This window comes from Procambarus clarkii, chromosome 3, assembly GCF_040958095.1.
Source record: "Procambarus clarkii isolate CNS0578487 chromosome 3, FALCON_Pclarkii_2.0, whole genome shotgun sequence".
Taxonomy (NCBI): domain Eukaryota; kingdom Metazoa; phylum Arthropoda; class Malacostraca; order Decapoda; family Cambaridae; genus Procambarus; species Procambarus clarkii.
Window position 1 is genome coordinate 37,910,493 of NC_091152.1, and position 144,179 is coordinate 38,054,671.

At 45.9% G+C, this 144,179-nt stretch overlaps 1 protein-coding gene across 1 annotated transcript; it reads left to right on the forward strand.

The window, feature by feature from the left end:
- The first annotated feature begins 20,065 nt into the window (after window positions 1–20,065).
- On the forward strand, window positions 20,066–78,874 carry LOC138368861 (uncharacterized). Its single transcript, XM_069331574.1, has 8 exons — window positions 20,066–20,183; window positions 22,155–22,274; window positions 45,039–45,395; window positions 45,753–45,907; window positions 50,160–50,292; window positions 51,238–51,363; window positions 71,464–71,611; window positions 78,742–78,874. Exons 1-8 carry the CDS (start codon window positions 20,066–20,068, stop codon window positions 78,872–78,874), a joined length of 1,290 nt encoding a protein of 429 aa, XP_069187675.1.
- The last annotated feature ends 65,305 nt before the right edge of the window (window positions 78,875–144,179 follow it).

The following is a 144,179-nucleotide window of genomic DNA, read 5'->3' on the forward strand; positions in this document are numbered from 1 at the left end:
CTGGCATGGCTAGTGTCAGCTCTGGGGAGTCACGCCGCTGACATGACACACGAGGGACTGGCATGGCTAGTGTCAGCTCTGGGGAGTCACGCCGCTGACATGACACACGAGGGACTGGCACGGCTAGTGTCAGCTCTGGGGAGTCACGCCGCTGACATGACACACGAGGGACTGGCACGGCTAGTGTCAGCTCTGGGGAGTCACGCCGCTGACATGACACACGAGGGACTGGCATGGCTAGTGTCAGCTCTGGGGAGTCACGCCGCTGACATGACACACGAGGGACTGGCACGGCTAGTGTCAGCTCTGGGGAGTCACGCCGCTGACATGACACACGAGGGACTGGCACGGCTAGTGTCAGCTCTGGGGAGTCACGCCGCTGACATGACACACGAGGGACTGGCACGGCTAGTGTCAGCTCTGGGGAGTCACGGCTGACATGACACACGAGGGACTGGCACGGCTAGTGTCAGCTCTGGGGAGTCACGCGCGCTGACATGACACACGAGGGACTGGCACGGCTAGTGTCAGCTCTGGGGAGTCACGCCGCTGACATGACACACGAGGGACTGGCACGGCTAGTGTCAGCTCTGGGGAGTCACGCCGCTGACATGACACACGAGGGACTGGCATGGCTAGTGTCAGCTCTGGGGAGTCACGCCGCTGACATGACACACGAGGGACTGGCACGGCTAGTGTCAGCTCTGGGGAGTCACGCCGCTGACATGACACACGAGGGACTGGCACGGCTAGTGTCAGCTCTGGGGAGTCACGCCGCTGACATGACACACGAGGGACTGGCATGGCTAGTGTCAGCTCTGGGGAGTCACGCCGCTGACATGACACACGAGGGACTGGCACGGCTAGTGTCAGCTCTGGGGAGTCACGCCGCTGACATGACACACGAGGGACTGGCACGGCTAGTGTCAGCTCTGGGGAGTCACGCCGCTGACATGACACACGAGGGACTGGCATGGCTAGTGTCAGCTCTGGGGAGTCACGCGCTGACATGACACACGAGGGACTGGCACGGCTAGTGTCAGCTCTGGGGAGTCACGCCGCTGACATGACACACGAGGGACTGGCACGGCTAGTGTCAGCTCTGGGGAGTCACGCCGCTGACATGACACACGAGGGACTGGCATGGCTAGTGTCAGCTCTGGGGAGTCACGCCGCTGACATGACACACGAGGGACTGGCACGGCTAGTGTCAGCTCTGGGGAGTCACGCCGCTGACATGACACACGAGGGACTGGCACGGCTAGTGTCAGCTCTGGGGAGTCACGCCGCTGACATGACACACGAGGGACTGGCATGGCTAGTGTCAGCTCTGGGGAGTCACGCCGCTGACATGACACACGAGGGACTGGCACGGCTAGTGTCAGCTCTGGGGAGTCACGCCGCTGACATGACACACGAGGGACTGGCACGGCTAGTGTCAGCTCTGGGGAGTCACGCCGCTGACATGACACACGAGGACTGGCATGGCTAGTGTCAGCTCTGGGGAGTCACGCCGCTGACATGACACACGAGGGACTGGCACGGCTAGTGTCAGCTCTGGGGAGTCACGCCGCTGACATGACACACGAGGGACTGGCATGGCTAGTGTCAGCTCTGGGGAGTCACGCCGCTGACATGACACACGAGGGACTGGCATGGCTAGTGTCAGCTCTGGGGAGTCACGCGCTGACATGACACACGAGGGACTGGCACGGCTAGTGTCAGCTCTGGGGAGTCACGCCGCTGACATGACACACGAGGGACTGGCACGGCTAGTGTCAGCTCTGGGGAGTCACGCCGCTGACATGACACACGAGGACTGGCACGGCTAGTGTCAGCTCTGGGGAGTCACGCCGCTGACATGACACACGAGGGACTGGCACGGCTAGTGTCAGCTCTGGGGAGTCACGCCGCTGACATGACACACGAGGGACTGGCACGGCTAGTGTCAGCTCTGGGGAGTCACGCCGCTGACATGACACACGAGGGACTGGCACGGCTAGTGTCAGCTCTGGGGAGTCACGCCGCTGACATGACACACGAGGGACTGGCACGGCTAGTGTCAGCTCTGGGGAGTCACGCCGCTGACATGACACACGAGGACTGGCACGGCTAGTGTCAGCTCTGGGGAGTCACGCCGCTGACATGACACACGAGGGACTGGCACGGCTAGTGTCAGCTCTGGGGAGTCACGCCGCTGACATGACACACGAGGGACTGGCACGGCTAGTGTCAGCTCTGGGGAGTCACGCCGCTGACATGACACACGAGGGACTGGCACGGCTAGTGTCAGCTCTGGGGAGTCACGCCGCTGACATGACACACGAGGGACTGGCACGGCTAGTGTCAGCTCTGGGGAGTCACGCCGCTGACATGACACACGAGGGACTGGCATGGCTAGTGTCAGCTCTGGGGAGTCACGCCGCTGACATGACACACGAGGGACTGGCACGGCTAGTGTCAGCTCTGGGGAGTCACGCCGCTGACATGACACACGAGGGACTGGCACGGCTAGTGTCAGCTCTGGGGAGTCACGCCGCTGACATGACACACGAGGGACTGGCACGGCTAGTGTCAGCTCTGGGGAGTCACGCCGCTGACATGACACACGAGGGACTGGCACGGCTAGTGTCAGCTCTGGGGAGTCACGCCGCTGACATGACACACGAGGGACTGGCATGGCTAGTGTCAGCTCTGGGGAGTCACGCCGCTGACATGACACACGAGGGACTGGCACGGCTAGTGTCAGCTCTGGGGAGTCACGCCGCTGACATGACACACGAGGGACTGGCACGGCTAGTGTCAGCTCTGGGGAGTCACGCCGCTGACATGACACACGAGGGACTGGCACGGCTAGTGTCAGCTCTGGGGAGTCACGCCGCTGACATGACACACGAGGGACTGGCATGGCTAGTGTCAGCTCTGGGGAGTCACGCCGCTGACATGACACACGAGGGACTGGCATGGCTAGTGTCAGCTCTGGGGAGTCACGCCGCTGACATGACACACGAGGGACTGGCACGGCTAGTGTCAGCTCTGGGGAGTCACGCCGCTGACATGACACACGAGGGACTGGCGGCTAGTGTCAGCTCTGGGGAGTCACGCCGCTGACATGACACACGAGGGACTGGCACGGCTAGTGTCAGCTCTGGGGAGTCACGCCGCTGACATGACACACGAGGGACTGGCACGGCTAGTGTCAGCTCTGGGGAGTCACGCCGCTGACATGACACACGAGGGACTGGCACGGCTAGTGTCAGCTCTGGGGAGTCACGCCGCTGACATGACACACGAGGGACTGGCACGGCTAGTGTCAGCTCTGGGGAGTCACGCCGCTGACATGACACACGAGGGACTGGCACGGCTAGTGTCAGCTCTGGGGAGTCACGCCGCTGACATGACACACGAGGACTGGCACGGCTAGTGTCAGCTCTGGGGAGTCACGCCGCTGACATGACACACGAGGGACTGGCACGGCTAGTGTCAGCTCTGGGGAGTCACGCCGCTGACATGACACACGAGGGACTGGCACGGCTAGTGTCAGCTCTGGGGAGTCACGCCGCTGACATGACACACGAGGGACTGGCACGGCTAGTGTCAGCTCTGGGGAGTCACGCCGCTGACATGACACACGAGGGACTGGCACGGCTAGTGTCAGCTCTGGGGAGTCACGCCGCTGACATGACACACGAGGGACTGGCACGGCTAGTGTCAGCTCTGGGGAGTCACGCCGCTGACATGACACACGAGGGACTGGCACGGCTAGTGTCAGCTCTGGGGAGTCACGCCGCTGACATGACACACGAGGGACTGGCACGGCTAGTGTCAGCTCTGGGGAGTCACGCCGCTGACATGACACACGAGGGACTGGCACGGCTAGTGTCAGCTCTGGGGGTCACGCCGCTGACATGACACACGAGGGACTGGCACGGCTAGTGTCAGCTCTGGGGAGTCACGCCGCTGACATGACACACGAGGGACTGGCACGGCTAGTGTCAGCTCTGGGGAGTCACGCCGCTGACATGACACACGAGGGACTGGCACGGCTAGTGTCAGCTCTGGGGAGTCACGCCGCTGACATGACACACGAGGGACTGGCACGGCTAGTGTCAGCTCTGGGGAGTCACGCCGCTGACATGACACACGAGGGACTGGCACGGCTAGTGTCAGCTCTGGGGAGTCACGCCGCTGACATGACACACGAGGGACTGGCACGGCTAGTGTCAGCTCTGGGGAGTCACGCCGCTGACATGACACACGAGGGACTGGCACGGCTAGTGTCAGCTCTGGGGAGTCACGCCGCTGACATGACACACGAGGGACTGGCACGGCTAGTGTCAGCTCTGGGGAGTCACGCCGCTGACATGACACACGAGGGACTGGCACGGCTAGTGTCAGCTCTGGGGAGTCACGCCGCTGACATGACACACGAGGGACTGGCACGGCTAGTGTCAGCTCTGGGGAGTCACGCCGCTGACATGACACACGAGGGACTGGCACGGCTAGTGTCAGCTCTGGGGAGTCACGCCGCTGACATGACACACGAGGACTGGCACGGCTAGTGTCAGCTCTGGGGAGTCACGCCGCTGACATGACACACGAGGGACTGGCACGGCTAGTGTCAGCTCTGGGGAGTCACGCCGCTGACATGACACACGAGGGACTGGCACGGCTAGTGTCAGCTCTGGGGAGTCACGCGCTGACATGACACACGAGGGACTGGCATGGCTAGTGTCAGCTCTGGGGAGTCACGCCGCTGACATGACACACGAGGGACTGGCACGGCTAGTGTCAGCTCTGGGGAGTCACGCCGCTGACATGACACACGAGGGACTGGCACGGCTAGTGTCAGCTCTGGGGAGTCACGCCGCTGACATGACACACGAGGGACTGGCACGGCTAGTGTCAGCTCTGGGGAGTCACGCCGCTGACATGACACACGAGGGACTGGCACGGCTAGTGTCAGCTCTGGGGAGTCACGCCGCTGACATGACACACGAGACTGGCACGGCTAGTGTCAGCTCTGGGGAGTCACGCGCTGACATGACACACGAGGACTGGCGGCTAGTGTCAGCTCTGGGGAGTCACGCCGCTGACATGACACACGAGGGACTGGCACGGCTAGTGTCAGCTCTGGGGAGTCACGCGCTGACATGACACACGAGGGACTGGCACGGCTAGTGTCAGCTCTGGGGAGTCACGCGCTGACATGACACACGAGGGACTGGCACGGCTAGTGTCAGCTCTGGGGAGTCACGCGCTGACATGACACACGAGGGACTGGCATGGCTAGTGTCAGCTCTGGGGAGTCACGCGCTGACATGACACACGAGGGACTGGCACGGCTAGTGTCAGCTCTGGGGAGTCACGCCGCTGACATGACACACGAGGGACTGGCACGGCTAGTGTCAGCTCTGGGGAGTCACGCCGCTGACATGACACACGAGGGACTGGCACGGCTAGTGTCAGCTCTGGGGAGTCACGCCGCTGACATGACACACGAGGGACTGGCATGGCTAGTGTCAGCTCTGGGGAGTCACGCGCTGACATGACACACGAGGGACTGGCACGGCTAGTGTCAGCTCTGGGGAGTCACGCGCTGACATGACACACGAGGGACTGGCACGGCTAGTGTCAGCTCTGGGGAGTCACGCCGCTGACATGACACACGAGGACTGGCACGGCTAGTGTCAGCTCTGGGGAGTCACGCCGCTGACATGACACACGAGGGACTGGCACGGCTAGTGTCAGCTCTGGGGAGTCACGCCGCTGACATGACACACGAGGGACTGGCACGGCTAGTGTCAGCTCTGGGGAGTCACGCGCTGACATGACACACGAGGACTGGCACGGCTAGTGTCAGCTCTGGGGAGTCACGCGCTGACATGACACACGGGACTGGCACGGCTAGTGTCAGCTCTGGGGAGTCACAGCGCTGACATGACACACGAGGGACTGGCACGGCTAGTGTCAGCTCTGGGGAGTCACGCCGCTGACATGACACACGAGGGACTGGCATGGCTAGTGTCAGCTCTGGGGAGTCACGCCGCTGACATGACACACGAGGGACTGGCATGGCTAGTGTCAGCTCTGGGGAGTCACGCCGCTGACATGACACACGAGGGACTGGCATGGCTAGTGTCAGCTCTGGGGAGTCACGCCGCTGACATGACACACGAGGGACTGGCATGGCTAGTGTCAGCTCTGGGGAGTCACGCCGCTGACATGACACACGAGGGACTGGCATGGCTAGTGTCAGCTCTGGGGAGTCACGCCGCTGACATGACACACGAGGGACTGGCATGGCTAGTGTCAGCTCTGGGGAGTCACGCCGCTGACATGACACACGAGGGACTGGCACGGCTAGTGTCAGCTCTGGGGAGTCACGCCGCTGACATGACACACGAGGGACTGGCACGGCTAGTGTCAGCTCTGGGGAGTCACGCCGCTGACATGACACACGAGGGACTGGCACGGCTAGTGTCAGCTCTGGGGAGTCACGCCGCTGACATGACACACGAGGGACTGGCACGGCTAGTGTCAGCTCTGGGGAGTCACGCCGCTGACATGACACACGAGGGACTGGCACGGCTAGTGTCAGCTCTGGGGAGTCACGCCGCTGACATGACACACGAGGGACTGGCACGGCTAGTGTCAGCTCTGGGGAGTCACGCCGCTGACATGACACACGAGGGACTGGCACGGCTAGTGTCAGCTCTGGGGAGTCACGCCGCTGACATGACACACGAGGGACTGGCACGGCTAGTGTCAGCTCTGGGGAGTCACGCCGCTGACATGACACACGAGGGACTGGCACGGCTAGTGTCAGCTCTGGGGAGTCACGCCGCTGACATGACACACGAGGGACTGGCATGCTAGTGTCAGCTCTGGGGAGTCACGCCGCTGACATGACACACGAGGGACTGGCACGGCTAGTGTCAGCTCTGGGGAGTCACGCCGCTGACATGACACACGAGGGACTGGCACGGCTAGTGTCAGCTCTGGGGAGTCACGCCGCTGACATGACACACGAGGGACTGGCACGCTAGTGTCAGCTCTGGGGAGTCACGCCGCTGACATGACACACGAGGGACTGGCACGGCTAGTGTCAGCTCTGGGGAGTCACGCCGCTGACATGACACACGAGGGACTGGCATGGCTAGTGTCAGCTCTGGGGAGTCACGCCGCTGACATGACACACGAGGGGACTGGCACTGGCTAGTGTCAGCTCTGGGGAGTCACGGCCGCTGACATGACACACGAGGGACTGGCATGGCTAGTGTCAGCTCTGGGGAGTCCACGGCGCTGACATGACACACGAGGGACTGGCATGGCTAGTGTCAGCTCTGGGGAGTCACGCCGCTGACATGACACACGGGGACTGGCACGGCTAGTGTCAGCTCTGGGGAGTCACGGCGCTGACATGACACACGAGGGACTGGCATGGCTAGTGTCAGCTCTGGGGAGTCACGCCGCTGACATGACACACGAGGGACTGGCATGGCTAGTGTCAGCTCTGGGGAGTCACGCCGCTGACATGACACACGAGGGACTGGCATGGCTAGTGTCAGCTCTGGGGAGTCACGCCGCTGACATGACACACGAGGGACTGGCATGGCTAGTGTCAGCTCTGGGGAGTCACGCGCTGACATGACACACGAGGGACTGGCGGCTAGTGTCAGCTCTGGGGAGTCACGCCGCTGACATGACACACGAGGGACTGGCATGGCTAGTGTCAGCTCTGGGGAGTCACGCCGCTGACATGACACACGAGGGACTGGCATGGCTAGTGTCAGCTCTGGGGAGTCACGCCGCTGACATGACACACGAGGGACTGGCATGGCTAGTGTCAGCTCTGGGGAGTCACGCCGCTGACATGACACACGAGGGACTGGCATGGCTAGTGTCAGCTCTGGGGAGTCACGCCGCTGACATGACACACGAGGGACTGGCACGGCTAGTGTCAGCTCTGGGGAGTCACGCCGCTGACAGGACACACGAGGGACTGGCATGGCTAGTGTCAGCTTCTGGGGAGTCACTTGCCGCTGACATGACACACGAGGGACTGGCATGGCTAGTGTCAGCTCTGGGGAGTCACGCCGCTGACATGACACACGAGGGACTGGCACTGGCTAGTGTCAGCTCTGGGGAGTCACGGCCGCTGACATTGACACACGAGGGACTGGCATGGCCTAGTGTCAGCTCTGGGGAGTCACGCGCTGACATGACACACGAGGGACTGGCACTGGCTAGTGTCAGCTCTGGGGAGTCACGGCCGCTGACATGACCACACGAGGGACTGGCACTGGCTAGTGTCAGCTCTGGGGAGTCACGCCGCTGACATGACACACGAGGGACTGGCACGGCTAGTGTCAGCTCTGGGGAGTCACGCCGCTGACATGACACACGAGGGACTGGCACGGCTAGTGTCAGCTCTGGGGAGTCACGCCGCTGACATGACACACGAGGGACTGGCACGGCTAGTGTCAGCTCTGGGGAGTCACGCCGCTGACATGACACACGAGGGACTGGCACGGCTAGTGTCAGCTCTGGGGAGTCACGCCGCTGACATGACACACGAGGGACTGGCACGGCTAGTGTCAGCTCTGGGGAGTCACGCCGCTGACATGACACACGAGGGACTGGCACGGCTAGTGTCAGCTCTGGGGAGTCACGCCGCTGACATGACACACGAGGGACTGGCACGGCTAGTGTCAGCTCTGGGGAGTCACGCCGCTGACATGACACACGAGGGACTGGCACGGCTAGTGTCAGCTCTGGGGAGTCACGCCGCTGACATGACACACGAGGGACTGGCATGGCTAGTGTCAGCTCTGGGGAGTCACGGCGCTGACATACACCACGGGGACTGGCATGACTAGTGTCAGCTCTGGGGAGTCACGGCGCTGACATGACACACGAGGGACTGGCATGGCTAGTGTCAGCTCTGGGGAGTCACGGCGCTGACATGACACACGAGGGACTGGCATGCTAGTGTCAGCTTCTGGGGAGTCACGGCGCTGACATGACACACGAGGGACTGGCATGCTAGTGTCAGCTCTGGGGAGTCACGCCGCTGACATGACCACACGAGGGGACTGGCATGGCTAGTGTCAGCTCTGGGGAGTCACGCCGCTGACATGACACACGAGGGACTGGCATGGCTAGTGTCAGCTCTGGGGAGTCACGCCGCTGACATGCACACACGAAGGGACTGGCATGGCTAGTGGTCAGCTCTGGGGAGTCACGCCGCTGACATGACACACGAGGGACTGGCATGGCTAGTGTCAGCTCTGGGGAGTCACGCGCTGACATGAAACACGAGGGACTGGCATGGGCTAGTGTCAGCTCTGGGGAGTCACGGCCGCTGACATGACACACGAGGGGACTGGCATGGCTAGTGTCAGCTCTGGGGAGTCACGGCGCTGACATGACACACGAGGGACTGGCATGGCTAGTGTCAGCTCTGGGGAGTCACGGCCGCTGACATGACACACGGGGGACTGGCACGGCTAGTGTCAGCTCTGGGGAGTCACGGCGCTGACATGACACACGAGGGACTGGCATGGCTAGTGTCAGCTCTGGGGAGTCACGCCGCTGACATGACACACGAGGGACTGGCATGGCTAGTGTCAGCTCTGGGGAGTCACGCCGCTGACATGACACACGAGGGACTGGCAGGGCTAGTGTCAGCTCTGGGGAGTCACGCCGCTGACATGACACACGAGGGACTGGCATGGCTAGTGTCAGCTCTGGGGAGTCACGCCGCTGACATGACACACGAGGGACTGGCATGGCTAGTGTCAGCTCTGGGGAGTCACGCCGCTGACATGACACACGAGGGACTGGCACGGCTAGTGTCAGCTCTGGGGAGTCACGCCGCTGACATGACACACGAGGGACTGGCGGCTAGTGTCAGCTCTGGGGAGTCACGCCGCTGACATGACACACGAGGGACTGGCACGGCTAGTGTCAGCTCTGGGGAGTCACGCCGCTGACATGACACACGAGGGACTGGCACGGCTAGTGTCAGCTCTGGGGAGTCACGCCGCTGACATGACACACGAGGGACTGGCACGGCTAGTGTCAGCTCTGGGGAGTCACGCCGCTGACATGACACACGAGGGACTGGCACGGCTAGTGTCAGCTCTGGGGAGTCACGCCGCTGACATGACACACGAGGGACTGGCACGGCTAGTGTCAGCTCTGGGAGTCACGCCGCTGACATGACACACGAGGGACTGGCACGGCTAGTGTCAGCTCTGGGGAGTCACGCCGCTGACATGACACACGAGGGACTGGCACGGCTAGTGTCAGCTCTGGGGAGTCACGCCGCTGACATGACACACGAGGGACTGGCACGGCTAGTGTCAGCTCTGGGGAGTCACGCCGCTGACATGACACACGAGGGACTGGCACGGCTAGTGTCAGCTCTGGGGAGTCACGCCGCTGACATGACACACGAGGGACTGGCACGGCTAGTGTCAGCTCTGGGGAGTCACGCCGCTGACATGACACACGAGGGACTGGCACGGCTAGTGTCAGCTCTGGGGAGTCACGCCGCTGACATGACACACGAGGGACTGGCACGGCTAGTGTCAGCTCTGGGGAGTCACGCCGCTGACATGACACACGAGGGACTGGCACGGCTAGTGTCAGCTCTGGGGAGTCACGCCGCTGACATGACACACGAGGGACTGGCACGGCTAGTGTCAGCTCTGGGGAGTCACGCCGCTGACATGACACACGAGGGACTGGCACGGCTAGTGTCAGCTCTGGGGAGTCACGCCGCTGACATGACACACGAGGGACTGGCACGGCTAGTGTCAGCTCTGGGAGTCACGCCGCTGACATGACACACGAGGGACTGGCATGGCTAGTGTCAGCTCTGGGGAGTCACGCCGCTGACATGACACACGAGGGACTGGCACGGCTAGTGTCAGCTCTGGGGGGTCACGCCGCTGACATGACACACGAGGGACTGGCACGGCTAGTGTCAGCTCTGGGGGGTCACGCCGCTGACATGACACACGAGGGACTGGCACGGCTAGTGTCAGCTCTGGGGAGTCACGCCGCTGACATGACACACGAGGGACTGGCACGGCTAGTGTCAGCTCTGGGGAGTCACGCCGCTGACATGACACACGAGGGACTGGCACGGCTAGTGTCAGCTCTGGGGAGTCACGCCGCTGACATGACACACGAGGGACTGGCACTGGCTAGTGTCAGCTCTGGGGAGTCACGCCGCTGACATGACACACGAGGGACTGGCACGGCTAGTGTCAGCTCTGGGGAGTCACGCCGCTGACATGACACACGAGGGACTGGCACGGCTAGTGTCAGCTCTGGGGAGTCACGCCGCTGACATGACACACGAGGACTGGCACGGCTAGTGTCAGCTCTGGGAGTCACGCCGCTGACATGACACACGAGGACTGGCACGGCTAGTGTCAGCTCTGGGGAGTCACGCCGCTGACATGACACACGAGGGACTGGCACGGCTAGTGTCAGCTCTGGGGAGTCACGCCGCTGACATGACACACGAGGACTGGCATGGCTAGTGTCAGCTCTGGGGAGTCACAGCGCTGACATGACACACGAGGACTGGCACGGCTAGTGTCAGCTCTGGGGAGTCACGCCGCTGACATGACACACGAGGACTGGCATGGCTAGTGTCAGCTCTGGGGAGTCACAGCGCTGACATGACACACGAGGACTGGCACGGCTAGTGTCAGCTCTGGGGAGTCACGCCGCTGACATGACACACGAGGACTGGCATGGCTAGTGTCAGCTCTGGGGAGTCACAGCGCTGACATGACACACGAGGACTGGCACGGCTAGTGTCAGCTCTGGGGAGTCACAGCGCTGACATGACACACGAGGACTGGCACGGCTAGTGTCAGCTCTGGGGAGTCACAGCGCTGACATGACACACGAGGACTGGCACGGCTAGTGTCAGCTCTGGGGAGTCACAGCGCTGACATGACACACGAGGACTGGCACGGCTAGTGTCAGCTCTGGGGAGTCACAGCGCTGACATGACACACGAGGGACTGGCACGGCTAGTGTCAACTCTGGGGAGTCACAGCGCTGACATGACACACGAGGGACTGGCACGGCTAGTGTCAGCTCTGGGGAGTCACAGCGCTGACATGACACACGAGGGACTGGCACGGCTAGTGTCAGCTCTGGGGAGTCACAGCGCTGACATGACACACGAGGGACTGGCACGGCTAGTGTCAGCTCTGGGGAGTCACAGCGCTGACATGACACACGAGGACTGGCACGGCTAGTGTCAGCTCTGGGGAGTCACAGCGCTGACATGACACACGAGGACTGGCACGGCTAGTGTCAGCTCTGGGGAGTCACAGCGCTGACATGACACACGAGGACTGGCACGGCTAGTGTCAGCTCTGGGGAGTCACAGCGCTGACATGACACACGAGGGACTGGCACGGCTAGTGTCAGCTCTGGGGAGTCACAGCGCTGACATGACACACGAGGGACTGGCACGGCTTGTGTCAGCTCTAGGGAGTCACAGCGCTGACATGACACACGAGGGACTGGCACGGCTAGTGTCAGCTCTGGGCAGTCACAGCGCTGACATGACACACGAGGGACTGGCACGGCTAGTGTCAGCTCTGGGCAGTCACGCCGCTGACATGACACACGAGGGACTGGCACGGCTAGTGTCAGCTCTGGGGAGTCACGCCGCTGACATGACACACGAGGGACTGGCACGGCTAATGTCAGCTCTGGGCAGTCACGCCGCTGACATGACACACGAGGGACTGGCACGGCTAGTGTCAGCTCTGGGGAGTCACGCCGCTGACATGACACACGAGGGACTGGCACGGCTAGTGTCAGCTCTGGGGAGTCACGCCGCTGACATGACACACGAGGGACTGGCACGGCTAGTGTCAGCTCTGGGGAGTCACGCCGCTGACATGACACACGAGGGACTGGCACGGCTAGTGTCAGCTCTGGGGAGTCATACTCATTCATTATATTAGCCTTATGCTTCCTTGTTTGGTTTTGTAAATCATAATTTTAGAAATATCTGTACTTTAAGTGAGAATATCTGTATGTCTGCTTGTCTGTATGTCTGCCTGTCTGTATGTCTGCCTGTCTGTATGTCTGCCTGTCTGTATGTCTGCCTGTCTGTATGTCTGCCTGTCTGTATGTCTGCCTGTCTGTATGTCTGCTTGTCTGTATGTCTGCCTGTCTGTATGTCTGCCTGTCTGTATGTCTGCCTGTCTGTGTCTGCCTGTCTGTATGTCTGCCTGTCTGTATGTCTGCCTGTCTGCCTGTCTGTATGTCTGCCTGTCTGTATGTCTGCCTGTCTGTATGTCTGCCTGTCTGTGTCTGCCTGTCTGTATGTCTGCCTGTCTGTATGTCTGCCTGTCTGTATGTCTGCCTGTCTGTATGTCTGCCTGTCTGTATGTCTGCCTGTCTGTATGTCTGCCTGTCTGTATGTCTGCCTGTCTGTATGTCTGCCTGTCTGTATGTCTGCCTGTCTGTATGTCTGCCTGTCTGTATGTCTGCCTGTCTGTATGTCTGCCTGTCTGTATGTCTGCCTGTCTGTATGTCTGCCTGTCTGTATGTCTGCCTGTCTGTATGTTTGCCTGTCTGTATGTCTGCCTGTCTGTATGTCTGCCTGTCTGTATGTCTGCCTGTCTGTATGTCTGCCTGTCTGTATGTCTGCCTGTCTGTATGTCTGCCTGTCTGTATGTTTGCCTGTCTGTATGTCTGCCTGTCTGTATGTCTGCCTGTCTGTATGTCTGCCTGTCTGTATGTCTGCCTGTCTGTATGTCTGCCTGTCTGTATGTCTGCCTGTCTGTATGTCTGCCTGTCTGTATGTTTGCCTGTCTGTATGTCTGCCTGTCTGTATGTCTGCCTGTCTGTATGTCTGCCTGTCTGTATGTTTGCCTGTCTGTATGTCTGCCTGTCTGTATGTCTGCTTGTCTGTTGAAAGTTGGAGGCCAAATGTTCTGGGTTAGCCTCATCCAAATTGGCAGAGGGAATGGTTTAAGGCTCGGAATAAAACAGGCTAGTCCGGGTGGCCATAATTCAAAAGAGAACAGCGTGCCAGCGCCACATTCAGACCCCCACGATCATTTTAACACTGTCCGTCAGCTACACAGCTAAATATTTTCGAAAACAAACTTAAGCAAAAATATCAATTGTATCTTCTTTAAAAAAAATTTAAATAAAATTAAAAAAGTAAAAATATTGAAGTGTAACTATCTTTTTTCCTTCAATATTCACACTATAGAGATGGATAGATTAACGGATTGGTGGATGAATAGAGGGATGGATAGATGAATAGATTGTTTGAAATATGGATAGATAGATGGATGGATAGATGTATGGAAAGAAAGATGAGCAGGTGGATAGATTGATGGATGGATAGATGAATAAATAGATGGACATAAAGTTGGATAGAAAGATAGATATATAGTTATACAAATGGACACACAGATTTACAGACAAATGAACATGCACATGGATAAACAGACAGATAGACATGCACATGGATAAACAGACAGATAGACATGCACATGGATAAACAGACAGATAGACATGCACATAGATAAACAGACAGATAGACATGCACATAGATAAACAGACAGATAGACATGCACATAGATAAACAGACAGATAGACATGCACATAGATAAACAGACAGATGGATATGCACATGGATAGACAGATGGATTGGTGAATGGATGGAGAAATAGTTCGATAGATAAATAGACAAATGGATGGATAGATGGAAGAACAGATAAGAGACAGACAGACCCCCGGGCAACGCCGGATACCCCCTCTCTACCCTATTTATGAATGAAGCCAGAATGGTTCCCCAAGCACAGATATCACTATGACTTAATGCCCCCTCACAGGATTCGAACCCAGGTTGCCTGAGTTCTCCCCACCAGCAGCACTGGTACTAACACCATTGCACCAGCGATCGTCTGTAAATATTGGTCATGGAAGCTATGTTTACCGTCACCAACCAACACCCGGCGACACTCGTGGCGCTTTCATGACCCATAAATTTCATTAAATCTCTGAACATGCTAGTGTCGCTCTTAGTACATTTGTGAGCAATGCTTAAATGGTCCTTAAGTTCAGATATCACTGTAAAGCTAGGACCCCTAAGAGGATTCGAACCCATGGAAATAATTGAAATTTTTCTGGTTTGAAATAACGATGAGGCAAAAGATGTAAAGTAAGATTCACATTTGGAATAGATGAATGTCTCTTTTGACTAGACCTTAACATGTTAATAATGTTTAATGTTACTTAAATAACGCCTGGAGCGAAATCTGGAACGGAAAATACGACCAGAAAAGCAGATAAGACCCAATGACCAGTGAAAATGCGGTAGACACAGAGATAGTATATCTCTGATTATGTCTATCTCTGATAGACACAATATATCAGATATACTATATCTCTGATATATGAGTATGAAAGGTCCACGGATCTTCAATATTCTCTCACCAAATATATAAACTGTTGCCCGAGTTAATGCGGCTTTGTTTACAAAACCTTCAGATAAGTTCCTGTAGGAAGTTTAGAGGAGGTCAACCAGGCTGTAGTGGATGTGCACTTCCAGTACAACATTTGGTATAACAAATGGGTGGTTGTGCAGGCCACTCCAAACAACAACAGCCTTCTAGATCAAATTACCATAAGAAACGCCTATATCCACCCAAGGCCTTGCTTGGGGAGTAGAAGAACTCCCAGAACACGCTACAGGTATACTCCAGGTATAATCCGGGAATAATTTGGGTATACTACGGGTATACAGTAACTGCGATCACTGGGTAAAGGATCTTTTGGTTTTTAATAAGTTCCAATTCTGTGATTGTATTGTTAAACACAAACCACATTTCATGTTGGGGAAAATGTTCATCAAATTGTATTGAATTTCATTACGAATATTTAGTGTTATGAAATTTTAAGAAATGTATTGACCAGAAAATTTGACTATGTGAAAATTTGTCATATAAAATTTTATCCAGAATAGTACATATATAAAAATTTATTTGAAAAGGATTAAGTAAATATATATATATATATATATATATATATATATATATATATATATATATATATATATATATATATATATATATATATATATATATATATATATATATATATATATATATATATATATATATATTAATATATGTGTGTGTTGCAACGCAGGGTGTTGCCCTGCGCCTTGCCGCCCCTATCTCCATCGAACACCGGTGTATTTGCGGCCATGCACGGGCAGACCAATACGGCAGCCATGGTCTCATCTGTCGTAAGACACAGGGAAAGATTGCCAGATATGAAGCAGTCAATGACATCAAGAGAAGTTTGGCTACAGCTGGGTTCCCAGCACAAAGGGAACCCCAGTTGTGCAGGCCTGACAACAGCCAAAAACGCCCAGATGGAGTCACCCTGCAGCCGTGGAGGGAAGGAAAACAGGTCGTGTGGGATTACACGTGAGCGTCTACATTGGCTGATACCTATCTACCTTACAGCGCAGCTGAGGGAGGCGGGGCGGCCACCTTCAGGGAGACTGTTACTGTAACAAACTAGGCTGTTGTAAGAATTATCCAGAAGATTCCAGAAGTCGTGTAAGGACCTGACCAACGCGCATTCCTCTGGGGATTAGCAAGTCTGAGTCACAAAATGGCGGACATCTTTGTTCATAGTTTTGTATAATGAACCATTCTATAGTATTCACTTATTTAGAGAAATTAGCCTTTATTCATTTTGTATTAAAATGGTATTGTATAATATTCCTGGTTATAGTACCAAGAGTATTCAAATTATTAGGAGACTTGAGTTAAGTCACCATCAGTGACGTCACGAAGCCAGAACTAGGCAGTAGCGCGGAAGTGACCTCAGCGACCTGGCGGTCATAGGTCAACAGTTTCCACATTCAGTAATTTCTCAAAAGTTATATAGCCATTTTTTTGATCGGGATTAGGCCTTCTTTAGGAGGCCTGTGTAATTTAACTTCAATAAAATATTTCAACCAATCTGGATCAATTCAGTACAAACAGAGGTTAATTGTTAAACTTAAACCTTGCTAAGTAACTTGGTAAGCGATGCGGAACAATACTCTGCTCTGGGCTCCTGGAGCATCAGAGAGAGGAGAGATTAGTGTGGTTTGAGAAACAACTCGGGCAGGTGGCCTTACCATCATCGGCCGCCCGACAGCACGAACATCTAGCTGGTCGCCCAAGGTAGAGTTGCTTAATGAGCTCTTATAGGGATAGTCAATTCATTGCCGTTCAGGTCAAGTAGGGAGTGTTAAAGTGACAGGGAGTGAACATCTTTAGATTTTGTTTTAGTTTTTTCTTTTAATAAGTTAATTAGCTAGTAAATTGCATTTTCATTATTTCCATGTGTTTGTTATATGTATATGAATTTGTCCTGGTCACGTGGTCCCTACAAGGCAGAGTTGAATTGGGCGCCGATTCTAACACCAAATCGGAAGTCATCTTTACCGTTAATTGTGAATTAATTCCACACTAAAGATCTTCAAGGGTATCGGTTATAGTGGGGATCAAGCCCCAAGGTTGATCAATTAGCATGATCGATCCAGACCTCGATCATTGCTCAGTGTTACTAGTCTGGTGGTGGTGGCGGAGGCGACTCTAGGGTTTTGCTCAAAGCCTATGTCACATCATACGGGTTGTAGAATCCTAAGTCGGTCAATCGTCTTAGGACCACGTGGCGTGGAGTCGGCTTTAGTAAAAGTTTTGGAGTCAATTAGTATAGAGAACAAAGTAAGAATACGGGTAGAGGGGGAAAAAGAAGGAAAGATCATTCGAGAACCCCCTCCCCGTGTTACAATGGTGCACAGCAGTGGTTTCAACAATTTTGTTGAAATTGTTGAAAGGCTCACGCATCTAGCCATTCGAACACGTGCGTGGATGCTAAGGAGATAGCCACGGGTCAGGATTAGCAGTGCGCCTCACAACAGTGCGTTTGAGTGGGGATTGGCGAATCTTGGGTTCATGCGGGCTGATATGATTAAGGTTTAGGTAGTAAGATTAGGCTGTTAAGATTTATTGAATAGGAGACCGCTCCGAGTTGAATGGACTGGGTACCATACTCGACCCATTGCAATTAATTCAGAGGTGTTGGGAGCCGCCATACTCTCAACAGCAGTTCCTTGTGGGCTGTCTGGGCGGATATATCTGTGGGACGCCAGGAGATAGGTCCGAGGGCGTTATTAGACGACCCAAAACGCTAGGAAAAACGTAAATCCGTGAAGGGCGTTGCGGCCTCCGAGGGACGGACTAGTAACCTACCTAGCAGCGACTCAACAACTAAGTGATCGCACACTTAGTGGAGGTTGAGTCGTCTCTAGTCTTAATTGTTGCTGAAAGCTGCATGTCGCTCTGTTGGAATCTAGATGGTCGAGACCCCTAGGCTAGATGCGGTACGGCGGGCCGGTAGGAGCAATTATAGGATTAAGTCGAGTGTATCTTTGAATTAAGTATACTTAAATTTATAAAGTAATTCCGTTTATTTGCGTTGTTCTAGAGATTAATTTTTTTTCCCTAAATTCAATCCCCGGTTAAATGTTTTTCCCAAGTGTTAGTATTTTCTTGTATATTAGGCTAAGTGCATACATTAGGCTTTGCTATTCCCTGTTGTATTAGTCTAAGTCAGAGGTGTGGTTTTCTAGAGCGTAGTTAATCCTCTGAAATTAGGGCTATATGTCGGTCGCTATAGTAAGTGAAGGAGTTTGTTAAGGGATAGTAATTTTCGTTGTAAATGTTTAATAGAGTTCGGGAAATATTTCTCAGTATTTCGGGATAAGTTTTCGGCTAAGTCAACGTCAGAAAGTCGTTAACTGTAATTTATTTGTATTCGTGGGTCACGTATATGATCTGGGCGTCATTAGGATTCCCCAGTCGATGCGAGTGATATTTTCTAGTTTTTACCAATAAGACGGTAGAATAGCGTTTTTAGACTAGGAATTCTGTTTTCAGTAGAAACGTAGGTGGAAAATTTTCTAAGTCCAGCTTGGGCTAGAATCGTACATTTTTGGCGAAAATTCGAATTTTCATGTTTCGTGTATATTCTAGGGTCAGTATTACTCTCTAGTGCGCACAAGGGACGTAATTCTGTTCTTAAGCATTAAACAGTGATAATTACGTTTTTGCTGAATTTTTATTATTAAATGTTATTTTTCGAGAAAATCGGGTTGTAATTTTGTCAGAGTCCACTTGAGGTGGAAATCGCGGACTTTGACGCAAATTCGAATTAATGAGTGTTGAAACCGCCCGAGGTGTCAGTATTGTTCGGCCTACAGCGTCAGTATTAAATAATAACTTATTTATATCTGGGAACGAGAAACCCAAATTTTTGCGAATTAAAGGAGTTTTGTGATATTTAGGGTGATAGAATTTTTTCCCTCGGAGTCAGAAAAATTGGCAGAGTCCAGCATATGAGTAAAAACGCAGTTTTCGGTCAAAATTCAAATTTTGGCAAGCATTTATAGGTCCTGGGTGTCTATATTAATTACTAGAGCGGTTTATTAACGTAAAACTAGTTATTTTCCTTCAGAACAAAATTTTGATTTTTCAGCGTTTAAGCGAAAAAGCGCGGGACTTAGTTTTTTTCAGCGCAGCTGGTCCCACTCCATCAGTCATCAGTGGCCACGCTGCTCACTTCAAGCGCGTTTAGTATTCAAGTACAGTAAATATTCCTTATTAATCCATCACGAGTGCTGCGCGTTAGTTGCGTTATCATTTAAATTGTTTTATATAAATCAGATTCTTTAATTTTTTTAACGTAAAGGACTTTGGTTTCAGTATTAGAACTGCAGGATATTTCACGGTCAGACGCAAGTGCGGGGCAGACACTCATTCATCGAATTCACTTCAGCGATTCTCTCGATAAATCGGTGTATTTCCTATTTTGGGAATTTAGTAGTTTTCTCTTGGAAAAGAGTTGTGATTTTTTTTTATATATTGTATAAGATCACGGTTGTAGTGAGTCCGGATCGAGGGTGTACTAAAGGGTAGTTACAAGAGACATGGCACACCAGGAATCACAGGAAATGTTTAACCAAGATAGTGACCAGTCAGTAGAGACCAGTGGGAGTGGAAGTGTAGAGGACAGCACCTCTTCCGACACCACTGGGGTCTGCTCAGGTAGCTCAGCTGACGTCACAGGTGGGGTCAGTGGGACTGAAGCGACGAGTTCACGGGTTCTGCATGGGACTCGGCAGTCGAGGGTATCTTTCCATCCCAGTACAGATACTATTATTGACATGAGTGGGGAGTCTAGCGAGGAGTCGTCCCAAGAGTGGGGAGAGCCGTCTTGGGTTCCCCCACAAATAACATCGACGCCATGCCAACAGGGCAGACAGGGGGCCTCAGTTAGTATGGCAGGACGTCCCACTTCGCTCGGTAGAGAACAGCAACCTGTTCAACGGGAACATGAACAACCACACCAACAGCAGGAACTACCCAATATAACACCAATACCACAGCACCCACAACACCTAGGTACACCTCATCCGTCACTACAACCACCCCAACCCCATCCTCAATTCCCATACCATCCCCATCCTCAATTCCCATACCAACGCCATCCTCAATTCCCATACCAACCCTTCCCCCAACCCCAGGCCACTCCATACCCATTCCAACCCCAGGCCACCCCATACCCATTCCAACCCCAGGCCACCCCATACCCATTCCAACCCCAGGCCACCCCATACCCATTCCAACCCCAGGCCACCCCATACCCATTCCAACCCCAGGCCACCCCATACCCATTCCAACCCCAGGCCACCCCATGCCCATTCCAACTCCAGGCCACCCCATACCCATTCCAACCCCAGGCCACCCCATACCCATTCCAACCTCAGGCCACCCCATACCCATCCCAGTTCCAGGCCACCCCATACCCATTGCAACCTCAGGCCACCCACACCACACCTCAGCCTCAACCCCAACCCGAGGCCACCCACACCATACCTCAGCCTCAACCCCAACCCGAGGCCACCCACACCATACCTCAACCCCAACCTCCATCCACACCCCAACCCCAGGCCACCCACACCATACCTCAGCCCCAACCTCAATCCACACCCCAACCCGAGGCCACCCACACCATACCTCAACCCCAACCTCCATCCACACCCCAACCCCAGGCCACCCACACCATACCTCAACCCAAGGCCACCCACACCGTACCTCAGCCCGAATCCCAACCTCAACCCAGTTCCCACCCACTGCCAGTAGCCCAGCGTCACACAAACCGGGAATTGTGAGTCTGATTCCCAAGTTGACTCTGCCGACACTCAGAGGTACGGAGTTCCCGCTTATTAAGGTGGAACGTAACCGCCGAGTGGAAGACTGGCTTTGTGAGATTAGTTCGATGCTGGAGGCTGTCCCAGAGGATAGTTTGAAAATTACTCTTGCTAGGGGGGTTTGAGTGGACGTATCCGGTCCACTGGCGAGACTGACAGAGTTTCAGCACCTGACGACTTGGCCACAGTTTGTCCAAGCGATTAGGGGACAGATTCAAGGAAAAGGTGTCAGAAGATGAGGCTCATTTTTATCTCCAGTCACTTAAGAGGGATGACCGCAACACTGTCAAGGATTTCGGGACAATATTAAAGAGCAGGGTTGACGACCTCACTAAGGAACTGGGGTTAGATTCGAGTCAGGCAGAGCGATTCGCTAAACAATTGTTCTGCAAAACGTTACCTTCTGATATGGGGCCAACGCTACTTGCGGGGGGAGCGGTTGTGAGTTATAAAGACCTAGTCCAACAGGCCGCCACAGCCTTAGACAGGCAGACGCGCGCAGGGACATCGGGCACTCAATTGTCGCCATACGTAGAGGCGTTAAGTAAAGGCGAGGGAGCCAAGCCGAGTCACTGTGGCGCGGGTTCATCAGGGGAGAAGCAGCCCTCAGCTGCAAGTTCGAGCCACCCTGCGCGGGGTAACAACAGGGATCCGTGGAGGTGTTACTCCTGCGGGATGCGTGGGCATATACAGAGGGACTGTAAAGTCACTACTACGAAAGCATGAAAGCAGGCTCCTAGTGATGGTAGGCCTACTTTTGAGGTGAAAGTGGAAGGTGTAAGATTGACAGCTTTTGTTGATACAGGAAGCCAGGCAACGGTAATTAAAAAGTCAGCCTTCAGCACTTTTAAGCATGCACGTCTTAAACGTTGCGCAAAGACATTAACAGCGGTCAATGGGGAAAAGATTGAGATCGTAGGTCAAGGTACAGTTAATTTTGAGATTGATGGGGAATTGCAGCCTCACACATGTACAATCGTAGAGAACCTTGATTTCCCGGGTCACATCTTAATGGGAACTGATTTTCTGTCGCGATTTGATTATTCCTTGTCTGCTCAAAAAGGGGCTAGTAACTGCAGGTTGCAGTTGGGACAGACTTCCTACCCAGTGGAGATGATCGACCATCCCCCAGTTGTAGCTTCAATTAAGAGGAAGCAGAAATATAATGCGCACTATCCAAAATTGATTTTTAAGTCTCTTCCAGACACAGTTAAGAGGTCATGCGCATTGCATGCATTGACCAAACAGAGTTGCCCACCACATTCTGTTAAATTTATTAAAGTAGCCGTGGGACGTCACATACAACCAGGTACCACCCTTCAGGTGGCTGGGAGATGTGACAGCTTATTAATTCCTCATCACTTAATTGTAGTGCTCGATAAAGGTGCACTCATTCCAGTTGTCAATCTTTCACATAAGACTTTTCGCTTCAGGGCAGGTGATAGGGTATCTCAGGGAACCATGGTGGAGGACACAGAAATCTTTCACCATGAGTCAGCTGAGACGCCAACCGTCACTGCACAATGTAGTGCATTGCACATGGTAGATACGAAGACTCCATCCAAAGTACAATACGAGACGAGAAATGTTGCACAGAATGTAGAAGAGGTAGAAAAATTAATTTCAGCACTTGATTTGCAACATGTTACACAGGCGGATAGGAAGGCACTGAGAGGAGTTTTACGAAAATTCCCGAAATTGTTTGCGACAGAGGATGACCAGATTGGTCTCCTTGATAAGATCGAGCACACCATTCCAACTGGTGATCATTTGCCTGTGTACACGAGACAGTGGAGGTTGCCGGAACAGGCAAAGAATGTTATCAGGGAGGAGTGCCAGAAAATGTTGAGACAGGGCGTAATAGAGCCTAGTACGTCACCGTGGCTCTCTCCTGTTGTGCTAGTTCGGAAACCGGACGGTAGTTATCGTTTCTGTGTTGACTACCGGAAGGTGAACGAATTAACTAAGGGTGATGTGTATCCGTTGCCCCGAATACAGGAGATAATAGATCAATTTGGTGCTGCTAAGTATTTCTCAACTCTTGACGCAAAATCGGCGTATTGGGCGATTCCAGTGGCAGTACAGGATAGGGAAAAAACAGCATTCTCGGATGGTAGGCACACTTATCAATTCCGTAGGATGCCGTTTGGTTTAAAGACAGCGCCTTCGTCGTTTCAGAGGGCCATCAACTTTATCCTTAGTCCGGTATTGGGTAGGCATTCTTTAGCGTACCTGGAGGATGTTGTGATATATTCCAGGACGTTTGAGGAACACCTACGGGACTTGACTGAGACTTTGAAGTTGTTAAATCAGGCAGGTTTCAGGCTGAATGTTCAGAAGTGCACCTTGGCGGCTCAGAAATTAAAATTTCTGGGGTTCCAGGTGTGCCCAGACGGTATCCGACCTGACCCAGATTCTTGCCGCGCCATTGCTGACATGCCTACTCCAAAGACAGCAAAGGACGTGCGTAGGTTTTTTGGGGCGGCCGGATATTTTCGTCGTCATATTGAAGGTTTCGCTGGCATTTCAGCACCCCTGACTGATCTGACAAAGAAAAATGCGAAGTTTGTATGGAAATCTGAGCATGACGAGGCCTATCGCAAACTGAAAGACCAACTAATCACGACACCGGTATTGGCTATTCCTGATGTTGAGAAAGAGTGGGAAGTGCACACTGACGCCAGCGGTATAGCTATAGGCGGGTGCTTAATTCAGCGAGATGCGGATAATTTACCCCATCCAGTAGCCTATTTCAGTAGGAAGGTCAAAGGACCTGAAGTTCGTTATTCAGCTACGGATCGGGAGGCACTGGCAGTAGAATCAGTTAGGTATTTCGAACCTTACCTATTTCAGCGGCACTTTGTAATTTACACAGACCATCGAGCGTTAACGCACATATTTAAAAAGCGAACAAAATGCCCACGAATGTCACGCTGGTCTCACGAACTTTCGGCCCACTCATTCCAGATTTTGTACAAGCCTGGTCCAGCACATGTTGTGCCAGATACGCTAAGTAGAAACATAGCGGCAGTTCAAGTTAACGAAAATATTGAAACCATTCCATCAGATAAAATGAGAGAATACCAGATGAACGAGCCGAGATGGAAAGAGATTATTGAGTATTTAGAGGGAGGAAAATACCCGAAAAAGAAAAAGAATTTACCTATTCATGATTTTGAAATGAAACAGGGCGTCCTGTATTATGTAAATAGCCAGAATGATAGGGCAGTATTTCAACTAGTTATTCCGGACGCGTTGCGGTCATCAGCGTTAAAGCTTGCGCATGCTTCTAAAATTGCAGGGCATCCAGGGGTCTTTAAAACCCACTTGAAAGCAAAGTCTCTATTTTATTTTCCAGGATTACTGTCTGAAGGAATCAATTTCGTGAAGTCGTGCCCTCGTTGCCAGAGGAGGAAAGGTACCCTTAAGGTACAAGCCCCACTTCAGGAATTTCCTGAAATTCGTGAGCCGTTAGATCGTGTGGGGGCCGATTTGATTGATTTACACCACAGTCATTCAGGTAACAGATACGTGTTGGTACTAGTTGACCATTTGTCTAGGTACACTACACTAGTTGCATTGCCTCAGAAGGATTCTCGTACGGTTGCAGATGCGTTCTTGCGTAGATTCGTTACTGTATTCGGACCTCCTAAAGTTTTAGTCTCTGACCGGGGTCAAGAATTCAATGGGAATATATTTAGAGAAGTTTGTAAGATTTTAGAGACAACTTCGGCTTTTACAACAGCCTACCACCCACAAGCAAACGGAATGACGGAACGGACTAATCGTTCAGTCAAGGATATGCTTGCAATCCTTGCTGAACATGATGCAAACACCTGGGATGAACACCTACCCTATGTTCAGTTCGCCTTGAATACTGCCATCCACCAATCAATTAACACCCAACCACTTCATTTGTTTACTGGTAATTCATGCAATTTCCCCTCAGGTCTGCTTAACAGACAATGTTGCATACGGGGAGGACTATCCTTCAGAGGTCCTTGGAAAAATGAAAAATGCATGGAAGATTGCAGCTGAAGCGTCCAAGAAGGCACGGAATCGGTATGCTCATTTTTATGACAAGAAAGTGCGCCCTCTTGAGTTGAAGGAAGGAAGCCTCGTATTGAGAGTGAATGAGGCTGCGCCCGCCAATCAGAGTAGGAAACTAGCTCCGAGGTGGCGAGGGCCATATAGAGTAATTAAAAGGGCAGTGCCGGTTAATCTTGTTATAAAGGGAGTATTCGAGGACCAGGTGGAAAGGACAATTCATGTAAATAAATTGAAACATTATCATGCTAGAGAGGAATTAGAACTGCCTTCAGCGGGTCTAGTTTCTGACTCGGCAGTGCTGACTCATGGCTTCACCGACGATTCAGAGGACGAGGATGACCCTCTGTCATCGCTCGTCAGTAGTCAGGTGCAGTCTCGCCACCCTATGGTGACGAGATCTCGCGCTATACAGTAAAGTAGCTTCCTTGGTTAGTATAATTTAGTATTCATTAGATTTTCCTGTAAAGGCAATGAGGTGAACTATCTCTATACGTGACTCAGATAGCAACTTTTACCGTGCTCTGGGGTTCCACCTCCACCAAACCCAGAGTATATCTATGCTTCCACTGTGTTGTGTCTGTCTGTTCCCAGGTCTGATTGGTACACCGACCCAGTTGTTCCAGCCACACGTGAACCCTTGTCTGTAAAGACCGAGGGGGGAGGCACGTTACACAAAGCCCTTCCCCCACCAGACCCAGTAACCCATACATCAGTTACTTTGGGGACGAGTGACTGTCCAAGAGTCACCCAGCCGATGCCTCACTTCACTAACGAGGTTGTCAGGGCCAGCGAGCTGTCAACATTATAGCAGTCACCAGAGGTGCCATACAACGCCGGGGTAGCTGTCTCGAGATCACCACTACCCACCTGCTGCGTCATCAAGATTGCGGCCATTCCAGCAGTGTTGGAGGAGAGGTCAAGAAATGGAAAGCACGTAGCAGTACTCAAGAATTTCGCCGGAAGATTAATGATTACGTCATCTGAAGCAACAAGAAAGCGGAACTAAGGCGGTCACAGGTGGAAGGTACGGTTTCCCTACAGAGTACCGGGACTCGCCAATAGAAGGTGTCGGGGTTCACCGTAAGAGGGGCGAGTAACAGTATACCCAAGGTCACTCACCGTAGCCCTGCGGGTCTTCACTCTATCCTCGCGGCGCCACTGTACGCCAGGAGAGTATCCCAGTCACTCCCAACCGGCCTCTGATCGAGAATGAGTGAGAACACAGCTTTTTCTCTTAACTGCTGTGTGCCCGCCCCGACAGAAGGCTCTACTACTAACCATAAGGTCGCCAACTGGTGTTTCCTGTGTCCAGTAACACATCAGTGGTTTTGTTGAATTGTGGTAACAGTGGCAAGAGCACACTCAATAGGTCTGATATCAGGCAGGTATTTATTTCTATCACTCTATCTCCTTTCACGTATTATATAGCCACAAGAAATATGGAGGGGATGATACAAACGCCAAGGTATTTTGTGTTTTACTTAAAACTCAAGACATCACATAATTATATCAATAAGCAAACAACTATTTCATGCGAAAGTGCTCGTTCTCACAAATAATCATGAACTCGCCAAGCTGGCAATACTCCCCCTCACATCAATGTCAAAATCAGCTGGGCGATTCTCACCGCGCGAATGTTCGTTTATCTGTTTGTCTGGCGTGAGGCGCCTGTTTCCTTAAATTCTCAACTATCACTGTATTAACACACAACACGATTACTGCTATAATGGCAATAGAACGCAGATGATTCACTGCACTGGTCTTGGGCTCAATCACACATTTCTATATTAATGAACACAATAATTCATTATCATGGAATAACACTCTGCACTTCATTTAATGATAACGCATGCAAGTATATTTCTCGCCACTGCGAGAACACTACACTCTCCCATATATATCAAACTGATGCCTGCGACGTAGAGAGCGCTCGGGTAAAGTGGACATGACTCTTACAGCAGGCGTGGGAGAAATATAAGGGGGGGAACACCGTCACAAAGGTCACAAAATTGTCTCCTTTGGCCTAAAGTCGGCGGTACGAGGGTATACACAGTTGGTGTTTACGGCCTAGTAACCTGGTGACACTAAGAAACGTCTGAGATGTCGTGAGCAATGATGGAAGACGAGATTCACCTGTTCTGCAAACAAGCAACCCGCCTCTACGACCCTCTGACACCACTCCTGTTACGAGACACTGTTGGTACATCCAGTCCTTCTCTGCTGTGGTCATCTGCGCCGTCAAGTTTAACATCAAGACTGCCGTGTGAACTGTGATTGATATGAAGACGTGTGGACTGTCGAGAGCAAGATCAATGGCCGAAGTAACAGTGTTCTACAGCTGTCACTTGGCACTCAGCTCTACTACACTCTGTCGTCATTCAAGACTACCGGATGGGAGTACAATAGGACCAGGTATTGATGTCTACACATGGAGAGAAGCAAGATCGACATCGTCATTGTCAGCGACTACATTCAGCATCCAGCAGCATCGATTTTTTTCTCGATTACTCAATATGAACAATTGATACAAACGATAAAGTTGGCTCTGAACATCTGTGTAAAGAATATCTGGACACTTTTGTTTAAATTTTGAAAAACAGATTTAAAATAATTCTGGTATAATGATATATGAAAATTTTACTCTATATATTGGTCATTGATTCAAATCGAAACCCTGTGTAATTGTTTAAGCCCAGAACAAACGGTTATGGAAAATTATGTTGTGTGCTATTTTTTTCAGAATGTTTGAACACAGGAGAGGCGGACCAATATAAACATTGACACTTCTAGTGAGTGAGAACACTTGGCTGTACAGTCAGCTGAAACCTGTGATATAGTAAAGAAATTTTTGTTTATATTTATAGATACATGTAATAAACATTAGGTGTGCTCCTTAGCATGTCAAGGTTGACATTGAGTGGGGAGTGGTCGGTACACGGATGTGAACTTAATAGTTCAGTAGTACGCTCCCGGACGACTGAAAGTTCAGTTTGAAGATATAACTTTAATGTTTTATAGCGGAGCACGGTGTGGCCGGCTCTAGAGGACACATGAACTTGGCTAGTGAAGAGCCAAGAGATTTTAATAGCTAGTCTTTGATGGTAGAGTAGGGACATGTTATTTAGCTATGTCAGTAAGGATAGGATGTCTGTTTCCTGATGTTAGAAGATTGCTGTCAGTTGACAGCTGAGAAATTTATGAATTTAAACATGTTGATGATGTTGGACACTCAAATAATTGTCAAATGTTCTTAGTTAGGTTAGCTTTTGTTTGTGGCATGAGTTGAATTGTGGGTTTGGATACTAAACCTCAATATTTTTAACAAATTAACAAGGTTTACTAAGTGCTTGTGCGGAGGGGGGGGGGGGGAGGTTGTAACAAACTAGGCTGTTGTAAGAATTATCCAGAAGGTTCCAGAAGTCGTGTAAGGACCTGACCAACGCGCATTCCTCTGGGGATTAGCAAGTCTGAGTCACAAAATGGCGGACATCTTTGTTCATAGTTTTGTATAATGAACCATTCTATAGTATTCACTTATTTAGAGAAATTAGCCTTTATTCATTTTGTATTAAAATGGTATTGTATAATATTCCTGGTTATAGTACCAAGAGTATTCTAATTATTAGGAGACTTGAGTTAAGTCACCATCAGTGACGTCACGAAGCCAGAACTAGGCAGTAGCGAGGAAGTGACCTCAGCGACCTGGCGGTCATAGGTCAACAGTTTCCACATTCAGTAATTTCTCAAAGGTTAAATAGCCATTTTTTGATCGGGATTAGGCGTTCCTTAAGAGGCTTGTGTAATTTAACTTCAATAATATATTTCAACCAATCTGGATCAATTCAGTACAAACAGAGGTTAATTGTTAAACTTAAACCTTGCTAAGTAACTTGGTAAGCGATGCGGAACAATACTCTGCTCTGGGCTCCTGGAGCATCAGAGAGAGGAGAGATTAGTGTGGTTTGAGAAACAACTCGGGCAGGTGGCCTTACCATCATCGGCCGCCCGACAGCACGAACATCTAGCTGGTCGCCCAAGGTAGAGTTGCTTAATGAGCTCTTATAGGGATAGTCAATTCATTGCCGTTCAGGTCAAGTAGGGAGTGTTAAAGTGACAGGGAGTGAACATCTTTAGATTTTGTTTTAGTTTTTTCTTTTAATAAATTAATTAGCTAGTAAATTGCATTTTCATTATTTCCATGTGTTTGTTATATGTATATGAATTTGTCCTGGTCACGTGGTCCCTACAAGGCAGAGTTGAATTGGGCGCCGATTCTAACACCAAATCGGAAGTCATCTTTACCGTTAATTGTGAATTAATTCCACACTAAAGATCTTCAAGGGTATCGGTTATAGTGGGGATCAAGCCCCAAGGTTGATTAATTAGCATGATCGATCCAGACCTCGATCATTGCTCAGTGTTACTAGTCTGGTGGTGGTGGCGGAGGCGACTCTAGGGTTTTGCTCAAAGCCTATGTCACATCATACGGGTTGTAGAATCCTAAGTCGGTCAATCGTCTTATGACCACGTGGCGTGGAGTCGGCTTTAGTAAAAGTTTTGGAGTCCCTTAGTATAGAGAACAAAGTAAGAATACGGGTAGAGGGGGAAAAAGAAGGAAAGATCATTCGAGAACCCCCTCCCCGTGTTACATTACGGCCACTATGGGTCGCAACCAAGTTCTTTGTTGGAGGAACCAAAGTACTTGTATCCGACCCCAAGTCGGTAGTGGTTTTCAAGGAGTAGGCTTGGTAATGCAAGTAAAACACAAGGAGGGCGTTGACAGGAATATGCTTCATCCTTAATCATTATATTCACATATTATCACTTTCCCATCACCTTAAATATAATCATAAACGAAGTATTACTACACTGATATATACAGATGTGTCGCTCTCATAGGACACTAAGCACTCCTCGATGCTAATGCAATGCAGCCTTGTCAACTTCCGTGTTTCCTCAACACACAGTACCGTCCTCAACCAGTACTGGGAAACACCCACGAGTCTACCCTAGCCACGGGCCAGCCTATACACAGTCTCACTAGGTGCTCCTTGTGAACGCCCACAATCACTCTCCAGCCTGGTGCTGGCAGAGAACATCAGCCTCGCGCTGCTGGACCTCTACACGAACAAATACAAGGGTAGCGAACCCCTGACAAGAGCTTCTTGCAACTAGTTACACTCCTCCGTAGCACCTCACTGTCGGTCTTCTCTTCCTCTAGCTAGTCCTGGGATACGCCGAATTCTGTCACTGCCACTTCACAGGCAGACCGCAGATACTACTCAGTTCCTCTTCGGCGGCAGCTCACTGCTCACGTAAACCAGAATGAAATAGAGAGATAATAGGCTGCCCTGGGTAGACTGTCATCGTACCACTGCAGCCCTACCTCGCCTCTGTGGATACAGACACGTCATCAGTACACTGGCCGGTACTTGTGAACTAAGAAATACCACTTACGGACCCTAACATTGACATACAACTCATATTCCAATAGAGGGCGTTGATTTCTAGGAGCCACCTCACCAGAGGTCAGCTACAGCGACTCTTCGGGATGACCAAGGCAGGAATCTAGCGTCTCTTGCAGGTATCATACTACCACCACCAGATGGCGTCGTCCATTTAGTGGGGGTTTAGGGAGCAGACTCACAGATGGCGTTGACGTCGCTGCTCCATGCTCCGACGATGGAGTCGGGTTCGTAACAGAGACCCAGAAAACAAACAAGTACAGGGACCTAGAACGTTCGTGCTGATAGGCTCCGAGACTCTGAGCGCCTGGGGTAAATGTGCACTTAAGTTTCTGAAGAAGGTGGGCGAGGAACTCGTTGGGAAAACTAGAGACCCAAGAGCGGCCAATTTCATGTTCCAGCGCCTGAGTGTCGCTGTTCAGAGGGGAAATTCATGCTGTATCCTGGGTACGCACCCGACTTCCGAACAGCTGAACGAGGTCTTCGAACACTGTTATATAAGTGTGTGTTCTCTGTAAACTGTAGCAATGCAACAAAATCAAATAAAACAAAATTAATAAAAAATAATAGGGGTGGTAGGAGAGGAAAAGATTAAAGTGTTCAGTGAGAATCCACAAGGTCTTCTTTGAACACTCTTTATCTTCTTCTTCGAGGATGTGGGTCCTTTTAATTACACCAGTGATAGTACATTATATATATATATATATATATATATATATATATATATATATATATATATATATATATATATATATATATATATATATATATATATATATATATATATATATATATATATATGTATGCAACATATTAATTTCCTAATTAAATAACTTGTAGTCAGATCAATGGTTAAAAGATCTATATATTTAGGTATTAATGAGAGGACTTAAAGAAAAAGTTCACTACGGGCTCACCATAACCTGTGCTGAACGGAGGGGGGGGGGGCTTTGCTCCTGAGTAGCTGAATCTAAAGCAACAACAACAAGGTATTAACATAAATAGTTTAGAACAAGAGCGTGACTGTGCCAGGTTTAGTGACTGTGGGTTTACGATAAACACAAGTGAACTGTCCACCAATATTAGTAATCAAAGAGTCAATAATGACTCTTTGCAATTGGCCTTAAAATCTGGGGTAATTATTTAAATTGTTCGAAATACTGATTTGGATTCTAAACTTTTAATCTTGATGTTTACTTGTGAAATTAAGGTAATTCTAAAATATAATGACCCAGGTAAGTTTTAAAAATACGATTTAAAGATCCAAAAAAACAATGTTTATCTGTTGGACTTGTGTCGACCAGGTGATTAAGCCTTCGGACTAGTTGGCCTACTTCAGGGTTGGGGCCTAACTTAGGCCAGTAGGCCTTTTACGGTGTTCTTACGTTGCTTGTTCCATTACCTATGCTGAGGGGTTCTGGCCTCCCCTAGAACAATAGGCCCTGTGTCTATTGCCTCGTTTCTGCCTCGACTGGGCTTAGGCCTACTGACATCTTCACCCCTGCCATGGTTCAGCAGACACATTGCAGCGTCTCACCCAAGCCTAGTGGCAATACGTCTGCTGCAAAAGACTTGTAAACCTGAAGAATTGTTTTCTTCTTTTCCTCTAATGTTTATTAGGCCAATTTAGCAAGTTGCACAAGTCAGCTTGCAAAGTGAGATCCGTAAGTTGTGAGGGGATTTTTTTATGTTGAACAGCACAGTAAATAATTTATTAATTATGGAGATATACAAATGTTGTATACTAATAAGTTATCCTTTCTTGTTGTGATGTCACTCCTGTAGAGGCTCTCCATAGTTTACAGCTGTAGAGGCTCTCCATAGTTTACAGCTGTAGAGGCTCTCCATAGTTTACAGCTGTAGAGGCTCTCGATAGTTTACAGCTGTAGAGGCTCTCGATAGTTTACAGCTGTAGAGGCTCTCGATAGTTTACAGCTGTAGAGGCTCTCCATAGTTTACAGCTGTAGAGGCTCTCCATAGTTTACAGCTGTAGAGGCTCTCCATAGTTTACAGCTGTAGAGGCTCTCGATAGTTTACAGCTGTAGAGGCTCTCCATAGTTTACAGCTGTAGAGGCTCTCCATAGTTTACAGCTGTAGAGGCTCTCCATAGTTTACAGCTGTAGAGGCTCTCGATAGTTTACAGCTGTAGAGGCTCTCCATAGTTTACAGCTGTAGAGGCTCTCCATAGTTTACAGCTGTAGAGGCTCTCCATAGTTTACAGCTGTAGAGGCTCTCCATAGTTTACAGCTGTAGAGGCTCTCCATAGTTTACAGCTGTAGAGGCTCTCCATAGTTTACAGCTGTAGAGGCTCTCCATAGTTTACAGCTGTAGAGGCTCTCCATAGTTTACAGCTGTAGAGGCTCTCCATAGTTTACAGCTGTAGAGGCTCTCCATAGTTTACAGCTGTAGAGGCTCTCCATAGTTTACAGCTGTAGAGGCTCTCCATAGTTTACAGCTGTAGAGGCTCTCCATAGTTTACAGCTGTAGAGGCTCTCCATAGTTTACAGCTGTAGAGGCTCTCCATAGTTTACAGCTGTAGAGGCTCTCCATAGTTTACAGCTGTAGAGGCTCTCCATAGTTTACAGCTGTAGAGGCTCTCCATAGTTTACAGCTGTAGAGGCTCTCCATAGTTTACAGCTGTAGAGGCTCTCCATAGTTTACAGCTGTAGAGGCTCTCCATAGTTTACAGCTGTAGAGGCTCTCCATAGTTTACAGCTGTAGAGGCTCTCCATAGTTTACAGCTGTAGAGGCTCTCCATAGTTTACAGCTGTAGAGGCTCTCCATAGTTTACAGCTGTAGAGGCTCTCCATAGTTTACAGCTGTAGAGGCTCTCCATAGTTTACAGCTGTAGAGGCTCTCCATAGTTTACAGCTGTAGAGGCTCTCCATAGTTTACAGGTGTAGAGGCTCTCCATAGTTTACAGCTGTTGAGGCTCTCCATAGTTTACAGCTGTAGAGGCTCTCCATAGTTTACAGGTGTAGAGGCTCTCCATAGTTTACAGGTGTAGAGGCTCTCCATAGTTTACAGGTGTAGAGGCTCTCCATAGTTTACAGCTGTAGAGGCTCTCCATAGTTTACAGCTGTAGAGGCTCTCCATAGTTTACAGCTGTAGAGGCTCTCCATAGTTTACAGCTGTAGAGGCTCTCCATAGTTTACAGCTGTAGAGGCTCTCCATAGTTTACAGCTGTAGAGGCTCTCCATAGTTTACAGCTGTAGAGGCTCTCCATAGTTTACAGCTGTAGAGGCTCTCCATAGTTTGCAGCTGTAGAGGCTCTCCATAGTTTACAGCTGTAGAGGCTCTCCATAGTTTACAGCTGTAGAGGCTCTCCATAGTTTACAGCTGTAGAGGCTCTCCATAGTTTGCAGCTGTAGAGGCTCTCCATAGTTTGCAGCTGTAGAGGCTCTCCATAGTTTACAGCTGTAGAGGCTCTCCATAGTTTACAGCTGTAGAGGCTCTCCATAGTTTACAGCTGTAGAGGCTCTCCATAGTTTGCAGCTGTAGAGGCTCTCCATAGTTTGCAGCTGTAGAGGCTCTCCATAGTTTACAGCTGTAGAGGCTCTCCATAGTTTACAGCTGTAGAGGCTCTCCATAGTTTACAGCTGTAGAGGCTCTCCATAGTTTACAGCTGTAGAGGCTCTCCATAGTTTACAGCTGTAGAGGCTCTCCATAGTTTACAGCTGTAGAGGCTCTCCATAGTTTACAGCTGTAGAGGCTCTCCATAGTTTACAGCTGTAGAGGCTCTCCATAGTTTACAGCTGTAGAGGCTCTCCATAGTTTACAGCTGTAGAGGCTCTCCATAGTTTACAGCTGTAGAGGCTCTCCATAGTTTACAGCTGTAGAGGCTCTCCATAGTTTACAGCTGTAGAGGCTCTCCATAGTTTACAGCTGTAGAGGCTCTCCATAGTTTACAGCTGTAGAGGCTCTCCATAGTTTACAGCTGTAGAGGCTCTCCATAGTTTACAGCTGTAGAGGCTCTCCATAGTTTACAGCTGTAGAGGCTCTCCATAGTTTACAGCTGTAGAGGCTCTCCATAGTTTACAGCTGTAGAGGCTCTCCATAGTTTACAGCTGTAGAGGCTCTCCATAGTTTACAGCTGTAGAGGCTCTCCATAGTTTACAGCTGTAGAGGCTCTCCATAGTTTACAGCTGTAGAGGCTCTCCATAGTTTACAGCTGTAGAGGCTCTCCATAGTTTACAGCTGTAGAGGCTCTCCATAGTTTACAGCTGTAGAGGCTCTCCATAGTTTACAGCTGTAGAGGCTCTCCATAGTTTACAGCTGTAGAGGCTCTCCATAGTTTACAGCTGTAGAGGCTCTCCATAGTTTACAGCTGTAGAGGCTCTCCATAGTTTACAGCTGTAGAGGCTCTCCATAGTTTACAGCTGTAGAGGCTCTCCATAGTTTACAGCTGTAGAGGCTCTCCATAGTTTACAGCTGTAGAGGCTCTCCATAGTTTACAACTGTAGAGGCTCTCCAAAGTTTACAGCCTCATGGACAACTTTCCCGCCATCTCACTCACCGCTCTCGTTAAACTTTAAGACAATACACTTTACTTGTGAAAGAATTCTTTGATGGGAAAAGTTATCAAAGCCTTTTTTTGGATATTAAAGATTGTTTCGTTACCCACATTACTCTCTCATGAACATTGAAGACAAATACTTGTTGAGCGTTAGCAACTGTTCTGCAATCAACGTGATCAAGATTTAATCATTTGGTTTTCACTAGGTGATTAAGAAAACTTTTTTGTTTGTTGTTGGCTAACTAATGAAATGTTGATAATGGAATGGAATGTTGAAACTAATGGAATGTTGTTGAAAAGTGATACTTATTAGGAAGCCTCGCATTCCTTGGGCTTCGTAAGGGAGTCAAGTTATGTGATCGTGATAAGGTGAAGCATCCATCTCTCTCTCTCTCTCTCTCTCTCTCTCTCTCTCTCTCTCTCTCTCTCTCTCTCTCTCTCTCTCTCTCTCTCTCTCTCTCTCTCTCTCTCTCTCTCTCTCTCTCTCCCTCTCTCTCTCCCTCTCTCTCTCTCTCTCTCTCTCTCTCTCTCTCTCTCTCTCTCTCTCTCTCTCTCTCTCTCTCTCTCTCTCTCTCTCTCTCTCTCTCTCTCTCACTCTCTCACTCTCTCACTCTCTCACTCTCTCCCTCTCTCTCTCTCTCTCTCTCTCTCTCTCTCTCTCTCTCTCTCTCTCTCTCTCTCTCTCTCTCTCTCTCTCTCTCTCTCTCTCTCTCTCTCTCTCTCACACCTTTACCCAGCCCGCCGTGTCCCGGGTGAGACAGTCAGGGGGGAAGCAATATACCAGAGATCAATCTGGCAGTTGTCAGAGTTGATGGCGAGCCGCGCAGGTCGGCCGTGTATAATATTCTGAGTCCCAGGTATGTGAACTGGTGCAACACGGGCCAAGGGTTATGTCCAGGGAGAGTACTGGCCAAGGGTTATGTCCAGGTAGAGTACTGGCCAAGGGTTATGTCCAGGTAGAGTACTGGCCAAGGGTTATGTCCAGGTAGAGTACGGGCCAAGGGTTATGTCCAGGTAGAGTACTGGCCAAGGGTTATGTCCAGGTAGAGTACTGGCCAAGGGTTATGTCCAGGTAGAGTACTGGCCAAGGGTTATGTCCAGGTAGAGTACTGGCCAAGGGTTATGTCCAGGTAGAGTACTGGCCAAGGGTTATGTCCAGGTAGAGTACTGGCCAAGGGTTATGTCCAGGTAGAGTACTGGCCAAGGGTTATGTCCAGGTAGAGTACTGGCCAAGGGTTATGTCCAGGTAGAGTACTGGCCAAGGGTTATGTCCAGGTAGAGTACTGGCCAAGGGTTATGTCCAGGTAGAGTACTGGCCAAGGGTTATGTCCAGGTAGAGTACTGGCCAAGGGTTATGTCCAGGTATAGTACGGGCCAAGGGTTAGGTCCAGGTACAATACACGACACAAACATTATGACCAGGTAGACCATAGGATAATGGTTTTGACCAGGTACAATATAATGTACAAATTATGATCAGGTAAACAAGGTATAAAGATTATGTGAAGCAGAGAACAAAGAGTTTGACCAGGCTCAGCACAGCCTATACCCAGCAGGTCCACAGCCTATACCCAGCAGGTCCACAGCCTATACCCAGCAGGTCCACAGCCTATACCCAGCAGGTCCACAGCCTATACCCAGCAGGTCCACAGCCTATACCTAGCAGGTCCACAGCCTATACCCAGCAGGTCCACAACCTATACCCAACAGGTCCACAACCTATACCCAGCAGGTCCACAACCTATACCCAGCAGGTCCACAGCCTATACCCAGCTGGTCCACAACCTATACTCAGCAGGTCCACAGCCTATACCCAGCAGGTCCACAGCCTATACCCAGCAGGTCCACAGGCTATACCCAGCAGGTCCACAGGTTATACCCAGCAGGTCCACAGGATATACCCAGCAGGTCCACAGCCTTATACCCAGCAGGTCCACAGGCTATACCCAGCAGGTCAACAACCTATACCCAGCAGGTCCACAACCTATACCCAGCAGTTCCACAGCCTATACCCAGCAGGTCCACAGCCTATACCCAGCAGGTCCACAACCTATACCCAGCAGGTCCAAAGGATATACCCAGCAGGTCCAAAGGATATACCCAGCAGGTCCACAGCCTATACCCAGCAGGTCCACAGCCTATACCCAGCAGGTCCACAGCCTATACCCAGCAGGTCCACAGCCTATACCCAGCAGGTCCACAGCCTATACCCAGCAGGTCCACAGCCTATACCCAGCAGGTCCACAGCCTATACCCAGCAGGTCCACAACCTATACCCAGCAGGTCCACAACCTATACCCAGCAGGTCCACAACCTATACCCAGCAGGTCCACAGCCTATACCCAGCAGGTCCACAGCCTATACCCAGCTGGTCCACAACCTATACTCAGCAGGTCCACAGCCTATACCCAGCAGGTCCACAACCTATACCCAGCAGGTCCACAGCCTATACCCAGCTGGTCCACAACCTATACTCAGCAGGTCCACAGCCTATACCCAGCAGGTCCACAGCCTATACCCAGCAGGTCCACAGGCTATACCCAGCAGGTCCACAGGTTATACCCAGCAGGTCCACAGGATATACCCAGCAGGTCCACAGCCTTATACCCAGCAGGTCCACAGGCTATACCCAGCAGGTCAACAACCTATACCCAGCAGGTCCACAACCTATACCCAGCAGTTCCACAGCCTATACCCAGCAGGTCCACAGCCTATACCCAGCAGGTCCACAGCCTATACCCAGCAGGTCCACAGCCTATACCCAGCAGGTCCACAGCCTATACCCAGCAGGTCCACAGCCTATACCCAGCAGGTCCACAGCCTATACCCAGCAGGTCCACAGCCTATACCCAGCAGGTCCACAGCCTATACCCAGCAGGTCCACAGCCTATACCCAGCTGGTCCACAGCCTATACCCAGCAGGTCCACAACCTATACCCAGCAGGTCCACAGCCTATACCCAGCAGGTCCACAGCCTATACCCAGCAGGTCCACAGCCTATACCCAGCAGGTCCACAGCCTATACCCAGCTGGTCCACAGCCTATACCCAGCAGGTCCACAGCCTATACCCAGCTGGTCCACAGCCTATACCCAGCAGGTCCACAGCCTATACCCAGCAGGTCCACAGCCTATACCCAGCAGGTCCACAGCCTATACCCAGCAGGTCCACAGGCTATACCCAGCAGGTCCACAGCCTATACCCAGCAGGTCCACAGCCTATACCCAGCAGGTCCACAGCCTATACCCAGCAGGTCCACAGCCTATACCCAGCAGGTCCACAGCCTATACCCAGCAGGTCCACAGCCTATACCCAGCAGGTCCACAGCCTATACCCAGCAGGTCCACAGCCTATACCCAGCAGGTCCACAGCCTATACCCAGCAGGTCCACAGTGCACTTACACAGTACAGGAGTTAAGACTGTGGGTGTAAGTAGTATCTCTATGATCTATAATGATTATATAACAGAGGAACGCTGTAACTTGCACTTTGGTTACCCAGCCACTTGGGGTGGATGGTAGAGCGACGGTCTTGCTTCCTGCAGGTCGGCGCTCAGTCCCCGACCGTCCAAGGGGTTGGGCACCATTTCTTCTCCGCGTCCCATTCTAAATCTTTATCTTGACCTTTTGCAAGCACTATAAAGTCGGACTGGCTTGGCACTTTCCCCTGATAATTAAAAAATGCACTTTGGTTGTTTACTGTAATAAAATTCTGAAAGAAATCAATTTCCTTAAGAAATATCGAAGCTACATGAAATAACCTCTAAATATAACAAAACCTATTATATTGAAAATTATACGAATCTCAACATAACACTTGACTTTCCAACATTGTATTGGGTGAAGGTTGAGAACACTGTACTGATGCTTCTCACTCTCCATCCTGACACTTCCGGTCTAACCCTTTAAGAACTGACCCTCGTCTAAGTATGTGATTCCTATGCCTATAAAACGATCGAAGATAGAACAAATATATCAGAGAGCAGATTAAGGTGATCTAGAGTGGTCCTCTGCCACAATACTGACATCATAGTGCTGAATTCAGAGTAATTAATGCAGACTCTTACTTTAATAATGCAAATTCCATCCAAGAGAGCCAAATTACCTCTGGTATAAATGGACTTTAATTAGCGCGGTTCAATATGTTCCAAAGCCTGGACCATCAGCCCTATAGCTGTCCACAGAGTTTTTTTTTTAATTTCGTCAGGGTAAAATAAGATATCTCAATTTATAATGTTATTAATTTATTTTAAAGTGTTCTTATTGAGTTACGTCTAAGTAGGTCGCGGTTTTTGGGTTCCTTTTGTATTTATTTACAATTTGTCATATCAACATTTTGTAAAGTGATTTTTCATCATTGTGAGTCAGGTTGTTATAAAAAGTAATTTAGAAAATAATCAGTGTTGACACCAGCTCATCTTCTGCAAGGGTGGGGAGCGTACTCACGATCCAGCAGGCATTCCCTCTCTGGATCACGACACTGAGGCGCTGGAACATGACATTGGCTGCTCTTTAGTCACTGGTTTGTCTACCAAGTTCTTGCCCCAACTTCTTCAAGAACTTAAAGTGCATATTCAACATTTAAAAGTCTCTCTGAGCCTCTTGGCACCAAGCAGTAACCCGTGTCCCCCCAGGCTTCGCTCTTATTGGTGGTCTGAGTCTCCCGGAAAGTTACAGGTCAGCAGACTTCATATACACTTTACTGCAGACTGACACCAGCTTGCGTGTGGGTGCTTGTCTCTGGCTGATGATCACACGGAATCCAGGCTTCTGTTTTTTGTACCATTCCATAATGAACACTATGGGAATGTTCAATAATCCCACCTACTGAAAGTTTTCACGGGAACTTGATTTCAACGACCCGCAAAACGGGTCGTTGAACCTGTCGACCCGACCTGTCGGCCGGCAGGTCCAGTGTCCGGAAAGATTATAACGAGAGAATAGTGACCAAACCTGCACTGTAAAGTAATTTCAGGTCTCGAGACACTACAGGAATCAGAACACAGCCATTGTGCTCGCGAACACGATGATTGTGTTCCGACACCAAACAAAACAACTATGAAAGAGAAGAATTCAATGATCTCGATATATTGGTAAGACAGAAACATCTTTCAGAATGTTTAACAATGCACAAACAACAAGGATCCATCAACGATCACTCAACCTCCACAAACACCAATTGCCTTCAGATAATAGTCTGTGAATGTTTTCATTCAAATTAATTTCTTGAAGTATTATGAGCATAGGAAACTATAGGGTCTCTTCTATAGAACTTCTAAAGTTCTTGTTATCTCATCAATGGTAATTAGGACATTCCGGATCAGTATTCCTCAGTGTATTGAGAGACATTGACAACTAAATACAAGATATCAGAGCTGACTGATAATACTCTTAAGCTAAGACAGGAATATTTAACTTTTTTGGAAAATATTATATTAAGCCTTTCCTGTTCAGATATATTAGCAAGGATCTCTCTCAGATCTGTGTAATGTTAATCATACTTATAATAATTTTAGTATTAGTCAGTATTCATTAATCAGGAATTTACAGGTGAAGTTTTCAAACAGGTCATGAAACTAACGTGTTGGACTTGTACGTAAGAGAACATGATATTGCACTTACACGTAAGAGAACATGATATTGGACTTGCACGTAAAATGAGATGATATTGGACTTTCATGAACATAACCCATTTATTTTCAAATGAACTTTACTCATATTTAGGACTGAATACGATTGATATATTGTTTGAAAAATCTCAAACTCTTGAAATGAATTATTCACAGTGAGGTTTGTGACTGACGTTTGAAGCATTGTATTAACAAAGCTTAGTATGCTCCAACTATGCTGAAATGTTCAGGTACATGGCAGCATAATGCCGGTGGCCTGTTGGGGTCATCAGTAAGGGCAGCGCCCCCCTCCCCCATGGTCAGGTATTTGGTCCACACAGTGACACATATTTGACAGATATTGCGACAGTAAGATATCACTGGATATCTGTTCCTAAACGTAGGAGAACTTGAACAATAAACACATCCACAAGAGTCAGTCATATATCAATAGCCAGTCATATATATTAATAGCCAGCCACATATATATAAACGTTCATTCATATATATATGATAGTAGCACGCTAGGTACGGCCAGTTAACTGTCCCACTCACCATCTCGGTCAGCCAGTCAGAATGCTGGATCTCACTAGCCCGTTCCCTCCCTTTCGTTCTGCCGCTGATGACGCTAAGTTGAACTTTTTACACTGTGTCACACTCAGTATAGGTTCAAAAATATTCTTCCGAAGCAAAATTTCGAAGCTTCCTTCCCAAATTTTCATGAACAACCAATGATAAACAGAAAATGTTGTGTCTGAAAACATCTAGAGTAAATTATTATCATTAATATTCTATCGTCAAACGCGTTACAAATATCCGCCGCCAAGAAGCATATTAAACGAATAATGAAATAACTTTTTCACAAGCTGGTAATAGAGATCAGACAGCCGGTTGTTGAAAGAAATTAATAATGAAATGCAGCGTCGCTGGGGAGAGGGAGGGAGGGAATTATCAGGGGAAAAGCACCAAGCCACTACTAGTATATAGCACTGGGAAGGGGTCAGGATAAGGATTTGGGATGACCACAATGGGTCGCAACCGGGTTCTTTGCTAGAGGAACTAAAGTTCCGGTATCCAACCCAAAGTTAGTAGTGGCTATCAAGGAGTGAGCTTGGTAATGCAAGTAAAACACAATGGGGGAGTTGCATTGAATACGACACTTCATCAATTATCAATATATTCACATATAATCACTTTCCCATCACCTCATATATAAAATCATAAACGAAGTATTACTACACTGATATATATATACACAAGTGTCGCTCTAATAGGACACTAAGCGCTCCTCGATGCTCAAGCGATGCAGTCTTGTCAGCTTCCGTGTTTCCTCAACACACAGTACCGTCCTCAACCAGTACTGGGAAACACCCACGACTCTACCCTAGCCACGGGCCAGCCTATACACAGTCTCACTAGGTGCTCCTTGTGAACGCCCACAATCACTCTCCAGCCTGGTGCTGGCAGAGAACATCAGCCTCGCGCTGCTGGACCTCTACACGAACAAATACAAGGGTAGCGAACCCCTGACAAGAGCTTCTTGCAACTATCTAGTTACACTCCTCCGTAGCACCTCACTGTCAGTCGTCTCTTCCTCTAGCCAGTCCCGGGATACACCGAATTCTGTCACTGCCACTTCACAGGCAGACAGTAGAACACTACACAGTTCTTCTCCGGCGGCGGCTCACTGCTTCCGTAAAGCAGAATGGAGTAGAGAGATAATGGCTGCCCTGGGTAGGCTGACTGTCCTCGTACCACTGCAGCCCTACGTCGACTCTGTGGATACAGACACGTCATCAGTACACTGGTCAGTACATGGGACACTAGGAAACACCACTTACGTACTCTGACATAGACATACAACTCCTCCCACAATAGATGGCGCTGATTTTCTAGACGCCACCTCACCAGAAGTCAGCACCAGCTACCTCTCGAGCTGACCATGACAGGAATCTAGCGCCTCTTGCTGGTATCTTCCTGCCACCACTAGATGGCGTCGTCCAATTTGTGGGGGTTTCGAGAGCGGATTCCCAGATGGCGTTGACGTCGCTGCTCCATGCTCCGACGATGGAATCGGGTTCGTAACAGACGGAGGGAAGGAATGGTGTCCCAACTACTTGGTGGACGGTCAGGGATTGAACGCCGACCTGCATGAGGCGAAAGCGTCTCTACCGTCCAGCCCAAGTGGTTGGACTCGCTGGCGCGAGATGCGAGAAACACTTTATGAAACAAGATTTTGGGACACGTGAAATCTGTTCGAACATGAGGGGGGGGGAGAACTTCCTATTGTGTAGCATTTGGACAGGAATATATCCTGTTTAACAGGAGATATAACCAGGAGTATAAACATACATTAACATTTGAAGAAAGAAAATGTCTGATTTTACCTCGAGTGAACTTGAAAGAGCTTTGGTGACCAGGTCCAGTGTTGGCCTGGTGACCAGGTCCAGTGTTGGCCTGGTGACCAGGTCCAGTGTTGGCCTGGTGACCAGGTCCGGTGTTGGCCTGGTGACCAGGTCCAGTGTTGGCCTGGTGACCAGGTCCAGTGTTGGCCTGGTGACCGAGTTCAGTGTTGGCCTGGTGACCGGGTCCAGTGTTGGCCTGGTGACCAGGTCCAGTGTTGGCCTGGTGACCAGGTCCAGTGTTGGCCTGGTGACCAGGTCCAGTGTTGGTCCGTGGTGACCAGGTCCAGTGTTGTCCTGGTGACCAGGTCCAGTGTTGGCCTGGTGACCAGGTCCAGTGTTGGCCTGGTGACCAGGTCCAGTGTTGGCCTGGTGACCAGGTCCAGTGTTGGTCCGTGGTGACCAGGTCCAGTGTTGGTCCGTGGTGACCAGGTCCAGTGTTGTCCTGGTGACCAGGTCCAGTGTTGGCCTGGTGACCAGGTCCAGTGTTGGCCTGGTGACCAGGTCCAGTGGTGGCCTAGTGACCAGGCCCAGTGAATGAATAACTTAGTGAGTTTGTTATCATGTTATTCTGGTGTTTATATGTAATGTTCTAGGTGAACAAAATGGTTCTTTGAACAAACAACTGAATAGTTTGTTTCGTAAGTCCTCACGGCACTTACCGAACCTCCGTCTTTGTTTATGTTTTATATGTAGTTTCAGGAAATATCATTGAGGCGGTGTTCCGTCTTCCTGGAGACTGCAAGGAAAGCTTTATTTTATCTCCATTCATAAATAAAGTTTTTAATTCTTGGAATTAACTTGGTCATGTTTTCTGCACCTGATGAAGTTTATTTATGTCAAGTCTCAAGGTCTTTATGTCAAGTCTCTTGGTCTTTATTTCAAGTCTCTGGGTCTTTATGTCAAGTCTCTAGGTCTTTATGTCAAGTCTCTAGGTCTTTATTTCAAGTCTCTAGGTCTTTATGTCAAGTCTCTAGGTCTTTATTTCAAGTCTCTAGGTCTTTATGTCAAGTCTCAAGGTCTTTATGTCAAGTCTCTAGGTCTTTATTTCAAGTCTCTAGGTCTTTATGTCAAGTCTCTAGGTCTTTATGTCAAGTCTCTTGGTCTTTATTTCAAGTCTCTGGGTCTTTATGTCAAGTCTCTAGGTCTTTATTTCAAGTCTCTAGGTCTTTATGTCAAGTCTGTAGACCTTTATGTCAAGTCTCTAGACCTTTATGTCAAGTCTCTAGGTCTTTATGTCAAGTCTCTAGGTCTTTATGTCAAGTCTCTAGGTCTTTATGTCAAGTCTCTAGGTCTTTATGTCAAGTCTCAAGGTCTTTATGTCAAGTCTCAAGGTCTTTATGTCAAGTCTCTAGGTCTTTATGTCAAGTCTCTAGGTCTTTATTTCAAGTCTCTAGGTCTTTATGTCAAGTCTCTAGGTCTTTATGTCAAGTCTTAAGGTCTTTATGTCAAGTCTCAAGGTCTTTATGTCAAGTCTCTAGGTCTTTATGTCAAGTCTCTAGGTCTTTATGTCAAGTCTGTAGACCTTTATGTCAAGTCTCTAGGTCTTTATGTCAAGTCTCTAGACCTTTATGTCAAGTCTGTAGACCTTTATGTCAAGTCTCTAGGTCTTTATGTCAAGTCTCTAGACCTTTATGTCAAGTCTCTAGACCTTTATGTCAAGTCTCTAGACCTTTATGTCAAGTCTCTAGGTCTTTATGTCAAGTCTCTAGACCTTTATGTCAAGTCTGTAGACCTTTATGTAAAGTCTCTAGGTCTTTACGTCAAGTCTCTAGACCTTTATGTCAAGTCTCTAGACCTTTATGTCAAGTCTCTAGGTCTTTATGTCAAGTCTCTAGGTCTTTATGTCAAGTCTCTAGGTCTTTATGTCAAGTCTCTAGGTCTTTATGTCAAGTCTCTAGGTCTATATGTCAAGTCTGTAGACCTTTATGTCAAGTCGCTAGGTCTTTATGTCAAGTCTCTAGACCTTTATGTCAAGTCTGTAGACCTTTATGTCAAGTCTCTAGGTCTTTATGTCAAGTCTCTAGACCTTTATGTCAAGTCTCTAGACCTTTATGTCAAGTCTCTAGACCTTTATGTCAAGTCTCTAGGTCTTTATGTCAAGTCTCTAGACCTTTATGTCAAGTCTCTAGGTCTTTATGTCAAGTCTCTAGACCTTTATGTCAAGTCTCTAGACCTTTATGTCAAGTCTCTAGGTCTTTATGTCAAGTCTCTAGACCTTTATGTCAAGTCTCTAGACCTTTATGTCAAGTCTCTAGGTCTTTATGTCAAGTCTCTAGGTCTTTATGTCAAGTCTCTAGACCTTTATGTCAAGTCTCTAGGTCTTTATGTCAAGTCTCTAGGTCTTTATGTCAAGTCTCTAGACCTTTATGTCAAGTCTCTTGGTCTTTATGTCAAGTCTCTAGGTCTTTATGTCAAGTCTCTAGACCTTTATGTTAAGTCTCTTGGTCTTTATGTCAAGTCTCTAGGTCTTTATGTCAAGTCTCTAGGTCTTTATGTCAAGTCTCTAGACCTTTATGTCAAGTCTCTAGACCTTTATGTCAAGTCTCTAGGTCTTTATGTCAAGTCTCTAGACCTTTATGTCAAGTCTCTAGGTCTTTATGTCAAGTCTCTAGACCTTTATGTCAAGTCTCTAGACCTTTATGTCAAGTCTCTAGGTCTTTATGTCAAGTCTCTAGACCTTTATGTCAAGTCTCTAGACCTTTATGTTGTGAGAGTTTTGTAGTTTTTAACTTGTGAAAAGTTTTGGAATAAATTATAATTGGTATAAGGAATTTTAGCTCGGAAAATTTCTAAGAATTTTCTTTATTCTTTAACCTTTACTCCTGTCGTGATATTCAACTAGGTCGCCTGAGGAAGGACTTGCTTAGCTAACACACCAGTGTAGTAAACAGCTCATTCCTCACTTTGGGACCATGTATGAACAATTGACTAGGCGCGAGCAAACGCCGAGACCCCAATGAAAATTGAAATCCCCCCCACTTAGGCCGCCGACCTTCGCCAATCGCCGAAGCGAATCTAACGAGTAGGTCACGGGCTCTCACAACAATAATTTATTGTTGTGTGGTGCCGTATATTTGATCCAAAGCTCAGAAAATTAGTCTCAATCTTAGTCGAGTGTGAAGAACATTTGCATAACAATAATAATGTGTGAGGGTGTAACGAAAAGACAGTGTTAACCATAACAACTTAGTTTATTCAATAAAGTACTAACTACTACAACAAAACAAAGAAATGTCAATGACGTTACTCGAAATCCTTCCTGTGACACTATCAATGACAGCTAGACACCAGCCCCTCGGACTGCATAATGAACTAACTCGAACATAAGCGTGACCACAGAGGAATCAACAAGCAAGCAAGAACTAACAGATCTATAATCACAATTACAACAAATGACACAGTAGGTTCTGAAATACGTCTCCAGTAACCTCCTAACTGTTCTACGCCTCAGTGCAGTCTACTCCTGCAACAGCGGTTGCAATGCAATCAAATCAGTAGTCTTTTAATGACAACAATACTTAATGGGTTCACTGGCAACTCCAGCACCCTTCCTCAAATTAATCCTTACGTTAACACTACGTCCCACGGACGATCAACAATCAATAACAATTGATTTACATTAATAACACAATAACATTTACGTTAATTACAAGGTAACATTTACGTTAAATTAACAACTCTTACAACTGTCACTAGTAACGCGGAAATCAAACAACACTCTACCCGTCGAGCATTCAGTGAGAAAATCCCATTAATCCCTGTACTTCCAGACAGCTGATTAATCTCTTTACTAGTTACGTTAATTTACGTTAATCGGTTACTAATCACTCAGCGATGGTAAACTCTGATTTGCAATGTCCAAAGTGCTAAGAGAACGGTAATCACTCGTGATTACCTTTAGAGTAATTAATTACTATCCTCAAGATCAATAATTAAACAATTAAAATACGCAACCTTTCACACTGGCTCAGCAATTTACATTAAGGTACGAATTCCGTCTGAGCCTTCCATACTCAGACCAATTCAGGCGACTAATAACAGTAATTAGCCCCACGTTTACGTTATTCTAAAATGACGCTACTCCTCCCACGAGTCAATCAAGTGCCGGTACTTCCGGGCAGATAACGACGTTACGTTAATGGAACAATGTAGCCTTCGTGTGAGTCGATCAAACAAGGATCGAGATTAATTACTTTGACTTCCTGAAACACGTCAATTACCCGGCCCACTGACCGTTAATTACGACAGACAATACTCTAATTCTTATCTGGCTGATGGCTAGGCTCCTCGAGACTACCGTAGCTGCTTACAGGAAAGTAAATTAACCCAAACGTATTCTACGTTACTCAAATTGTCAAAGAACAAATTCTCTTAAAGCAATGGGCGTTCCCTTGGTTACGTTATACTAATTGCCTCGCAATCACCTCACTGAATACTGGACTTCGATGTCCTACCAGATAACCAGGAGAATATATGTATATCCAAGTACTCGTCTACAGCCGAGTTCCCCCACGACAATGACAAATCACACTAACAAATCACAGTGATTTACGTTACAATCCGGTTGCAATGACAATACTGCAGAATCTAGCAAAATAACATACAGGACATGAACCCTCTAGAACACTGCCCCACAATGGTTTTACTGAACTGCAATCACATACGGTGATTGCTCAACACTAGCAACAATCACCATCAAATAACAACCCCCTTTGCAATAACACACACGGCAAGTACTCTAATTTCCAAATATTAGGATACTGCACACACTTACTTACTTACTGCTGCAAATGGCCCCTAGAACATAGGTCAATATATATCAATCACCTCACAGTAAATAACACAATAACACTGGGCACCGTGACACTACGATTATATATATATATATATATATATATATATATATATATATATATATATATATATATATATATATATAATTACCGCTGACACATGTAGCCTACAGCTATCAAACGTTATTGGGAACACTAAGGAGAATCTCACACTCCTTAAATCACATGGTGAGTGATTTATCGGTCACGCATGCCGATAAACACTCGAGAGTTACGTTACTCGACAGAGCGGGGGTGGTGTCTCTAGACGGCCTCGTCACTCACCAAACCTCACCAAAATTACGTTAATTAATACTGCAACCACAATATATATATTTATATAAATCACACTTGTCACGGCCCTGGGAACACTACAAGAAATTTAAGCCACACTGTGGCACACTCCACAATAATCATTGCCAGGAATCACTGGCGTTACACATACCTGAGCGCTCAGTGTTGGAATTCCACACCTGCAAGACCACACATGGAAATGATATCACTCCGTCCCACGGACGATCAAAAATGATTACCACAATGAAATAAAAGAATTTATTACATGGACATCCTCTCCGTTCTTGGCTAAACTATGTATACTGTTCCCCGTGTGTACCCACACACACACACACACACACTGTACGTCTGTGTACACCAGACCCTCTGGACTGACAAGATGACAACACAGGTGATTAATCTCCTCGCCCACAATTCACTCCACCTTAACAGGTGCTGCGTGACAATGTGACGGAACACTTGACCTCGAATTCAAGCTTTAGAGACCACTAATCACCGAAATACACACATAGGTACTTACTCATTCACACTGCCGGCTTTACACACCATTCCCATACATCAGGCACCCCGCTATAGGTGGCTGGCTCGCTCCGGGTGGCGTAGGCGGCGGTAGTTCCTGACCGTAGTACAAACACGGGAAATTGCCTTAACACTGACACGAATTTCCCCGTTCCCATCGACTGCTACAGAGCACTAGCAAGTCTAATCATCACTGGTATGGGATCTACGAGTCTGTTGCTGCTCGTATGCACATTCCCCCACGATCCCAGATCACTGTACCTCTACCCCCTGCATACAATAATGTCTTAAACCCCTCCAAGCGACGACTTCGGCCGGATTCTGTGACGACCGATGTCGTAGGTGAAGCAGGAAGCATCAGCAGTTGTAGTCCAGCCACCACGACGCCCTATACATCAATTTGGCCGAATTGAGTACAGGAACGTCTTGACAAGGTGGCGGCTGAGTTCAGAATGATGCTACACAACGGCTATTCCCGCGTCCTTCTCGAAATAACCAATGAGAGGAAGGCATACAGCGGCCTACCCCTCTCATCCAATCAGCGACGGTGTAGCATAGCCCCTAGGGCAGCTCCAAGATGGCCGACCAACATGGCGGCTCAAGATGTTTACTAAGATGGCGGCTGTCTCCATGACAACCACTCAAGTGGCCGGCGAGCGTGGGACCCCACATGTTTCACCCCACGCCTGCGGCCTAGGCGTTCGCGCGCAAAGTTGTCTGGCTCCATGCCATACAATGAGATGATGCTATCAGCTCTAGCACTGTCCACAGACATGCCACCCCGGCCAGGGTAACATTTATGGACTGCTGATGACTGGGGCTCTCACATGAGCCCAAACACTAGATGTTTCGGTTGCTGGTACAAAACTTAAGTCCGCCCACTTAACAAGTGCACTTAACAAGTGTACTGGCTCCCACAGGCATAAGAGCACTATTGTAAGTGAGCTGGTGAACCACCTCCTCACATATGTCAAGTCTCTAGGTCTTTATGTCAAGTCTCAAGGTCTTTATGTCAAGTCTCTAGGTCTTTATGTCAAGTCTCTAGGTCTTTATGTCAAGTCTCTAGGTCTTTATGTCAAGTCTCAAAGTCTTTATGTCAAGTCTCTAGGTCTTTATGTCAAGTCTCAAGGTCTTTATGTCAAGTCTCTAGACCTTTATGTCAAGTCTCAAGGTCTTTATGTCAATTCTCTAGACCTTTATGTCAAGTCTCTGGGTCTTTATGTCAAGTCTCTAGGTCTTTATGTCAAGTCTCTAGGTCTTTATGTCAAGTCTCAAGGTCTTTATGTCAAGTCTCAAGGTCTGTATGTCAAGTCTCAAGGTCTTTATGTCAAGTCTCAAGGTCTTTATGTCAAGTCTATTGGTCTTTATGTCAAGTCTCAAGGTCTTTATGTCAAGTCTCTAGGTCTTTATGTCAAGTCTCTTGGTCTTTATGTCAAGTCTCAAAACCTTTATGTCAAGTCTCTAGGTCTTTATGTCAAGTCTCAAGGTCTTTATGTCAAGTCTTAAGGTCTTTATGTCAAGTCTCAAGGTCTTTATGTCAAGTCTATTGGTCTTTATGTCAAGTCTCAAGGTCTTTATGTCAAGTCTCTAGGTCTTTATGTCAAGTCTCAAGGTCTTTATGTCAAGTCTCAAGGTCTTTATGTCAAGTCTCAAGGTCTTTATGTCAAGTCTTAAGGTCTTTATGTCAAGTCTCAAGGTCTTTATGTCAAGTCTCAAGGTCTTTATGTCAAGTCTATTGGTCTTTATGTCAAGTCTCTCGGTCTTTATGTCAAGTCTATTGGTCTTTATGTCAAGTCTCTAGGTCTTTATATGAAGTCTCTCGGTCTTTATGTCAAGTCTATTGGTCTTTATGTCAAGTCTCAAGGTGTTTATGTCAAGTCTCAAGGTCTTTATGTCAAGTCTCAAGGTCTTTATGTCAAGTCTCAAGGTCTTTATGTCAAGTCTCTAGGTCTTTATGTCAAGTCTCTAGGTCTTTATGTCAAGTCTCAAGGTCTTTATGTCAAGTCTCTTGGTCTTTATGTCAAGTCTCTAGGTCTTTATGTCAAGTCTCTAGGTCTTTATGACAAGTCTCTTGGTCTTTATGTCAAGTCTCAAGACCTTTATGTCAAGTCTCTAGGTCTTTATGTCAAGTCTCTTGGACTTTATGTCAAGTCTCATGGTCTTTATGTCAAGTCTCTAGGTCTTTATGTCAAGTCTCTAGGACTTTATGTCAAGTCTATAGATCTTTATGTCAAGTCTCAAGGTCTTTATGTCAAGTCTCTAGATCTTTATGTCCAGTCTCAAGGTCTTTATGTCAAGTCTCAAGGTCTTTATGTCAAGTCTCTTGGTCTTTATGTCAAGTCTCAAGACCTTTATGTCAAGTCTCTAGGTCTTTATGTCAAGTCTCTTGGACTTTATGTCAAGTCTCAAGGTCTTTATGTCAAGTCTCTAGGTCTTTATGTCAAGTCTCTAGGTCTTTATGTCAAGTCTCTAGATCTTTATGTCAAGTCTCAAGGTCTTTATGTCAAGTCTCTAGATCTTTATGTCAAGTCTCAAGGTCTTTATGTCAAGTCTCAAGGTCTTTATGTCAAGTCTCTAGGTCTTTATGTCAAGTCTCTGGGTCTTTATGTCAAGTCTCTTGGTCTTTATGTCAAGTCTCAAGACCTTTAAGTCAAGTCTCTAGGTCTTTATGTCAAGTCTCTAGGTCTTTATGTCAAGTCTCTAGGTCTTTATGTCAAGTCTCAAGGTCTTTATGTCAAGTCTCAAGACCTTTATGTCAAGGTCTCGACATAAAGACTGTGCATATGCGCCTGAGTCTATGCACAGTATATGTACACTGTGATGCTGGGGGCGTGCTTCACTGTGTAGATAACACTGCTGTCTGGATATCTTATTGCAAACTCTATTACAAATATGTCCCAGTGTCCTATTTACCATATTCCGCACATTTATGAAGTGAGTTTAGGGCTTAAGATCCCAATAAATCATGACTTCGATATCTTTTTTCACATTAACATTTCAAAATTTCACTATTGCCTACGAGATATCTAATTTCATTTAACTCACTCTACCACTAATCCGTCAAATGCAATCGTTTATCTCCATCGTCTTTTAGCGATAAGGTGATTTTTCCCACATTTTGGTTTTATATATTTATATTTATCTGAAGTTAAACCTTGAAGGATCTGAAGTTAACCCTTGAAGGACCTGAAGTTAAACCTTGAAGGATCTGAAGTTAACCCTTGAAGGACCTGAAGTTAAACCTTGAAGGATCTGAAGTTAACCCTTGAATGACCTGAAGTTAAACCTTGAAGAAATTTGTCTGTTCCCAGCTATTCGAAGTTCCTTTTTCAACATTATCTCTCATTCTTTGCCTAGTCGGAAGAGCAACATTTGCGTACTTCTGAGGCCTGAGTTCATGCCCAATGTTAGCAGACTTCTAGATGCTACCACTGCTAGGCTTAAGCTCGGCAACAAGTACCTCTGGGAATTTGTAACAACTGCTGATGTAGATTTGACTAAATGTAATCTCTGTCAGCAGAACTATTCGCATACTTTGCGTCATTATATAATGGAATGTGAAAAAATCGCGGAATTTAGAGATAACACCATCAATAGAGGCCAAGAAATATGTAAGTACTTCATTCATAATGATGTGCTGCCCGAAATCTTAGCGAAATATCCAAAATTTGCTTACTTTAGGTAATGCATGCACATGACTGTAAAGCTGCCGCCCAGTTGGGTGGGTGTGGAGCACAAGACTGTAAAGCTGCCGCCCAGTTGGGTGGGTGTGGAGCACATGACTGTAAAGCTGCCGCCCAGTTGGGTGGGTGTGGAGCAAGACTAGTAACTGTGTGACTCACCATAGACGTAAAGTGCCTTGTATAGTGACTGTTGTGAGCCTCTTGTTGATTACTTGTGACACACAATATTACTGATGTGTGTATTTGTGTGTGTGATTAAATATGTATGTGTATGTATATATGTATGCGTATATATATATATATATATATATATGCGAACAAGCCTGAATGGTCCCCAGGACATATGCAACTGAAAACTCACACCCCAGAAGTGACTCGAACCCATACTCCCAGAAGCAACGCATCTGGTATGTACAAGACGCCTTAATCCACTTGACCATCACGACCGGACAAAATGAGGTGATAGCCGAGGCTATTTGAACCACCCCACCGCCGGCACTCGGATAGTTATCTTGGGCATAGCATTTTACCAAATCACCTCATTCTTTGGGGCAACACGTGAGGAACACAAATGCGAACAAGCCTGAATGGTCCCCAGGACATATGCAACTGAAAACTCACACCCCAGAAGTGACTCGAACCCATACTCCCAGAAGCAACGCATCTGGTATGTACAAGACGCCTTAATCCACTTGACCATCACGACCGGACAAAATGAGGTGATAGCCGAGGCTATTTGAACCACCCCACCGCCGGCACTCGGATAGTTATCTTGGGCATAGCATTTTACCAAATCACCTCATTCTTTGGGGCAACACGTGAGGAACACAAATGCGAACAAGCCTGAATGGTCCCCAGGACATATGCAACTGAAAACTCACACCCCAGAAGTGACTCGAACCCATACTCCCAGAAGCAACGCATCTGGTATGTACAAGACGCCTTAATCCACTTGACCATCACGACCGGACAAAATGAGGTGATAGCCGAGGCTATTTGAACCACCCCACCGCCGGCACTCGGATAGTTATCTTGGGCATAGCATTTTACCAAATCACCTCATTCTTTGGGGCAACACGTGAGGAACACAAATGCGAACAAGCCTGAATGGTCCCCAGGACATATGCAACTGAAAACTCACACCCCAGAAGTGACTCGAACCCATACTCCCAGAAGCAACGCATCTGGTATGTACAAGACGCCTTAATCCACTTGACCATCACGACCGGACAAAATGAGGTGATAGCCGAGGCTATTTGAACCACCCCACCGCCGGCACTCGGATAGTTATCTTGGGCATAGCATTTTACCAAATCACCTCATTCTTTGGGGCAACACGTGAGGAACACAAATGCGAACAAGCCTGAATGGTCCCCAGGACATATGCAACTGAAAACTCACACCCCAGAAGTGACTCGAACCCATACTCCCAGAAGCAACGCATCTGGTATGTACAAGACGCCTTAATCCACTTGACCATCACGACCGGACAAAATGAGGTGATAGCCGAGGCTATTTGAACCACCCCACCGCCGGCACTCGGATAGTTATCTTGGGCATAGCATTTTACCAAATCACCTCATTCTTTGGGGCAACACGTGAGGAACACAAATGCGAACAAGCCTGAATGGTCCCCAGGACATATGCAACTGAAAACTCACACCCCAGAAGTGACTCGAACCCATACTCCCAGAAGCAACGCATCTGGTATGTACAAGACGCCTTAATCCACTTGACCATCACGACCGGACAAAATGAGGTGATAGCCGAGGCTATTTGAACCACCCCACCGCCGGCACTCGGATAGTTATCTTGGGCATAGCATTTTACCAAATCACCTCATTCTTTGGGGCAACACGTGAGGAACACAAATGCGAACAAGCCTGAATGGTCCCCAGGACATATGCAACTGAAAACTCACACCCCAGAAGTGACTCGAACCCATACTCCCAGAAGCAACGCATCTGGTATGTACAAGACGCCTTAATCCACTTGACCATCACGACCGGACAAAATGAGGTGATAGCCGAGGCAATTTGAACCACCCCACCGCCGGCACTCGGATAGTTATCTTGGGCATAGCATTTTACCAAATCACCTCATTGTTTGGGGCAACACGTGAGGAACACAAATGCGAACAAGCCTGAATGGTCCCCAGGACATATGCAACTGAAAACTCACACCCCAGAAGTGACTCGAACCCATACTCCCAGAAGCAACGCATCTGGTATGTACAAGACGCCTTAATCCACTTGACCATCACGACCGGACAAAATGAGGTGATAGCCGAGGCTATTTGAACCACCCCACCGCCGGCACTCGGATAGTTATCTTGGGCATAGCATTTTACCAAATCACCTCATTCTTTGGGGCAACACGTGAGGAACACAAATGCGAACAAGCCTGAATGGTCCCCAGGACATATGCAACTGAAAACTCACACCCCAGAAGTGACTCGAACCCATACTCCCAGAAGCAACGCATCTGGTATGTACAAGACGCCTTAATGGTCCCCCTGTCCTGGGGACCATTCAGGCTTGTTCGCATTTGTGTTCCTCACGTGTTGCCCCAAAGAATGAGGTGATTTGGTAAAATGCTATGCCCAAGATAACTATCCGAGTGCCGGCGGTGGGGTGGTTCAAATAGCCTCGGCTATCACCTCATTTTGTCCGGTCGTGATGGTCAAGTGGATTAAGGCGTCTTGTACATACCAGATGCGTTGCTTCTGGGAGTATGGGTTCGAGTCACTTCTGGGGTGTGAGTTTTCAGTTGCATATGTCCTGGGGACCATTCAGGCTTGTTCGCATTTGTGTTCCTCACTTGTTGCCCCAAAGAATGAGGTGATTTGGTAAAATGCTATGCCCAAGATAACTATCCGAGTGCCGGCGGTGGGGTGGTTCAAATAGCCTCGGCTATCACCTCATTTTGTCCGGTCGTGATGGTCAAGTGGATTAAGGCGTCTTGTACATACCAGATGCGTTGCTTCTGGGAGTATGGGTTCGAGTCACTTCTGGGGTGTGAGTTTTCAGTTGCATATGTCCTGGGGACCATTCAGGCTTGTTCGCATTTGTGTTCCTCACGTGTTGCCCCAAAGAATGAGGTGATTTGGTAAAATGCTATGCCCAAGATAACTATCCGAGTGCCGGCGGTGGGGTGGTTCAAATAGCCTCGGCTATCACCTCATTTTGTCCGGTCGTGATGGTCAAGTGGATTAAGGCGTCTTGTACATACCAGATGCGTTGCTTCTGGGAGTATGGGTTCGAGTCACTTCTGGGGTGTGAGTTTTCAGTTGCATATGTCCTGGGGACCATTCAGGCTTGTTCGCATTTGTGTTCCTCACGTGTTGCCCCAAAGAATGAGGTGATTTGGTAAAATGCTATGCCCAAGATAACTATCCGAGTGCCGGCGGTGGGGTGGTTCAAATAGCCTCGGCTATCACCTCATTTTGTCCGGTCGTGATGGTCAAGTGGATTAAGGCGTCTTGTACATACCAGATGCGTTGCTTCTGGGAGTATGGGTTCGAGTCACTTCTGGGGTGTGAGTTTTCAGTTGCATATGTCCTGGGGACCATTCAGGCTTGTTCGCATTTGTGTTCCTCACGTGTTGCCCCAAAGAATGAGGTGATTTGGTAAAATGCTATGCCCAAGATAACTATCCGAGTGCCGGCGGTGGGGTGGTTCAAATAGCCTCGGCTATCACCTCATTTTGTCCGGTCGTGATGGTCAAGTGGATTAAGGCGTCTTGTACATACCAGATGCGTTGCTTCTGGGAGTATGGGTTCGAGTCACTTCTGGGGTGTGAGTTTTCAGTTGCATATGTCCTGGGGACCATTCAGGCTTGTTCGCATTTGTGTTCCTCACGTGTTGCCCCAAAGAATGAGGTGATTTGGTAAAATGCTATGCCCAAGATAACTATCCGAGTGCCGGCGGTGGGGTGGTTCAAATAGCCTCGGCTATCACCTCATTTTGTCCGGTCGTGATGGTCAAGTGGATTAAGGCGTCTTGTACATACCAGATGCGTTGCTTCTGGGAGTATGGGTTCGAGTCACTTCTGGGGTGTGAGTTTTCAGTTATATATATATATATATATATATATATATATATATGTATATATATATATATATATATATATATATATATATATATATATATATATATATATATATATATATATATATATATATTATTAAATATGACCGAAAAAGTAAGATTAATAATTCTAACACGAATTTTCTCAATCTTTCGTACATTTCGCTTCACTGTTGGAGGTAAATAAAAAATAAATTCTCCAAAATTCATTTTTATTTCTAGTCTGACGCGACACGAGCGCGTTTCGTAAAACTTATTACATTTTCAAAGACTTTAGTTCACAAATACACAACTGAATAGATCTTACGCATCTCCGATTTTATATCTACATTTGAGTGAGGTGGAAGGGGTGATGTGGCATTAACACAAGACAGAACAAAATGTGGTATTAATAGGGTATTAATTTCAACAACACAAGACAGAACAAGAGTATTAATAGGGTATTAATTTCATCAACACAAGACAGAACACAAAACAATGGATATTGAATAGAAGTGTTTGTAGAAAGCCTATTGGTCCATATTTCTTGATGCTTCTATATTGGAGCGGAGTCTTGAGGTGGGTAGAATATAGTTGTGCAATAATTGACTGTTGATTGCTGGTGTTGACTTCTTGATGTGTAGTGCCTTGCAAACGTCAAGCCGCCTGCTATCGCTGTATCTATCGATGATTTCTGTGTTGTTTACTAGGATTTCTCTGGCGATGGTTTGGTTGTGGGAAGAGATTATATGTTCCTTAATGGAGCCCTGTTGCTTATGCATCGTTAAACGCCTAGAAAGAGATGTTGTTGTCTTGCCTATATACTGGGTTTTTTGGAGCTTACAGTCCACAAGAGGGCATTTGAAGGCATAGACGACGTTAGTCTCTTTTAAAGCGTTCTGTTTTGTGTCTGGAGAGTTTCTCATGAGTAGGCTGGCCGTTTTTCTGGTTTTATAGTAAATCGTCAGTTGTATCCTCTGATTATTGTCTGTAGGGATAACGTTTCTATTAACAATATCTTTCAGGACCCTTTCCTCCGTTTTATGAGCTGTGGAAAAGAAGTTCCTGTAAAATAGTCTAATAGAGGGTATAGGTGTTGTGTTAGTTGTCTCTTCAGAGGTTGCATGGCTTTTCACTTTCCTTCTTATGATGTCTTCGACGAAACCATTGGAGAAGCCGTTATTGACTAGGACCTGCAATAACGGCTTCTTATACTAATATATATATAAATATATATATATATATATATATATATATATATATATATATATATATATATATATATATATATATATAACCAGTGGTGGTACCCCTATATATATATATATATATATATATATATATATATATATATATATATATATATATAATATGTATATAATATATAATATATAATGTATATATGTATATAATATATATATATATATATGTCGTACCTAGTAGCCAGAACTCACTTCTCAGCCTACTATGCAAGGCCCGATTTGCCTAATAAGCCAAGTTTTCATGAATTAATGTTTTTTCGTCTGCCTAACCTACCTAACCTAACTTAACCTAGCTTTTTTTGGCTACCTAACCTAACCTTACCTATATTTATAGGTTAGGTTAGGTTAGGTAGGGTTGGTTTGGTTCGGTCATATATCTACGTTAATTTTAACTCCAATAAAAAAAAATTGACCTCATACATAGTGAAAAGGGTAGCTTTATCATTTCATAAGAAAAAAATTATAGTAAATATATTAATTCAGGAAAACTTGGCTTATTAGGCAAATCGGGCCTTGAATAGTAGGCTGAGAAGTGAGTTCTGGCTACTAGGTACGACATATATATATATATATATATATATATATATATATATATATATATATATATATATATATATATATATATATATATATATATATATATATATATATATATATATATATATATATATATATATATATATATACTGTATATATATATATATAATATGTACATGTATGTATGAGAATGTGTACATGTATATATAACATGAATAATTTTGTAACTAGCGTCAAAAATTATTTGCTTAGCTAAACGAACTCTGGGGTTCAGTTCCTGAACCGATTATGTGCCTCTGTAATCCTTTACACCACCACCCACGGGATGGGTATGGGGTGCATAATAAAGAAAGAAATTGAATTGAGTTCAAGTCTCCAATGGCTCAAGTGACTGAAATTAATCTCGTTGTTTACTAGTTATGATCCGCCTTTCATAATTAGATATAAGAACAATAACAACACGAGTCGTATCATTAACATAACACATTGACACATTTTGATGATTAACGGAATTATCATTCAACCGAACTGTACTATTGATAATTATTAGGAATTATTGCCTTAGTCGATTGGCTTATTTTTAGATAATTAAATGATGTTCAAGGTGAACTGTCAGTTCTAATGGTACGAAGGTATACTGTCAGTTATACTTGATGTCCAGGTATACTGTCAGTTATACTTGATGTCCAGGTATACTGTCAGTTATACTTGATGTCCAGGTATACTGTCAGTTATACTTGATGTCCAGGTATACTGTCAGTTATACATGATGTCAATATATACTGTCAGTTATACAAGATGTCCAGGTATACTGTCAGTTATACATGATGTCAATATATACTGTCAGTTATACAAGATGTCAAGGTATACTGTCAGTTATACATGATGCCCCAGGTATACTGTCAGTTATACATGATGTCAAGGTATACTGTCAGTTATACAGGATGTCAAGGTATCCAGTCGACACCAGCATAGAAATGATACTGGACAGAGTATACAGAGACGAGAGCACCCCGAAATTAGACATACCTGAGCCACACTTGAAGATCCTTCTCGAGACATGCACAAAGGAAGCTCCTTTCATCAGTCCACAAGGAGACATGTATTTACAAATAGACGGAGTAGCAATGGGCTCCACCTTAGGAGTGTTCGCTAATTTTTACGTGGGAACCATCGAAGATAGAATCTTCAGTAGTAGACAAAAACCAACTGTATCCTGCCGTTATGTAGACGACATATTCGTCATAGTAAAAGACTCAGATGAACTAATTTATCTAAAAAGCCATCTAGAGAGAGAGTCAGTACTCCGATTTACACATGAAAATAGCGAAAATAATAGTCTGCCTTTCTTAGATGTACTAATAACAAAAACAGGAACCTCTTTAAGCACCAACGTATATACCAAGCCCACCAACATAGGATTATGCCTGAACGGTAGAAGTGAGTGCCCCCAAAGATACAAAGCCAGTGTTCTCAATGCTTATATTCGTCGAGCGCTTACCCACTGCTCTGAATGGAGCAACGTGAGTAGAGAGTTTGAAAGAGTAACTCAGGTATTGGTGAACAACGGATATAGCAACGCGGAAATAAACGCAGCTATAAGAAGACACCTGGACCGATGGTACAATCCTGAACCTAGTACAGAAACCAGAACACCCCCAATAAAATTATATTACAAATCAACTATGCACAGTGAACATAAAAAAGAAGAAAGAATAATGAAGGAAATAATTCGTAAAGGAGTATAAAACACTCTTCCTGACCAAAACATAGACCTGATCATATTCTATAAAACCAAGAAGGCTTCCGAACTCCTTATCAAAAACAGCCCGAAGCCGATGGAGAACCCTCTACAGCAGTCAAGCGTTGTATACATGTACACTTGCCCCCACGAAGGATGTAACCTTCAATCTAAGTACATAGGTATGACGTCGACCAAGCTGATGAAGCGTTTCACATGTCATCTTCAATCCGGTGTCCCTACGAGACACATGAGACAAGCCCATGACATCACCCTAACAAGAGAAATGTTGAACAAAAATACCTGTATAATAGACAAAACTCAAGATATAAGAAGATTACAAATTCTTGAAGCAATTCACATAAGAACAGAACATCCTACCATGAACACCCAAATCAAGGAACTATTTACTCTTCCCACCATGAGAGTAAGGACAAGACTCGAATATAACGATGCCAACACAGAAGACAATGTCCAACATAACAGCCTATTACACCTGATTAATCTTTGTATGTGCTTCGTCCCCTGTTTATCCCCTATTTATCCCCTTGCCTTTTCCTTTATTCTACTTGTTTTATCGCCTGACCCCGTACTGGAATAAATTTAACGAGTTCTGTAATTTCTTTTCACTTGACAATGAACCATGGAGGTTCGAAACGTTGTGCAAATTGTTTAAATAAGTGTAATATATTCTATAGTAATTAACTTTTTTCTTCACCTTAAAATAACGAACATGAGTTTTCGAGAACTACTCTTTCAGTTAAGCCCAGATGCTAGGACAATAGTTAGAGGGATACAAGCTCTAAATCAGAAGATAGTAAATACAGAATATGCGGTTTAGACAATGGGACATGTCTAAAAGAAACCCTGCTGCTAGTATACACCAATATATATATATATATCGGCTCGGAGACCCTCGGTTCGTGGGGAAAATGTGCATTGAAGTTCCTGAAGGAATTGGGGGACAAATTGATCAGCGCTACAAAAGACCAGAGAGCAAAAAGTTTCTTGTTCCAGCGCCTCAGTGTTGCGATTCAAAGGGGAAATGCCTGTTGCGTCTTGGGCACTAGTCCAACTTCAGAGGAATTCGAAGAAGTGTTTGACTTGCAACAATGATCGAACCCGTCTGTGACATTCATCAATGTTTCCCATTGTTGTGTTCTTCAAGAGATCCATAACCTTTAAGCACCTTTTTGCATTATTATTTTTGTATCAACCCATGTATATCTTGTAACCATCAAATGCATAATAAAGCACAAAAAATATTCAAGGAAGGGGGTGGTAGGAGAAAAGCACACAGAAACTGTATTGGAGGGGATCTAAACATTCCCTCTAATGCGTTATGCGTGGTTTCCTCCGAGGCTATGGGTCCCCCTTCTTCCAGCTAGAGGTGGTACTCCCTTCCTATATTATATATATATATATATATATATATATATATATATATATATATATATATATATATATATATATATATATATATATATATATATATATATATATATATATATATATATATATGCGAACAAGCCTGAATGGTCCCCAGGGCAACTGAAAACTCACACCCCAGAAGTGACTCGAACCCATACTCCCAGCTAATGGTCGTGATGGTCAAGTGGATTAAGGCGTCTTGTACATACCAGTTGCGTTGCTTCTGGGAGTATGGGTTCGAGTCACTTCTGGGGTGTGAGTTTTCAGTTGCATATTGTCCTGGGGACCATTCAGGCTTGTTCGCATTTGTGTTCCTCACGTGTTCCCCAAAGAATGAGGTGATTTGGTAAAATGCTTTGCCCAAGATTACTATCCGAGTGCCGGCGGTGGGGTGGTTCAAATAGCCTCGGCTATCACCTCATTATGTCCGGTCGTGATGGTCAAGTGGATTAAGGCGTCTTGTACATACCAGTTGCGTTGCTTCTGGGAGTATGGGTTCGAGTCACTTCTGGGGTGTGAGTTTTCAGTTATATATATATATATATATATATATATATATATATATATATATATATATATATATATATATATATATATATGTATATGTATATATATATGTATATATATATATAATCATCAAGAGAAGTTTGGCTTCAGCTGGGTGTCCAGCACAAAGGGAACCTCAGTTGTGCAGACCTGACAACAGCCAAAAACGCCCAGATGGAGTCACCCTGCAGCCGTGGAGGGAAGGTAAACAGGTCGTGTGGGACTACACGTGTGCATCCACATTGGCTGATACCTATCTACCTTACAGCGCAGCTGAGGGAGGCGGGGCGGCCACCTTCAGGGAGACCCAGAAAACTAATAAGTACAGGGACCTAGAACGTTGTTACAGATTCCTGCCAATAGGCTCTGAGACTCTGGGCGCCTGGGGTAAATGTGCACGTAAGTTCCTGAAGGAGCTGGGCGAGGAACTCATTGAGAAGACTAGAGACCCAAGAGCGGTCAGTTTTATGTTCCAGCGCCTCAGTGTCGCCGTTCAGAGGGGAAATGCGTGCTGTATCTTGGGTACGCACCCGACCCCCGAGGAGCTGGACGAGGTCTTCGAACACTGATTGGTATATTGTTATTTTGTTATTCAAGTGTGTGTTTTCTGTAAACTGTAGCATTGCAATAAAAAAAAATAATAGGGGTGGTAGGAGAGGAAAAGATTAAAGTATTCAGCGAGAATCCACAAGGTCTTCTCTGAACACTATTTATTTTCTTCTTCGAGGATGTGGGTCCCTTTAATTAAACCAGTGGTGGTACCCCTAAATATATATATATATATATATATATATATATATATATATATATATATATATATATATATATATATATATATATATATATATATATATATATATATATATAATAAGCCTGAACGGTCTCCAGGCATATATGCAACTGAAAACTCACACCCCAGAAGTGACTCGAACCCATACTGCCAGGAGCACTCTGCATCTGGCGTACAGGACACCTTAACCACTCGACCAACACGACCGGACAAAAGAGGATGGTAGCCGAGGCTAATTCCCCATCCCCCCGCCGGCACTCTGATGGTAATCTTGAGCATAGTATTTTATCAAATCACCTCATTCTTTGGGGCACACGTGAGGAACACAAATGCGAACAAGCCTGAATGATCCCCAGGTATACATGCAACTGAAAACTCCACACCCCAGAAGTGACTGGAACCCAGACAGCCAGAAGCACTATGCAACTGGCATACATGGTACCTTAACTACTTGACCAACCGTGACCGTACAAACCCCATGTTCGAACGAACCCGTGGCTGGGTTCAAGTCACTCTTAGGGTGTGGAGTTTTTAGTTGCATATATGCTTGGGGACCATTCAAGCAACGCATTTGTGTTGCTCACGTGTGCCCCACAAAGTGAGGTGATTCGATGTAATAACTATGCCACTTATTAGTTGAAATAACTAATTTATTTCATAAATAATAACTATTATTTGTGAAAAATAAAAAAAAAATTCAATTACCCTCGTCAGTGAAGAAAAACGTAAGAAATATTGAAAAGATTCGTGTTAGAATTATTAATCTTACCCTTTCGGTCATATTCAACAACATAATATATATATCTATATATATATATATATATATATATATATATATATATATATATATATATATATATATATATATATATATATATATATATATATATATATATATTTATATATATATATATATATATATATATATATATATATATATATATATATATATATATATATATATATATATATATATATATATATCTGTATATAGAAACTCTCCAGACACAAAACAGAACGCTTTAAAAGAGACTAACGTCGTCTATGCCTTCAAATGCCCTCTTGGGGACTGTAAGCTCCAAAAAACCCAGTATATAGGCAAGACAACAACATCTCTTTCTAGGCGTTTAACGATGCATAAGCAACAGGGCTCCATTAAGGAACATATAATCTCTTCCCACAACCAAACCATCGCCAGAGAAATCCTAGTAAACAACACAGAAATCATCGATAGATACAGCGATAGCAGGCGGCTTGACGTTTGCGAGGCACTACACATCAAGAAGTCAACACCAGCAATCAACAGCCAATTAATGCACAACTATATTCTACCCACCTCAAGACTCTGCTCCAATATCGAAGCATCAAGAAATATGGACCAATAGGCTTTCTACAAACACTTCTATTCAATACCCATTGTTTCGTGTTCTGTCTTGTGTTGATGAAATTAATACCCTATTAATGCCACCTCTTGTTCTGTCTTGTGTTGATGAAATTAATACCCTATTAATGCCACCTCACCCCATCCACCTCACTCAAATATATATATATATATATATATATATATATATATATATATATATATATATATATATATATATATATATATATATATATATATATATATTATTAAATATGACCGAAAAAGTAAGATTAATAATTCTAACACGAATTTTCTCAATATTTCGTACATTTCTTTTCACTGTTGGAGGTAATTCAAAAATCAATTCTCCAAAATTCATTTTTATTTCTAGTCTGACGCGACACGAGCACGTTTCGTAAAACTTATTACATTTTCAAAGACTTTAGTTTACAAATACGCAACTGAATAGAACTTACGCATCTCCGATTTTGTTTTATATCTACATTTGAGTGAGGTGGATGGGGTGAGGTGGCATTAATAGGGTATTAATTTCATATGAAATTAATACCCTATTAATGCCACCTCACCCCATCCACCTCACTCAAATGTAGATATAAACAAAATCAGAGATGTTTAAGTTCTATTCAGTTGTGTATTTGTAAACTAAAGTTTTTGAAAATGTAATAAGTTTTACGAAACGCGCTCGTGTCGCGTCAGACTAGAAATAAAAATGAATTTTGGAGAATTGATTTTTGAATTACCTCCAACAGTGAAAAGAAATGTACGAAAGATTGAGAAAATTCGTGTTAGAATTATTAATCTTACTTTTTCGGTCATATTTAATAATATATGTCTACAGGAAAGACTGCTACCAAAATATACTAATATATATATATATATATATATATATATGTATATATATATATATATATATATATATATATATATATATATATATATATATATATATATATATATATATATATATATATATATATCGTACCTAGTAGCCAGAACGTACTTCTCAGCCTACTATGCAAGGCCCGATTTGCATAATAAGCCAAGTTTTCCTGAATTAATATATTTTCTCTAATTTTTTTTCTTATGAAATCATAAAGCTACCCATTTCATTATGTATGAGGTCAATTTTTTTTTATTGGAGTTAAAATTAACGTAGATATATGACCGAACCTAACCAACCTTACCTAACCTATCTCTATAGGTTAGGTTAGGTTAGGTAGCCGAAAAAGTTAGGTTAGGTTAGGTAGTCGAAAAAACATTAATTCATGAAAACTTGGCTTATTAGGCAAATCGGGCCTTGCATAGTAGGCTGAGAAGTGCGTTCTGGCTACTAGGTACGACATATATATATATATATATATATATATATATATATATATATATATATATATATATATATATATATATATATATATATATATATATATATATATAAATATATATATATATATATATATATATATATATATATATTATAATATATATATATATATATATATATATATATATATATATATATATATATATATATATATATATATATATATATATATAACCACGCCATAAAAGTCAAACTCGTTAATAAAATTACCGTTAGGTATGCTGTAGGTAGTGGTATTTTGGTATTCAATCCACATACCAAAAACCAACTACAATAATGTTGATTAAGGAAAAAGAGTAAATCTTTTGAAGCAACCTTTTATTTTATCAATTGAGAGTTGCAAATGAGTCGTGTCTAATGGCTGTGCAACGCTCTGCACAAGGTCTAAAATTAACTACAAAAGTTGGATATTATCAGAATGTGAACTTATTTAACAATTCACAGGAAAATTTATGACCATTAGCTGAATATTACGGAAGAAAGTGTTCCAATTAAATTGCTTTGTTTGAAAATATAGTTGCAGTAGTGATTGTTTAATTATGGTGTTATGATCCACAGCGGCAGCTTGGGGTCCACGTCCTCTGTGGCCTCTGATTGGAAGACCCTTGATAAAGGTACTCTGGCCAGTACTCATCACTGGGATGATGAGTATTCATCACCAGCAGGAACTGGCTACATGGTACTCTTCCCTTCAGGAGCGAAATGGTCTTATCTTTTATTCGCAATTTAAAAATATATGTTTTAAAAATATTTCATTATTTTTAAAGAATTTGAAATATGACACCAGATGTTACATCTGGGTATGGTAAGGCGGGACCGGGAGTTAAGCGCCAGTCCCGTCCACGTGGCTTTATATACAAAACAGAAAATGACGTCACATTGGTATAAGTGCCACGAATATGGACATTAATTGCCTTATAGACATATGAGCATCGGCTCTTTAACATTATGAACCTAACCTAGGTGGACCAAAACCTACAATATACCTACAATATCCTACAATATACCTACGATATCCTACAATATACCTTAAATCCAAACTCCAGATATATTCAGATATATCCATATTTTTCTTTTCTACACAGAATTTCATAATTAAATTCTGATTTTATCATTTCAAGTCTTGAAATTTGGATACAAGAATGTATTATTAATCTTATATTTTCTCTGAAAGGATTCAAAGGTAAAACAAAAATATTTTATTGTAAACTGAGAAGTCTGCATTGTAAATTGTCTCAAACTTAATTATTTTTCAAACTAAGTTTGTGAGTGATGATGACACTTGGTCCATAATCATTCTCTAAGTTACTTGAGTATAATAATGAGGTTCATCTTTTTTATTAGGTAATAATAACCATATAAATATAAAATGTTAGCAGTTATAAGGACTTATAACAAGACTTTTTTTTCCTCTAAGTTTCATCAGTGTTGAACATAAATTGACAAAAGCCGCATTCTCATATATATAATATGACCAAACCACACACTAGAAATTGAAGAAAGGACGTCTCGGTCCGTCCTGTACCATTATCAAGTCCGTATACCTTATTCATGACTATTATCATGTATTAGGTATATGGTGAGCCGGTCTGTACCATTATATATAAGGTACATGTTGAGCCAGACTGCACCAGAGTAAGACCTGCAGGTGTGTTCATGGAAGCCTTCCGTTACTGGGGGACATTTGTAAACATGGAGCAGATTTAAGGCGGTCGTAGGAAGTCACCAGCTCTGCCTCTGTCTTCCTCCTACAATGTGTGTTTGTGTTCCTTTGGGAAAAGAATTCATGGAACTTTGTAAAAAGATTTTCTGATTCTCCTTTTTTTCAGAATATGCAGACTGAGACGAGAGCTGCCTTTGTGATGAAAATGTTAAACTCCAAGCTGGAGTCTTTTTGATGACAATGTTAAACTCCAAGCTGGAGTCTTTTTGATGACAATGTTAAACTCCAAGCTGGAGTCTTTTTGATGACAATGTTAAACTCCAAGCTGGAGTCTTTTTGATGACAATGTTAAACTCCAAGCTGGAGTCTTTTTGATGACAATGTTAAACTCCAAGCTGGAGTCTTTTTGATGACAATGTTAAACTCCAAGCTGGAGTCTTTTTGATGACAATGTTAAACTCCAAGCTGGAGTCTTTTTGATGATAATGTTAAACTCCAAGCTGGAGTCTTTTTGATGATAATGTTAAACTCCAAGCTGGAGTCTTTTTGATGACAATGTTAAACTGCAATATATTTGTGATGGCAAGTGTGTCATGTATATATATATATATATATATATATATATATATATATATATATATATATATATATATATATATATATATATATTGTGACGATAATCTCCTTCAAGAGATTGAGCCTGCTCTTCCCTCCACAATTACGTCTTCACAATTATATAAAAAGACTATGGAAGAAATGTCCAACAACGACAACAACACCAGCAAGGCTTGCCAGGGTGAGCAAAAACGTATGCAGCCAGCCACCTGTTCGAACTCCAACCACCAAACTACCCGTTGATCGCTACGACTCCGCTGATTGGTCGCCGGTCTGGCTGCACCTGCCTCGCCCCCCCCCCCTATACTACCTGATGTCTGGGGTCGCCCCAACATCAGTCCTCAGAATGTTCAGTGCTTTCGTGGCCAGCACTCCTCCCAGCTAGACGTTAGCGTGTACTGAGAGAGGTGGTGGCTTTAAGCCAATATTCCAGCACCTCCCACTTAACTTTGTGTTGCACTTCTTGTTATTTTGCCTTAACGTAACTTTTCATTGTGTCATTTAAGTATTCTTATTATTTTGATTCATTGATTTTATTATAAGAATTTGTTTGTGCATTATTTTCATGTTTTGATTTATTTAACGTAATTAAAATTTCATTGTTAAAGTTTACTTGTGTTTTGTGTGTCTTCTCCTTACCTTACCACAGACGAAGTTCCAGTTTTTCTATTTTTTTTTATAACTATGTGACGAGGCCATACCCCTAGCCTTAAACAGCCGAACACCAACGCGTTACCGTCACAAGTTATATGGGGGCCTGTCCTAGGAGCTTCACTCAGGTACTGGTGCTAAGTGGTAATTTATGGTAAGCGTATTTAACTCTGTTAACGTAGCTTTACTATTTTTCATTCAATTTCATTTTTTATAAGGTGCGGTGTATTGTGCATTACGAGAGTAACATATAGTGAAGGTGAGACAACTTTGGATTACGTGGTGACTGTAGGCCTCAGTCATACTCTTAATTGGTCATCTCTCCCTCCTTGTTATTACTCGTATTTACCATCTATGTCCCTTGAATATTTCTCATTCTGACAGATCATCATATTGGTACCCTGGTACTGTGGTCTGCCCCGGGTCAAGAGTACCCAATCTTCTGCAATCTGACTGTAGGAGGACAAAGAGGGCCATAGTTCCTCTAGCTCGAACTTTAGTTGCTGAATTGGGACCTCAGCAGCAGTTCTCGTCACCAGTTGACACCTCGCACCCCTACACGTCAGTCAGAGATGATGATACATACAACGGTAGGGAATTAGCTTATTTTTTCAGAGCACAAAAGTTCGCTAATTCTGTAAGTATCATATTAAATTCAGTAGGAAAAACTTGCTTTATGTCCTATAGAGACTTGGCAAGGTATGCCTACATCCTTGGACTACCAATTTTACTTTTGAAGCATTTAACTGTTTCATTTGTTTTCGAAACTTTGTTTCATTTGTTAGTAGGATTTTCTTGCCCTTATTCTCTTACATGAGTACCGGGTACAAGATTTCCTGCGCCCTTGATTTAATTTAATCATTTAATATCTTTCACTTAACGTTAATTGTTAAAGATCACATAGGATAGGTATCAGTTGCCACGTTGTCCTGTTTCTGACATTTCATTATTGAACATTCGTGTACCTTTATTTGCTAATTTCACCATGTTTCGTCTCCAAACTTTCCGTGCAAATCCAGCAGGTGAAATAGGGACTTTAAGTCGTGCCAAGAGGACTGAACTACAAACTCTTGCACATGAGTATCAACTAGAAGTTCCCTACCAAGCCAACAAAAATGACCTACACAACCTGTTGCTGGATTACTATTTAGAGCAAGGTAAGATAGACTCTGAAACTCATGAAACTTACTATATTGCAGATAAAACTGATTTGGCAACGCTGAAACTCAAACTAGAGCTGGCCAAGATTGAACGTGAGCAGCAAAGGGAAGCCCTCGAACAACAAGAACGAGCTGCTGCCATACGGAGAGAAGAACAAGAACGTGAGATTGCACTACTCCAGGAGCGGGAACGTGTACAGCTTGAAACACTCCAGGAGCGGGAACGAGTACAGCTTGAAACCAAACGACGCGAGTTGGAGATGCAACGCGAACATGACAAGCAACAAGCAACTCTGGCTCTAGAGTGTCGTCAACGTGAAATCGCCTTGGAAACTTCCCACTTCACTCAACGCCAACAAGCTACTGCCAATCTTCCCGTCAGTTTTAATATATCACATGCAAGTAAGTTAATGCCATCCTTTGTAGAAGCAGAAGTTGATGTGTTCTTTACCACCTTTGAAACCCTTGCTAATCAACTCAGTTGGCCTGTCAACCAATGGGCCACACTTCTCAGAGTCCATCTTACAGGTAGAGCTGCAGTCACACTCAGTACTTTGGCGTCTGAGAATGACTACTACACTCTGAAACAAGCAGTGTTGGACGCCTACCTACTTTCCACCGAAAGTTATAGAAGGAAATTCCGTGACCACCTGAAGGCAAGTACCACTACCTTCCTCGAGTTTGCTAACACGAAACGGAGGTATTTCATGAAATGGCTGGAAGCAGCACATGTCTCTACTTTTACAGAACTCGTCAACCTGATGCTTGTTGAAGAATTCTTGAGACGTGTGCCGCCTCCTGTCCGCCTCTACTTAGCAGATAAAGAAGAAACCGACTACCTGAAGTGTGCTAAGTCGGCTGACACTTACAGCCTCATCCACCGGCTGACACCTGAACCATCCTCCAGTAAGAAGTCGTGGTACAGTTACGAAAAGGTGAGCCCCGATCAAGCTGGTTCACAACTGTACTGCAAGTATTGTAGACTCTATGGACATACCATAGACAAGTGTGGTAAGTCTCAATACAAGGGAACCACTGACCAACAACGACCCAAACCAACTCCTCCTAAGTCCGGTAAGCCTGTGATGAATGTTGGTGTTGATGTTAATGATCTTTCTCTTTTCAGTAACCACCTGTATACTGGAACTGTCTCTGCCAACGGTTCAAATCCGGAGGGACGTTTCAAATTGAAGATCTTGAGGGACACAGCGGCTCTACAATCGATCATCTTGAAGTCGGCTGTGCCCAACATCGTCTACACCGGGGAAACAGTCTTCATCACTGACCTCACTGCTACCACTCCATACCCTCTCGCCAGAGTCCACCTGGATTGTCCCTACGTGAACGGGGAAGTCCAAGTCGCCGTCAGGGAAAAGCCTTTTCCCATGCCTGGAGTGCAACTTCTCCTAGGCAACGACTTGGCAGAAGACCTGCAACCGACCAACCTGATCGTCATGGACAAACCCCAGGTGTGTAACTCTGTGCCAAGTAACCCTATTCTTGAGTATGTTCCAGCAGAGGTTCAAGAGAGTGATGAAGTTTCTCCTCCGGTTCTCGTGACCACCCGTGCACAAGCCGCACGTCCAAAGCCAGCTGACTACTGCTACCGCTGTCCCTCAAGACCCTCAGAAACTACCCCCGCATCTGACCAAGTTGGAGTTCCGTAAGTTGCAGAGGGAAGATCTTACTTTAACACCATTGTTTTTCCAGGCTGAGACTCAACCCGACAGTATTCCTGGGTTCTTCCTAGAGAACGACTTGCTCTACCGCAGATATAGACCCAGTAAACTGAAGAAGGAGGACGATTGGGCCAACATCGAACAACTTGTGATTCCCACCAGCCTGCGGCCCACTATTCTACACCTGGCCCACGGAGCATTCTCCCACTACGGCTTCAACAAGACTTACCATGGGATTCGTCAAGACTACTACTGGCCAGGTATGGTAAATAACGTCAAACAGTACGTAAAACAGTGTCATACATGTCAGATGGCAGGCAAACCGAACGTCTCCATTCCCAGAGCACCACTGATTCCCATACAGGTGCCTGCGGAACCTTTCCACAGACTCATAATAGACTGTGTTGGTCCTTTACCTCGGACCAGTTCAGGTAACGCCTACATCCTAACCATCCTGTGTCCTACCACCAGATTTCCCATAGCAGTTCCAGTGAAGAACATCACGGCTGCTACGGTTATCAAACATCTATTGAAGATCTTCACTCAATACGGATTTCCCAGGGAGATTCAAAGTGACTGTGGCACCAACTTCACCAGTGATCTCTTCAAAAGGACACTGGAGGAGTTCAACATCAAACAGGTATTGTCCAGCCCCTATCATCCTGCTTCACAGGGTTCTCTTGAACGTAGTCATCAGACCATCAAAGCACTCTTGAAAAAGTTTTGTAGTGAAACCTCGAAGGATTGGGATAAGCAGATTGACCTAATAATGTGTATTTTCAGAAGTCTCCCCAATGAGTCCCTAGGAGTATCTCCTTATGAGATGCTCTACGGCCGTAAGTGCCGTACTCCCCTTAAGGCTTTCAAAGACTCTCTCAGAGATGCCACCTTCAGTGAGCATCAGAATGTGCCCCAGTTTCTTCAAAACCTTCAGCACATTCTAGAGAGAGTCCACCGCTTTGCCCATAATAATCTATTGAAAGCCCAGGTGAGAATGAAGACTCATTACGACCAGACCAGCAAAGTAAGAAAATTCAAGCCGGGAGACTTCGTCCTTGCCTATTTTCCTATCCCAGGTTCACCTTTACAAAACAAATTTTCAGGACCCTACTGCGTCAAAGAGTGCAGAAGCAACAACACTTACGTCATAGAAACTCCAAATAGGCGGCGGAAGACCCAGCTGTGCCACGTCAACCTCCTGAAGCAATATAATGGTACTCCTCCCACTGTCTTGATTAATTGTTCTACCTTCACAGAACCCTACATCCACAGTGAGACCATCCCGGCTTCTTCTCCCGAAAGCACTGACAAGGAGTCGGCGCTTTCTAATTCCAAAATCCTTAATGATCTTCCCAAATGCTTTCAGGATAATACTCGTGCTCCTATGCCCTCTTCTAATTCCACTCTCACCTCGTCAGATAAGCCCTACATCCTCCATGTCGACGCCAATGGTACCGACGATGGTGGTGTCGTGATGCAGCAACGAAGCGAGAAGAATACACCTGTCAGCGACTACTGCTACAAGGAACGACGGAACAATTGGCAAGGAGCTACTCTTCCTCATCCTGAAGCTTCAGCACTTCACTCCACACCTGAAAAGTGCTCGGTCCACCATCAATACGGACCACACCACCCTACACCTCCTGCAGCACGCCCACTTCTCATCTCAACGTCTTCTACTATGGGCTTGCTAACTGCAGAAATTCAACCTGGAGACACGCTATACCAAGAGTCTGACAACATCTTAGCCCATGATCTCTCCAGAGTTTATGAAGTAGAAGCAACTCCATCTAATACTCCACCACATAACGACGTACTTCTTCCAGAACCGCAGGCTTCGGGGGAGAGTTGTGACGATAATCTCCTTCAAGAGATTGAGCCTGCTCTTCCCTCCACAATTACGTCTTCACAATTATATAAAAAGACTATGGAAGAAATGTCCAACAACGACAACAACACCAGCAAGGCTTGCCAGGGTGAGCAAAAACGTATGCAGCCAGCCACCTGTTCGAACTCCAACCACCAAACTACCCGTTGATCGCTACGACTCCGCTGATTGGTCGCCAGTCTGGCTGCACCTGCCTCGCCCCCCCCCCTATACTACCTGATGTCTGGGGTCGCCCCAACATCAGTCCTCAGAATGTTCAGTGCTTTCGTGGCCAGCACTCCTCCCAGCTAGACGTTAGCGTGTACTGAGAGAGGTGGTGGCTTTAAGCCAATATTCCAGCACCTCCCACTTAACTTTGTGTTGCACTTCTTGTTATTTTGCCTTAACGTAACTTTTCATTGTGTCATTTAAGTATTCTTATTATTTTGATTCATTGATTTTATTATAAGAATTTGTTTGTGCATTATTTTCATGTTTTGATTTATTTAACGTAATTAAAATTTCATTGTTAAAGTTTACTTGTGTTTTGTGTGTCTTCTCCTTACCTTACCACAGACGAAGTTCCAGTTTTTCTATTTTTTTTTATAACTATGTGACGAGGCCATACCCCTAGCCTTAAACAGCCGAACACCAACGCGTTACCGTCACAATATATATATATATATATATATATATATATATATATATATATACTGGCTACCTAGTAGCCAGAACGCACTTTTTGGCCTACTATGCAAGGCCCGATTTGCCTAATAAGCCAAGTTTTCCTGATTTAATATATTTTCTCTAATTTTTTTCTTATGAAATGATAAAGCTACCCATTTCATTATGTATGAGGTCAATTTTTTTTTATTGGAGTTAAAATTAACGTAGATATATGACCGAACCTAACCAACCCTACCTAACCTAACCTAACCTATCTTTATTGGTTATGTTAGGTTAGGTAGCCGAAAAAGTTAGGTTAGGTTAGGTTAGGTAGGTTAGGTAGTCGAAAAACAATTAATTCATGAAAACTTGGCTTATTAGGCAAATTGGGCCTTGCATACTAGGCTGAGAAGTGCGTTCTGGCTACTAGGTACGACATATATATATATATATATATATATATATATATATATATATATATATATATATATATGTCGTACCTAATAGCCAGAACTCACTTCTCAGCCTACTATTCAAGGCCCGATTTGCCTAATAAGCCAAGTTTTCATGAATTAATGTTTTTTCGTCTACCTAACCTACCTAACCTAACCTAACCTAGCTTTTTTTGGCTACCTAACCTAACCTTACCTATAAATATAGGTTAGGTTAGGTTAGGTAGGGTTGGTTGGGTTCGGTCATATATCTATGTTAATTTTAACTCCAATAAAATAAAAATTGACCTTATACATACAGAAAAGGGTTGCTTTATCATTTCATAAGAAAAAAGTTATAGTAAATATATTAATTCAGGAAAACTTGGCATATTAGGCAAATCGGGCCTTGAATAGTAGGCTGAAAAGTGAGTTCTGGCTACTAGGTACGACATATATATATATATATATATATATATATATATATATATATATATATATATATATATATATATATATATATATATATATATATATATATATGTCGTACCTAGTAGCCAGAACTCACTTCTCAGCCTACTATTCAAGGCCCGATTTGCCTAATAAGCCAAGTTTTCCTGAATTAATATATTTACTATAATTTTTTTCTTATGAAATGATAAAGCAACCATTTTCTCTATGTATGAGGTCAATTTTTTTTTATTGGAGTTAAAATTAACGTAGATATGTGCCCGAACCTAACCAACCCTACCTAACCTAACCTAACCTATATTTATAGGTAAGGTTAGGTTAGGTAGCCAAAAAAAGCTAGGTTAGGTTAGGTTAGGTAGGTTAGGTAGACGAAAAAACATTAATTCATGAAAACTTGGCTTATTAGGCAAATCGGGCCTTGAATAGTAGGCTGAGAAGTGCGTTCTGGCTATTAGGTACGACATATATATATATATATATATATATATATATATATATATATATATATATATATATATATATATATATATATGTCGTACCTAGTAGCCAGAACGCACTTCTCAGCCTACTATGCAAGGCCCGATTTGCCTAATAAGCCAAGTTTTCCTGAATTAATATATGTTCTCTAATTTTTTTCTTATGAAATGATAAAGCTACCCATTTCATTATGTATGAGGCCAATTTTTTTTCATTGAAGTTAAAATTAACGTAGATATATGACCGAACCTAACCAACCCTACCTAACCTAACCTAACCTATCTTTATAGGTTAAGTTAGGTTAGGTAGCCGAAAAAGTTATGTTAGGTTAGGTTAGGTAGGTTAGGTAGTCGAAAAACAATAAATTCATGATAACTTGGCTTATTAGGCAAATCGGGCCTTGCATAGTAGGCTGAGAAGTGCGTTCTGGCTATTAGGTACGACATATATATATATATATATATATATATATATATATATATATATGTCGTACCTAGTAGCCAGAACGCACTTCTTGGCCTGCTATTCAAGGCTCGATTTGCCTAATAAGCCAAGTTTTTATGAATTAATTGTTTTTCGACTACCTAACCTACCTGACCTAACCTAACCTAACTTTTTCGGCTACCTAACCTAACCTAACCTATAAAGATAGGTTAGGTTAGGTTAGGTAGGGTTGGTTAGGTTCGGTCCTATATCTACGTTAATTTTAACTCCAATAAAATAAAATTGACCTCATACATAATGAAATGGGTAGCTTTATCATTTCATAAGAAAAAAATTAGAGAAAATATATTAATTCAGGAAAACTTGGCTTATTAGGCAAATCGGGCCTTGCATAGTAGGCTCAGAAGTGCGTTCTGGCTACTAGGTACGACATATATATATATATATATATATATGTCGTACCTAGTAGCCAGAACGCACTTCTCAGCCTACTATGCAAGGCCCAATTTGCCTAATTAGCCAAGTTTTCATGAATTAATTGTTTTTCGACTACCTTACCTACCTAACCTAACCTAACTTTTTCGGCTACCTAACCTAACCTATAAAGATAGGTTAGGTTAGGTTAGGTAGGGTTGGTTAGGTTCGGTCATATATCTACGTTAATTTTAACTCCAATAAAAAAAAATTGACCTCATACATAATGAAATGGGTAGCTTTATCATTTCATAAGATAAAAATTAGAGAAAATATATTAATTCATGAAAACTTGGCTTATTAGGCAAATCGGGCCTACCATAGTAGGCCGAGAAGTGCATTCTGGCTACTAAGTACGACATATATATATATATATATATATATATATATATATATATATATATATATATATATATATATATATATATATATATATATATATATATAATATTTTGGTAGCAATCTTTCTTGTAAACATATGGTGTTGAATGTGACCGAAAGGTTAAGATTAATGATTGTTACACGAATCTTCTCGATATTATGTTTTCTTAACATAAGAAGAGGGAATTTCTCTGTTGAGGAAAATTGAAAAATTAACTTTCCAAAGTTATTTTTTACATTTTATTATAGTTTGACGCCTATAAGTATTTCGCCAGGTACTCCTTACATTTTCAAATACAATATTATCGTGTTTAACATCGGATTATATACTCTTTGGGTGAGATGATCTATGGCTTATGACCCTTCTTTCATCTCTGTGGCTCTATAGCCCCTATTTCATCCCAATGGCCCTTCTTTCATCCCTATGGCCCCTTCTTTCATCTCTGTGGCTCTATAGCCCCTATTTCATCCCAATGGCCCTTCTTTCATCCCTATGGCCCCTTCTTTCATCCCTATGGCCCCTTCTTTCATCCCTATGGCCCCTTCTATCAGTCTTTTTTTTTCCAGATATCGTAGCCAAGAGTTAAGTTTAACTAACTACCTCGTATGTCGTTATATATTATAGCCAGATGCCAATTGGTTGTTTAACAGGACCATCACAGTTGACTGAGAGGTCACGCACCTGCCGCCCGAGACCCACATTAATATTCACAACACTCTGCACTTGTTGTTGTGAAGCCCAATAATATTTTTCAGGCTGAGCCAATTGGTGTTCTCTGCAATGATGATGTAAAGGTGGTGAGTAGTGATCAGTATTTAACATCCCACATTGTCAGGTGAATACTGTTTTGTAACTATACTGATGTATCTGGCTGTATTGTACGCGTGTGTGAGGATACAGCCATGTGTATTGTTTACTGATGAGTGCATTATTATTATTAGAGACCTTGTCAACCCGCTCTAGGAGCATTAATGAGACCAAATGACCTGGTCGGCCCAGAGCAGTACCTTGGCTGGCTCTGTGAATAGAGTAGAGCAATACCCTGGCAGGCCCTGTGGATAGAGTAGAGCAGTACCCTGGCCGGCTCTGAGGATAGAGTAGAGCAGTACCCTGGCCGGCTCTGTGGATAGATTAGAACAGTACCCTGGCCGGCTCTGTGGATAGAGTAGAGGAGTACCCTGGCCGGCTCTGAGGGTAGAGTTGAGCAGTACCCTGGCTGACTCTGTGGATAGAGTAGAACAGTACCCTGGCCGGCTCTGAGGAGAGAGTAGAGCAGTACCCTGTTAGGCTCTGAGGATAGAGTAGAGCAGTACCCTGGCCGACTCTGTGGATAGAGTAGAGCAGTACCCTGGCCGGCTCTGTGGATACAGTAGAGTAGTACCCTGGCCGACTCTGTGGATAGAGTAGAGCAGTACCCTGGCCGGCTCTGTGGATAGAGTAGAGCAGTACCCTGGCCGACTCTGTGGATAGAGTAGAGCAGTACCCTGGCCGGCTCTGTGGATAGAGTAGAGCAGTACCCTGGCCGGCTCTGAGGAGAGAGTAGAGCAGTACCCTGGCCGGCTCTGAGGAGAGAGTAGAGCAGTACCCTGGCCGGCTCTGTGGATAGAGTAGAGCACGGTGACAGAGTATAGAGTGCAGCTATTACTCGGAGAAGTAAACTTTACAATCTAGAGATCGACAATAAAAACAGAAACCTGCCAGAAATACGGAATTTTAGGACCACCAAATCTGTTAATTACTTCATAAAAACTTTTAAGCCGTTTTTATTAGGAAGAAATAATAAAAAAAACATGAATTCCTTGAGAGATTGAGAAAGTTAATTTGGAATATCAAATTTAAAGTTTGCAAATTGGCTGCCACTGAAGCCGTCTACAGACTGAATTAAAATGTCATTGTTTCAAGTTGTTGGACACGCGACAAAGACAACGAAGTGACCACTAAAGAAAACGAAGAGACCACCAAAGAAAACGAAGTGACCACTAAAGAAAACGAAGAACCTAAAATTCGAGGACCCTGCCAAACATTACACGTGTAAACCTCTCCAGATAAACTAGTCCATAGTTAAGCCTAGTCCAGGGCCATAACACCAGCCAGCAGCCTGGTCCAGGGCCATAACACCCACCAGCAGCCTGGTCCAGGGCCATAACACCAGCCAGCAGCCTGGTCCAGGGCCATAACACCAGCCAGCAGCCTGGTGCAGGGCCATAACACCTGCCAGCAGCCTGGTCCAGGGCCATAACACCAGCCAGCAGCGTGGTCCAGGGCCATAACACCAGCCAGCAGCCTGGTCCAGGGCCATAACACCAGCCAGCAGTTGGTCCAGGGCCATAACACCAGCCAGCAGTCTGGTCCAGGGCCATAACACCAGCCAGCAGCCTAGTCCAGGGCCATAACACCAGCCAGCAGCCTGGTCCAGGGCCATAACACCTGCCAGCAGCCTGGTCCAGGGCCATAACACCAGCCAGCAGCGTGGTCCAGGGCCATAACACCAGCCAGCAGCCTGGTCCAGGGCCATAACACCCGCCAGCAGCCTGGTCCAGGGCCATAACACCCACCAGCAGCCTGGTCCAGGGCCATAACACCAGCCAGCAGCCTAGTCCAGGGCCATAACACCAGCCAGCAGCCTGGTCCAGGGCCATAACACCAGCCAGCAGCCTGGTCCAGGGCCATAACACCAGCCAGCAGCCTGGTCCAGGGCCATAACACCAGCCAGCAGCCAGGTCCAGGGCCATAACACCAGCCAGCAGCCTGGTCCAGGGCCATAACACCAGCCAGCAGCCTGGTCCAGGGCCATAATACCAGCCAGCAGCCTGGTCCAGGGCCATAACACCAGCCAGCAGCCTGGTCCAGGGCCATAATACCCGCCAGCAGCCTGGTCAAGGGCCATAACACCCTCCAGCAGCCTGGTCCAGGGCCATAACACCCTCCAGCAGCCTGATCCAGGGCCATAACACCCGCCAGCAGCCTGGTCCAGGGCCATAACACCCTCCAGCAGCCTGGTCCAGGGCCATAACACCTTCCAGTAGCCTGGTCCAGGGCCATAACACCCTCCAGCAGCCTGGTCCAGGGCCATAACACCAGCCAGCAGCCTGGTCCAGGGCCATAACACCAGCCAGCAGCCTGGTCCAGGGCCATAACACCAGCGAGCAGCCTGGTCCAGGGCCATAACACCAGCCAGCAGCCTGGTCCAGGGCCAAACAACAAGCCAGCAGCCTGGTCTAGGGCCATAACACCAGCCAGCAGCCTGGTCCAGTGCCAAACCACAAGCCAGCTGCCTGGTCCAGGGCCATAACACCAGCCAGCAGCCTGGTCCAGGGCCATACCACCCGCCAGCAGCCTGGTCCAGGGCCATAACACCAGCCAGCAGCCTGGTCCAGGGCCATAACACCAGCCAGCAGCCTGGTCCAGGGCCATAACACCAGCCAGCAGCCTGGTCCAGGGCCATACCACCCGCTAGCAGCCTGGTCCAGGGCCATAACACCAGCCAGCAGCCTGGTCCAGGGCCATAACACCAGCCAGCAGCGTGGTCCAGGGCCATAACACCAGCCTGGTCCAGGGCCATAACACCAGCCTGGTCCAGGGCCATAACACCAGCCAGCAGCCTGGTCCAGGGCCATAACACCAGCCAGCAGCCTGGTCCAGGGCCATAACACCAGCCAGCAGCCTGGTCCAGGGCCATAACACCCTCCAGCAGCCTGGTCCAGGGCCATAACACCAGCCAGCAGCCTGGTCCAGGGCCATAACACCAGCCAGTAGCCTGGTCCAGGGCCATAACACCAGCCAGCAGCCTGGTCCAGGGCCATAACACCAGCCAGCAGCCTGGTCTAGGGCCATAACACCAGCCAGCAGCCTGGTCCAGGGCCATAACACCAGCCAGCAGCGTGGTCCAGGGCCATAACACCAGCCAGCAGCGTGGTCCAGGGCCATAACACCAGCCAGCAGCCTGGTCCAGGGCCATAACACCAGCCAGCAGCGTGGTCCAGGGCCATAACACCAGCCAGCAGCGTGGTCCAGGGCCATAACACCAGCCAGCAGCCTGGTCCAGGGCCATAACACCCGCCAGCAGCCTGGTCCAGGGCCATAACACCCTCCAGCAGCCTGGTCCAGGGCCATAACACCAGCCAGCAGCCTGGTCCAGGGCCATAACACCAGCCAGCAGCCTGGTCCAGGGCCATAACACCAGCCAGCAGCCTGCTCCAGGGCCATAACACCAGCCAGCAGCCTGGTCCAGGGCCATAACACCAGCCAGCAGCCTGGTCCAGGGCCATAACACCAGCCAGCAGCCTGGTCCAGGGCCATAACACCAGCCAGCAGCCTGCTTCAGGGCCATAACACCAGCCAGCAGCCTGGTCCAGGGCCATGATTCCAGCCAGCAGCCTGGTCCAGGGCCATAACACTAGCCAGCAGCCTAGTCCAGGGCCACCCGCCAGCAGCCTGGTCCAGGGCCATAACACCCTCCAGCAGCCTGGTCCAGGGCCATAACACCCTCCAGCAGCCTGGTCCAGGGCCATAACACCCGCCAGCAGCCTGGTCCAGGGCCATAACACCAGCCAGCAGCCTGGTCCAGGGCCATAACACCAGCCAGCAGCCTGGTCCAGGGCCATAACACCAGCCAGCAGCCTGGTCCAGGGCCATAACACCAGCGAGCAGCCTGGTCCAGGGCCATAACACCAGCCAGCAGCCTGGTCCAGGGCCAAACCACAAGCCAGCAGCCTGGTCTAGGGCCATAACACCAGCCAGCAGCCTGGTCCAGGGCCAAACCACAAGCCAGCTGCCTGGTCCAGGGCCATAACACCAGCCAGCAGCCTGGTCCAGGGCCATACCACCCGCCAGCAGCCTGGTCCAGGGCCATAACACCAGCCAGCAGCCTGGTCCAGGGCCATAACACCAGCCAGCAGCCTGGCCCAGGGCCATAACACCAGCCAGCAGCCTGGTCCAGGGCCATTCCACCCGCTAGCAGCCTGGTCCAGGGCCATAACACCAGCCAGCAGCATGGTCCAGGGCCATAACACCAGCCAGCAGCCTGGTCCAGGGCCATAACACCAGCCTGGTCCAGGGCCATAACACCAGCCAGCAGCCTGGTCCAGGGCCATAACACCAGCCAGCAGCCTGGTCCAGGGCCATAACACCAGCCAGCAGCCTGGTCCAGGGCCATAACACCCTCCAGCAGCCTGGTCCAGGGCCATAATACCAGCCAGCAGCCTGGTCCAGGGCCATAACACCAGCCAGTAGCCTGGTCCAGGGCCATAACACCAGCCAGCAGCCTGGTCCAGGGCCATAACACCAGCCAGCAGCCTGGTCCAGGGCCATAACACCAGCCAGCAGCGTGGTCCAGGGCCATAACACCAGCCAGCAGCGTGGTCCAGGGCCATAACACCAGCCAGCAGCCTGGTCCAGGGCCATAACACCCGCCAGCAGCCTGGTCCAGGGCCATAACACCCTCCAGCAGCCTGGTCCAGGGCCATAACACCAGCCAGCAGCCTGGTCCAGGGCCATAACACCAGCCAGCAGCCTGGTCCAGGGCCATAACACCAGCCAGCAGCCTGCTCCAGGGCCATAACACCAGCCAGCAGCCTGGTCCAGGGCCATAACACCAGCCAGCAGCCTGGTCCAGGGCCATAACACCAGCCAGCAGCCTGGTCCAGGGCCATAACACCAGCCAGCAGCCTGCTTCAGGGCCATAACACCAGCCAGCAGCCTGGTCCAGGGCCATGATTCCAGCCAGCAGCCTGGTCCAGGGCCATAACACTAGCCAGCAGCCTAGTCCAGGGCCACCCGCCAGCAGCCTGGTCCAGGGCCATAACACCCTCCAGCAGCCTGGTCCAGGGCCATAACACCCTCCAGCAGCCTGGTCCAGGGCCATAACACCCGCCAGCAGCCTGGTCCAGGGCCATAACACCAGCCAGCAGCCTGGTCCAGGGCCATAACACCAGCCAGCAGCCTGGTCCAGGGCCATAACACCAGCCAGCAGCCTGGTCCAGGGCCATAACACCAGCGAGCAGCCTGGTCCAGGGCCATAACACCAGCCAGCAGCCTGGTCCAGGGCCAAACCACAAGCCAGCAGCCTGGTCTAGGGCCATAACACCAGCCAGCAGCCTGGTCCAGGGCCAAACCACAAGCCAGCTGCCTGGTCCAGGGCCATAACACCAGCCAGCAGCCTGGTCCAGGGCCATACCACCCGCCAGCAGCCTGGTCCAGGGCCATAACACCAGCCAGCAGCCTGGTCCAGGGCCATAACACCAGCCAGCAGCCTGGCCCAGGGCCATAACACCAGCCAGCAGCCTGGTCCAGGGCCATTCCACCCGCTAGCAGCCTGGTCCAGGGCCATAACACCAGCCAGCAGCATGGTCCAGGGCCATAACACCAGCCAGCAGCCTGGTCCAGGGCCATAACACCAGCCTGGTCCAGGGCCATAACACCAGCCAGCAGCCTGGTCCAGGGCCATAACACCAGCCAGCAGCCTGGTCCAGGGCCATAACACCAGCCAGCAGCCTGGTCCAGGGCCATAACACCCTCCAGCAGCCTGGTCCAGGGCCATAACACCAGCCAGCAGCCTGGTCCAGGGCCATAACACCAGCCAGTAGCCTGGTCCAGGGCCATAACACCAGCCAGCAGCCTGGTCCAGGGCCATAACACCAGCCAGCAGCCTGGTCCAGGGCCATAACACCAGCCAGCAGCCTGGTCCAGGGCCATAACACCAGCCAGCAGCCTGGTCCAGGGCCATAACACCAGCCAGCAGCCTGGTGCCAGGTGAGCCGTGTAAATCTTCTTCTCAACAGATTTGACAAATCTGTTGGGAATTAAACCAATCTTAAAATAACATGAACAAATTGTGGCACTTTGGATTTTTTCATTTGGGTTCAAATGTTATTCGAAACAAAATTGTTAAAGCAAAGTTGACTATAAAGATTGTGTTGCTTAACCTTTATGATCAATTATTCATAGCATGATCTCTCTCTCTCTGTTCTCAGAGACCTCTGTCCGACAGAGGGATCATCTATTCATCAGCTGACTTCATCTCTGACAATCAACATGTGAAAATTCTAATGTTCAATGAGTTTAATTAAGAGAAAAACACCCAGGTGCTTACGGGATGACATTTGATATGCTTGACAACATCTCTGAGGAAATACCTCAGAACTGCCTTGTTAGTGACAGGTTTCCAGCAAGACGATGAGTCACAATAACGGGGCTGAAGATGTGATGACCAAACTACACATCAGAAGATGAAGAGACGACAACGTGTCGGTCGTCGTGGACACACACGACATGATAATGGTCCAACACCGACCGAAACGTCGTCGTTTCTTCATCACCTGCTGTGGGGTTTGGTCATAATATTTTTCTAGCAAAATAACTATTTATATAAACCATGATGAGGTGTTAAACGTGCATTAGTAACTATGAATAATAGGAGACCTTGGCGGCAAAATAGCAAGGCAACGTTGAAAATATAGAGTAGAGCAACCTTGAAGCAAAAATTAGAGTAACCTTGGGACATATGCAAATAAGAGCAACCATCGGCCATATAAAACCTAGAAGGAACCCTAGAAAGATCAAAATAATAATTATGGTATGGATGGTAGAGGGTTAATTGCTTAGACTCAATCTCAGGACCACATTGCTAAACATAAATGTATATTTAGTACATATCTTTATGTATTTAATATAGCTTGCAAAGTACTCGTTCCATCGATGTAATTCCTCTTCAAAGAACTGTGAATGTCCAGTTCCACTGTGACTGTCTCCTCGTGTGCAGACAAAAGTCATGGTCCCGGTACAACAACAAGGACGTTCATTACCACCCACGGTAGAGCTACCATAATAATAATGGTATGGCAGGGAAGCTAGAGGGTAGAGCACTCTACAACTTTACACACCACCATATAACACAGGTTATCTCCCGGCCCAGCGGTCTCCTGTGGATAACAGTGTGTTAAATACACCATACTGCTCCTCCAGAGGCCACAGGACCTGTTGTGTAATTTATATAAAGACCAGAAAACGGGTCGCCGCTAACTTTCCGAAATGCTGTCATTGGCGTGTTGAATAAGTTGTTAATATAATTTCAGAGAACACGATGACATCGTTAAATATATATATATATATATATATATATATATATATATATATATATATATATATATATATATATATATATATATATATATATATATATATATATATATATATATATATATATATATATCCATTCAAACGATGGTTCCAGCAAAGGATATTGAAGATTGTGAGATCATGAAACATAGATATGAAGGATTTGAATTACATTGCAACAGACGACCTGCTAGAGGCAATTAAAGCAACGTCAACCAGGACACTCACCCACATCCCAAAGGCCTCTCGCCCTTTTGCTGCAGGGAAATACACGGACCTCATCGCAAAAGTCAACAGAGGGTCAAATAACCTTGTTGCACCTGATACCATCAAAGCCTGGCACAATCTGTTACTTTTTGGCAATGCATGCTTAGGTGTACCAGACAGAGGAGGCAAGACACTGGCCTCATCCGTCAATAAAGCAATTAGGGATTTTCCGAGGGCTGACAACCTAGTCCGCCTCCCCAAACACACCAAACACCGCCGAGGCAGACCAAGTACGACAATCAGCGACAACAGAAAATTAGGTACCCAAGTCAGCAAGAAAATTGAAGAGGGCAATACAGTCGGGGCACTCAGGTTAATCACAAGTGAGGACAAAATTTTGCCCAGGGATGAAACCACAGCCCAAGCACTGAGAGAAAAACACCCCGTCAGGGCCGTAGGTGGACCTCCCCCACAGGTCAGGCTCGCCCCTAATCAGGAACCTCTCGTCCTCCGGGAGTAAGAGGTTTATAAAGCTATCGTTTCATTTCCCCCGGGCTCCTCAGGAGGCTACACAGGGGTAAGACCTCAACATGTGAAGGAAATGGTGAACCCTGTTCTTGGCCCAGCTGCAGAAGCGCTCCTGACAGAAATCACAACGTTTGTCAACAACTGCCTCGCCGGGTTAATCCCTGATGAAATCAAACCATTCTTCTTTGGTGCATCCCTATGTGCCCTCAAAAAGAAGGGGGGAGGAATCAGACCCATTGCCGTTGGTAATACCCTTCGCCGCCTAGTTGCAAGGGCTGCTGTCAGAAGTATCCGAACGGAAGCAGCCACCATGCTGCAACCCAACCAGCTGGGGTTTGGAGTCCCCCAAGGCTGTGAAGCAGCGGCTCATGCTGCACGAGCCTACATTAGCTCTCTTACTGAAGACCAGGCAGTAGTAAAATTAGATTTTAAAAACGCTTTCAACTCGGTCAAAAGGGAAGCAATCCTCACTGCAGTCCAGGAACATTGCCCAAGCATTCTCCCGTTTGTGTCAGCAGGCTACAGCAAAGACTCAACCCTCCTGTTTGGCAAACATGAAGTCACCTCAGCAGAGGGAATTCAACAGGGTGACCCACTTGCACCGTTCCTCTTTTGCATAGCTGTTCGAGAAATTACAACCAGACTGTCCAGCGAGCTCAACATCTGGTTCCTGGATGATGGCACTCTGGCAGGCACACAAGATTCCCTGCTAGAAGACTTACAGCTGGTGAAGACACGGGGGGAGTCCATGGGTCTCGTTCTTAGCCCCTCCAAGTGCGAAATTATTGCATCTAGTGAAGTAATCATTAGAGCAGTGAAATCAGTTCTACCAGAAGCCTCAGTCGTTAAACCTACCGACAGCACACTACTCGGAGCACCTCTGGGCCACAATGCCATTGCTGCAGTCCTTGACGAAAAGTTTAGAGACCTAAAGAGGATGGAAGAGAGAATTGGGGACTTGGACTCCCACGATGCCCTCTACCTTCTCACAAAGTGCCTTACCCTGCCCAGGCTAACATACTTCTTAAGGTGTGCACCAACTTTTGGCAACCCACTTCTAAATCAATATGATGAGCTCCTCAGGTCAATATTCAGGAAGGCGCTCAACCTAGATTTAGATGACAGTCAGTGGGACCAAGCAACACTACCAGTGAGATTTGGAGGGATAGGCATACGAAAGGCAACTGAGGTAGCACTTCCAGCATTCTTATCCTCATGTACAGCAGCCAACGAATTGGTAGGGCAGATCCTACCAGAGCGTATGAGAGAGACAGCGGGAACTCATGATCAAACGTTCATCGAAGCAGCCAGACAATGGGACACCATTGCACACCCTCAACCCCGACCACAAGTCCTAAAAGACCACAAGCAGGCCCACTGGGATAGCCCCATAATGGAAAAGACTGTCACAGCAATGATTGACAACGCTGATGCTGAAAACAAAGCCCGCCTCCTAGCGGTAACAGCACCCCACGCCGGGGATTTTTTATTTGCTGTGCCCAATGCAGCCCTGGGAACTCGCCTCAGTCATGACGCTCTCCGCATTGGAGTTGCCCTTCGCCTTGCCGCCCCCATCCTCACCGAACATAGGTGCATCTGCGGAACTGCGATGGCAGACCAATATGGTCGTCATGGTCTGGTATGTCGTAAATCACAGGGTAAAATTGCAAGACATGAAGAAGTCAACGACGTCATCAAGAGGAGCCTCGCCACAGCCCGCTGCCCGGCACAAAGAGAACCACACTTATCCAGACCTAACGACCCTCAGAAGCGCCCTGATGGGGTCACCTTGCTACCTTGGAAGGATGGTAAGCAAGTGGTATGGGACTACACGTGCGCTGCCACACTGGCCAGTACCTACCTCCACTACAGCACACGTGAAAGCGGTGGTGCTGCTTCTTTCAGGGAATCGCAGAAAATTATTAAATACAGAGGTCTAGCACACTGCTACAGCTTTGTTCCGATCGGCTCGGAGACCCTCGGTTCGTGGGGAAAATGTGCATTGAAGTTCCTGAAGGAATTGGGGGACAAATTGATCAGCGCTACAAAAGACCAGAGAGCAAAAAGTTTCTTGTTCCAGCGCCTCAGTGTTGCGATTCAGAGGGGAAATGCCTGTTGCGTCTTGGGCACTAGTCCAACTTCAGAGGAATTCGAAGAAGTGTTTGACTTGCAACAATGATCGAACCCGTCTGTGACATTCATCAATGTTTCCCATTGTTGTGTTCTTCAAGATATCCATAACCTTTAAGCACCTTTTTGCATTATTATTTTTGTATCAACCCATGTATATCTTGTAACCATCAAATGCATAATAAAGCACAAAAAATATTCAAGGAAGGGGGTGGTAGGAGAAAAGCACACAGAAACTGTATTGGAGGGGATCTAAACATTCCCTCTAATGCGTTATGCGTGGTTTCCTCTGAGGCTATGGGTCCCCCTTCTTCCAGCTAGAGGTGGTACTCTTTTATAAAAAATATATATATATATATATATATATATATATATATATATATATATATATATATATATATATATATATATATATATATATATATATATATATATATATATATATATATATATATATATATATATATATATATTGTGACGGTGTTCCCCCCCTTATAATTCTCCCACGCCTGCAGTAAGAGTCGTGTCTACTTTTCCCAAGCGTTCTCTACGTTGCAGGCTACAATTTGATATATGGGAGAGAGTGAAGTGTTCTCGGAGAGCCGAGAAATTTGTGAAATAGTAATATTTTGGCCTGTGGTATAGGCCCTTTAGGGAGCCAAGATGGCGCTTACCTCCCTGATCTCCCGCCAAAACCGTGTGACGTCAGTGGCACCGGATTGGTCACCGACAGCAATGTGGCACCGGGAGCCAATGAAAACTTCCTGTAGCGAAAGTGACGTCACGAAGGAAGGGGGTCCGGCCAGCGCGCCGAGCTGGCGCCATCAGTCAGACACGACACGTCATAGAGGTCGGACGTGCGACGGATGGTCCTGTCAGTTGGACAGTTATTCCCGCTCCCGTGGATTTACGCGTCACCGGAAGTCCGCCAGTACTCTGAGAAGTCTTCCCTAGTTCATGTGTTGAACCAGAAGAGGGAATTGACGGTTATTTGAGCAACAAGTGCTCCAGTCAGGTACTGTGCCAGTAGCAGTGAAGCCGTGCAGTGACGTATGTGGCGTCTGTGGCAATTCACCAGTTCGTGACAGCGTAGTGGCAGACAGAGCCACTGGGTAGCTGAGGAAGAGAGGACTATTTGGGGAAACCGGACGACTGTAGCTGAGACGTAGGCGACAGCCGTTGCTGGGAGAAGACGACGGCCAGGAGACCGACTCCAACCTTCAAGAAGTCAAGAAGGAGAACGGACCTGCAGTGAGGAGGCACGGAGACGACGCGCTAAACGGTGGGACGACGAGAGGCTCTGGTAGGACACGACGACGTGTAGTGTGGGGGCGTTCCCGACACGAGGACCAGGAGCTACATCTCGACTCTCATCGGAGGATAGGGTGAAGTAGGTGGTTCTAGTTCCCTCCCCATTCCCCTTTAGTTAGCTATGTTATTTGGCTATATTATCTAGCCTGAAGATTTTATATGTCGTGAGCAAGTCTCACCTATGTCACGGTAAAGCACCAGTGTGCTAGACAGTACTATCAAGAGTACTTGTAATATTCATGTTGATTATTGGTGTGTACAGGCACCAGGAACCAGTGATAAATTTACTGTGTTGTGTATATCTTTCTATAGATTTTTGATATGAACATATAGTGGTAAATTATATATAATATTATGCCAGTATTTGGAGGTTAGGCTATGTGCCCAGAAACTATTTATTTTCCATGTATTGATGATTGATTTATATACCATATATATGTCTATGTTCATTCAGTGAATAATCATTTGTGAGTACAGTGAATTATTGTGTTATCGCCCACGAGAGAAAGTACTGAAAACTCCAGTGTTAATATTTCATAATATATTGTTGGATGAATAACAGTGTAAGACCATTACAGTGAGTCATTGTAGAATTGATTGTAGAAAAGACTGTTTGAGCCTGAGTACAGTGTAACTAAGTAATTCGGTTTATTTGTGTCAATATCGAGTGTGCGAGTTTCTAGTAATATTGGAGAATTTAAAGAAACCGCGTGCGTGAATCTAGAAAACAAGCAAATTCGCGCGGAGAGACCATTGCGATCAGCTGTTCTTGACACTTGATGAGGAGGGGAGAATGTTGCCCTCTAGTGATCGCATACTAACCGTGGGAATTACCGGCCGCATCAGGATCAGTTGATTAATTGATTATTGTTTGGCTTTGTGACATCTCTCATACATTTTAAGTAAAATACAAAACTATCTTTGTGTTTATATCATCCCCACCATTGATCTTGTGGCTATATTATACTGGTAAATATAGAGTGATAACAATAAGTACCTGCCTGATTCCTGATCTTTGAGTGTGACCTTGCCAAGGCTACCACTGAATACATCAGTCCACTGATGGTGTTACTGGCCACCTAAAAACACCAGTTGGCGACCTTGTGATTAACCGTAGAGCCCTATTGTTGGGGAGGGCACACGACAGTCGATGTGATCGAGTCGTGTTCTCACTCTTTCTTAATAAGAGGCCGTTAAGATTGACTGGGAGACTCTCCTGGCGTGCAGTGGCGCCGTGAGGATCGAGGGAAGACCCGCAGGGCTACGGTGAGTTACCGTGAGCATAGCATTTGCTCACCCCAGATTAAGACAAGACTTAGAGTAAAGGAGTGAAAACCCCAACATTGGCGACCTTGCCAGGATCTCGATCGAAGTAAAGGTTGCAGTGGTGGTACTTGGCAGTGGTGTTAGAGATCAGGCGCAGGTTATCACTCATAGCACAAGATGGAGGGTGATAAAGTAACCAGGTTTATTGACTCTAGAGACGAACAGGTGCTGGAAGAGTGCACCAAGGCACAGTTACAGGCTATAGCGGATCATTTCGGAATAAAGCTGAAATCTGCCAGAGTTGGTGAAAGAAGGCTAGAGATAATGGCTCAGCTCAAGGCTCGAGACGAAGCTTTGGGGGAGGAACGGCCCCAAACACCTGCCAGTGAGGGTGAACACCTGAGTATTGGTGGAAGCAGCAGGGGATCCAGCGGCAGCAGGCACAGCATTAAGCTGGAAATAATGAAGCTGCAGCTGGAAGCACAGCAGCGCAAAGAAGAGCGAGAAGCAGAAGCGCAGCTGAGGAGAGAGGAAGCACAGCAGCGCAAGGAAGAGCGAGAAGCACAGCAGCGCAAAGAAGAGCGAGAAGCACAACAGCGCAAAGAAGAGCAAGAGCGAGAAGCACAGATGAAGCGTGAGGAGCGAGAAGCACAGATGCAGCGTGAGGAACGAGAAGCACAGCTGCGCCGGGAAGAACGAGAGCGAGAAGCAGAAGCACAGATGAAGCGTGAGGAGCGAGAAGCACAGATGCAGCGTGAGGAACGAGAAGCACAGCTGCGCCGGGAAGAACGAGAGCGAGAAGCAGAAGCACAGCTGAAGCGTGAGGAACGAGAAGCACAGCTACGCCGGGAAGAGCAAGAGCGAGAAGCACAGCTACGCAGGGAAGAACGAGAGCAAGAAGTTAGGCTGAGACAAATGGAAATAGAAGCCAACCAGGAGGTGGAGCTGAAGCGAGCTGAACTGGGACTAGGTGCCCCTGCCCCGCCACAGGAAGACCGACGAGTGAGGGAACGAGACCTGCCGGTCTTTGTGCCTAGTGAAGCCGAAAGTTTCTTCGATCACTTTGAGAGAGTTGCTGCTATGAAGAGGTGGCCGAGGGCGGAGTGGGCGGAGTTGGTCCAAGGGAGGCTCACAGGTGAAGCTCGTGAAGCCTTCACTATGCTCGACTTCCAGGAATGCACTAACTACGATGTGGTAAAACGAGCTGTGCTCCGTTCCTTTAAGCTCACGCCGGAGTGTTACCGAAAGAGGTTTAGAGAATGTACCCGGTCACCAGGAAAATCGTATTCGGAGACGGCGAGGCACATAGAAAGAAAGCTCCTTAAGTGGCTGGACTCCGAGGAAGCGAGGTCGGCCGAAGAGATCAAGGAACTAATGGCCATGGAAAAGTTTATGTCCGTGCTCTCTCCTGAGATCAGGATGAGGATAAAGGAGGCGGACATAAAGAACCTAAGGGCCGCAGCCGACCGTGCCGACATGTTAGAGGAAGTACTACGCCCAAGCCGAGAGGGACAACATAGATCACCCGCCTACTCCGGAAGCAGTAGGAATTATAGGAGGACGAATGGATGGAGGACAGGAGCGAGTTCTCCCAGGTCCCACCGCTCGAGATGGGACGACAGAGGAACAAAAGATGTTGTGGAGCCGATAGAGGAGAGCCAAGATGAGAGCTCGGAAGTTGTTACTGCAACGAAGGAAACGACAAGTGAGGCGAGAAGGACACAGGGTGTGACGGCCTCTGGAGGCAGTGCTAAGGCGAGCGGTGGCGGATGGTCTCCGCCAAGGGGCCGCTGCTACAACTGCGGAATAATCGGACACGTCGCGCGGGAATGCAGACGCCCTAAGCAGCGGGGACACGTTGCTTTAGTGATGTTCGAGGACCAGAGGGCCGAGGGAGTGCGGGATGAACCTGTGCTGAATGGGGAGAAGAAAGTTCACCCATTCATGTGTCAAGGAACCGTAAGGATGGGGGTCGCAGACCCCATCCCAGTGAAGATGCTAAGAGACACTGGGGCTGACTTTACCCTGGTAAGTGAAACCCTGTTCCCCGAGGGTTACGAAAGTACCAGTGTGGGGGTGGCACGGGTGGCCACTGTGGGAGGCCCAGTGAGGATGCCCCTACACCAGGTAACTTTAAATTCCGATTATGGCTGCCAAACCCTAGTGGTGGGAGTCTGTACGTCAATGCCCAAGATGGAGGCACAGGTCATCTTGGGGAATGACGCGTGTGGAGGATATGTCCTCCCACATCTCGTGAAAGGCGAAGAGTGCATAGAACAGTACAAGAAGACAGGCAGAGAGTCGAACGTCTGTGGGGACGAGAAGGGAATCGCACCGGTGGCGATCCCCGTTTGTACTGTGACACCGAGGCAACGCGAAGAACCAGGTTGTGGATCTGATGGGGCTGAGGAGTTGACTGACAGCCTGGGAACAGATCACCTCTGCGTAGGACCCAGGGAACGAGTGGAGGGCGAAAGTAGCCCGAATGGTGAGTTGCAAGTGACACGCACCGGTTCTCTAGGGGTAAACCGCGCTCGTCTCGGAGAGTTACAGCAGGAGGAGTTCCCCGAATTGGTTAGTAAGGCCGAAGGAGGACGTGTGGGTCCTGAGAAGGCTTACTTTCCATTTATATATATTATATATGCCATGCTATTCATGATGAAGGAACGATGGACACCAGGAGCGACCGTGAGAACGGTGAATAAATATGTCCAAAAGTTCAAAGAACGTCTCACTAGAGCGCAGAAACTGGCTAGGAAACTCCTGAAGAAGGCGCAACGTAAGATGTCGGAGTGGTGCGACAGGAGAGCTGTGCAGAGGGATTTTCAGGCCGGATCACAAGTAATAGTTGTGCTGCCAGGTAAAGGTAGAGTGACCAAGTCGCGGTTCAAGAGACCCTACCGAGTGCTGCGACGGTTGGGTCCAGTGTCGTACGAGACTGGGAAGCCGGATGGACCCCGGAAGAAACAGGTGTGTCACGCAGACCGCCTGAGACCTTTCTTCACTGTCGAAGGTAGAGCCGCCAAGCAGGACGGAACGGATACCCGAGAAACCCAGCGGACGACGGGTCTGTGTGTACCGAGGGACCGAGAACTCCCGGAGGAAAAAAGTAAGTGGTCCAGGGCGGACGGCACCAGTCTCACCCGCACTGAGAGTCTGACAAGGATCAAGGTCAAGCACATCAAGGGGAAGGACAACGAAGTAGCGGATGCCATATCCCGCATGCACTAACCAGACATGACTCTTATTTTAAGGGGAGGGGTATGTGACGGTGTTCCCCCCCTTATAATTCTCCCACGCCTGCAGTAAGAGTCGTGTCTACTTTTCCCAAGCGTTCTCTACGTTGCAGGCTACAATTTGATGTATGGGAGAGAGTGAAGTGTTCTCGGAGAGCCGAGAAATTTGTGAAATAGTAATATTTTGGCCTGTGGTATAGGCCCTTTAGGGAGCCAAGATGGCGCTTACCTCCCTGATCTCCCGCCAAAACCGTGTGACATCAGTGGCACCGGATTGGTCACCGACAGCAATGTGGCACCGGGAGCCAATGAAAACTTCCCGTAGCGAAAGTGACGTCACGAAGGAAGGGGGTCCGGCCAGCGCGCCGAGCTGGCGCCATCAGTCAGACACGACACGTCATAGAGGTCGGACGTGCGACGGATGGTCCTGTCAGTTGGACAGTTATTCCCTCTCCCGTGGATTTACGCGTCACCGGAAGTCCGCCAGTACTCTGAGAAGTCTTCCCTAGTTCATGTGTTGAACCAGAAGAGGGAATTGACGGTTATTTGAGCAACAAGTGCTCCAGTCAGGTACTGTGCCAGTAGCAGTGAAGCCGTGCAGTGACGTATGTGGCGTCTGTGGCAATTCACCAGTTCGTGACAGCGTAGTGGCAGACAGAGCCACTGGGTAGCTGAGGAAGAGAGGACTATTTGGGGAAACCGGACGACTGTAGCTGAGACGTAGGCGACAGCCGTTGCTGGGAGAAGACGACGGCCAGGAGACCGACTCCAACCTTCAAGAAGTCAAGAAGGAGAACGGACCTGCAGTGAGGAGGCACGGAGACGACGCGCTAAATGGTGGGACGACGAGAGGCTCTGGTAGGACATGACGACGTGTAGTGTGGGGGCGTTCCCGACACGAGGACCAGGAGCTACATCTCGACTCTCATCGGAGGATAGGGTGAAGTAGGTGGTTCTAGTTCCCTCCCCATTCCCCTTTAGTTAGCTATGTTATTTGGCTATATTATCTAGCCTGAAGATTTTATATGTCGTGAGCAAGTCTCACCTATGTCACGGTAAAGCACCAGTGTGCTAGACAGTACTATCAAGAGTACTTGTAATATTCATGTTGATTATTGGTGTGTACAGGCACCAGGAACCAGTGATAAATTTACTGTGTTGTGTATATCTTTCTATAGATTTTTGATATGAACATATAGTGGTAAATTATATATAATATTATGCCAGTATTTGGAGGTTAGGCTATGTGCCCAGAAACTATTTATTTTCCATGTATTGATGATTGATTTATATACCATATATATGTCTATGTTCATTCAGTGAATAATCATTTGTGAGTACAGTGAATTATTGCGTTATCGCCCACGAGAGAAAGTACTGAAAACTCCAGTGTTAATATTTCATAATATATTGTTGGATGAATAACAGTGTAAGACCATTACAGTGAGTCATTGTAGAATTGATTGTAGAAAAGACTGTTTGAGCCTGAGTACAGTGTAACTAAGTAATTCGGTTTATTTGTGCCATTATCGAGTGTGCGAGTTTCTAGTAATATTGGAGAATTTAAAGAAACCGCGTGCGTGAATCTAGAAAACAAGCAAATTTCGCTCGGAGAGACCATTGCGATCAGCTGTTCTTGACACTTGATGAGGAGGGGAGAATGTTGCCCTCTAGTGATCGCATACTAACCGTGGGAATTACCGGCCGAGTCAGGATCAGTTGATTAATTGATTATTGTTTGGCTTTGTGACATCTCTCATACATTTTAAGTAAAATACAAAACTATCTTTGTGTTTATATCATCCCCACCATTGATCTTGTGGCTATATTATACTGGTAAATATAGAGTGATAACAATAAGTACCTGCCTGATTCCTGATCTTTGAGTGTGACCTTGCCAAGGCTACCACTGAATACACCAGTCCACTGATGGTGTTACTGGCCACCTAAAAACACCAGTTGGCGACCTTGTGATTAACCGTAGAGCCCTATTGTTGGGGAGGGCACACGACAGTCGATGTGATCGAGTCGTGTTCTCACTCTTTCTTATTAAGAGGCCGTTAAGATTGACTGGGAGACTCTCCTGGCGTGCAGTGGCGCTGTGAGGATCGAGGGAAGGCCCGCAGGGCTACGGTGAGTTACCGTGAGCATAGCATTTGCTCACCCCATATTAAGACAAGACTTAGAGTAAAGGAGTGAAAACCCCAACAGTATATATATATATATATATATATATATATATATATATATATATATATATATATATATATATATATATATATATATATATATATATATATATATATTTGAAGGAACTGGGTTCTAGGCTCATTGAAACAACAAGGGACCCGAGAGCTGCAAGCTTTCTTTTCCAGCGCCTCAGTGTGGCGATACAGAGGGGAAATGCGCACTGCATCCAGGGTTCCTGCCCGCCATCTGAGGAGCTGGAGGAACTCGACAACCTATGACAACCATCTTTGTAACCCATATGTAACTCCCTTTTTTGTAACAAAGTTCAAATAAAGTAAATATATATGTGTACATACAAAAGAATGGGGGTGGTAGGAGAAGATAATATTAGTGTTCAGTGAGAAACCACAAGATCTCCTCTGAATACTTTTTATTTTCTTCTCCGAGGCTATGGGTCCCCACATTGGCACCAGAGGTGGTACCGTCACGAACTATTTATATATATATATATATATATATATATATATATATATATATATATATATATATATATATATATATATATATATATATATATATATACATATATATATATATATATATATGCGGAAAATCCACAGAGAAATATGAAAGAAAGTGAACGTTTCGGCCTGTTAGAGCCTTTGTCAACACAAGACTGATTGAATTAGAAAAATTAGACTGTAAATGAAAAAGAACTTTTGGAAAACAAGAAAAAGAAAAGACACCAGAGTCAGTCTTGTGTTGACAAAGGCTTTAACAGGCCGAAACGTTCACTTTCTTTCATATTTCTCTGTGGATTTTCCGCATATATATATATATATATATATATATATATATATATATATATATATATATATATATATATATATATATATATATATATATATATATATATTATTAAATATGACCGAAAAAGTAAGATTAATAATTCTAACACGAATTTTCTCAATCTTTCGTACATTACGCTTCACTGTTGGAGGTAAATCAAAAATCAATTCTCCAAAATTCATTTTTATTTCTAGTCTGACGCGACACGGGCGCGTTTCGTAAAACTTATTACATTTTCAAAGACTTTAGTTCACAAATACACAACTGATTAGAACTTACGTATCTACAGCTACACTAAGGAAACAATCATAGGAATGTGCCTAAATGCCAACAGCGACTGCCCTGACAGGTACAAGAGGAGTGTTGTTAACGCATATGTCGACCGTGCTCTCAGCCACAGCTCAGAATGGAAGCAAGTCGACGAAGAACTTTGTAGGGTAAGGCAGGTCCTAGTCAATAACGGCTTCTCCAATGGTTTCATCGAAGACATCATAAGAAGGAAAGTGAAAAGCCATGCAACCTCTGAAGAGACAACTAACACAACACCTATACCCCCTATTAGACTATTTTACAGGAACTTCTTTTCCACAGCTCATAAAACGGAGGAAAGGGTCCTGAAAGATATTGTTAATAGAAACGTTATCCCTACAGACAAAAATCAGAGGATACAACTGACGATTTACTATGAAACCAGAAAAACGGCCAGCCTACTCATGAGAAACTCTCCAGACACAAAACAGAACGCTTTAAAAGAGACTAACGTCATCTATGCCTTCAAATGCCCACTTGGGGACTGTAAGCTCCAAAAAACCCAGTATATAGGCAAGACAACAACATCTCTTTCTAGGCGTTTAACGATGCATAAGCAACAGGGCTCCATTAAGGAACATATAATCTCTTCCCACAACCAAACCATCGCCAGAGAAATCCTAGTAAACAACACAGAAATCATCGATAGATACAGCGATAGCAGGCGGCTTGACGTTTGCGAGGCACTACACATCAAGAAGTCAACACCAGCAATCAACAGCCAATTATTGCACAACTATATTCTACCCACCTCAAGACTCCGCTCCAATATAGAAGCATCAAGAAATATGGACCAATAGGCTTTCTACAAACACTTCCATTCAATACCCATTGTTTGTGTTCTGTCTTGTGTTGATACTTTTAATACCCTATTAATATCCCCTCTTGTTCTGTCTTGTGTTAATGCCACATCACCCCTCCCACCTCACTCAAATGTAGTTATAAAATCGGAGATACGTAAGTTCTAATCAGTTGTGTATTTGTGAACTAAAGTCTTTGAAAATGTAATAAGTTTTACGAAACGCGCCCATGTCACGTCAGACTAGAAATAAAAATGAATTTTGGAGAATTGATTTTTGATTTACCTCCAACAGTGAAGCGTAATGTACGAAAGATTGAGAAAATTCGTGTTAGAATTATTAATCTTACTTTTTCGGTCATATTTAATAATATATGTCTACAGGAAAGACTGCTACCAAAATATACTAATATATATATATATATATATATATATATATATATATATATATATATATATATATATATATATATATATATATATATATATATATATATATATATATAATGAAATTTTCAAATAAAGTTAGATACATATACACACATAACAACAGAATCGGGGTGGTAAGAAAAGAAAATATCAAAGTGTTCAGTGAGGATCCACAACGCCTTCTTTGAGTACTCTTTATTTTCTTCTCCGAGGCTATGGGTCCCTACACTTGTACAAGAGGTAGTACCCCTTCTAGGTTAAAAAAATATATATATGGTATATATATAAGTTCCTCATACAATAATATTCACTTTTAAACTATATGATACAATTAGTTTTGAATCAGTTATGTTTAGCAAACGGCTTCTAAAAAAACTCTTCATATTTTGTGAATTATTTCGTCCGAATACACATTTTTGCGTACATGGAATTCACATAAAAATATTGCATATTAAAAGCAATATTTACTGGAAATCAGTTGGAATCTGCTGTGAGTTTTCCATTTCACTGTATACAAACATTCATTTTTAGCTGACTATTTGATGTGCAAATATAAGAATATAAAGATAAACACCATTTACCTGCTGTTTTATCGTTACTACTTTTCAAGTTTTATATGTGATGTAAAAGGTTTTAACAACTCGGAACTGATTTTCTCTCTGATGTCAAGTTCGTTTTGTAATGTCTATTGGAAAAACACATTATATGTGAAGGAGAGTATTATGAGACAGGAGCCTTGCAACACACTGTGCAACTCTCAAAGTTGCTACGAAACAATACTATTTATGTCGTGAGTTTGTGATTGCAAAATATTATTTCTGAATTATTTTTGAGTGTTGGTTAAATTACAATATTGTGATGTTGTCATTGTACTGATGTTAGTCCCCCCCATGATTGTGTATTGTCTTGTCCACACAAGTGTTATCTGGCTTTGTTAGGCAGTTAATTGTTATATATGCTCCTTGTTATATATGCACCTTGTTATATATGCTCCTTGTTATATATGCTCCTTGTTATATATGCGCCTTGTTATATATGCGCCCTGTTATATATGCTCCTTGTTATATATGCTCCTTGTTATATATGCACCTTGTTATATATGCTCCTTGTTATATATGCTCCTTGTTATATATGCGCCTTGTTATATATGCGCCCTGTTATATATGCTCCTTGTTATATATGCTCCTTGTTATATATGCTCCTTGTTATATATGCGCCTTGTTATATATGCCCCTTGTTATATATGCGCCTTGTTATATATGCTCCTTGTTATATATGCTCCTTGTTATATATGCTCCTTGTTATATATGCTCCTTGTTATATATGCGCCTTGTTATATATGCTCCTTGTTATATATGCTCCTTGTTATATATGCGCCTTGTTATATATGCGCCCTGTTATATATGCTCCATGTTATATATGCGCCCTGTTATATATGCTCCTTGTTATATATGCGCCTTGTTATATATGCTCCTTGTTATATATGCGCCTTGTTATATATGCCCCTTGTTATATATGCGCCTTGTTATATATGCTCCTTGTTATATATGCTCCTTGTTATATATGCTCCTTGTTATATATGCTCCTTGTTATATATGCTTCTTGTTATATATGCACCTTGTTATATATGCTCCTTGTTATATATGCTCCTTGTTATATATGCTCCTTGTTATATATGCGCCTTGTTATATATGCGCCCTGTTATATATGCTCCTTGTTATATATGCTCCTTGTTATATATGCTCCTTGTTATATATGCTCCTTGTTATATATGCGCCTTGTTATATATGCTCCCTGTTATATATGCTCCTTGTTATATATGCTCCTTGTTATATATGCACCTTGTTATATATGCTCCTTGTTATATATGCGCCTTGTTATATATGCGCCTTGTTATATATGCGCCTTGTTATATATGCTCCTTGTTATATATGCTCCTTGTTATATATGCTCCTTGTTATATATGCTCCTTGTTATATATGCTCCTTGTTATATATGCGCCTTGTTATATATGCGCCTTGTTATATATGCGCCTTGTTATATATGCTCCTTGTTATATATGCTCCTTGTTATATATGCTCCTTGTTATATATGCTCCTTGTTATATATGTTCCTTGTTATATATGCTCCTTGTTATATATGTGCCTTGTTATATATGCTCCTTGTTATATATGCTCCTTGTTATATATGTGCCCTGTTATATATGCACCTTGTTATATATGCTCCTTGTTATATATGCTCCTTGTTATATATGCTCCTTGTTATATATGCGCCCTGTTATATATGCGCCCTGTTATATATGCACCTTGTTATATATGCTCCTTGTTATATATGCTCCTTGTTATATATGCTCCTTGTTATATATGTGCCCTGTTATATATGCTCCTTGTTATATATGCACCTTGTTATATATGCTCCTTGTTATATATGCGCCTTGTTATATATGCTCCTTGTTATATATGCTCCTTGTTATATATGCTCCTTGTTATATATGTGCCCTGTTATATATGATCCTTGTTATAAATGCTCCTTGTTATATATGCTCCTTGTTATATATGCTCCTTGTTATATATGCTCCTTGTTATATATGCTCCTTGTTATATATGCACCTTGTTATATATGCTCCTTGTTATATATGCGCCTTGTTATATATGCTCCTTGTTATATATGCTCCTTGTTATATATGCTCCTTGTTATATATGCTCCTTGTTATATATGCTCCTTGTTATATATGCTCCTTGTTATATATGTGCCTTGTTATATATGCTCCTTGTTATATATGCTCCTTGTTATATATGTGCCCTGTTATATATGCACCTTGTTATATATGCTCCTTGTTATATATGCTCCTTGTTATATATGCTCCTTGTTATATATGCGCCCTGTTATATATGCGCCCTGTTATATATGCACCTTGTTATATATGCTCCTTGTTATATATGCTCCTTGTTATATATGCTCCTTGTTATATATGTGCCCTGTTATATATGCTCCTTGTTATATATGCACCTTGTTATATATGCTCCTTGTTATATATGCGCCTTGTTATATATGCTCCTTGTTATATATGCTCCTTGTTATATATGCTCCTTGTTATATATGCTCCTTGTTATATATGCTCCTTGTTATATATGCTCCTTGTTATATATGTGCCTTGTTATATATGCGCCTTGTTATATATGCTCCTTGTTATATATGCTCCTTGTTATATATGCTCCTTGTTATATATGCTCCTTGTTATATATGCTCCTTGTTATATATGCTCCTTGTTATATATGTGCCTTGTTATATATGCTCCTTGTTATATATGCTCCTTGTTATATATGCTCCTTGTTATATATGTTCCTTGTTATATATGCTCCTTGTTTTATATGCGCCTTGTTATATATGCGCCCTGTTATATATGCACCTTGTTATATATGCTCCTTGTTATATATGCTCCTTGTTATATATGCTCCTTGTTATATATGCTCCTTGTTATATATGCTCCTTGTTATATATGCTCCTTGTTATATATGCTCCTTGTTATATATGCGCCTTGTTATATATGCGCCCTGTTATATATGCACCTTGTTATATATGCTCCTTGTTATATATGCTCCTTGTTATATATGTTCCTTGTTATATATGCTCCTTGTTTTATATGCGCCTTGTTATATATGCTCCTTGTTATATATGCTCCTTGTTATATATGCGCCTTGTTATATATGCTCCTTGTTATATATGCGACTTGTTATATATGCGCCTTGTTATATATGCTCCTTGTTATATATGCGCCTTGTTATATATGCTCCTTGTTATATATGCGCCATGTTATATATGCGCCTTGTTATATATGTTCCTTGTTATATATGCTCCTTGTTTTATATGCGCCTTGTTATATATGCTCCTTGTTATATATGCGCCTTGTTATATATGCTCCTTGTTATATATGCGCCATGTTATATATGCGCCTTGTTATATATGCTCCTTGTTATATATGCGCCATGTTATATATGTTCCTTGTTATATATGCTCCTTGTTATATATGCGCCTTGTTATATATGCTCCTTGTTATATATGCGCCTTTTTATACATGCTCCTTGTTATATATGCGCCTTGTTATATATGCTCCTTGTTATATATGCGCCTTGTTATATATGCTCCTTGTTATATATGCGCCTTGTTATATATGCTCCTTGTTATATATGCTCCTTGTTATATATGCTCCTTGTTATATATGCTCCTTGTTATATATGCACCTTAATCATGATTATTCATATCGTGCCTGAAAGGAAGGGAACTATCAGTGGAAAGCGCCAAGCCATGTCGACTATATAACACTGGGAAGGGATTATGATAAGGATTTGGGATGGGACGGGGGAAAGGAATGGTGCCCAACCATTTGGACGGTCGGGGATTGAACGCCGACATCATTTGGATTTGTTTTTATTGTTGCTTTAAATTTAAATGTTTAAAACCATCAAAGTTATACTTCAACCTTTTTATTTCTTAATGGCAGCTGAGGTTAGTATATTCCGAGAGGTCTTCTCCATTCTCGGTGTGTGTACACTGAGCAATACTTTAGTCCTTGACAGCGCTCACGACTCACCCGCTCCTCTGGCAAATTACGTCTCAACTTGGCTGTTTACCTGTATGGTCGAAAATGGACGCAATTTGAAAATACAAAAATTTGAAAATTGGTATTTTTTTTTTCCAAAATGGTAAGTGAAGGGTCCTCTGGTAGGTTAGGAAGGCAGGAATGTCTCCTGAAGTTTCAAAATGTTATGAAAACCGATAATTGAAAGTTTCCTCTCATAACCTTACTGAGTAAGCCGTAGGACTCAAACAGAAAACGGGACAGTACATTATTTTCGTGAGCCGATTTCATTTCAAATTACGTCCATTTTTGGCCACAGTGCGCATACAAACGGAAAAGACGGTATTTTTAAGAGGACGGGTTGGAGGACTAAAGTATACTTGGTGGTTGGTGTATTAGCGTTGTTATGGATTTGTTGGATTTTACATACTATGCCTAAAGCCACTAATACACACAGCGTGTCCCACAAGAACCATCGGGCACCATTTGTGATGAACTACGCGAACAACAGAAGCAGTCCAGTATTATGGAAGGATTATATACTTATGTTCAAGGAAAGTTAGATGTTAACGACCTGGACACTTACTATATGTTACCAGCGTCTTGTTACATACAGTAAAGGTGATTATTTGACCATTGGAAGTCACCTGCTTCCTTAATGACTGTATCAGAGTGGTAGAGAAAAGTCAACTAGTAGTCCTTAATAGCCGAGGATGTACAGTGCCCAAGAGGCGGACAGAATGGTAAGAAATACCTTCATGTTTACAAATGTTTACACAAATATAGAAATTGGTGTTATTAAATGTAATCAATCTGTACTGGCTTGTGTGGATGTGGACTCCTTATTCACACATGTCCCACATGAAGATACTTCTAAGTTGATTTTTACTCCTTTTATCTGGAAAAAATTTGCGTAATATTGGTTTAAATAGTAATCATCTTGGTAAGGTAGATACTGTACCAACAGATTCTGTTTTTGCTCTTGATGTTGAACTGTTCACACAACTAGTCGACCCGTGGAGGTCAGCACTGAGCTCATATTATGATATTGTTGTATGTAATTTCCCAATAATGTGGATAGATACTTGTAGTGAAGAAGGAAGGAAAGAACTATCAGCGGAAAGCGACAAGCCCTTACGACTATATAGCACTTGGAAGGGGTCAGGATAAGGACTTATCCTGAGCCCACGATTTAAGCAGCCCAAGATATAGTAATGGTAAAAACTTTGCCCATTCGTTTCCGCCTCCGCCGGGAATCGAACCCGGGCTATTAGGATCTCGACCCCCCGAGCTGTCTACTAAGATGTGAGCCCCTTTATGTGTTTACTAGTTGTGTTTACTAGTTGTGTTTTTACGGAGGTTGAGCTTTGCTCTTTCGGCCCGCCTCTCAACTGTCAATCAACTGTTTACTAACTACTTTTTTTTTTCCACACCACACACACACACACTCCCCAGGAAGCAGCCCGTGACAGCTGACTAACTCCCAGGTACCTATTTACTGCTAGGTAACAGGGGCATTCAGGGTGAAAGAAACTTTGCCCATTTGTTTCTGCCTCGTGCGGGAATCGAACCCGCGCCACAGAACTACGAATCCTGCGCGCTATCCACCAGGCTACGAGGCCCCCCTGCGTAGCCTGGTGGCTATGTGTGTGTGTGTGTGTGTGTGCACACAGGAGAGAGGTGTCTGTGTATACACATATGTGCTAATCAGCATCAATGCTGTCATTAGCAAATGATTTGTGATCAAAAAATTCCTTTGCAAGTAATTATTGGTTTATTTAGCGAGGAGTTTCAAATAAATGATATATGTAGTGTTCATGTAAAAGTGTAAATATTTTATGTTTAACGAGAGCACGACGTTAGAGCTGAGTAATAACCCATACTCATGCTGTACTCATCCTCAACACTGACTCATCTGTGGGCGAGACTCGTATAGTTATTAAACTGTTGCCAACCCCATTCAAAGTCTGGCTATGTCAGGTAATATTGAGATGATTTCGGGACTTTTTTAGTGTCCCCGCGGCCCGGTCCACGACCAGGCCTCCACCCCCCAGGAAGCAGCCCGTGACAGCTGACTAACACCCAGGTACCTAATTTACTGCTAGGTAACAGGGGCATAGGGTGAAAGAAACTCTGCCCATTGTTTCTCGCCGGCGCCTGGGATCGAACCGAGGACCACAGGATCACAAATCCAGCGTGCTGTCAGCTCGGCCGACCGGTTCCCCATCATCAACGTCATCAACGATTCAACAGTGATGAAGTTGATTCAGTGTTGAGCCAACACCACTCCTGGATATTCTGCTCGCTGGGTCATTCATCTTGGCTGATAGTTTAATGCTTCTTGAAGAAAAATGTGCGGTAATAGGGACACTTTCACACAGGTCACCGCTGCACCATGGAAAGATTACAACTCCAGAGAGCTCTCCCATGTCAGCTGACCACACTATTCACTACCTATTAACATCAATTAAATAAGTCATTCTATATTACACATATCTTTTGTGGATATTGCACTTACTACAACACTCATTACATTCAAGTGTAAGTGGCACTGCTTCAGATATTTAAATGTGAGGGGCACTGACAATATTAGCATTTGGAACTCCTATACAGATACATATTTTAAACAGTTTCTAGTTTAGCAATTGCACATATGAGTTGGCAACAATTATTTGAACTAAAACAATTAAAAATGTTACAAAGATGTAGGATCTGCTTAGAATATTAAATTTACTTAAAAATCAAGAAACAACGAAAGATATTATATGTAGCATAGTCAACGACAGAAAATAATGTGATGAGAAATCTTGAATCAAAGTTATCCATTCATGAATGTGTACATCACGAATGTATGTATGTATGTATGTATGTATGTATGTAAAGAGTTGTAATCATTGTAACCTTGTTATCTTGACTGCTGCCCAATAGGTTGGTGGGAGTGGAAGTGACCCACTTTCCCAGACAAGAAACACTGCTCGGTGGCATACCAAGAGGAGGCAGGTGATGGGCGTCACATAAGATGGTACATGCAGGCTCATATTAACGTTAATGACGAGCATTACTAGTAATGTTGCATGTCTGCCCTCAACATCAGTACTACACCTGCATAAAGATAAAATGCAATATGCCTCTTTATAAATTACAAAACATTAATTACCATGACAGAACATTCCTGTGTGTAGTTAATTCTCCAATACTGGCAGCTTCACATAACTTACTTTTTGTCTTTATGTGAATTTAATGAAACAAGAACACATATGGATAGCTCCTAAGTGGAGAACATCTCAACATTTGCACGTACGGAATTTAATAACAATATAAAACTGCATAAATTTAGTTCAAAACATTTTCCATACACATAAATTTATACTGAATTTTGTATTACCTATTTAGCACCCTGTACAAGTACATACTTCTAATGTGTTAATATAGTCAACAAACAATTTGCAAATAAATGCCATAAGCTAATAAACCGTTTTACAATAAACAACCACAGTTTACACAGTCAACAGGCAGATCTAGCATGTCTGTGTCTCCATCACCATCCTGGGGTTCTGTGTCTCCATCTCCATCCTGGGGTGCTGTGCCTCCGTCACCATCCTGGGGTTCTGTGTCTCCGTCACCATCCTGGGGTTCTGTATCCCATCACCATCCTGGGGTTCTGTGCCACATCACCATCCTGGGGTTCTGGGCCCCGTCACCATCCTGGGGTTCTGTGCACCGTCACCATCCTGGGGTTCTGTGTCTCATCACCATCCTGGGGTTCGTGTGTCCCATCACCATCCTGGGGTTCTGTACCTCCATCACCATCCTGGGGTTCTGTGTCTCATCACCATCCTGGGGTTCGCGTGTCCCATCACCATTCTGGGGTTCTGTGCCTCATCATCATCCTGGGGTCCTGTGCCCCATCACCATTCTGGGGCTCTGTGCCCCATCACCATCCTGGGGTTCTGTGTCTCCATCACAATCCTGGGGTTCTGGATCTCCATCACAATCCTGGGGTTCTGGATCTCCATCACCATCCTGGGGTTCTGTGCCTCCATCACCATCCTGGGGTCCTGTGTTCAATCACCATCCTGGGGTTCTGTGCCCCATCACCATCCTGGGGTTCTGTGTCTCCATCACCATCCTGGGGTTCTGTGCCCCATCACCATCCTGGGGCTCTGTGTCCCATCACCATCCTGGAGTTCTGTGCCCCATCACCATCCTGGGGTTCTGGGCCCCATCACCATCCTGGGGTTCTGTGTCTCCATCACCATCCTGGGGTTCTGTGTCTCCATCACCATCCTGGGGTTCTGTGCCTCCATCACCATCCTGGGGTTCTGTGCCTCCATCACCATCCTGGGGTTTTGTGCCACCATCACCATCCTGGGGTTCTGTGTCTCATCACCATCCTGGGGTTCTGTACCTCCATCACCATCCTGGGGTTTTGTGTCCCATCACCATCCTGGGGTTCTGTGTCTCCATCACCATCCTGGGGTTCTGTGCCCCATCACCATCCTGGGTTTCTGTGTCTCCATCACCATCCTGGGGTTCTGTGTCTCCATCACCATCCTGGGGTTCTGTGCCTCCGTCACCATCCTGGGGTTCTGTGCCCCGTCACCATCCTAGGGTTCTGTGCCCCATCACTATCCTGGGGTTCTGTGCCCCATCACCATCCTGGGGTTCTGTGTCCCAACACCATCCTGGGGTTCTGTGTCCCATCACCATCCTGGGGTTCTGTGTCCCATCACCATCCTGGGGTTCTGTGCCTCCATCACCATCCTGGGGTTCTGTGTCCCATCACCATCCTGGGGTTCTGTGTCCCATCACCATCCTGGGGTTCTGTGTCCCATCACCATCCTGGGGTTCTGTGTCCCATCACCATCCTAGGGTTCTGTGCCTCATCACCATCCTGGGGTTCTGTGTCTCCATCACCATCCTGGGGTTCTGTGTCTCCATCACCATCCTGGGGTTCTGTGCCTCCGTCACCATCCTTGGGTTCTGTGCCTCCGTCACCATCCTGGGGTTCTGTGTCCCTTCACCATCCTGGGGTTCTGTTCCACATCACCATCCTGGGGTTCTGGGCCCCGTCACCATCCTGGGGTTCTCTGCCCCGTCACCATCCTTGGGTTCTGTGTCTCATCACCATCCTGGGGTTCGTACGTGTGTCCCATCACCATCCTGGGGTTCTGTGCCCCATCACCATCCTGGGGTTCTGTGCCCCATCACCATCCTGGGGTTCTGTGCCCTATCACCATCCTGTGGTTCTGTGCCCCATCACCATCCTGGGGTTCTGTGTCACCATCACCATCCTAGGGTTCTGTGCCCTATCACCATCCTGGGGTTCTGTGCCACCATCACCATCCTGGGGTTCTGTGCCCCATCACCATCCTGGAGTTCTGGGTCCCATTACCATCCTGGGGTTCTGTGTCCCATCACCATCCTGGGGTTCTGTGCCCCATCACCATCCTGGAGTTCTGGGTCCCATCACCATCCTGGGGTTCTGTGTCCCATCACCATCCTGGGGTTCTGTGTCACCATCACCATCCTGGGGTTCTGTGCCCCATCACCATTCTGGGGTTCTGTGCCCCATCACCATCCTGGGGTTCTGTGTCACCATCACCATCCTAGGGTTCTGTGTCCCATTACCATCCTAGGGTTCTGTGCCACCATCACCATCCTGGGGTTCTGTGCCCCGTCACCATCCTGGGGTTCTGTGCCACTATCACCATCCTGGGGTTCTGTGCCCCGTCACCATCCTGGGGTTCTGTGTCCCATCACCATCCTAGGGTTCTGTGCCACCATCACCATCCTGGGGTTCTGTGCCACCATCACGATCCTGGGGTTCTGTGCCCCGTCACCATCCTGGGGTTCTGTGTCCCATCACCATCCTAGGGTTCTGTGCCACCATCACCATCCTAGGGTTCTGTGCCACCATCACCATCCTAGGGTTCTGTGCCACCATCACCATCCTGGGGTTCTCTGCCCCGTCACCATCCTGGGGTTCTGTGTCCCATCACCATCCTAGGGTTCTGTGCCACCATCAGCATCCTAGGGTTCTGTGCCACCATCACCATCGTGGGGTTCTGTGCCCCATCACCATCCTGGGGTTCTGTGCCCCGTCACCATCCTGGGGTTCTGTGCCCCATCACCATCCTAGGGTTCTGTGCCACCATCACCATCCTGGGGTTCTGTGCCACCATCACCATCCTGGGGTTCTGTGCCACCATCACCATCCTGGGGTTCTGTGCCACCATCACCATCCTGGGGTTCTGTGCCACCATCACCATCCTGGGGTTCTGTGCCACCATCACCATCCTGGGGTTCTGTGCCACCATCACCATCCTGGGGTTCTGTGCCCCGTCACCATCCTGGGGTTCTGTGCCACCATCACCATCCTGGGGTTCTGTGCCACCATCACCATCCTGGGGTTCTGTGCCCCGTCACCATCCTGGGGTTCTGTGCCACCATCACCATCCTGGGGTTCTGTGCCACCATCACCATCCTGGGGTTCTGTGCCCCGTCACCATCCTGGGGTTCTGTGTCCCATCACCATCCTGGGGTTCTGTGCCACCATCACCATCCTGGGATTCTGTGCCACCATCACCATCCTGGGGTTCTGTGCCCCGTCACCATCCTGGGGTTCTGTGCCCCGTCACCATCCTGGGGTTCTGTGCCACCATCACCATCCTGGGGTTCTGTGCCACCATCACCATCCTGGGGTTCTGTGCCCCGTCACCATCCTGGGGTTCTGTGTCCCATCACCATCCTGGGGTTCTGTGCCACCATCACCATCCTGGGGTTCTGTGCCACCATCACCATCCTGGGGTTCTGTGCCCCGTCACCATCCTGGGGTTCTGTGTCCCATCACCATCCTGGGGTTCTGTGCCACCATCACCATCCTGGGGTTCTGTGCCACCATCACCATCCTGGGGTTCTGTGCCACCATCACCATCCTGGGGTTCTGTGCCCCGTCACCATCCTGGGGTTCTGTGTCCCATCACCATCACGTAAACCAGGAAGGGCAGAGAGTTATCTGGGGTAAGCGTCAAGCCACAACGACTATATAACACTGGGAAGGGGTCAGGATAAGGACTGGGGGATGGGACGGCGGAAAGGAATGGTGCCCAACCACTTGGTGTACGGTCGGGGATTGAACGCCGACCTGCATGAAGCGAGACCGTCGCTCTACCGTCTAACCCAAGTGTCTGGGCGCACCAAGCAGAGGTCCAGGAAAGTTAGATCGTCATCTGTTTCCAGTAAAGTGCCAATTGTTTAACTAATAAGAGGCGCAGCTGATGGATTGACCAGCATTAGCCCATCTTTACCAGCACGGATCTAATTGGGTAATTACGCATCAAGTCTTTCAAACATTTTTACCAAAATCGTTTCATTACTTGTGGAATAAACCTGCCACAAAATACACCAGTAACTAGGAAAGCTTTTTATAAGAAAGTTATATATTATCATCATAATGTAATTAATGCAGAACTCAAAGGTATTTATATAACTGAAGACCAAGACCAGAGTGACGTTATAAAATATAAACAAATATATACCAAATGAACTTCCTCTCTCACACCACATGTGATCAAGAGGCTTGTGATGACCCTTATTGACACACTGTGTACTGCCCTAGTTGGTGAGTACACAGTGTGTACAGTACACCTCTCTGTGTACTGGCCTAGTTGGTGAGTACACAGTGTGTACAGTACACCTCTCTGTGTACTGCCCTAGTTGGTGAGTACACAGTGTGTACAGTACACCTCTCTGTGTACTGCCCTAGTTGGTGAGTACACAGTGTGTACAGTACACCTCACTGTGTACTGCCCTAGTTGGTGAGTACACAGTGTGTACAGTACACCTCTCTGTGTACTGCCCTAGTTGGTGAGTACACAGTGTGTACAGTACACCTCTCTGTGTACTGCCCTAGTTGGTGAGTACACAGTGTGTACAGTACACCTCTCTGTGTACTGCCCTAGTTGGTGAGTACACAGTGTGTACAGTACACCTCACTGTGTACTGCCCTAGTTGGTGAGTACACAGTGTGTACAGTACACCTCTCTGTGTACTGCCCTAGTTGGTGAGTACACAGTGTGTACAGTACACCTCTCTGTGTACTGCCCTAGTTGGTGAGTACACAGTGTGTACAGTACACCTCACTGTGTACTGCCCTAGTTGGTGAGTACACAGTGTGTACAGTACACCTCTCTGTGTACTGCCCTAGTTGGTGAGTACACAGTGTGTACAGTACACCTCTCTGTGTACTGCCCTAGTTGGTGAGTACACAGTGTGTACAGTACACCTCTCTGTGTACTGCCCTAGTTGGTGAGTACACAGTGTGTACAGTACACCTCTCTGTGTACTGCCCTAGTTGATGAGTACACAGTGTGTACAGTACACCTCTCTGTGTACTCTGAAGCCTCGTGTACAGTGCCTTAAGTCTACCGAGATATCATGTTGCAGATGCAACACTGCACTTGAGGGTAGTGACAGGCGAGAGTGTTCATTATCTGCAACACTGTTTACCAGTTGAGAGTGAAGCGGCCCACGATACATGAGTTGCTCTTGTCAACTCTTTATAGAGCCATGATGGTGATATAGAGCCATGGTGGTGTTATAGAGCCATGATGGTGTTATAGAGCCATGGTGGTGTTATAGAGCCATGATGGTGTTATAGAGCCATGATGGTGTTATAGAGCCATGGTGGTGTTATAGAACCATGATGGTGTTATAGAGCCATGGTGGTGTTATAGAGTCATGGTGGTGTTATAGTGCCATGGTGGTGTTATAGAGTCATGGTGGTGTTATAGAGCCATGATGGTGTTATAGAGCCAAGATGGTGTTATAGAGCCATGGTGGTGTTATAGAACCATGATGGTGTTATAGAGCCATGGTGGTGTTATAGAGTCATGGTGGTGTTATAGTGCCATGGTGGTGTTATAGAGCCATGGTGGTGTTATAGAGCCATGGTGGTGTTATAGAGCCATGGTGTTATAGGGCGATGATGGTGTTATAGAGCCATGATGGTGATATAGAGCCATGGTGGTGTTATAGAGCCATGATGGTGTTATAGAGCCATGGTGGTGTTATAGAGCCATGATGGTGTTATAGAGCCATGATGGTGTTATAGAGCCATGGTGGTGTTATAGAACCATGATGGTGTTATAGAGCCATGGTGGTGTTATAGAGTCATGATGGTGTTATAGAGTCATGGTGGTGTTATAGAACCATGATGGTGCTATAGAGCCATTGTGGTGTTATAGAGCCATGGTGATGTTATAGAGCCATGGTGATATTGAGCCATGATGGTGTTATAGAGCCATGATGGTGTTATTGAACCATGATGTTGTTATAGAGCCATGATGGTGTTATAGAGCCATGATGGTGTTATTGAGCCATGATGGTGTTATAGAGCCATGTTGGTGTTATAGAGCAATGAAGTTGTTATAGAGCCATGATGGTGTTATTGAGCCATGATGGTGTTATAGAGCCATGATGGTATTATACAGCCATGATGGTGTTACAGAGCCATGATGGTGTTACAGAGCCATGATGGTGTTATAGAGCCATGATGGTGTTATTGAGCCATGGTAGTGTTATAGAGCCATGGTGGTGTTATAGAGTCAAGATGGTGTTATAGAGCCATGATGGTGTTATAGAGCCAGGATGGTGTTATAGAGCCATGGTGGTGTTATAGAGCCATGATGGTGTTATAGAGCCATGATGGTGTTATAGAGCTATGATGGTGTTATAGAGCCAAGATGGTGTTATAGAGCCATGATGGTGTTATAGAGCCATGATGGTGTTATAGAGCCATGATGGTGTTATAGAGCCAAGATGGTGTTATAGAGCCATGATGGTGTTATAGTGCCATGATGGTGTTATAGAGCCAAGATGGTGTTATAGAGCCAAGATGGTGTTATAGAGCCATGGTGGTGTTATAAACCCATGGTGTTATAGAGCCATGATGGTGTTATAGAGCCAAGATGGTGTTATAGAGCCATGGTGGTGTTATAAACCCATAGTGTTATAGAGCCAAGATGGTCTTATAGAGCCATGGTGGTGTTATAGAGCTATGATGGTGTTATAGAGCCATGATGGTGTTATAGAGCCATTATGGTGTTATTGAGCTATGATGGTGTTATAGAGCCATGATGGTGTTATAGAGCCATGATGGTGTTATAGAGCCATGATGGTGTTATAGAGCCATGATGGTGTTATAGAGCCATGATGGTGTTATAGAGCCATGTTGGTGTTATAGAGCAATGAAGGTGTTATAGAGCCATGATGGTGTTATTGAGCCATGATGGTGTTATAGAGCCATGATGGTATTATACAGCCATGATGGTGTTACAGAGCCATGATGGTGTTACAGAGCCATGATGGTGTTATAGAGCCATGATGGTGTTATTGAGCCATGGTAGTGTTATAGAGCCATGGTGGTGTTATAGAGTCAAGATGGTGTTATAGAGCCATGATGGTGTTATAGAGCCAGGATGGTGTTATAGAGCCATGGTGGTGTTATAGAGCCATGATGGTGTTATAGAGCCATGATGGTGTTATAGAGCTATGATGGTGTTATAGAGCCAAGATGGTGTTATAGAGCCATGATGGTGTTATAGAGCCATGATGGTGTTATAGAGCCATGATGGTGTTATAGAGCCAAGATGGTGTTATAGAGCCATGATGGTGTTATAGTGCCATGATGGTGTTATAGAGCCAAGATGGTGTTATAGAGCCAAGATGGTGTTATAGAGCCATGGTGGTGTTATAAACCCATGGTGTTATAGAGCCATGATGGTGTTATAGAGCCAAGATGGTGTTATAGAGCCATGGTGGTGTTATAAACCCATAGTGTTATAGAGCCAAGATGGTCTTATAGAGCCATGGTGGTGTTATAGAGCTATGATGGTGTTATAGAGCCATGATGGTGTTATAGAGCCATTATGGTGTTATTGAGCTATGATGGTGTTATAGAGCCATGATGGTGTTATAGAGCCATGATGGTGTTATAGAGCCATGATGGTGTTATAGAGCCATGATGGTGTTATAGAGCCATGATGGTGTTATAGAGCCATGTTGGTGTTATAGAGCAATGAAGGTGTTATAGAGCCATGATGGTGTTATTGAGCCATGATGGTGTTATAGAGCCATGATGGTATTATACAGCCATGATGGTGTTACAGAGCCATGATGGTGTTACAGAGCCATGATGGTGTTATAGAGCCATGATGGTGTTATTGAGCCATGGTAGTGTTATAGAGCCATGGTGGTGTTATAGAGTCAAGATGGTGTTATAGAGCCATGATGGTGTTATAGAGCCATGATGGTGTTATAGAGCCATGGTGGTGTTATAGAGCCATGATGGTGTTATAGAGCCATGATGGTGTTATAGAGCTATGATGGTGTTATAGAGCCAAGATGGTGTTATAGAGCCATGATGGTGTTATAGAGCCATGATGGTGTTATAGAGCCATGATGGTGTTATAGAGCCAAGATGGTGTTATAGAGCCATGATGGTGTTATAGAGCCATGATGGTGTTATAGAGCCAAGATGGTGTTATAGAGCCAAGATGGTGTTATAGAGCCATGGTGGTGTTATAAACCCATGGTGTTATAGAGCCATGATGGTGTTATAGAGCCAAGATGGTGTTATAGAGCCATGGTGGTGTTATAAACCCATAGTGTTATAGAGCCAAGATGGTCTTATAGAGCCATGGTGGTGTTATAGAGCCATGATGGTGTTATAGAGCCATGATGGTGTTATAGAGCCATTATGGTGTTATTGAGCTATGATGGTGTTATAGAGCCATGATGGTGTTATAGAGCCATGATGGTGTTATAGAGCCATGATGGTGTTATAGAGCCATGATGGTGTTATAGAGCCATGGTGGTGTTATAGAGCCATAATGGTGTTATAGAGCCATGATGGTGTTATAGAGCCATGATGGTGTTATAGAGCCATGGTGGTGTTATAGAGCCATGATGGTGTTATAGAGCCATGATGGTGTTATAGAGCCATGATAGTGTTATTGAGCTGTTATTGAGCTATGATGGTGTTATAGAACCATGATGGTGTTATAGAGCCATGATGGTGTTACAGAGCCATGATGGTGTTACAGAGCCATGATGGTGTTATAGAGCAATTACGTATGGAGTCAGCCTCCACCACATCACTGCCCAATGCATAAATGGAATGCATTGGGCAGTGATGTGGTGGAGGCTGACTGCATACGCAATTTTAAAGTAGATATGATAGAGCCCAGAAGGCTCAGGAACCTGTACATCAGTTGATTGACAGTTGAGAGGCGGGACCAAAGAGCCGAAACTCAACCCCTCCCCCCACACAAGCACAATTAGGTGACTACACACACAAACGCACACACGAACACAAACACACACACACACACACACACACACACACACACTTGAGGCTTCAAGAAGACCTAGACAAACTGAAGGAATTGTCGAACAAATGGTTGTTAGAGTTTAACCCAACCAATTGTAATGTAATGCAGATAGGTGTAGGGAGCAGGAGGCCAGATACAAGGTATCATCTGGAAGAGGAAATTCTTCAGGAGTCAGAGAAGGAAAAAGACTTGGGGGTTGATATCACGCCAGACCTGTCTCCTGCAGCACATATCAAGCGGATAACATCAGCGGCATATGCCAGGCTGGCCAACATACGAACGGCATTCAGAAACTTGTGTAAAGAATCATTCAGAACTTTGTATACCACATATGTCAGGCCAATCCTGGAGTATGCAGCCCCAGCATGGAGTCCATATCTAGTCAAGGATAAGACTAAACTGGAAAAGGTTCAAAGGATTGCCACCAGACTAGTACCCGAGCTGAAAGGTATGAGCTACGAAGAGAGACTACGGGAATTAAACGTCACTTCGCTAGAAGACAGAACAGTTAGAGGGGACATGATCACCACATTCAAGCTTCTGAAGGGAATTGATAGGGTAGATAAAGACAGGCTATTTAACACAAGGGGAACACGCACAAGGGGACACAGGTGGAAACTGAGTGCCCAAATGAGCCACAGAGATATTAGAAAGAACTTTTTTATTGTCAGAATGGTTGACAAATGGAATGCATTAGGAAGTGATGTGGTGGAGGCTGACTCCATACACAGTTTCAAGTGTAGATATGATAGAGCCCGATAAGCTCAGGAATCTGTACACCTGTTGATTGAAGGTTGAGAGGCGGTACCAAAGAGCCAGAGCTCAACCCCCGCAAACACTACTAGGTGAGTACAACTATTTGAGTACACACACACACACACACAAACATGTAAAGTTATGGAAATGGGATCAGGTGATAGGAGACCAAAGGGACAGTACACAATGAAGGGGAACAGCCTACCTGTAACGATTCGAGAAAGAGACCTGGGAGTGGATGTGACACCTAATCTAACTCCTGAGGCACATATAAATAGGATAACGACAGCAGCGTACTCTACACTGGCGAAAATTAGAACTTCATTCAGAAACCTAAATGAGGAGGCTTTTAGGGCGCTTTACACTGCCTACGTGAGACCCGTCTTAGAGTATGCCGCGCCATCATGGAGCCCCCACCTGAAGAAACACATAAAGAAACTGGAGAAGGTTCAGAGGTTTGCGACGAGGCTTGTCCCAGAGTTACGAGGGATGGGATATGAAGAGCGTCTGAAGGAACTGAACCTTACGACACTAGAGAAAAGAAGGGAGAGAGGAGATATTATAGGGACATATAAAATACTCAGGGGAATTGACAAACTGGAAATAGATGAAATGTTCACACGTAATAATAACAGAACGAGAGGACATTGGTGGAAACTGGAAACTCAGATGAGTCACAGAGATGTTAGGAAGTTTTCTTTTAGCGTGAGAGTAGTGGAAAAATGGAATGCACTTGGGGAACAGGTTGTGGAAGCAAACTCTATTCATACTTTTAAAACTAGGTATGATAGGGAAATGGGACAGGAGTCATTGCTGTAAACAACCGATAGCTGGAAAGGCCAGATCCAAGAGTCAATGCTCGATCCTGCAAGCACAAATAGGTGAGTACACACACACACACACCAATTCTGGAATATGCAGCTCCAGCCTGGAGTCCATACCTCGTTAAACACAAGACAAAGTTAGAGAAATTTCAGCGGTATGCCACCAGGCTCGTCCTGGAACTGAGAGGTATGAGCTAACAGGAAAGGCTAAAGGAGCTGAATCTCACGTCCCTGGAAAACAGAAGATCAAGAGGAGACACGATAACCACCTACAAAATTCTCAGGGGAATTGACAAGTTGGACAAAGACAAACTCTTCAGCACGGGTGGGACACGAACAAGAGGACACAGGTGGAAACTTAATACCCAGATGAGCCACAGAGACGTTAGAAAGATTTTTTCAGTGTCAGAGTAGTTAATAAATGGAATGAACTAGGAAGTGATGTGATGGAGACTGACTCCATACACAGTTTCATATGTAGATATGATAGAGCCCAGTAGGCTCAGGAATCTGTACACCTGTTGATTGACAGTTGAGAGGCGGGACCAAAGAGCCAAAGCTCAACCCCCGCAAGCACGATTAGGTGAGTACACACACACACACACACACACACATAGAAGAACGACTCTATATCCTCAATTACCATAAACAAATCAATTCAACATATCAAAGCCAGCCGTTTCAATCAAACACCCGTCAAACACCTCTATCAGAGACCTGCTAATTATTTTTCACGTATTAACTGGTCCATGATTTTACTCGTCACTTTGACACATATTAACTTTAATCCTGAATTAATACTTCATAATCGGTGCGTATGACAGAATAAAATATGTGTGAGTAATACGTATTATATGTTCAGAGGAAGTTTAAACTAATTATTAGACTAATAGTTGCGTTAATGTATGTTTTTATTCAGTACTTTAATATTGTTGTCTCATATATATAAATATATATGTATTAGTATATTTTGGTAGCAGTCTTTCTTGTAAATATATGTTGTTGAATATGACCGAAAAGATAAGATTAATCATTCTATACGAATCTTCTCAATATTTCTTACGTTTTTCTTCTCTGTCGTGGGTAATTGAAATATCAACCCTCCAAAATTAATTTTTATTTTGGTTTGACGCCTAAAAGCATTTCGTAAGGGCTTCTTACATTCTCAAGACTTGTTTACACTTAACACTACACTTATGATACACTTATACACTGTGTATGATACATTTAACCTACATCTTGGTTATATTCATTTTGGATGAGGTGACATGATTCAAATGTTTTGGGTGTGGCTGGTACATAAGAATTGAAGTAATTGCAGAGGGCCTACTGGCCTATACTTTCTCTTGCTGCTTCTATGTTGGTTCGGGGTCTTGAAGTGGGTAGAATATAGTTGTGCATTAATTGGCTGTTGATTGCTGGTGTTGACTTTTTTATGTGTAGTGCCTCGTTGATGTCGAGCCTCCTGCTATCGCTGTATCTATCGATGATTTCTGTGTTGTTTTTCAAGATTTCTCTGGTGATGATATGGTTGTGAGAAGAGATTATATGTTCCTTGATGGAGCCCTGTTGTTTGTGTATTGTTAATCGCCTGGAAAGAGACGTTGGGTTGTCACAAAAGGTTGTCCCAAGAGATTAGCCCGGGGGGGCGGGGGTATCAGTCAATATTGTCACGTGTCTCCTGTCAGCGTAATTTATCAATTTAGAAGAATTCAGTTATTAAAGTATCGGTAGTTATAACCAACCTTGTTTGAGTACTTATGTTAGTTAAACATGAATTTAGAGTTCTCATCTAGAAAATCCAGTCTCGTATGTTGTTAGAGACAGTTGAAGTCATTTAGAATAGTGGACTGGTTCGACCTGGCTCGGCTGGCTCCTTGACTCACCTTGGGTCAAGGAGGTCAGGGGGGCGGGAAGACCACAATCTTCCCTGTTGTTAATCCATAAATTATAAATTCAGGTCGCCATTCAATATTGTAATTTAAAATAGCCGTGCTCAAGAACCTCTATAATTACCATCAGTTTCATTAGGAATTTAATCACCTGAGTTGGCCAGTAAATAAGATTAGCTTTTTCAATTAACTTTGCTTACTAGTCTGGCAGCCAGTAGGCTGGCGGAGTAATCCAAGTTGAGCTTCACAGCTTGGAGGTCAGAGAGTAAGTTAGTGTGGCTGTGATAATCGGAGGGTCAAGACCTTCCCCTAAAGCAGGCAGTCCACCTCGCCGAGCTTGTGTTATTTAAGGTAAAAAATCTGTCTATTTGTTTTGAGGACAGTTATAGAAGCCACATTATTTTGTAGTCCATACCATTGCCTCTATTTTAGGAAGAATTTAAGTTAGAATATATTTCAGTTTCGGGAGTGTTTATATAACAACGTTTCGTAAAATAAATGAGCAATTTAATAAAGTCTATTGTTTAGTAAATTTCCCCCACCCATTTATATTTTCCTTGTGTTCTTTTTTTTTTTAGCTGATTTAACTCCAGTGAACTTAAGAAGCAACCCTCAATATATTTAAAATAGTATAATCTCTTTTGACACTTAGTTATTTCCACAAATTTAAAGTAATCTCATCCCTCCTTTCGGATAATTGGGGGAGCCACTTTCGGGGATTATGCCTAATTGACGGTTTCCTGCTTCACCGTCAGTTGGGGGAATTATTCAGTGGGTTTTATGAAGTCAGTTGGTGGCGGCGTTCTCCGTCCTCGTGTCCTCGTGTCGTGATATCTTGGTGATCAAACGCCAAGGTCACGAAGGTTGTTGGCTGAAGATTACATTAAGAACTTTTAATAATAACGACCAGTATTTAACCAGTTTAAGTAAGGTTAAAGATTGGCTCCCGTTACAATGGTGGCAGCGGTGGGATGCTTGTAAAGTTCACTGGAGTTTACTCATTAAAAAATACACAAGAAAAATATAAATGAGTGGGAAATTCACTACACACTAGACTTCATTCAATCTATCATTTATTTTACGAAAATTTGTTATATGAACACTCCCGAAACTAAAATATATTCTAACTGAAATTCTTCCTAAAATAGGAAGAATTTGCTCTGCTCTTCTGAGCAGAGGAAATCTGCTACTTTCGATGTACTTTGTTGCAAGCAGACCGGAAGTAAATGTAGAGAGATCGGAGAGGGAGCCAGCATGTAGCAGTATTAATTATTCTCGTCTCTGGAGCCATGGTTACGTTGTCTATTGTAACGTAAGCAGAACGAGGCAGACACCAGATGACCGACACGGGCTCCTTACAGAGTACAGTTGACTCGCCATAGAAAGGGGGCCAAATGACCTCCCTCGGCCCAAGGTTAACTGTACAAAGGTATACACGAATGGTGTTTACGGTCTAGTAGTCTGGTGTCATCAAGAAACGCCTGAGATGAAGTGAGCCATGGTGACTGAAGATTGGGAGCCACTTGTTTTGTCAACACGTCACACACCTTAACGCCCCTCTGAAGATACTTCCGTCACCAGACACAGTTGTGCGTTTAAGTCCTGCACTACCGTGGTTCAGCTGCTGGTTCACTCTCTGCTATCGAGACTGTCTTGGGAGCTACGAGATGAGTAATGAGTCGCGGCTCTTTAGCGAGGTTAACCCACATGCGGCAGCCAGTCACAGACTGTCACTTGTCACTCAACACTCTTTTATCGGACAGTCTGTTGTCCTTCAGCGGAATTTGGAATGAAGTACAAGAGGACCAGGATTTTATAGTCAACAATTGATGGTCGTTGGAACTACAATCAACTACACGTCAATCTTCTTACATCATCGTCGATATTTGTGTGTGTGTGTTTACTAGTTGTGTTTTTACGGGGGTTGAGCTTTGCTCTTTCGGCCCGCCTCTCAACTGTCAGTCAACTGTTTACTAACTACTTTTTTTTTTTTTTTTTTTTTTTTCACACCACACACACACACACACACACACCAGGAAGCAGCCCGTGACAGCTGACTAACTCCCAGGTACCTATTTACTGCTAGGTAACAGGGGCATTCAGGGTGAAAGAAACTTTGCCCATTTGTTTCTGCCTCGTGCGGGAATCGAACCTGCGCCACAGAATTACGAACCCTGCGCGCTATCCACCAGGCTACGAGGCCCCTCGTAGCCTGTGTGTGTGTGTGTGTGTGTGTGTGTGTACTCACCTAGTTGTGTTTGCGGAGGTTGAGCTCTGGCTCTTTGGTCCCGCCTCTCAACCGTCAATCAACAGGTGTACAGATTCCTCAGCCTATCGGGCTCTGTCATATCTACACTTGAAACTGAGTATGGAGTCAGCCTCCACCACATCACTTCCTAATGCATTACATTTGTCAACCACTCTGACACTAAAAAAGTTCTTTCTAATATCTCTGTGGCTCATTTGGGCACTCAGTTTCCACCTGTGTCCCCTTGTGCGTGTTCCCCTTGTGTTAAATAGACTGTCTTTATCTACCCTATCAATTCCCTTCAGAATCTTGAATGTGGTGATCATGTCCCCCCTAACTCTTCTGTCTTCCAGCGAAGTGAGGTTTAATTCCCGTAGTCTCTCCTCGTAGCTCATACCTCTCAGCTCGGGTACTAGTCTGGTGGCAAACCTTTGAACCTTCTCCAGTTTAGTCTTATCCTTGACTAGATATGGACTCCATGCTGGGGCTGCATACTCCAGGATTGGCCTGACATATGTGGTATACAAAGTTCTGAATGATTCTTTACACAAGTTCCTGAATGCCGTTCGTATGTTGGCCAGCCTGGCATATGCCGCTGATGTTATCCGCTTGATATGTGCTGCAGGAGACAGGTCTGGCGTGATATCAACCCCCAAGTCTTTTTCCTTCTCTGACTCCTGAAGAATTTCCTCTCCCAGATGATACCTTGTATCTGGCCTCCTGCTCCCTACACCTAACTTCATTACATTACATTTGGTTGGGTTAAACTCTAACAACCATTTGTTCGACCATTCCTTCAGCTTGTCTAGGTCTTCTTGAAGCCTCAAACAGTCCTCTTCTGTTTTAATCCTTCTCATAATTTTGGCATCGTCCGCAAACATTGAGAGAAATGAATCGATACCCTCCGGGAGATCATTTACATATATCAGAAACAAGATAGGACCGAGTACAGAGCCCTGTGTGTGTGTGTGTTGAAGAACAATTGTGGAAAAGTAAATATTATATTGGCTCAATGATATTAATGTAATGCTTCTGAATACCTACTAACGTGAATCTGGAAAAAAAGTGTTTAAATGTTGAAACAAAGAAAATTAGTTAGTAAAATTCTGGAGGAAGGAAATATACAAACTTTTTTAACATAAAACTGTCTAACGAGAATTAATTGCACGGTGCCTAGAACAAGAGGTTCTAGAAAAATGTTGTCAGTTCTTATATAAACTTGTCAGCAAATATAAAATTTACTTGTCAGTAAATATATAAAATATTGTGTTTTATTGTTTAAGTTGAGAGAATGTCATGTGGACATTTATATTGAATAAAGATGGGAGTGGAACATATGGATAAATTTTGAGAAGTTCAGTATTCCTCTCCTGAAAGATTGAAAATTCAGTTACGTAGTTCAGTATGGTTCACTGGCTGAACAGGGTCAGTGGCTGAACTGGCTCAGCCACTGAGCCAGTTCATATTGAACTGGCTCAGACGTAGCCTAATGTGAAAGGGAATTCTCATACTCTTTTTTTCTGCCACTCTGCTAGTTGCTGTGTACTCATTTCTGGTCTCTTGTAAACATTGTGATTTCTTTCATTTCTGTGTTATCAATATTTCTACCATGCCCATTTTTTCTTCTTTTTGCGTCGAGAGAGCTCGTCGTGCTTCCCTGAACCCTTAGTGGCGGTATATATCTTTCTTCAGCTTCTTTTGAGTGTGTCTGTTACTAGGTCCATCATGTCCTGGGTGGGTACTCCTCTGAGTTCTCGTCCCCATTGTATCCGGTCCAGGAACTCTCTCACCTTCTGGTATTCTCCTCTCCTGTATGCTGGCCTCACACTCTCCTTACCCAGACTTAGTACAACATCTGGTTGTGATACTTTTAGTACAACATCTGGTTGTGATACTTTTAGTACAACATCTGGTTGTGATACTTTTAGTACAACATCTGGTTGTGATACTTTTAGTACAACATCTGGTTGTGATACTTTTAGTACAACATCTGGTTGTGATACTTTTAGTACAACATCTGGTTGTGATACTTTTAGTACAACATCTGGTTGTGATACTTTTAGTACAACATCTGGTTGTGATACTTTTAGTACAACATCTGGTTGTGATACTTTTAGTACAACATTTGGTTGTGATACTTTTAGTACAACATCTGGTTGTGATACTTTTAGTACAACATCTGGTTGTGATACTTTTAGTACAACATTTGGTTGTGATACTTTTAGTACAACATTTGGTTGTGATAATTTTGGTCCAACTCGATTCAATGATTAAATTTTAATTAGTGAATAATTATCTTTTTTCTAAACCAGATTATTGCAACAGAGATATCATAGAATTACAATTTGTGTAGAATTCATTTTCACAAAGATAACTGATTTTGTGTACCGTTGCTGGCATTATAGAACCGTGTATCGTTGCTGGCATTATAGAACCGTGTACCGTTGATGGCATTATAGAACCGTGTATCGTTGCTGGCATTATAGAACCGTGTACCGTTGATGGCATTATAGAACCGTGTACCGTTGCTGGCATTATAGAACCGTGTATCGTTGCTGGCATTATAGAACCGTATACCGTTGCTGGCATTATAGAACCGTGTATCTTTGCTGGCATTATAGAACCGTGTACCGTTGATGGCATTATAGAACCGTGTATCGTTGCTGGCATTATAGAACCGTATATCGTTGCTGGCATTATAGAACCGTGTATCGTTGCTGGCATTATAGAACCCTGTATCGTTGCTGGCATTATAGAACCGTGTACCGTTGATGGCATTATAGAACCGTGTATCGTTGCTGGCATTATAGAACCGTATATCGTTACTGGCATTATAGAACCGTGTATCGTTGCTGGCATTATAGAACCCTGTATCGTTGCTGGCATTATAGAACCGTGTATCGTTGCTGGCATTATAGAACCGTGTACCGTTGCTGGCATTATAGAACCGTGTATCATTGCTGGCATTATAGAACCGTGTATCGTTGCTGGCATTATAGAACCCTGTATCGTTGCTGGCATTATAGAACCGTGTATCGTTGCTGGCATTATAGAACCGTGTACCGTTGCTGGCATTATAGAACCCTGTATCGTTGCTGGCATTATAGAACCGTATATCGTTGCTGGCATTATAGAACCGTGTATCGTTGCTGGCATTATAGAACCCTGTATCGTTGCGGGCATTATAGAACCGTGTATCATTGCTGGCATTATAGAACCGTGTATCGTTGCTGGCATTATAGAACCCTGTATCGTTGCTGGCATTATAGAACCGTGTATCGTTGCTGGCATTATAGAACCGTGTACCGTTGCTGGCATTATAGAACCGTGTATCATTGCTGGCATTATAGAACCCTGTATCGTTGCTGGCATTATAGAACCGTGTATCGTTGCTGGCATTATAGAACCCTGTATCGTTGCTGGCATTATAGAACCGTGTACCGTTGCTGGCATTATAGAACCCTGTATCGTTGCTGGCATTATTGAACCGTATATCGTTGCTGGCATTATAGAACCGTGTATCGTTGCTGGCATTATAGAACCCTGTATCGTTGCGGGCATTATAGAACCGTGCATCATTGCTGGCATTATAGAACCGTGTATCGTTGCTGGCATTATAGAACCCTGTATCGTTGCTGCCATTATAGAACCGTGTATCGTTGCTGGCATTATAGAACCGTGTACCGTTGCTGGCATTATAGAACCGTGTATCATTGCTGGCATTATAGAACCGTGTATCGTTGCTGGCATTATAGAACCCTGTATCGTTGCTGGCATTATAGAACCGTGTATCGTTGCTGGCATTATAGAACCGTGTACCGTTGCTGGCATTATAGAACCGTGTATCGTTGCTGGCATTATAGAACCCTGTATCGTTGCGGGCATTATAGAACCGTGTATCATTGCTGGCATTATAGAACCGTGTATCGTTGCTGGCATTATAGAACCCTGTATCGTTGCTGGCATTATAGAACCGTGTATCGTTGCTGGCATTAAAGAACCGTGTACCGTTGCTGGCATTATAGAACCGTGTATCATTGCTGGCATTATAGAACCCTGTATCGTTGCTGGCATTATAGAACCCTGTATCGTTGCTGGCATTATAGAACCGTGTATCGTTGCTGGCATTATAGAACCGTGTACCGTTGCTGGCATTATAGAACCCTGTATCGTTGCTGGCATTATAGAACCGTATATCGTTGCTGGCATTATAGAACCGTGTATCGTTGCTGGCATTATAGAACCCTGTATCGTTGCGGGCATTATAGAACCGTGTATCATTGCTGGCATTATAGAACCGTGTATCGTTGCTGGCATTATAGAACCCTGTATCGTTGCTGGCATTATAGAACCGTGTATCGTTGCTGGCATTATAGAACCGTGTACCGTTGCTGGCATTATAGAACCGTGTATCATTGCTGGCATTATAGAACCCTGTATCGTTGCTGGCATTATAGAACCGTGTATCGTTGCTGGCATTATAGAACCCTGTATCGTTGCTGGCATTATAGAACCGTGTACCGTTGCTGGCATTATAGAACCCTGTATCGTTGCTGGCATTATTGAACCGTATATCGTTGCTGGCATTATAGAACCGTGTATCGTTGCTGGCATTATAGAACCCTGTATCGTTGCGGGCATTATAGAACCGTGCATCATTGCTGGCATTATAGAACCGTGTATCGTTGCTGGCATTATAGAACCCTGTATCGTTGCTGCCATTATAGAACCGTGTATCGTTGCTGGCATTATAGAACCGTGTACCGTTGCTGGCATTATAGAACCGTGTATCATTGCTGGCATTATAGAACCGTGTATCGTTGCTGGCATTATAGAACCCTGTATCGTTGCTGGCATTATAGAACCGTGTATCGTTGCTGGCATTATAGAACCGTGTACCGTTGCTGGCATTATAGAACCGTGTATCGTTGCTGGCATTATAGAACCCTGTATCGTTGCGGGCATTATAGAACCGTGTATCATTGCTGGCATTATAGAACCGTGTATCGTTGCTGGCATTATAGAACCCTGTATCGTTGCTGGCATTATAGAACCGTGTATCGTTGCTGGCATTAAAGAACCGTGTACCGTTGCTGGCATTATAGAACCGTGTATCATTGCTGGCATTATAGAACCCTGTATCGTTGCTGGCATTATAGAACCCTGTATCGTTGCTGGCATTATAGAACCGTGTATCGTTGCTGGCATTATAGAACCGTGTATCGTTGCTGGCATTATAGAACCCTGTATCGTTGCTGGCATTATTGAACCGTATATCGTTGCTGGCATTATAGAACCGTGTATCGTTGCTGGCATTATAGAACCCTGTATCGTTGCGGGCATTATAGAACCGTGTATCATTGCTGGCATTATAGAACCGTGTATCGTTGCTGGCATTATAGAACCCTGTATCGTTGCTGGCATTATAGAACCGTGTATCGTTGCTGGCATTATAGAACCATGTACCGTTGCTGGCATTATAGAACCCTGTATCGTTGCTGGCATTATAGAACCCTGTATCGTTGCTGGCATTATAGAACCGTGTATCGTTGCTGGCATTATAGAACCCTGTATCGTTGCTGGCATTATAGAACCCTGTATCGTTGCTGGCATTATAGAACCGTGTATCGTTGCTGGCATTATAGAACCGTGAAGCTGGCTGTTGTTGTTGTTTAAGGTTCGCTACCCGGAACAAAAAGTTCTAAGTAGCACGGGCTATGGTGAGCCCGTAGTTAAGTGAAGGTGACCGTGCAGGAGAGTCTGGACCTCTCCCTTACACACGGCTGTCATGTTCACAGAAAATGGTACCATCCGTTTTCTATGTGCGGCGACTGAGACGCCAGAGAGAGAAGGTAAACAGGAGAGCGTACAGGACGCCCGCCAAGCTTGGTAGCTACTAGTCATGCAATCATATTAAGTATTAAAGTCAGTAACCAAGTCATGACTTTACATCAACCCTACAACCAAGACTTCCTCAGTAACACACAAACACCACATTGGCGACGAGGATGAACTGTGAACGCAGGTATTTGTTCAGTTTCAAACACAAGGGTGAAGCATGCTGCCTGGAGGAGGAAGAGAAGCTGTGAGCGCCATACCCGATGCTGTATGCTAACCGATGCTGTGTGCTAACCAATGCTGTGTGCTAAACGATGCTGTGTGCTAACCAATGCTGTGTGCTACCCAAGCTGTGTGCTACCCAAGCTGTGCTGAAGAAACAGTACTGAGGAATCTGCCGACGTTGTGTACGAAACGACGCTTTGATGTGTACAAAACCTGATGTTTTGGTTACGAAACGACGCTTCGTGCTATAAAATTCATCACGCTGTACCAACTGCTGCACCAACTGCTGTACCAACTGCTGCACCAACAGCTGTACCAACTGCTGCACCAACTGCTGTACCAACTGCTGCACCAACAGCTGTACCAACTGCTGCACCAACAGCTGTACCAACTGCTGCACCAACTGCTGTACCAACTGCTGCACCAACAGCTGTACCAACTGCTGTACCAACTGCTGTGAGTAGGAACAACACATGTACACAAGGGCTAGGTAAGAAGTCAGTTGCTGCTATATTGTGCACTGTTGTGAACTTTTGCATTAAAATGATTGTGTGCTTTGCAAAATTAAAGTAATTACAGTGAATTCTTGACTAACATATACAGTGCAGTAAGTGTTTAATATTCTGAGGAACATTTAAGTGATAAGTTACATTTATTCAGTAAAAATGGCAAATATACCGCAGTTTCCTGCATTTGATCCTGACTGTGACCAGACAAACCTGTCACAGAGGTGGGTCAAATGGCTTAAAAAGTTTGAAAATTTGTTGATAGTTTCAGACATCAAAAGTGCTGAAAGAAAGCGTGCTTTTCTACTTCATTATGCAGGTGATAGAGTTTGTGACATCTTTGACACACTGAAAGACACTGGTGGTGCCAAAGATTATGACACTGCCAAAGCCAAACTAACAGAGCATTTCAAACCAAGGCAAAATACTGCTATGGAAATTATGCATTTCAGGAGAGCAAAACAACTCTCTAATGAAACTGTGGATCAATACCACACACGTCTGCAGGGTTTAGCAGCCCATTGTGAGTTTGCTGATGTTGACAAAGAAATCAAACAGCAAATAATTGAATCATGCACATCTACACGTCTTCGTCGAAGAGCTCTAGAACTTGTTGATGATGACAGTTCTCTTACCAAGATACTGGATATGGCTCGTCGAATGGAAGATGCTGCACGTGATGCTCGTGTCATGGAGTGCAGTGCCAATAACGGTGCTGCCACTGTTACTAACAGTGATGAGGTACGTAAGGTTCAGGGAGGACACCGTGATCAAAGAAGATATCATGGCAAACCTAACAGTAAATTTAGCCGAGAACCACGTCACAACTGGGGTCAAGGAACAAGGCTCAAGCAGTCACAACGACCCACATCAGAGGGTGTCAACAATAAATGTTACAATTGTGGAGGAGACTACCCACACCAAGATAATGTTTGTCCTGCTCAAGGTAAGAAGTGCTATGAGTGTGGAAAACTAGGTCATTTTGGTGCTATGTGTCGTTCCGCACTAAAGAAACCACAGTCAATGAATAAAAGCACTGTACGAGGATCAGGTCATAGGGGTCGAGGTGGTAAACACAATATTGCACCTCATATCCAGAATGTTAATAATGTACAAGACAACATTTCATTACAACCAGTCTCAGATGACAGTGAATGTGATTATACTTATGGAGTACAAGCAATCACAGAATGGAATGATCTTCCAAACAATCCAGAGACATGTGTATACATTTCTGGTATTTGTCTCAAAGTTCTCATTGACACTGGATCAAACATTGATACCATTGCTGAGTGCCACTATGAGAAATTTAAAAAACAGTTCCCAAAGCTTGAGAACTATAATGACAAAGCCACTGCCTATGCTTCAAAGGTAGCCTTGCCAGTGATTGGAACTTTCACTGCAGAGATTAAGTCAAAGAATGCAATGCTCATTACTACATTCCATGTTGTTAGGAATGCAAAGGAGTCTTTACTCAGTTACAAGACTTCAACCAAATTGGGGCTACTTCAGCTTTCTAATGCTGTAGCAGTGGAATCTGCAAACAATGTTGATGGTATTGTTGCTGAATTTTCTGATCGATTTAAATCCATAGGTTGTTATACTGATAGCAAAGTACATCTGCATATCAATCCAGATGTAATTCCAGTTGCCCAACCACATCGCCGACAACCATTCCATACTCGCAAGAAAGTCGATGCCGAACTGGATAGGCTGATAGAACTAGATATCATTGAACCAGTAACAGGCCCAACACCATGGGTAAGCCCAATTGTCACTCCACCAAAGCCGAAGAATCCAGATGAGATACGCATTTGTGTGGACATGCGTGTTCCCAACAAGGCAATAATGCGTGAACGCCATCCTACACCGACTGTAGATGATATGATCTACCGCTTGAATGGTGCAACTGTATTCAGCAAGTTAGATTTAAACAAGGGCTATCATCAGCTTGAACTTGATGAGGAGAGTCGATTCATCACAACGTTTATGACACATCGAGGTCTGTATAGGTACAAGCGCCTGAGTTTTGGTATCAACAGTGCTGCCGAGGTATTCCAGCACATCATCAGCCAGGTATTGCAAGATATACCTAATGCTGACAACATGTCTGATGACATCATTGTTTATGGCCGTACCCAAGCTGAACACGACAAAGCTCTTCGTGCAACATTGCAACGCTTACGAGAAAAGAATCTGACGTTAAGCCGAGCAAAGTGTGAGTTCAATCAACATAAAATTGAATTCTTTGGACATGTACTTAGTGACAAAGGTCTGTCTCCAGATCCTAAGAAAGTTGCAGATATTAAGAATGCTGCACCTCCTTCAACGTCCACTGAAGTACATAGTTTTCTGGGAATGGCAAACTACTGTTCTCGCTTCATTCCAGATTTTGCTACCATTACGAAGCCTCTACGTGAGCTCCTGAAGAAAAATGCATCATGGTACTGGAGCGATATCGAGCAAAATGCATTTGATGCTGTGAAAGATGCACTAGTAGAGAATGCGACTGCTGCATACTTTGATCCATCAATGGACACTGAATTAACGGTGGATGCTAGTCCTGTTGGATTAGGTGCTGTTTTAGCCCAACACAAACCTGGTCAACCAGATTCCAGAGTAGTAATTGCCTACGCCAGCCGTTCTCTCACAGATGTTGAGCAACGATACAGTCAGACAGAGAAGGAAGCTCTTGTTCTTGTATGGGGCTGTGAACACTTCAATGTGTATCTGCTTGGTGCACCCTTCACCACGATAGTCACTGACCACAAACCGTTGGAGACCATCTTCAATAATCCAAAGTCCAAACCACCAGCTCGCATTGAGAGATGGGCTCTTCGTCTGCAACCATACAACTTTACGGTGAAATACAAGCCGGGTGCAGGCAATCCCGCTGATTACATCAGTCGACATCCTGCCAACAGTTTCACCATCACCAAGCATCAGCAAGTTGCCGAGGAATATGTACACTCTGTAACCTGTGATGCAGTCCCTAAGGCTCTTACTCTTGATGAAATCCGTACTGCAACCCTAGAGGACCCAACTCTGCAAGCAACAGTGGATGCATTGACTAAGAAAAAGTTTCCACGCATCCCACCCTCAGGAGTTGACCAAGATGCATTCAAAGCACTTGAACGCATCCAGACAGAATTAAGTGTTACGCAACAACACGACACTGTGCTGCGAGGTACTCGTATCGTGATTCCAGCTGTTCTCCAGCAGCGTGCTCTGAAGCTTGCACATCAAGGACACCAAGGTCTTGTTAGGACGAAACAGCTGCTACGAGAAAAGGTGTGGTTTCCTGGCATTGATCGTCAAGCAAAGGATATGCATGATGCCTGTGTCCCTTGCCAAGCTGCAGTGGATACTTCAAGACCAACACCTCTACAACCTTCACCACTACCTGCTGCACCATGGACGGAAGTATCGATGGACTTCTGTGGACCACTACCAACTGGAGAGTACTTGATGGTAGTCATTGATGATCACTCACGTTATCCAGAAGTAGAAATCATCAATTCCACATCTGCAAAGGCCGTCATCCCGAAACTTGACAAGATCTTTTCAAACTTTGGCATTCCTGAAGTTGTCAAGACGGACAATGGACCGCCATTCAATGGACAAGACTTTGTCAACTTTGCTGAGCATATTGGATTCAAACACCGCCGTGTGATGCCACTACATCCCCAAGCAAATGGAGAAGTTGAGAGATTCATGCAACCTCTCATGAAAGCGGTACGCTGTGCTCATGCCGAAGGACGATCCTGGAAACAAGCTATGTATGCTTTTCTCAGGAACTACCGTGCAACACCGCATGGAACACTGGGCAAGTCACCTGGTGAACTTTTATTTGGACGTCCGATGAGAATCGCACTACCCGTCATGCCAGCCGAGGTAACGGATAAACATCTCGCTCAGAAGGATGCACTAGCCAAGGGCAAAATGAAACTTGCTCATGATCAACGTGCAAAGGAACAGTTCATAAAGGTTGGTGACACTGTTCTCGTTAAAAAGAAAAAAGAGGGAAAGTTAGATATGCCGTATGATACAAAACCATATAAAGTGATTAGTGTAAAAGGAACTATGGTAACAGCTAGTAATAGAGATCATAGTATAACACGTAATATGGCTTATTTCAAAGTGATTCCAACTAGTGTAGAAAATGATGAAGTGCAGAGTCGTGCAAAAGAAAATGAAAAAAATAGTTATAACCCGACAAACAATTCATCAAGGGATGTTATTGCATTTAAGGACTCTCGTCCTAAACGTCATGTTAAACGCCCTACACGATTTGATGATTAATTGTGTTCCTATGTAATGAAAAGTATTTACTTATTGTGCTAAACTAAATTTAATATTGTTTGAATAATGCAGATATCTCATTCAATATTTTGTAACTTTGTAGTACAGTTTCTTTCATGTTTGTTTAACATTGCATATGTATTTTTAACATTGAAATCCTTTGTGGAAAAGATTAAGTTGTTTAAATTCTTTGTGTGCTTAATTAATGTTAAATGTATGCAGTATCTCTTGATATGGTAATAACTTACTTTGTGTCAATAACTTTGTTTTGTGCTACAAGCATGGTAGACATCCTGTATTCATTCTTTTTAAAGAAAAGGAGGGATGTCATGTTCACAGAAAATGGTACCATCCATTTTCTATGTGCGGCGGCTGAGACGCCGGAGAGAGAAGGTAAACAATAGAGCGTACAGGACGCCCGCCAAGCTTGGTAGCTACTAGTCATGTAATCATATTAAGTATTAAAGTCAGTAACCAAGTCATGACTTTACATCAACCCTACAACCAAGACTTCCTCAGTAACACACAAACACCACACCGCCAAGCCCCCCTGTTTATGAATGAAAACCGGTTTATACACGACTCACAACTGCCGATGTTCGAACATATCCGAAACAAGTGTTTCACTGACGAATTTTGTTCGAATCACAATGCTATAAATGCTTCACCCACGTACTACAAATACAAATAATCGCCAACAGAACCTAAACACCTAACCTAACCTATGCCTACATATGCACAATATGCTAATATATTATAATATTAATTTATACTTGAGAAAATTCCCGTTTTGAATGAACAGCATGTTAAAATTTATAAATGCGTCTGTGGGGTTGACCGCTGAATGTAATGGACTTGAGTCGAGGACGGGTTGATAAATGCTTCCCGCCAATAATTTCCAGTAGAACCCAAACAACACAACGTAACATAACCCAGAATTAACTATTTAATAATTCTAATATATATATATATATATATATATATATATATATATATATATATATATATATATATATATATATATATATATATATATATATATATATATATATATATATATATATATATATATATAGATATTCTAATATATATATTACTATAAATTTATATTTGAGAAAAGGCCGATTTAGAGTACAAGACACGTTAAAATGATTGAATGTGTTTACGTGGTGGGCGGCCGCTTGAACCAGAAAGGCTGAGTTGTTGGAGCTGTGCTGTGCTGTGCTTACAAAAAGCTTATCTGGAAAATGTCACCGCTTCTGATGGATAATTGGAACAGGTGTTTAGTCAAAGTGATATACTGAGACCGGATGGTCATATTAACACCTAATTGTGTACAGTACAATTATAATGTTATTAAAGGGTGCAGGTACCGTAATTACTCCACCGTTGTTTGGACGTGTGCTAGGAGTGAACTAAAGTTTCATTAAGTAATGTGTGAGAAACACCAGGGCAGAACACGCAGTAACTGCTGTACGCGGCGAAGGACTTACTCGGGATAGTTTAGTGATTTACAGGAAATATTAGACGAAGGTAAGCCATAACCGCTGTGGCAAAATTACGTGCGTGTCGGTGCCTCTTAATTCTTTCATGCAGTGTTTCTCGTCTTGACCTGAAATATTACGGCGGCTTGATATATTTGTGTGAGTGTGTCGCTGGCAACGCTGTCAACCACTTGTCCTGCCAGGATTCGCTCACTGGCCGCCAGAGGGCCAGGACGTGCTCGTTTGACCTGCCAGTTGTCGCCTGGTGCTGAGTGGAGGCGGGTGTGGATTGTGGTGTGGTGCGCCCGCTGGCCGGAGGGCCCGGCTGGTGGTATGGTGGTTGGTGGTGTGTCCCGCGTACGGCGGGTGGACACGGCGTGCCTTGACTTCTCAGGGGATGTGGACTGGGCGATTGTGGAAGTTGCTGTCGTCGATGTGCTTCAAGCGGATGTCCAGGATTTGATAGGGCTGGAAAAGCTTTCCCTTACGCGAGTGGCGATGACCTTCTGCAGGAGCTCGCTGTACAAGGAGTTTGTGGCGTGTTGGGCCGGCCACTCTGTTCCAGTCACCGACACGGCTGTGTCTGTGGCCGTTTCGGATCCCTGGGGGGCCGTGCAGTACGTGAGTGTGCATGGTGTACCGGTGACGTTCTCTGAGGATGAGCTGTGGGTTGTGTTTGGAAAATATGGAGAGGTGCAGTTTCATCGTTTCAACCATCTGCGTACAGGTCGGCTGAGCGGGCTGCGTACGGGCATTCGTACGCTAGGTATGAAGATTACGTCACCGGTACCATCTCGTCTTCTGTATCGTGGGCTCTCGCTCAGAGTATTCTATCAGGGACAGACTCATACTTGTTTCCGGTGTGGTGCTGAGGGCCATGTGGCAGCGAGCTGTGATGCTCCTCGGGCTGAGGCTCCCTCCATTTTCTTGGAGGGTGACTTCCCCCCTTTGGAGACGCGGGGGGCTTCCTCATCGCTTTCTCGCCCTGGCGAGGTGCCTGGGGTGGTTCCTGCGGCGGGTTCAGCGAGTGCTCCCTCGGTCCCTGTTTGGTCGGGACATAGTACGTCTGCTTCCCCAGTGTGCTCTGTGGGAACGGGAGCTCCTACCTCGGGGGTTCCTCGTTCGGTGGTGGCGGAGGTGCATCCACGGCCGGAGGCTTCTGTGCGGTCCTCGGCTGCTGCTGTTGGTGTGGTGCCTGCTTCCCCTGCTGAAGATTGTCTGCTGCCCGGGGATGCTGGGGTGGTGGGGTGTGTGTCCTCCTCCCTGCCCTCTGACTCTGCGTCGACTCCCTCGTCGTCTACGAAGGTCGCCTTATCCAGTGGTTCGTCAGCTGCGATTGCCTCGGCGTCCGTGGTGGATGCCCCCTGTGAGCTGGAGTGTGCTCTCCCGCTTTCTGGACCTGCTCCTTCTGCTCCGGTCTCCGGGCGTGGTGGTAAGCTGTGGCCCCATGCTGTGGAGGTTGCTGCTGTGTGTGCCCGTGCTGCTTCGGCTTTGGGCCCGCCCGCGTCGGGTTCTTCTGGAGCACCCCTTGCTGGGGGTCGTTGTACCGACGATCAGCAGCCTCATGTGAAGCGCCGTCGTTCGGCTCAGGATACATCGCCTCGTCGGTTGTGGGCGGAGGGCGGTGTTGCGATAGAGGTTGCGGGCGAGGACATCGAGGAGGTTTCTTCTGTGGTGCCTCCAGTGACGGCAGCTGCGCCTCCTGATGGTGGCACCTCTGGGTGGGTGGCTCATCGCGGTGACCGGGACCTGGTGGTCGTGTTGTCTAAGAGTACCTGTCGGGGGTCTTCGGCCCTTGTTCCGGTTGGTGGGGGCTCTGCGGATCCGGCAGAGGGCTCGTCCGTGGGGCTGGGTACGGCGACTGACGGTGTTCATTGTGATCGCCCTGGGGTCCGGGATGAAGTGCGGCCTGTGTGTCGCGACGGGTTGGGGGTGTCCTGAGGTTGTTCCGATGGCGCCCTCTGTAGTTTGTGCGTCCTTGAATGTTCGGGGTTTGAATGCTCTTTGGGTCCAGTTGGGCCTGTTGGATGTTTTGCAGGAGCAATGTGTGGATGTGGCTCTCATACAGGAGCATAATGTGCATGATGTGTCTGTGTTGCAGTGTCTAAGCGTGCATTATCATGTGGTGCTCAACTCGCCGAGGACGCCTTTCGGGGGGACCCTTATGTTATTCTCTCGTAAGGCCTCCTTCTCCGTGCTTCACACGGAGTTGGACGAGGATGGGCGGGTGTTGTTTGTGCGGGTGGAGTTTTTGGGGGTCGTGATTCCGTTTTTGACGGTGTACGCCCCCTCGGGTGCAGCGCGTTCGGGAGAGGGAGGAGTTTTTTCGGGTGGGGCTTCTTCCTTTCTTGCGCCATGATACGCGGGGCATGATTTTTGGAGGGGACTTCAATTGTGTGACGAGTGCGCGGGATTGTTGTAGCGCCCGTCCGCAGAATGTCTCGGGTGCGCTGCTGGAGGTGGTGCGTTCATGTGGTTTCCGGGACGCTGCCGTGCTCTTTGGTGGAGGGTTGTCGTTTACTTTTGCTGCACGTGGGGTGTGTTCGCGCATCGATAGGGTGTATGTCAATGGTGGGGAATGTACGGTGTATGATTTTCGCACTGTCCCGGTTGCATTCTCCGACCACAGTTTGGTGGTGGTCCGGGTTGGGGTACCCAGTCAGGTGCGGGTCGGTGCGGGGTGGTGGAAGCTAAACTGTGGGTTGTTGCGTTCTCCGCGTGTTTGTCGTCAGTTTCGGTGTTGGTGGGTCGGGATTCGAGCCCGGCGTTGTGAGTTTCTCTCTGTCTTGGAGTGGTGGGAGTGGTGTAAAGAGCAGTGTCGTTTGTTTTTTCGCGTGGTTGCTAAGCGAGAGGCTGCTGGGCGCTTTGGGTTGCTGCGGTTGTTGCAGGCGCAGCTGTCGAGGTTGTATGTACGGTACGATGCTGGTGTTGATTGTTTTGATAAGATTGTGGACTGCAAGGCGCGTATATGCGGGTTGCGGAGTGAGTAGGCGGAGGGTGTGCGTGTGAGGGCTCGTGTAAGTGAGAGGGTCGACGGGGAACGGATTTCTCCATTTCTTTTAAGTAAGGTACGGGCCGCGCGGGACTCCGTTCTTTTTACGGCCTTGCAACGGCCAGATGGGACGGTTGTTTCGGACACTGGTGGGGTGTTGCACTATGTTCGGCAGGAGTTGGCTGCGCTGTATGCAGAGGGGGCTGGGGACGCCGCACTTGCGGAGGATTTCTTGGGTCGGTGCCTTCCTGGGTTGTCGGTTGCGGAGAGTGTGCTGGTCTGGTGAAAGAGGTCTCCTTGGCGGAGCTGCTTGTGGTGGTGCGGTCGTTTCGTTCCGGGAAGGTGCCGGGTTCGGATGGTCTTCCTATTGAGTTCTATGTCGCCTTTTGGGATGTGTTGGGGGATGTTCTGCTGGAGGTGGTCCAGTCTTGTCTTCGGGAGTGCGTTCTGCCTATGTCTCAGTGCGTTGGGATTGTGCGGCTTCTCCCGAAGTCGGGCGATCTACGGTTATTCTCAAACTGGCGGCCCATTACTTTGTTGAATGTCGACTACAAGATCCTGTCTAAGGTCTTGGCTGGTCGGTGTCGCAGTGTTGTTGCGTCTGTTGTCTCTGTGGAGCAGTTTTGTGGTGTTCCGGGTCGTTCCTTGTTGCATTGCAATGCATTGATTCGAGATGTGCTCTTGTACGTGTCCGACGCTCGCTTGTCGGCAGCGATGCTTTGTCTGGATTGGTCGAAGGCTTTCGACCGTGTGTCGCTCGATTTTGTGTTTCGCGTGTTGGGGAGGCTGGGATTTCCGCCGTTGTTTGTTCGTTGGGTGCGTATGTTGTACGCTCAATGTTGTAGTCGGGTCTGTGTAAATGGGTTTTTGAGTGATTCTTTCCCTGTGCGTCGCTCGGTGCGGCAGGGTTGTCCGCTTTCGATGCTCCTGTATATCGTCTTTCAGGAGCCGTTTTTTCGGGCGATCAAGGGATGCCCGTTGATCGTCCCCCCCCCGTTTGCCGTCGGGTCTTCGGTTGCCTATCTGCGGTTATGCAGATGATACCGTCCTGTTCCTGGCCTCGGAGGGGTCGGTTGGGGCGGTCCAGGTTGTGGTTGAGAGGTTCGAGTTGGCCACTGGGGCGCAGGTGAATCGTGCGAAGTCCGGTCTTATGGGTCTTGGTGGGTGGTCCTCTCGCCTTGTGTGGGTGGGGTCATGGTTTCCGGTTGTCACTTCTATGCGGGTTTTGGGGCTTACCTGGTTCGCTTCCTATGAGAGGTCCTTGGCTTGCAATTGGGATATGGTTTCCCGGAGTGTCGGTGTTGCGATTGGGTTGCTGGCTGTGCGCCCGTTGACGTTTTATCAGCGGGCGTTGCTTGTGAATTGCAAAGTTTTGTCCCGGGTCTGGTTCGTGGCTCGGGTTTTCCCCCTGGATCGTAAGCTGGCTTTCGGGTTGGAGCGCCAGGTTTATCGTTATGTGTGGTGTGGTCGTTACCACCCAATTCACCGGTCGACGTTGGTGTTGGCTGTGCGGGAGGGTGAGGTGGGCATTCCTGATGTGTTCATGAGGGCTCGGGCGCTCTTTTGGGTCTCGTTGTGTCAGGGGTTTGAGTTGGGTGGGGGGCTCAATGGTTTGTGTGTTTATTATTGCTCTGTTAGGTTTAGCTATTTGGTGGATTTTGGTGTTTGTCGGGAGGCGGCGGTCTGTACCCCCCCGGTTTACTCTTGGGCGGTGGCAATTCTTCGGGAGGTATGCCGCTGTCCGGGGTTCCTGTCCTTGTCGGTCAAGGCGGTGTATCGGGTTTTGTTTCGTCGTGTTCCACCGCGGGTGGAGGGTTTGTTCCCGTGTTGGAATTGGGGGGATGTGTGGGCGGCGCTGGGGGCTCGGTTTCTGGCTCCGCAACAGCGGGAATTGTTGTTTCGGCTCTTGCATTTGTCGTTGGCGACTAATGCACGGTTGTGCATGCTGGGTTTGCGTGCCTCTGATGCGTGTGTGCACTGTGGGCTCCCTGAGACGCAGTTGCATGTCTTTTATTTTTGCGGGCGGTTGCGGGGTTTGCTTGATTGGTTTCGGGACGTGTTGGTTGGAGTTTGTGGACCTGGGTGTCGGGGTGACCTTTTGAGATTTTTGTTTTTGTCCTTTCCGCGGAGGTCGCGCCGTGTTCGTAATACGCTTTGTCTTCTTGTTGCTGACTTTGTGTATTGTGTGTGGGTGGGTCGGAGGGAGGGTTATGGGGTTGCTAGGCTTTTGGGGTTTTTGAGGGGTCGTTTGCGGTTCACGTGGTGGTGGGTGCAGCGTGCGTTTCCGAGCGAGTTCCGTGGTTGGTTCACGGGTGGGTATGTGCGTGGGGTTGCTTTTGGGTGAGTGGTCTTCTGTTTTCATCCTAGATCCCCGGCCCTCCGGTGGGCCTCCTCGGGGGAGTTGTGCTGGGTGTGTGTGTGGTTGCTCCTGTGGTTGTGTGTTCGGTTTGGTGTGTGGGGTTGAGTGTGAGTGTGGGTTTGCTATGTTGGCTCCTGCGTGGGCCGTTGCTTGTACCTTGAGTGAGTTGCATGCGGCTGTTTGTTACTCTTTTTGTTGGTTTGATTGCTGTTCTTCCTGGAAGTGTGTTTGTTTAGGGTACATGTATCTCTGTGTTTCATTGTTCGCCCCGGATTCTTTCTTGGGGTTGTCATATAGTAGTGCCTGGGCCTTGGCCATGGTTTGTTTTTATGTTACTTATATGATTTGTGTGCGATGTGCTTATGCTTTGTGTTATTTCTGTAATTGTGTGCATTGTGTATTTATATGTGTGTCTGGTTTATTCTTTATATGTTTGTTGTGTCTTTCCATGTCCGTATGCGTCCGTTTGTTGTGTCCGTTTCTATGTTTATGTGTATTCGGACTTGTGTCCCTGGAGTTTCTGGGGTCTTATTATGCAATGTTCTCTTCTATGCCTGTTTATGATTATGTTTTTGTTGTTATGTTCTGTTCTTAGGTTCATGTCATGTATATATTGTGCTATACTTTGTATATTTCTTTTATCAAAATAAAAAAAAAAAAAAAAAAAAAAAAACTTGTCCTGCCTCGCCTCACTACACCAGCGCTCTCCTCCGTCAAGACGAGCTACTCCAGCGCCTCGGCCGTCAAGACGAGCTACTCCAGTACTTGTCCGTCAAGACGAGAGCTCCAGCGCCTCGGCCGTCAAGACGAGCTACTCCAGTACTTGTCCGTCAAGACGAGCTACTCCAGTACTTGTCCGTCAAGACGAGCTACTCCAGCGCCTCGTCCGTCAAGGTAAACAACACCCTGTTTGATGGTCAAGCGTCACCTTTACCTGCGTTGCTTATATATGTTTAAAATATGATTATTAATGTGGTACATCAGAATTTTAATGTAAAAAAAATTGCCAAAAAGAATATAAATAATTGTCGTGACATTTCAGGTAAGTCATCGAGGGACAGACATCCACCAATCTTGAAGGTATGTAACAATTTCCTTCAGTTTCCATTGTTGCCATATACTGATGTGTGGTAATTAACAACACCTTAAGGAAAGTCAGACAACAAAGTCACTAAATAAACAAAGACAAGGCTGTGACGTCGACTACAGTCCTGTGTACTGGGTGTGTGGAGGCGCACTTGTCGGCTGAACTACGTCCAGCAAGTAGTGACAAGTTGCCTGGCCAACCAGCAGTGAGCTGGCCGGACAGTTTTCGTGAAGGACTGAGCCGGAGGTCCCTGTAGACCAGTCTGGTGAAGGGAGCACCAACAAACACAACAGGGTAAACCCCTGTTGACCGACCACCTGTTAATTTGTTTAGTCTCTCAGGAATCTGAAGTATTGGCACACATTGACTTTGTTATAAGCTTCTAAGTGTAAAGTAAGACACTGTAAAGTTGCTCCCAGAGGAACACAATGTGGAACAATGGATAAATTCTCCTAATTGTATAACACCAAAACTGCGGCAATTATATACACTGAAGGAGGTGTAGAAAACTGCGAAGTTCTCTAAGGCTACAGTACCTCCAGAAGTGACTGTCACTGCTGGTGGGTGTAGTGACTGGTGAGGGTGTTAAGGAGAGCAGAGGTGACTGTCACTGCTGGTGGGTGTAGTGACTGGTGAGGATGTTGAGGAGAGCAGAGGTGACTGTTGCTGCTGGTGGGTGTAGTGACTGGTGAGGGTGTTGAGGAGAGCAGAGGTGACTGTCACTGCTGGTGGATGTAGTGACTGGTGAGGGTGTTAAGGAGAGCAGAGGTGACTGTCACTGCTGGTGGGTGTAGTGACTGGTGAGGGTGTTGAGGAGAGCAGAGGTGACTGTTGCTGCTGGTGGGTGTAGTGACTGGTGAGGGTGTTGAGGAGAGCAGAGGTGACTGTCACTGCTGGTGGGTGTTGTGACTGGTGAGGGTGTTGAGGAGAGCAGAGGTGACTGTTGCTGCTGGTGGGTGTAGTGACTGGTGAGGGTGTTGAGGAGAGCACAGGTGACTGTCACTGCTGGTGGGTGTAGTGACTGGTGAGGGTGTTGAGGAGAGCAGAGGTGACTCACTGCTGGTGAGTGTAGTGACTGGTGAGTGTGTTGAGGAGAGTAGCGGTGACTGTCGCTGCTGGTGACTGTAGTGACTGGTGCGGGTTTTGGGCAGACGCCGCCTGAGAATAGGTGTTGGTCGACATGAATATGATGGGGAACAATGTAGAACCTGTTGATGAGGACCTGTTGATGAGTCAAGAGAGTCAACTTGTGGGGCTTGCAGCTGTAGTGGAGATGAATGGATTAAGAAAATAACATGACAGAAAATAAATGTTATTGTGTGGTCTGAGAGCAGAGTGGAATCACTTTAAGTGCCTGAAATGGAAACTCGTAAATTGGTGAATAAGATATAATGCCCCTGTACCTAGAGCCCTTGAATTCCAGCCTGAGAGTAAGCCTGGAGCCGGAACCGGAACTCTCTCCTGACAGGAGACGGATCCAAAAAAGACCTGAAGCCGAATTCGGACTTTTGCCAAAAAAGCCAAAAAGTGCGGATTTGGCTTCATTGCCTCTGCTGTTACGAATGTTCTTGTTTTAGATTCAGCTACTTGGAACAAAATGTTGCAAGTAGCCCGGGCTGTGGTGAACCCGTAGTGGACTTTGCTGTTACGTAACTTGACAGCACATTAGCTGCACAGTACACTGTTGTGTAATAACATATCAATGGCTCCACCGGACACTGTAGTGACTTAACATGATATCAGAGTGGCTGCACACGCGTCCTCGCGAGCGTTCACGCCACAACAAATGTACTAAATTGCCCGAACCTAACCTAACTGAGGACCACGAATAGAAAACGGAATATCACGACAATTTTTGCTAGCCGCTATGATTTTAGTAAATCATTTTTTGGCAGTAGGGAGACTTATACGTCCAATCCCGATGTGCTATTCGAGAGAACAGGTTGATACAGGACAAGTTAGTGACTTAACATGATATTGTGGTGGCAGCGCAGGACAATGTTATAACTAAACGAGATTTTAAACTGGCTGCCCAGGAAAGTGGCAACCATGCATGGTGGTGTGGTGGCTGCACAGGCAAGGGCAATGACTGCTCAGGATAGACCAGGAGCTGCACAGGAAAAAGTTAACTCCAGCTGGCCAGTTCCTGACACCCCAAAACCATAGTTTACTGCTGGAGGGAATTGTTGCAGGAATTGTTCCCGTGATCCCAATAATCACCTAACTGTACATGTGACTGTTTGTGTGTTGGACTGGCAGGACATGTGACTGTTTGTGTGTTGGACTGGCAGGATATGTGACTGTTTGTGTGTTGGACTGGCAGGATATGTGACTGTTTGTGTGTTGGACTGGCAGGACATGTGACTGTTTGTTGGACTGGCAGGACATGTGACTGTCTGTTGGACTGGCAGGACATGTGACTGTTTGTTGGACTGGCAGGACATGTGACTGTGTGTTGAGAGGCGGGACTCTTTGGTCCCGCCTCTCAACTGTCAATCAACTGGTGTACAGATTCCTGAGCCTACTGGGCTCTATCATATCTTAATTATGAACTGTATATGGAGTCAGCCTCCACCACATCACTTCCTAGTGCATTCCATTTATTAACTACTCTGACACTGAAAAAATTATTTCTAACGTCTCTGTGGCTCATCTGGGTACTAAGTTTCCACCTGTATCCCCTTGTTCGTGTTCCACCCGCGCTAAAGAGTTTGTCTTTGTCCACCCTGTCAATTCCCCTGAGAATTTTGTAGGTGGTTATCATGTCTTCCCTTACTCCTCTGTTTTTCAGTGTTGTGAGGTTCAGCCCCCTTAGCCTTTCCTCGTAACTCATTTCTCTCAGTTCCGGGACCAGTCTGGTGGCATACCTCTGAATCTTCTCTAACTTCGTCTTGTATTTAACTAGGTATGGACTCCAGGCTGGAGCTGCATACTCCAGGATTGGTCTGATATAAGTGGTATACAGGGTCCTGAACGATTCCTTACAAAAGTTTCTAAAGGCAGTTCTTATGTTGGCCAGTCTAGCATATGCCGCTGATGATATCCATTTGATGCGGGCCTCTTTGGACAGGTTCGGTGTGATATCGACCCCCAGCTCTTTCTCTCTATTTGACTCTTGTAGGATTTCACCTCCCAGATGGTACCTTGTGTTCAGCCTTCTGCTCCCTTCGCCTAATTTCATTACTTTACACTTTCCTGCGTTGAACTTTAGCAGCCATTTTCTAGACCATTCCTCCAGTTTGTCCAGGTCGTCCTGTAGTCTGTCTGTCCTCATCTGTTTTTATTCTTCTCATAATTTTTGCATCATCAGCAAACATTGAGAGGAACGAGTCTATACCCTCTGGAAGGTCGTTTACATATACTAGAAACAGGATGGGTCCGAGTACAGAGCCCTATGGAACCCCGCTGGTGACATCTCGCCACTCTGATGCCTCCCCCCTCACCGTTACTCGCTGTTTCCTATTGCTTAGATACTCCCTTATCCACTGGAGCACCTTACCTTTTACTCCTGCCTGTTGCTCCAACTTTTGTAACAGCCTTTTGTGAGGTACTGTGTCAAAGGCTTTCTGACAGTCCAAGAAAATGCAGTCTGCCCACCCTTCTCTTTCCTGCCTAATTTGTGTTGCTTGGTCATAGAATTCTATTAGGCCTGTGAGGCACATTTACTATCTCTGAACCCATGCTGGTGGTGTGTTACAAAGCTGTTTCCCTCCAGATGCTCTACGAGCCTTTTCCTCACAATCTTGTCCATCATCTTGCATGGTATACAAGTTAGGGAAACTGGCCTGTAGTTCAGTGCCTCTTGCTTGTCACCCTTTTTGTAAATTGAGACTACATTAGCTGTCTTCCAGCTTTCCGGAAGGTCTCCCGTTTCCAGTGACCTGTTATACACCATAGAGAGTGGCACACTTAGTGCTTCTGCACCTTCTTTCAGAGTCCATGGTGAGATTCTGTCAGGCCCAACAGCCTTTGACACATTCAGCTCCAGCAGATTCCTTTTGACCTCATCACTGGTGAGGTAAATTTCCTCCAAGGTTGTTTGGTTTGCCTCCTCCTTTAGTGCAGGGTCCTCTCCTTGTTCTATTGTTCTATGGTGTATTAACCTGACTGTACACGTGACTGTTGGTGTATTAACTGACTATACACGTGACTGTTGGTGTATTAACCTGGCTGTACACGTGACTGTTGGTGTATTAACTGACTATACACGTGACTGTTGGTGTATTAACCTGACTGTACACGTGACTGTTGGTGTATTAACTGACTATACACGTGACTGTTGGTGTATTAACCTGACTGTACACATGACTGTTGGTGTATTAACCTGACTGTACACGGGACTGTTGGTGTATTAACTGACTATACACGTGACTGTTGGTGTATTAACCTGACTGTACACGTGACTGTTGGTGTATTAACCTGACTGTACACGGGACTGTTGGTGTATTAACTGACTATACACGTGACTGTTGGTGTATTAACCT

Excerpts from the sequence above, each read along its gene's own strand:
- LOC138368861 (XM_069331574.1), top strand. The coding sequence starts at position 20,066 with ATGGCACACCAGGAATCACAGGAAATGTTTAACCAAGATAGTGACCAG. Across the intron at positions 45,396-45,752 it reads CCTTTATGTCAAGTCTCTAG|ACCTTTATGTCAAGTCTCTT; the intron begins GTCTTTATGTCA and ends TCAAGTCTCTAG. Across the intron at positions 45,908-50,159 it reads TCAAGTCTCTAGACCTTTAT|TCTCAAGGTCTTTATGTCAA; the intron begins GTCAAGTCTCTA and ends CTTTATGTCAAG.